General features: G+C 34.6%; 1 protein-coding gene across 2 annotated transcripts; it reads right to left on the reverse strand.

Moving 5' to 3' along the window:
- Positions 1-37,903: 37,903 nt before the first annotated feature.
- On the reverse strand, positions 37,904-121,657 carry TRIQK (triple QxxK/R motif containing). 2 transcript variants are annotated; one of them, XM_021688388.1, is made up of 5 exons: positions 121,537-121,620; positions 111,220-111,379; positions 77,323-77,404; positions 44,313-44,398; positions 37,904-39,076 (listed from the first exon to the last, which is right to left on the reverse strand). In XM_021688388.1, the coding sequence occupies exons 3-5, from the start codon at positions 77,381-77,383 to the stop codon at positions 38,963-38,965; spliced, it is 261 nt and encodes an 86-aa protein (XP_021544063.1). In that variant the 5' UTR covers positions 77,384-77,404; positions 111,220-111,379; positions 121,537-121,620; the 3' UTR covers positions 37,904-38,962. The 2 variants fall into 2 exon arrangements, with proteins under 2 accessions (XP_021544063.1, XP_021544064.1); XM_021688389.1 differs by lacking the exon at positions 111,220-111,379 and having other exon boundaries at positions 121,537-121,657.
- Positions 121,658-126,908: the final 5,251 nt, after the last annotated feature.

The raw sequence follows: 126,908 nt of genomic DNA on the forward strand, positions 1-126,908 counted from the left end.
AATATGAAATGCCCTTGTAAGTTTTAATGTGTTTGTGAATTCTAACATCTGTGTCAGTTCTGGGTCAATTTTTTATTGATTTTTCTCCTCATTATGGGTTTTCTTTTCCTACTTCTTTGAATGCCTGTGATTTTTATTGGATGCTTTGATGGATAATTATGTATTGCTATAAATATTCTTGAGCTTTATTCTGGGACAAATGAAGTTACTCAGAAACGGTACGATGATTCCAGGTCTTGTTTGTAAGATTTGTTAGATCAGACCAAAACAGTTTTTGTTAATTATTTGGTTAATTATTCCCTAGGGTTGATACCAGACTTTCAGTCCTCTCCTCAGTGATCTGTAGACTGTGAGTTTTTCTAGCCTGAGCGTTGGAAACAAGCACTATTGCCTGGCCTGTGTGAGCTCCCTGTTCTGTTCCTTCTAATACTTTTGAGTGGTTCTTTCCCCAACTATAGGTAGTTTCCTCACATGGGTGCACTTCAGCACTCAGCTGAATACTTAAGGGGGAGTCTCTAAGGGGGAGTCTCTCTCTGTGTAGTTCTCTCCTCTTTTCTGAAAACCTAGCTGCTTCAGTCTCTCTGGAATCTCAATTTGTCTCCTCAACTCAGGGAGTAAGCAAGGCTCTGGTTGGCTTTCCTTTCCCTGTGCTGTGGCCTGGAAGCTTTCTCAAGACAATAAGCTGGGATGACTTTAGGGTTCACTTGACTTGTTTCTTATTAAGGAATACGGTCCTTTGTTGCCTGATATCCAATGTCTTAAAACCATTGTTTCCTGTATTTTGTCTGGTTTTCTGGTTGTTTGAATCAGTATGATAAATTCGGTCTCTGTTATCCCATCATGGTCAGAAGCATAAGTCTTTCTTATCTAAATACATTAGTTATCTAAGTAATAATAATTATTATTATTTAATTAAAACTTGCTCTTCTCCAAGGAAGGAATTAAATTATCTAAAAACATTAATTTTAAGTGTCTATTGTTTGATTTGTGCCTCAAGATATTTAGTTTTTCTCCCTGGGAGGAAAATGCATTTTTCTAGCTTTCTGAAAAATTGAAGTGATGGCTGGTTCTATATTAAATGATACTAATTCCTTCTGGAAAGCTCCCAGTTACTTGAGGAAGAGCTGGTGGAATCTTTTTCTAAGTTTTTGTAGCTAAGATGTAAAGTTGTCTAAGTCACTGGGTCTCTTATATTGAAAATAACTGGTTTCTCCCTAAAATGCTTTTATGTCACAGGAAATTCCCCTAAAAAATAAGCGTACAGTGGGCCTCAATACATGTGGCAACCTGGGACTTAATAAAGTATTGTGGAAAACTCTTTCTACAATTATTGATTGTATTGACTCTTACAGCTTTGTTCCTACTTTTGATAGTTCTTTCGGAAAGCACTTAATTCTTCAAGACTCCAATTAAATGAAGTTTTTCTTACAGCTCTTCCAGACACATGTCAATCCCACCTTCTATTGCTCTCATAACATTTTGTAAATAGCATCACTAGGACACACAGGGCTATATGGTAATTATTTATTGTGAAGTCTCTTTCCACCAATAAGATGTGCTCTTATATGACAGGGCCCTATTATTCATATTCATATTGGTACTTCTCACTCACCCTTACTATGGAGAGGTGATATATAGTTGGGAAACTAAATAACATGCATAAGATATTTATGAATGGGGATAAGAAAATAATGTGATAGGAGCCATGAATCGAGAGTAGTGAGAAGCAAAGTTGGATTAATAGGGTGGGATCAGATTAGGAAGGATGGAAAAGTTAGTAAGAGCAGCAGAAGATTAAATCACTGAGTTACTGAATACTATTTAATAAGGAAAATCAAACAAATTGTATAAAACAATGTCACAAGCTTTTCCTTCTAAAAAAAGTATAAGCTTAATCATCTTAAAAGTTTCTCACAATTTCAGTATTTCAAAAATACTTGAAGCACAGCACAAAATAAACAAGTACCTTAGAATATTCCCCTTCCTGATCCTCCCCCCTTCCTCCCTGTCCTCCTCTCCCTGTCTTATATCTTAAGGATATTTTCTAAAGCTATCTTTAGAACCACCCATGTAAATTTTCAGTATTGGCACTGAATACTGCAATTCTTTCAGAAACACTTAATACTTTATCACCATGATATAGACATTTCAGCTTCAGGTCTCTGGTAAAAACTCTGAAATATTTTAAAATAGTATCAGATCACCAGCAGAGTGGAAGAATTTGACACAGAGAGTGAATGCTTTACAATACTCAAAATGTCCAAATCAGGATACTGAGATAATAAGGTCAGTACATAAAGTATCAGGCAGCCTGAGTTCAAAGAAATTTATTTCAAAAATACCTTTCATTTATTGCAATATGGTAATGAAGTTGTGTCACCTTCAAAATAATGACCTTGTGTGAAGGACTATAATGAAATGAAATTTAAAGCTAACACACAAAAATAAAATCCAGGGCAGTACAAAGCCAAAAGGAAGTTGCTAATTTGGGAGCACTCTGTGGAAGTGATGTAGTTTGATTCCTAAGTTGCTACTTGGAGCCTCTTGCTTCAGCTCTAGACTCTCAGTTCCTACTGCTTCATAGAATGTCTCACTGTGATCATACTGCCACTTTATATTAAATATGCTTATCACATAACACACATCACTCCTCCCTTCCTTCCTTCTTCTTCCCCTCTTTCCTTTCATTCTTCCCTCCAACTTATACTGCTGTACTACTACATGGTAAGGATATAGAGATAAAAAGACACTTCTTTCTTTGTTTAAGGAGAGGAAAGATGGCCATATAAACAAAGTAAATCTGGTGTTACAAGTTGGATAAAAATATCAGTATGAAAGTTATTCTCCATTTGTCTCCCCTTTCATACATCCATTCTCCTGATGCCACAGAAGGCAGGCAGACCCCAAATTACACCTCTCTGACTCCTTTGCCAAATTAATAAAAACTAAATATAACCCCTTATAATATAATATGTACTATAACTTGTAATATCTTCTTTGCACACCCAAGACATCATCTTGCACCGCTGTTCTAAATCATACCCTATTTATAGGTCAATTGGGGCAACTTATTCACCTCTCTGCATCTCCATCGCCTCTGTTAAAATATAGTCACTCCTGTTGTAGTTTGGGGCCCCAACAACATATTCCTCATCTTTTTCAAGGCCTAATGGTAAGGAATAGAACAGAGAACTAACTGGAAATCAAAGTCTCAGCCTATTTAGGGATGTCTTGTTACTCCCGGTGTATAATGATTCATGGAAAGATGGATGGGGGATGTGACTACTAACAGGTCTACATGGCTGTCTCCTACCCTCCCCACCTTTCCTGAGTCTAGACCTTAGCTGGCAGCCATGGGGAACAGCAGGGTCTGAAAGAGCAGCTTCAGAGTGCATGTTCCATGTCTGCTGCTTGAAGAATCCATCTACTTCACAATGATGAGTAGTGATGCTCACCAACTGCTGCTCAAGGGAGAAGGCACCGAGGTGCCCAAGAAGAGAACACAGTGGGTCCTGGAATCTTCCCTGGGTCTGTTACTTTGAGGGCAGAGGGAGCCAAGGAAGAGCCCCATCTTTCTCACTCATTTAAGTAAGCAGCTCAAGAGAGCCAAGAAAGAGTCTCTTTCCCACTACTGAAGGGTGACTGTGGGGGTGGTGTATGGGTTGTGACCCACTGGTTGCCCAACAGTGTTATTACCTATTGGGAGGAGCAAGCATGCAGCGGAGAAAATAAAGCCAGAAATGTTCCCTTCAAAATTCCCCAAACTGGGAGAAAATTTGAAAAGCCCTCTCTATGGAAATATAAAGATAATGGATAAAGATTCTTCCCTAAAAAAACCTATTTGGCAGGACTGGTAAAATGATTAATTGAAGTAAATATAAAAAGCAACTAAATATGACCATACACATAGTAGGTATTCCATTAAATTAGTTTAAAAAGTAAGAATAGTCCTTGAACCATATTGTCTGGACTCCAATGGGAAGAAGTTGCCAGTAATTACTAATAATGACTAATTTTCAACAAGCACTTTAATCGCTCCTTATATATTATTGCTATTATTAAGTACCTAACAAGGTTTGTTGGCATAGAACAATGCATTGCCTCAAACTGAAAATAGGCAGTAATTCAATAGAAAAATTTATAGGCAGTGTAGAGCCCCCTTAAATTGAATTAGATTCTTAAATATAGTACTTATAGTACCGTTGATGTAAGCTTTTTTAAAGCATTAGGGGAATCAAACAAACAAGGTCTATATTTTTACGTAGGGTGTTTTATGTTCAATGCTGCAATATTTATGTTTGGCACTATTCACTCCATGAGAAAATATAGGCTGTGTGTCTTTTATTTGCTTGATAGTTCAGACTTGCTGATACCCAAGGGCTTACTACACCCACAGATTTTGTCACAATACTTATAATCTGAAAAAGGATTTTCACCATTCAAAAGCAAGCCAAGTCTAATTTTGTAATTGTTATATACTGTAAAATGTTATTATTTAGTATGTGTGAAGTACCTAAAAGATCTATCATCAGTCAATATGACATAACATAATCTATTTTACACAGTAAAATTGCTTGCCAGGATCTGCTTCATTTCCAACCGATGGCCAATTTAAAGAGTCTTGTTTCTTTCTTTTTTTTTTTTCTGTTTCCTTAGTCTATTATTAAATTTACTATCAAAGCAATCAAGAGAAAATAATCCAGTTCTCCTACACTTATTTAGAACAAATGGATTCTGACTTCATCACTTCAATGAATGTTTTGTCTATGAACTATTTAAATATTCTTTTCTTTGAGGAATTCTGATAGTGCAGGTCTTGAAATAACAATAGTAAAGATCAACTCAGCAATATTATTTCCCAGGGCTATGTCATATACCAATTTTTCTTTCAGAAATAGCAAAAGATGAGAACTTTATCTTGCTTTTGGTTGGAAGAGCTACTGATGTTTATTAGTTGGGAAGTCAGAGACAATAAAGATAGACTACTGCGTGGAGGAGACTGTAGCAAAGATCTACTGACAAAACGTCAGAGCCTGAGCAAAGAAGCAAGATGGTTCAAGGCTTTCGGAAAGGAAGAACGTGCATTAGAGTTTTTCCACCAGACTATGCTAGCATTTGCTTACCTGGGGACTATGCCAAGTAAAAGTAGTAGAAAGTAAATTAAGATAAAGATAAAACCAACAACAACAATAATACCCATTATTCACTGAGTACCTATTATATGCCACATGATTTATAGAGTACCTATTATGTGCCAAATGCTATTACACAGGAAGAAACTGAAGCTCAGAGAGGTTAAGAACATAGGTTAAGATCACATAGCTCATAAATCATACAACAGCGACTCAAGCCAATTCAAAAGCTACACTTTTTCCACTAAACTGTTATCATCTAAGAAAAAAGCTATGCTCATCAAACTGATCATTTGTATTTCATTTATACAGAAAATTTAAGCTACTTAGAATCTAGTCCACTGTCATTTGCCAGCACTATTTCTGTAGGGAAGAACTACACTAATTTCAGTTCATTCAGGCTGACTCAGTGGCATGCATGGATTTATCATTATAAATCCCTCTTATAATTTATCATTATAAATCCAAACATTATAAATACCTCTGTGATTCAAAAAGGCAACTGGTGTTCCATTTTTCCAAGCCATCAAGTTGACTGTTTGCTTCAGAATAAAACATTGCTACATGAGCTGTTGCATGTTGATATTAGCCTTTCTAAAAAGGAATGGAATTAACAATTGCGTCAGGTCTTGTGCAAGAATTTGCTTTCTTGATCCTAAGCTAACTTTATGAAAGTTTAGGTCCATTTTATAGATAAGGAATTAAAAGCTCACAGAGAACAAGTCAGTTGCTAAAGAATACAAAATGCCAGTAGTCTAGCACTCTTGAACAGAGTGGTGGTAACACAGATGCAGAAGGAATGAGATAGACCTAGGGTCTAAGTCCTAGAGATGCTCCTCACCATAAACATTCCAGGCTCTGGATCAGGCATAGGGATACCAAGAAAGAATAAGTTTTTTCACTTAACTTGCTCATGATACAGTTTCTTTGATGACTCAGTTCTGTAGTGTGCCATTTGAGAGGCATTCTTGAAAGCCATTTCTTCGGCTCTCAGGATGATTTTGTAATCCATCTCATTCCGTATAGAAAATTCCTCCCTGCTTAAAGATGCTGGAGTAAATTGATTCCCTTTTATTGAATTCTTATTGATACCCATGTGAATACAATGGATTATTGAAATTTGTGAATCAGCCCATATCATTTACACCTTAGTATCCCTTAATGTTTTAGACTTTAGGTGTCACAATTCAGGAAAATGCGTGCCCCTGTTGTTTGTTCAATGGAATGTCAGAGGGTTTGACTTTTCTTTAAACTCTGGAAAGAGGGCTAAAGAAAAAATAAATGCACCAGATGCCATGGCCCAGGATAGGACGGCAGCTAATGGATTGCCTGCAGGACTCTTTCTTCTTACTTTACCTCATCTCTTTATCAAGTGTGTAGTGAAAAGAGAAGACCAAGAAAGAGAATGGGGAAAAAAAAAAAGTCAATCTTTTCTTTTAATAGAATAAAATTTAAAAAAAATAGTACCAGAAGCAGATCACACAGAAAGATTAAATATTGTTTAAAAATTATCTCCTGATGTTATTTCAAGACCTACAAATGGATTATGAACTGAAGTTTGAAACACACTGGAGTTCTAATTTCTCCATCATCTTTGGTTGGCAACAAAGTTTAGACAGAATGAGGAGATGTTTCTCTCCCCCAACTCCTGCTTTTTTATCCTTCTGCTTTTTTTCCAGAGGAAGTCTTAAGTATCTCCATCTAGCTGGAGACTTACCACTGAACTCCACCCTGTCTCCAATCACCCAAACCATTTAAACTTGTTGACTTTGTTTTACCCCCCAGATGTCGAGACCACATTATTAAACGAAATCATGTCCAAACTCAACAAAGTAGCAATTCTTTTTACAACATCCCTAAAGAATGGCCATTTAACCTCTGCCTGAATAGTTGTTAATGCTTTTGTTGCCTAATTAATTAAGAGAAGGAATTCAGGTCAGATGTGAAGAATAGTCAGGTATTCTTCCCTAAAAGTAATTAGCCACTGGGTTTTAACATTTATGTTCCTTGAAAACATTATGTTTATTTACACTGTGCTTCCCCCTCTCCCTCCCCAATTCAGGTGTAAACAAAATAACAAAGTGTTAGCCTTTTCTGGTGCATCTGTGAACACAATATTAGCTTCTAACAGCTGAGGACGGCTGGTCCTTCACCTTTACTTTATTTCCTCAAAATAACAGTTGTCAGATGCATAAATACAAACATGTCTATATAATTAAAACCTCAGAAATTAACATATGCAGAGAATCATGTGCCCATACTAAAATATCTTAACACAATTCAATCAGTTGATGTTTTAGACTTTTCAAGTTCAAGTGACAGTCAAAGATTTATTCTGATATAAGTTGATGTCAACCATATGCAACTACAACACAGCTGGGAGCCCTTGAGTGTTGGGTATGCTAGAAAGAAATGAAATCATTTTTCTATATTGGGAGCAGGAGTCACAAACTCAAAAGCCCACAGGGGCCAGGCAGATGACAGAAATGAGGGAAGTGGTGAAGAACTGGGGTCTACTGGGAGGCCTGTGCCCTACCAAAAGGAAGTTCCCACTACTCAAGGTTTTCCCACTAGCCAGGGTTTTCTGGCAGAAGATGTAGCTCAGTTTTCTAGATTTTTCTATTTTTTTAAGAGAAGCCAGACCACCTTTTTGTATTTAAGGAAATCTTTTTTATTTTTAAATGTTGGACACTAGCTCAATTAAAAACAAAACAAAACAAAAACAAACTACTGGTCAAACAAAATATATCTGCAGGCTCATGTGTCTCTAGTTTGGTAGACTTGTTTTAGGCAGATGGGCCACTTTCAGCTTCTTTCCTAAAATTCAGTGTTTATATTCATTTATTTATATACTTAGGCAAAAGTAAGTTATTTCTCTAATGTTTTTAATGTGCTTAGGCTAAATTAGATAGGAAATGCCTTTGAGATGAATTATCTTAAAGCAATGGCTGCTAGGTAAGGTGGAGACACTTCTGCTAGGTTGTAGCGGGGTGGGGGTGGGGCAGGAAGCCAGAATGAAAAGAAATATTTCCTTGTAGAAATTATTGTTCAAGACAGTCTTAGGGTCACCATCCAACAGAAGTTTCTATAATGATGAAATGTTCTATATCTGCTCTGTCAAATATAGCCGCCAGCCACACATGTGGATGGCTATTAAGCATTTGAAATGTGACTAGTACAAGCAGAGAATTTTCAATGTTATTTAATTTAAATTAACCAAATTTAACCATATGTGGTTAGTGACTACTGTATTTGACAATATAGTTCTAGATATACATGTCAGAAGAGAACATCTGGTTCAAAGAGAACACTCCTTTGTGCAACCTTTATTAGATATTGTCAAATTGATTCCCCCCAAATTTGTTTTACTAATTTATATATGTAAAAGTTATTTGTTTGTTTGTTTTTAAGATTTTATTTATTTATTTGACAGAGAGAGACACAGCGAAAGAGGGAACACAAACAGGGGGAGTGGGAGAGGGAGAGGCAGGCTTCCCGCTGAGCAGAGAGCCCGAGCCCTATGTGGGCCTCAATCCCCGGACTCTGGGATCATGACCTGAGCTGACGGCAGACGCTTAATGACTGAGCCACCCAGGCACCCCAAAATTATTTGGTTTTTATAATTTATCTTCTTCAACACCTGTATTGGCAAAATTTTAAATTTTGGGTAGTCACATGAGCAATAATGTCAGCTCTTGATTAGTTTACTCTCAATTTTCCTGATTATTAGTGAAGTTTGTCATCTTATAATATCAAACATTTGGGTTTACACTTTGGAATTGTCTATTCATGTATTTTGATCTTTTTTCAAGTGAGTTATTTTCTTTCTTTGCTTTTATCTCTCTCTCCTTTCCTTCCTTCTTTACTAATTTGTAGACATAACTTATAAATTCTCAATTTTAATCTTTTGCCAGTTATATGAATCATAAATATCTTCTCCCAGTCTGTGTGTTGTATTTTCACTTTGTTTATCGTGTCTTATCTGATCAGAAGTTTTAAAATTTTAATGCAGTGTGATGTATCTATCACTTACTTTATGGCTTATGCAGTTTGTGCCTTATTAAAGAAATTCCTTCTGAACCATTTATCTGATATTAATATAGCTAGAACAACAATGTTTTCATTAAGGTTTGCCAGATTTAGTAAATAATTATAGGGCACACAGTTAAATAAATTTGACTTTCTGATAAACGATGAACTCTTTTTAGTATGTTTGCTCATGCAATATTTGGGACATACTTATAGTAAAAGGTATTCCTTGTCTATCTGAAATTAAAATTTAACTAGTCATCCTGTGTTTCATCTGGCAACACTATGTTGTTTAAAAAATACCTACTATGTATTTTTCTCTCATTTTTCTTCCAAACTTTCAAGATCCTTATGCATTAGGTGTGTCTTTCATAACTAGCATTTAAATGAGATTTACTTCCTTACCCAACATAAGGATCTGCCTTTCAAAAGGCAAAGTCCATTTACATTTATTGTGACTATTTTCTTTTAATATTTACCATAGATTTTCCTCTGCTTATTTTTTCTCTTTCTCTGCCTTTTCCTACATTGATTGGGTTTTCTTTATTCTGGGCTTTATACTCTACTGACTTGGATGATATGACTCTATTAACTTTAATTATTGACCTTAATATCTTAAGCAACCTTTTTTTTTGAAGCTATATATATTTTAGAGACATTCATGTTCTTTTGCCATATTTGAATGAAATTTTTCTCATTACTTAAATTCCTTCTTTTTGAGTGTATTTAATGCTTTAAACGTAATCTTTTCTTATAGTCTCTGTTAGGTTGCCCTATTATCTCAACTTTTGAGGAAATCTAATACTTATCTTTCATGTACTTTTATTTCATGTTTCCATGTGCATTCTGTTTCAGACCATTTAATTACCTCTGACTTTTCAGAGCTAATACCTTTTAACATCCCTGAATATTTCTATTTTGCAATGGTATGTTTATTGATGTTACAAATGTATGTTAAAAGTCTACTCTGCTTAAGTAAGAGTTGTGGCTGTTACAAGATGAATGAGGCAGAATCCCTGAGCTCAAGATATTTATAGATGTTATTACCTCATAAAATAATAAACATAAAATACACCTTTTTATATAAGTGCATATATATGAGTATGTGTGTGAATATAGCTTGCTACCTAACATCTATATGTATCTACTGCTTATAAACACACACACACAAATACTTATTCTACTGACCACTGCTATGATGGTGCATTGGTGTGAAAACTGACCATATGCCTGGTACCAGTGGGGGGCCACATGGAGCCACTGACCCATAGTCTTCATAATAAAAAAGTTTGAAGGGCTTATAAACACGGAACAGTCTCACATAACATGACAACAGTGTTTTAAAAGTACTTTCATGTTCCTTCTCTCACTTAACTTTTTCAAAATTCTTACAGGAGTAGGAAAGATATTCTAAACCTCTATATGTAAAGTAGTAATTGAGACACTAAAATGTTTTAAAAAGATTAGTTCAGAAAGTGTTTTTCTGAATCCTGGAAAATGAACTTCTAGGATTCTGTAAACCTCAACTTCAGTTTCAGGCAGTATTTGATTTTTTACTACAAAGTATGGCCTTTTTATTTTACTTTATTCACATTTTAAACATAGCTTAATGAAATAAGTTTATTTTAACCAGAGTTCTGTGTTTTTTTCTTCACAAAGCCTTCCCTGAAATATTAGAATTATGAAGAAAGCCACATCAAAAATAATCTACTCTCCGAACAGAAACTCAACATGACCACATATATCATGTTTAAATTGAACATCAAAGTATATGTTTATGTTTTTAAAAGTACAGTAAAATAGCTAACATTTTCTCAGATACATCTCATAGTAAATAGTTCAATGATTTATGTTGCTATTTTAATTAAAATCAATCTTATAGGAAAAAATGACTTAATCATGTGTTTCATACAAGGTTTTTCCTGGTTAAATTTCATAACAGAATCCTAACCTCGTGAGCTATGCAACTAAAAGCCATCAAATTGCAGACATGAGGTAGAAGGAAAGAGCAAACTTCTGGGATTCCTTTTATACAGGACCAATGAAGAAAGAATTCTCTTTTTTCTTAATCAGGAAAATGATGCAGATGACCTTTAGAGAAAAAGAAGAAGATAGCAGGAGGGAAAGGATGAAGGGGGGAAATCGGAGGGGGAGATGAACCATGAGAGACTATGGACTCTGAGAAACAAACTGAGGGTTCTAAAGGGGAGAGGGGTGGGAGGATGGGTTAGCCTGGTGATGGGTATTAAAGAGGGCACGTTCTGCATGGAGCACTGGGTGTTATATGCAAACAATGAATCATGGAACACTACATCAAAAGCTAATGATGTAATGTATGGTGATTAACATAATATAATAATAATAATAAAGGATATGGATAAAAAGAAGGAAACCTGTTGAAGATAGGCATAGCCACAGAAGCTACTTTGATTAGTCAAATAATGTAATTTATAAGCAAATAAAAGCCATTCTCATTTATCTAATTATAGAAGTGTCTTATCAGGGATTAGTTTGAAAACTTGTCCCTCATCCATATAATACAAACTGAAATCCAGTTGTTGGACATGCTTCTACAAAGATTTAACATATTTGACACTGTTAGAAGTCAGTCTACTGTTGAAATGAGTTACCTGTGTAGGAAAGGAAGGGTGCTATAGCAATTTCCTACTTACTCAATATTACATCGCAAGAGCAGAAATTGGAGAAATACATGGTAGAAATGTCATCTAAACATCTGTGGGTAGTAAAAGCATCTTCCCATTCATTCACTGCACTGTGCTCACTGTCCTAAACACAGCTTAACACATATAAACCACTTAATAGGTATTTACCAAAGAAATGAATGAATGAAGTTTAAGCACTAAAATCTAAATTTTCCTTTCTCACCCTTCCCCTAAGTTCAGACCAATCCAGGTGGATATGAAATAGACTTTATAAGATTGCACCACTTGCTACCTAAAGGGCTTGGCATCAAGTTGGCTCCTAGGCATGCTGCAGTGTAGGAATCATACCTCTGTGTGATCATCTAAGTTTCTTTCATCACCATCCATAGGGGTCCCAGTGTCCTGGTGACCGTGTCCAAGTTCCCATGCCCTGGGAATCACAACTATTCTGTCTGCCCCAGCTAAATGAATTTAGCATCAGCTGTCTTTGTTTCTTCCTTCTCTTCTTCTTAATAGAATAACATCCCTGTAATTTGGAAACTTAGCTCTCCCTCTTATAGAATCAGCAGTCTCTTTTCCTGGGGAGCTGCTCCTCACCCAACTATAATCACTTGGCTTAGTGGAAGTTGCCAATCATATTATTCTTCCATACCCTCCCCAGGCAGTTGAATTTCCAATTGGATTGTGAGGTCGAAACAATCAGAATCTGTCTGTAGAACTTTTTGAAATAATATGCAAAAAGAAATATAAGCCTTTGCTGTGTAAATCCATGAAATATGGGGAATGAGTTTATTGATGATCGAATTTTTATATATGTGAATGGAAGTGGTCTGAAAAAACTAAGATGGTGGGAAAAGCAGATGAGAGAAAGACAGAGAGAAAAAGAGGGGAGAGGAGGAGAAGGAGAAGAAAGAAAAAGACAAGAGAAGAGAAAGATGGGGGGGAATGAAGTTCAAGGTTCCGATTTTCCCTGAAGATTTAACTATATATATCCCTAATCATCCCTCGGTTTTGTGAGGGAAGAAATGGTTCTTTTTGCCCATGTTAATATGATTTTTTGGGCCACTTTCAATCAAATGATGGGGAATGATGATGAGGAGCAGTTGGAGGATTAACACCCCCACTTCTGCAACCCACCTGAGGGTTGAGTGCTCTATGCAGTTTTCCAAAGGTCCCTGGCAGGGCCGAGTCCCAGTTGCCCACAGTGGTAATCTGCCCATGAAGAGCCTGTGTGGGCATCATCCTCCTTCTTGTCTCTGTTCTCCACTCCTTACCAGGGCTCCCATTTGTTACCTCCCAAGTAAACTCATTGTGCTCGAATCCCTATTTCAGAGTTTACTGCTGGAAAAGCCAACTAAGGAAAAATAAGAATATTTTTATGTTGCTACTGTTTTCTGATCATAAAAACAATAGACTGAAGGCAATTTGAAAAATAAAGAGGTACAAAGAAGAAAACAAAAACTATTAGAACATAATTATAGTAGATAAAATTATCATTAAAATTTTCATGTATTTCAATCCATATAAACAAATATAAAGTATTTGAATTGTGTTCACTATCCAAGTTTGTATCCCTATACCACTACCAAGATGTATAACTTATCAACAGCTATTTTACTTCTGTATGTCTCAATTTTTTATTAGTAAAATATGTACACACAGACACACACAGATACATAGACACACACACACACCAACAGGATTGTTGCAAAGATTAAATGCAATAAAAATGTGAAAGTGTGTAGTGCAAATCAGGTGCCTAATACCCACCATTATTATTCTTTGTTTCAGGGATTTTCTATGAAATAGAAGATCTATCCATGCCTCATCCAGCCTACTTGGTAATCTTTATTCAGACCCACATTTTCTAATACTTAGAAATATAGAGATCAGTGTTTCTCAAATTGTGGTTGAGAAATCATGAACAACAGAATCACATAGGGGGCTTATTAAAAAGGGAAATTCCTACACTCTACTAAATCAATCTTTGAGAAAGGGCCCTAGAATATGCATTTCAATAAAGCACCTCATGTGACTCTTTTTTTTTCTCAAGAAAGAACTCAAGAAAGCAGTCATTTAGGTGAAGCTAGTAAGTGTGGCCTGGGAGGCCTGACACCCAGCCCGTTTTCCCCATTTTCGAGCCTCAGTTTCCTCCTCCGTGAAATACAGTCATGATATCGGTAACCACCTCCGAGGGTTTGGGACGACTGAAGAGGGTAATGATGCAGGCAGAGCAGAATGTGTGGCACTGGGCACAGAGCGAGTGCCCGGTAAATGTTTGGCATCTTCATTATCACCCATCTGCTCCCAGGAAGCACTGGAAATGTACAACCAATAAAACACCCAACAGTGAGGCTGCGGCAGGGTTGGTTACTCAGTGAAACAATATAACTAGAAGATAAATCTTTGACTTAAAATTGGGGTGCCAGAAAATTTACTATACAACTAATCCATTTTTGTTCAGGACAAATGCTAAAAACCAATGGACTACCTAGACAACACCTGGAACTGGTATCTGCCCACGTGAATCAAGAGACTGTGCAGTCACCCTGCTTACAATCCAACCTCCAAACTGCAAAGAGCCTGTCTTTGGGATGGAAAATCCCAATATTACACAGTTTGTCATTTTCTGCTGGTGTCTAAAACACGTGATCCCTCTGTTGCCCAAATTGTAGGATAAATCAGGGCTAATACTATGCCTTCCAATTATGCATTAAATTATTTCTATTTACCAGAAGGAGTTACTTTTTAGGTTTGTCTCCTATACATAACAAATAACGTAACAGCATTGCCAAGTAGTTTGTCAGCAGGTCATAATTTAATTTCTGTGGCTGGAGGGCAAGGGATGATGCAGTGGAGAAACATAAATAAATATTTAGGATAGTTAGATTATTTGGACGCTCATTCTGGTGCCATCACCAACTGGCTGTGTGATCACAGGGAAATCACTAAACTCCACTGTGTCGCAGTTCCATCAGCTGCAAAATGAGAAAAATGCCCCCTGCCCTAAGTCCCTCAGAGACTGGTAATAAGATCAAATGAGATGTCAGTGTAAGTGCTTTGAAAAAGTATGACAAAAGAACACTTATTTTTAGTAAAGGATGGAGCCTCACTTCTTAAACAGAAAGCACCCATATCTCCTTTTAAGCCACCAAATAGAATTGAAAGAGGCAATGTATAATTATAATAAAGCTCAAAAGATCTGGTCTCATGGGCCTCATCTTCCTTGCCCTCCCATTGTTGTGGCAGATGATTAATCATCAGGTTCTTGACTTCCCTCTTTGCTGATTGGCCACCCTAGGGTCGTAGCCACTTTTCAGATCCATCTTTGGGCTTTGCAGCTATGCAGGGCAAAAAGCCTTCCCTAGTGTTAGGGCATGCCAAAGCTGAACCCGGAACCCCCATTAGCCTAATTGACAGCATGACTTTCCCCTGGAGAGAAGAGTGATAATCTAGCTATTTATCTTGTCTGTAGGCTTATCACCACTGCGCTCAGGCAGAGATGTTTAAATATAAAAATGAGGTAAGGCACATTCTTGCCAGGCTATGTGCCATTAAAGCCAGGTTGGGGGTCAGAAGCATGAAAGGGGAGCATCTGGGATTGTGGTCTTCTCTGCTGCCGCTTAATGTCTCAAGCGGCCTTGGAGTACGGGGCTGCCCACGAGGGCACTAAAGGACATCTCTTTGTAATTGGGAGCAGGCTGGAGCTGTGTGGCCACTGCTACCCACGGAGCTGCTGCCGGCAAGCAGCTAGACTGCTGCTTTTCGGCAAGGCAGGAGAGGCCCATTAGAAACACAAAGGGGCAGTTTAATTCTGCAACAAGATGTGTACAAATGTATGCCTCCTATCGAAACCCATGCAACAGCTTCCAAAGTTAATTAAAAGCTAATTTTCTAATGAGGTGGCAACAACATGAAATCAGTATGAGAGCTGCAGCCAGCAGCCGGTGAGGGAACAGGCCACCTCCTTCTTACAGGCTGGAGCATCCTACCTGCGTCCATTAATTAGCCTCCAGCCGTATTGTTTTAATACCGGACACCAATATAGACTGTCACAAAGATCATAAATTGTTTTGGCGTCGCCAAGATATTGTGGATACTTATTTTACAGCAGGACTCTTTCCAGCCATGACACCATAGGCAATGAGCTCCATTCCTGGAAATATTAAATCCAGGGGGCAGTGCCATGGACACTCGGTTATGTCAAGTGACATGGCGTTTTAATCCTTTGGGCAATTGTTAATTGTAAGCCAGACTTGCAATTAGCTTTAATAAATAGAGAGAAAGTGCCTTAAATTAACTGCACTTACATTGGTTTTGCCTCTTGTTTTGATTTCAAACACAGAGCCACGAAGGATGACTTGTGGCCATTATCCTAATGATCTGGGTCTCCTGGCCATAGTCAGAGCGTGCCAGACACCTGTGGCCGTTCCTTGGCATCCTTCACAGGGAGTGTATAATGATGTCATGCAAATAGATGCTGAGAATCTTGAAAAAAATAATAATAACATTTCTACAGAAACTCCAGGTTTCTGGATATTTAAAATGTAACTTGTTTGTTCAGTTCTATCCATAAGTATTTAAAAGACATATGTAAGATCTCCAACATAATCTAAGAAATAGAATAAAAACTTATTACATAGTCATTCAGTGGTAAGCGGCAGGTAGAAAAATCCACTTTGAATTTTCTGCTTCTACGGGAAGCTTCCTGCTGCCAGCTCAATAGAAGAGTTATTTTTTATTTGCTCATCCTCTTGGAAAATAGTATAGAGTTAGGGCTTTTCAGTTAGCTGGTCTTTATGTACATTCTTTCTCTCTTATTCTTGGACTCATTTTCTCTCCGTCACAGTCTTGCCTGTAGTTTCTGTCTCTCATTCTTGTATTCATTTCTTATTCTCTCGGTCTCTTGTATCTGTTCATTGTGGCTCTTTCTCTCACTCTTGCTCTCTTATATTCTTACATTCTAGCACTCTCTAGAGCGCTCTAAAACTTAGAGTATGATGTTATGTCTACTTTGTTACCAGTTCAGGAAAACTTTAAGAAATGCCCCTCGCATCTCATTAGCCAACACCAAGTCACAAGTCCATACTTAAATCAATCACCAGAAAAGGGAACAAGACCATATGATTGGATTAGATTAATCAGGACCCATTCCCTGGGGCTGGGGCTGGCCTCACCTCCCCTGGAGCAATGGCTGTGCACAGAAGTGTGGCTACCTGAACAGAACTGGGGTTCTGAAGGAAGGATAAAGGGGAAAATGGCTGCTGGGTCAGCAACCAATCGTGTCTGCTATGCAGATCACAAGGGAAATTTAAAGCATGGCAAACAGAGAGAACAGGATCTGAATAATAGCTCTCAGGATTGTTTCCAGAAAAGTAAGATGAGCAAAGCTGGGCCCTCTGGAGAGCAAGTAGAGTTCCACGTTCTGTGAGACTAGGCCCTACCCATGCTAGCAGGTGTGAGGAAAACCTTAACTAGTCCTAGGACGAGTAAGAGTTCAGTGTCATTCTCTTGTTCTTTCAATGGAAGTTTGTTAAGTGCTTACTATGTGTCTGGCACTTCAGATGACTTATGGCCATGACAACTGAACAAGATAAGGTCCTTACTCTGACAAAACTGACTCTCTAGCAGGAGAAAGAGACGATGAGCAGATTAAACACATCAAGTAATAGATTATGAAGAATCTGAGACTCATAAATAGTAGAGAATTCCTGGTTTAGCATAGGAGTTGGGAGTCTTAGCCAGGCTTGCTGGGAAGGCCTCTCTGAGGAAGCGACAACAAATATAAAGTAGCAATGGGAACTTAGAACAAGCGGAACGTCTGCTGCACGTGGCAAACAGTTAAATGGCTTGTTCCAGAGACTTCTTCACCTGCCTGGGGATTATTTCACTTCCAAAACATTATTTTCATCACTGTGGTTAAAAAGTCATTACTAAGGACACACCATCTGCTAAGAATTCTGTGTGCTTTATTGATTCATTCAATAAATATTCATGACGCACCTACTATGGGCCAGGCACTGTTCTGGACAAGAACTCGGGAACAGCAATTACCGAAACGAATGACATTTCTGGGGTCGGGGAGCTGATGTTCCCATTTAATACTCACCCATTAAAAAACAAACAAACAAACAATGAAGTAGATCCTAATCACACTTAGCAGATGGGACTACTGTCACTTAGAGTTATTAAATACCTTGACTTTTGCTATTATACACACTGCCTTAAATGAACCAGTAATACAAAAGAGCTGTGTCAGAAAACACAGGTGGTAACCAAGTCTTATGAAGGCAGACTTCAAAATATTCAGAGTAAAGACAGGTATAAACTTGAGATGGGAGACCCTACAACAAATATTGTTAAAATTAAGTTACTTATATTAAAATTGTAATTGCCTTGATATAATTGTGGTAATCTTAATGAAAATGAAAATGAGAAACTCTTCAATAATGGTGGCTGTAATCAGAATTTTGTCCACAAGGGTTCATGGACGAAAGTCTTAGATAAATTCCCTGAAATTATAGGAAATTTGGATGGCTAGGTGTACTATTTGAGGAAGGGGTATCCAGAGCTTTCATCAGGTTCCTGAAAGTCTGTTCATTCAAAATGGTCTAGAATCATCACTTCAGAAGTCAAATATATCCCCAAAGGGGGCTTTCCAATAGATTTCACTGTACAAGAGTATATTAAAGAAGAACACATAGTACCAGATATTTCTAGAGAATACTATTCATCAGGAAGTCTCAGCCCCTAAATGAACTGAAGTGAGTGAAAATTATTGGACAAATATATAAAAAGTCTCACTTACCTATATTCCAAATAAGAGCAGGGAAGGTCCAGGTTTGCCTGTGGCTCAGGTCCAATTGTACAATGCTGACAGATGACAAGCAGAGAACAGATCTGATAAGGTCTGATGATTTTTCTGCCTTGGTTGTCAAGGAGAGTGATCTTCAGATAGGAAAAGTAGGGCAAATGCTGGTGGGAGGAAATCGAAGTCTGCAATCCATATGAAGTCTGTAAGAATTTCTATGTCTCAATTGCACTGGTCTCTTAGCTTTCAAATATTCCTTATTTAGAACTTCAAAGAAACTTAATATAAGTTCATCCATCTAACTTAGATATCCTTACGGAATCATTAAAATTCGAAATTTTGAAAGACTAGAGGTGGGCAAACTTCACTCTGATGTTCCAAAACAGGTCAGACAACTTGACTGCAGTCAAGGGTAGAGAATGGATTGTTTAAAATGTATTTTTTGTGAGTACATAAAATGAAGCCAGGCTCATTTTCTTTTAAGCTAGTGCTTCTCAAATAAAAGATTTTGGAGATGCAAATGCAGTAAACACACTGCATTCCATAGGATGTTTAATAAATTTCCTATTTGGGAACATTTTTTTCCTAGAGCCAAGTGCAACATGACCTTACCAATGTTAAATATGGGAAGTGGCCGACTGGATGGAAGTGGTGTCACCTACTCAAATATCCGTCTTACTGAAAGCAAAGAGATCTAGAAGCTGAATAAGTATGGTTAAAAGCCAGCCCTGGAATCAGACATTTTTATTTTGAAGATCTAGAACCGTTCTTTCTTTCTTTTTTTAAATTTTTTATTGTTATGTTAATCACCATACATTACATCATTAGTTTTTGATGTAGTGTTCCATGATTCATTGTTTGTGTATAAGACCCAGTGCTCCATGCAGAACGTGCCCTCTTTAATACCCATCACCAGGCTAACCCATCCCCCCACCCCACACCCCTCTAGAACCCTCAGTTTGTTTTTCAGAGTCCATCATCTCTCATCTAGAACCATTATTTCTAGATTATGACCTTGAAAAAGTCACTTTACTTTTCAGTTTCAATGTAAAATGGGGATATCAATGTTATCTACCTCCCAGGGTTCTGTGAGGATCAAAGAAAATGATGCCAAAGAAGTGCTTACCAGTAGGCCTAGGCTGGCATAATGCTCAATAAATGGTTACTTTTGTTGTTATTTTTATTCCTAGCTAATTAAATGTAGTAGTTTTTGGTAGTTATAAACCCAAGCAATGCTCAAGGAAAAGGGGCCCATATAATGGCATAATAAATTTTAGAACTCTTAAAAAAATTATCATATGAGGGATATTAGTAATAAGTGTAATAAGCCCTAATCTCCTCACATGTTAATATAATGCTCCATTAAAATGTTATTAATAATCATTAATGTTAATTGTATTTCAGAGTGAACTCTGCCAAGGTACTCAGAGAACTGTGAAGGCATACATAATAAATGTCTTAAACATTATAAAAACTTGTGAAATAACAGTATTGATGTACACGTAAATGGTTCATTGAAAGTAACTGAAGATAACCACTATAATTTGCATATTTTAAATGCATTTCTATATTTTAGTGTCCAGTTATTCAGCACTGTGAAAAAGATACCTACTTCTCAGTGAATCTTTATCATAACCACCACTCACTGAGATGCTTTGCAACCACAGTATTTTCAACAGGGCAGGAATCCAACAGGACTGAGTTTGCTCAGTCCTTAATTTGGGAGTGTGGTAGGCAATTCTGGAAGCTGTTAACCAAATGACCTTTTCCTATGACTCTACTGTGTCATTCTAACATTAGGACATTCCTATTTATTTATTCTGTCTTCAGTCCATTTATTGAGTTTCGGCAATCCAAGGCCAATGTGGGAAAGAAGACATTCGACATGGGGCCAGTCTGCAGGCAAATAATGGGTTTCATAAATAATTCTAATGCTTGATGAGCTGTGGTAAGTGCCTTATGAAAGGGACAGCTGAAGTGCTCTAGGGAGGAAGAGAAAATGCCATTTCAGTTGAATCCTGACGCACCAGTACTATATAGATCTGTGAGTGAGCAGGCGGTGACAGCAGAGGAAGAACCTGGAAAGTAGATAGAGCACTAGCAAAAAGCAGAGGAGGGAAACACAGGTGAGCATTGGGGAATGAATGAGTTTATTTAGATTTAATTAGATCGAAACAAGGGGTCCATGTAGATTAAAGCCTGAGGAATGCTTACGGACCATAGATCGAACCCCATGGGATACTGAAATTTAAGGCCAGAGAGAGAAAAGGGAAGTCACAGAGGAGGCTACAAAGAATCATGAGGAAAAGTGGAAAAGAAGGATAATGTGTTGTGACAGAGCCAGAAGAAAAGGTGTCAAGAAGAAGAGAGCTTCCAACAATGTCAAATCCCCAGACAGGCAAAGTAAGCACCGAAGAGTGTCCATTGAACTGGATAGTTAGGCCATTATCAGTAATCTCAGCTAGAACAGATATGGAGATATGAGGACCTAAGTCAAAGTGCAATAGGTGGGGAATGAAAGGGAGAGTTAGCAAATGCAGATGAGCCTTGAGAGAGATTGCTTTTATAACACTTGGTTATGAAGAGAAAACTGAAAGCACAATATTAAGGGCTTGGAAGAAGATGCCCACTGTAGACAAAGAGAGGACAGGAGATGGGGATGAGCACAGGGTGAAGTTGGTAGGATGTGAAGCCAACAGAGCTAGACCCTTTGCTGGAAAAGGGAAGAAGAATCAGGTGGGACAGCTAAGCTTCTACGGAAAATCTGTGCCATGTGGAAAATAGAGGAGCAAGAGAACTGAGAAGGAGGAGTAAGGGAACTGAGAAAGCAGGAAAGCATCCCAAGAAGGATGATCTCAATCTGAGGTCCCTTCGAGTCTTATTTTGTAGATCAACAATCTCTAAAGTAGAGTTGGTGCATCTTAACACATTAAAGATATTTGCTATTCATTTTCTGGGCCACACTGCAGTTTACGCATGTGCTTAATTTTACAAAAATTAGAATCTCTGTAACACTTGGAGATTGGAGTGACAATAAAAATTGTTTTTACTACTCAGAATTATAGAGCTTCTCTTGTAGTATAGTACTTATAAGAGCAGTAAAACTTAAGAGATTTTGCATATTTATCTTTTGCAAAAAGATAGATACTCCAAATTTGCTGGCCTTTTCTTTATTAAAATATGTTCTTTGCTCAAATCATAGAAGGCCATGCTCAATTGGTGTTCCTACTTTAGTCCCCACTTTTCTCAGCCTTTCTCCCTGGAGCTTCCTCGTCTTGCTGATTTCTTAATATTGACACGCCTAACGATTTTTCCAACAACCTCTCTTCTTCTCCTTTTAACTCATTCCCTAGGAGATCCCTTCCAATTTTATGACTTAAAATGTCAGCCTACATGACTTCCACGTTTGTATTTCTACCCTGGACTTCGCCTTCAAAACTCGAGTTTTGGATATTCAACCACTTATTCAACATCTCCACTTATCTCACATATATTTTTGAACACCTACTGTGTGCCAGGCACTAGTTTCAGCACTTGGAATACATGATTGACCAGACAAAACGAAACAAAACAAAACAAAACAAACAAACAAAAAACTCTGCCCTTATAACCTTACAATCCAGTGGAGGGAGACTGAAAAATAGATAATACACAGAATAACCAAGTAAAATATGCATAATGTTCAAAAGTGGTAAGTGTTCAATATGAAGAAAAAGGACTATGCTAAGTGTCTGGGGGATGCTGGGGGCAGGAGAGGTGGCATCGGGTTGCAATTTGAAATAGGGAAGTTAGGGTAGGCCTCAATGAGAAGGAGACATTTGAATGAAGATGAGATAGAGGAGGAAGAATGAGTCACAAAGAAAGAACAGTGAGTACAAAGGCCCTCAGGTCAAAGCATGTCTGGTGAAATCAAGACAGGTGTGAGCTGTGGCTGTGCCAGAGGAAGTGGGAGGATGGGACACTCATTCTCCACCCCTCTACCTTCTTTTCTCCAAAACACTTGTCATCTCCTGGCATACTGTGTTTATATATTTTTATGTATTTTTTCATTTGTCTATTTCATATTTCTGCTTACCTACTCTTCCAGAATAGAATGTGAGCTCTGTGTGGACAGGGACTTTACTCATTTTAGCTCACTACTATATTCCCAGTTGCTAAAAGTGCCTTGCATGTAGTACAAATGCATTAAGTATCTGTTGAGTGAATGAATAAATTAGAAAGAATATGGCAATATGGTAGACCTGTATCTGCCTACATATGCATTCTTTTGATTAAAGACAGCAAAAATGTGGGTGTCGCTGTAGTCACAGGCTATTGAGGTCTGGGAACAAATAAATTACATATTTTTATAAGAATATGAATGTACTATAATGCCTAGAAGGCTAAAAGGAAAAGCACAAATATATAAATATTATTAGGGAATATTTCTGATAATATGATTTGGATTGAGTTTTTTTTTATTAGCTTTCATATTTTTTCTTTAATGCACATATATATTAAAGAAGGATAAAACATATATATCCTAAACCTGTGATATTGCTGTCTTGATTTCAACTTTTAAAATAGAAAGAGGAGGTTAGTGTATATTAAAGCTTTGCTTTGGGATCTTATTATAATTTTTGGTTCAGTAGGCTATAATTGTGGTATCCCTCCACAAGCCACAATTTAATGAACCTGAAGCCTCATTTCTAGGACCAAAGAAGATTGGGAAACCTGGAGCTCGATAATGCTGTTTTGTTTCATTAAATGTTCTCACTGTCTGTGTGGAAATAAATGTGACTTGTCCCTGACAGATGATAAAAGGCAGCAGACATCATTAGTGTCCATCACATGACTCCTGACACCTACTGGAGAGAGGGCCTCTGTTTGCTCATGATCAGAGGTAAAATCTTTCTACAGATTGATTTGAAATTGCTTCTTAACTTCAATGTTCAGATCTAGCCATGAAGCCAAGAGTGGCTTCCTTTTCCAACCTTAAAAACCTTCTTCTGAGGTTTTAAATCATTTCAGCTCTGTATTTCAGGTTGTTTCAAGGGGCATCAATGTTCACAAAGGAAGAGAGCTCCATGGAATGCTTTATTAGAATTTCAAAAAAGTGCCATCTCTAGAACTGCTCATTACTAGGAACAACCTGATGCCAAGCAATTTATGATTATTAAAACATATAATTTGCATATAAATTAAATGAATTAATAAATAGCAGCGATTATAATAATGTGTTATATTTCCTTATTGTTTGCTACTTTAATTTTCAAACATGCTAAAATAAAGAACAAACTGTATAAGTTTTCTTTTGTGTTTTTGCAGAGAAGGTATTGAGAAGTATGAATTGGAGAAATTACTCAGTCTCTATTATTTCATGAGAATGTGTCCTCAGATGGGTGTTTCCCTTAAAATCTGGCTTCTTTTTAAGAAATTGAACTATATTTTAGTTGTTTCAGAAGATATTTCTCAACATTTATTCTGAAGTAAGAAATTTTTTTTTAAAAGATCTATAAATAACCCAAATGTTTTACTTTAAATATCATATATAATAATATTTTCTTATATCAATAAATGATAGTCTTAATAACTAATTAATATTTACTGAGAAACCATTATGTGTACATTAATATACCAAGTACTGTGGTAAAAATCAAAACTACAAGACCCCTCCCCTCAAATTATGGAGTCCGGTTAGGGATATGCAACTTACACACAAAAAATTTAAATTCAAAATATAATAAAACCTGTTGAAAACAAATCCAAGGAGACCTTATACATTTAACCTAGAAAATAGTCAATTTCAAACTCTATTTCCAAGCAAATTCTGGGACTGGATATAATGGTGTCCTTCTGAAACCAAATCTCTCCTCAAGTCTTCCCCAAAATGATTAATATCAAAAATCAGTACAAATAAAATCCCAAATGACTCAAGCCTTTAGCTTTACTAGGAAGTAGAAAATATCATGATTAAGTTATCTTACAGTGTTTATAGAGATATAAACACCACATCCAAATGATCTCTTGAGCCTGTAGATGACAAACATAGGAAAAAAGAAGCTGAAGAGGTACCATTAAAAAGTGGAATACACAGACAAAGCAAAGACCCCAGAGAAAGAAAGTACAATGCTAAGTGGCAAAATTTGGTGTCTGGTATTTGGTAGTTCACAGTATCAGCTATAGGAAAGAGGTTAGCAAATGAGTTGTATCGCAGAAGTTAGAAGCTTCAAAAAGCATTGCTTCCTGGAGACAATCCTAGAAGTTGAGAAAAGATTATGCCCTTGAGGATGTAGTAGAAGTGAAAAAGAAAAAAGTAAGAGGGGAATTCAGAAATAAAAGAGACACAAGGCATGCCAATTCTTGTCTTCCCTACCACTAGGGCATTCATATAAGAAACCAGCCTTACTATACTGACAGAAGGGGGCACTCCTGGACTACAGACTCTACCCCCAAAATGACTAGGAATAGGAAAAAAAAAAAAAATCAAGCTAACTCCATACAAAGTTAATGGAAGAAGGAAACAGAAAATTCAATTGAAATACTTCAGTTGTTGAAATGCTCCCTACCAAAGAAGAAAAGAATAAAGAAAAGTCCACAAAACAGAAGAGCACTCTAACACAATTTTTCGCTGAATTGATAATCCTCAAATAAGCAGTTGGAGATTAGATGGAGATATGCATAGATGTAGATATAGATATAAATAAGAATCAGAAATTTTAAAACTAAGCCCATAAGTGGGGAAAAAAAGAAAGTAAATCATTAAGAGCTAATTGATTTCAGTAAAGAAACTAAAGAAAACAAGTCCATCTCAGAAATAAAGAATAAATTAAAAGGTTTCTAAGGTATAATAGATTCTAGTGAAATTGAGTAAGAGACGTTGAAGAAAAGCAAGAAAACCAAGAGGATAAAAATGAGATAAGGTAACATGTAAAATGGTCAAAGAGAAAATGGTTGAAATAGAAGATATGCAAAGAGAGTTCAACATACATATAATTGAAGTCTTTGAAGAAGGAAAACAAAACATACTATTACTGATACGTAAACCTATAATAAAAAAAATTTTGAAGACTAAAAAAAGTAACCATTTTTACATATTCAAAGGGCCCACCGTGTATCTTTGAAAACTCAAAAACAAACTCTGAGACATATCCTAGAGAAACAGTACGAATTTAAAGACAAAGAAAAGCATTCAGGGTATACAGACAGTAAGATCAAATTACTTGCAATCACTATTTAAAAAAAAAAATAGCCTGGCATCAAACTTCTCAAGGGCAACATACAAAACAAAGCAACAGTGAAAAGCAACATTTTAAAGAAATTCAAGGACTTGAATACTTGAATACTTGAATACTTGCAAGCCAAGTATTTTAGAAACAGCCAACTGCCCCTCAAATGTCAAGGCAACAGAAAAACACTTTTAAACGCTTATGAATCCACAGAATTCTTTACACATGAGCCCTTCCTTGTTTGGATGAGCTTCATTCAACTAGGACAAAACCTGAAGAATTCTGGCAAAAGAATTAATGATTAGCATTTCATAGATTTAATGTTAGAATTAAGTGTAAGAATTAAATGCCTAGGGGCGCCTGGGTGGCTCAGTTGGTTAAGCGACTGCCTTCGGCTCAGGTCATGATCCTGCAGTCCCGGGATCGAGTCCTGCATCGGGCTCCCTGCTCAGCAGGGAGTCTGCTTCTCCCTCTGACCCTCCTCCCTCTCACGTTCTCTGTCTCTCATTCTCTCTCTCTCAAATAAATAAATAAAATCTTAAAAAAAAAAAAAGAATTAAATGCCTAAAAGGAGGGTAGTAGCAAGGCCAGAAGGAAGAGTAGTGTGTACGTATTATGTGTTACCTATGATATACTCTGGCAAATTAGAAAAAAAAACACCTTGAAATAGAAGGAAAAGACAAAGAAGGAAATACAATAAGATTATTGACTGTTTTATAGGCAATGGATGAGAATCAAGGATATCATGTAAGATTGACAGTCCACAGAGTAAAAGGTTTTTTATAAAAATGTTCTCAAGTGCAAAAAAAATGTGTAAATATAAGAGAAACCTCTAAATAAAAATACCAATGTTCAAAAATACCAAAATAATCTTTTTATAAAAGCAGAGATATATCAGAGAAACATAGCATATATAACAAAATTAACATGGTAACTATTACATAAAATTATACACAGAATTGATACCAGTATATTAGCCACATCAAAAACTGTGAATGGGCTTGACTCATCCATTACAAGAAAAACATTCCTAATTGGCTCATGAAGCAAATATCAACTCTATGGTTCTATGCAAGGGGCCCACCTCACATACAGTGATTCCAAAGGTTGAAATTAGAGGTGTGGGAAAAGATGTATCAGGAAAACAAAACTATGAGAAAGCAGGAAGTGTGATATTCAATGTACTTTTTAATATATATGAGGTTTGGTGGTGGGGTCCAGAGTCAACGGCCCAAAAAGAATTCTTGAGACATCTTCGGTGTGAAATGGTGGTTTTATTAAAGCACGGGGACAGGACCCGGGGGCAGAAAGAGGTATGGCAGAGGCTGTTGCTACCTCTGCTCCCGGCTGCCCCCGGATTGTGAGGGGCAACTGATTCTATACTTTGGGGGGAGGGGGAGTAAAGATAAGGGAAGTTCCAAAATGATTTTCATATGTAAAGAAGACTCAACAGATACTGGAGGCCTTGCTATTGTCAAACCAAGGTTGTTTTTCCCTCTAGCAGGGGATTAACATTAAGACAAGTTGGGTGCTTCCTGGAGAAATGCTATACTCTGCCTGTCTCAAGTATTTGTCAATAGGCAGCAGGTTATGAGGACATTTAATTTTATCTACATTTCCTCCAACATCACCAGTTGCCTTTGTTTCCCACATCAGTATGGATATTTAAAAAAAAGTAGAAATCAGGCCAAAAAGTATCAAAAATACTCTATAATGCTAAAGCCAAAACTCACAATAAAGATGTAATAGCTATGAATATCAATATACCAAATAAAAGAGCAACCATGTTCAAAAGCAAATACTACAGAAGATGCAAGAACAAGTAAGTACCTAATAATAAAAGACTTTAATGTACCAGTCTCAGTATAAGGCAAGTCAAATGGATGAAAAATAAGTGTTGAAGATCTGTACAGCATAAGGTAGATTTTATGTACTAATATTGAACATAATACTATAATAGAATATACCACTTTTTAAAGTGTACATGAATCATTCGCAAAAAGTAATTATGTATTAGGTCAAATAGAAAACATGAGCAAGTTCCATAAAACAGAAATAATGGAAGCAACACTGATTGCTGTGCAGTAAAACTTGAACTTTAAAATTTAAATAACAGACTGTTCTACCTGTAAACATATATATTTTTAAAATTTCTATTAAATAATTCTTGGATTATTTAATATTGTTTGGGAAAACCCAAACAATAAGGATTGGATAAGAACAACATAAAGTATCCATTTACCGATGACAGCAGAGAATCCTTGGAAATCTTAAGAGAATCAATGGTAAAACTAATGGTGAAACAATAAAGATGATCAGGAAAATGAAATTTTTTAAAGGGAAACATCTTTATATACTCTTCGAAAAGGCAAAAAGTAAAATAGCCAAACAATAAGAAATGTCAGTCAGCTGGGCACCAGTTGCATGGATACGTATTTATTTTATTCCTATCTCTCAACAATATACATGTACATATATATGCTTTTTAAAAATATGAGTCATTTCACATTCAAAAATAGAGAAAATGGGGGTCAGACACTGCATCCACGAAAAGAATTTATACATTAAAGTTTCTGATAACTCTAAGAATTATGTTATGTTTCTAAGGCTCATTATTTAGCTACCTATGTATAAAATTTCTCTGGCTGCACTGAATGTGTCTTGTTAGTAGTAAATACATACATACATAATACATACATACATACATACGTACATAAAAGGAGGTGGAAGGCCGTCCTTTCCTGGTTTAGGAGTTTTGTCTTACAGTGTGTTTAAAATTTCTTGAAAAAAAGTTCTAGATTGCTGGATAACATCGATATCTTAAAGTCCTTCTCCCTTTCCTTTGAGAAAAAAAACAAAACAAGCTTGCAGTAACACCAGGGATTTGAGCAGCCGGTGGGTCAAGTTCAGACATCTCTTGTGACCACCTCCCCACCACCACCACCCACCAGAATGAGTATAGGATTTGAGTCAACAATTTGTATAGAGCTAGGAATGCTTGGAGTTAACAAAAATTAAATGCCTCTGAAAAATGACTTGAAGTAACTCTAAAGTCCTGTCCCAGACTTCCCCATTTCCACCTTGTTCTCATTGCAACATGATTTTCATAGTTCTAGGGCAGTGGTGGTTCTCAGGGGTACAGCTGGGAATCATTCTGACCCCAGGGGACACTTTGCTATGTCTGGAGACATTTTTGGTTGTCATAACTATTGGTTTGAATCCTTGGTAGCTTCCCCAGTGAAATCTGAAACAGGCCCCCAGACACAGCTGGCAAAGGGAGACGGGAGAAAGAGGTTTAATAAGCAAGGGAATAAGCGCAAGGCTTGTCTGGGCGGCGGTGCTATGAAATCTTTTTTTATTTTTATTTTTTTAAAGATTTTTTGTTTATTTTTTAACAGCGAGAGAGGGAACACAAGCAGGGAGAATGGGAGAGGGAGAAGCAGGCTTCCCGCCAAGCAGGGAGCCCACTGTGGGACTCGATCCCAGGACCCTGGGATCGTGACCTGAGCCGAAGGCAGACGCTTAACGACTGAGCCACCCAGGCGCCTGGCACTACGAAATCTTAGAAGTATAAAGAGGCCTTACCTGGGTTCAGTCAGTGTACTGCCCACGTTGCTCGGTCAAGGTTGCAGCCTTGAAAACTAACGCTTCTGGCTGTGAAAACCTGCTGAGGACGGAAGTATATTCCAAAGACAGGGGCCCACCTGAGGGGCCTCAGCTTGCCCATAGCTCCTGTGCAGCTCACGGGTCAACCAGTGGTCACATCCTCTTGATGGACCTCCTCCAACTATAACTAGGGGCAGGAGGAGGTACCACTGGCATCTAGTTGCATACTAGCATCTAGGTTCCCTGCTAAACATCCTACAATTCGCAAGATCTCCACACAAAGAATTAGCTGGCTCAAAATGTCAATATGCCAAAGCTGAGAAATCCTGTTCTATGGGAATGAGGTGTAGTACTTATTCAAACATATTTACTGTGGAATAAACCATGTGTCTAGTGCAGCGCTTGGCATTTGAGATAAAGCAATAAAACCCAGAGTTCCTTCCTTAAAGACCTCAGAGTCCTGTTAAGAGGCACATAAATGGATAATCATGGAATAGATTCTATGTAAGAGAAGAATCACCTAACTTAGCCTTGGGTGGGTAGGGTCGGGGGCTTCTGTGGGGAAAGTCTGGGGATTTATCTGGGAATAGATAAATCTTGAAGGATAGATATGTAGGCATTTTACAGATTAAATAAGAGAAAATGGTTTTAGGCAGAGGAAGGAAAGAAGGTTAACAATGAGCGCAAACGGACATAACCTTCCTACCCCACAGGCCAAGCACTAATATGTCTTTGTGCTCTTTCATTGGTTTTTTTCTCACTTGGAATACCTTTTTCACCCTTTTTCTGTTTGATGAAACCATCACCATCTCTCAAGTCATATGTCATGAGAGCAAGAGTACTATTTTTGCTTTCTTGTTCATAATGTTCAAGGATTTGTTGCAAGCATAAAGTACAGTTCTGCCATGTGGCAAATGAGCTCAACAAATATTTTTTGAATGAAAATTAATGAACTTAAATATCAGTTCCTTTCTGAAACATTCTGAATTTCTCACTATGAAAAAAGCAGAGCCACCTTTTTCTATACTACTTAACATTGTGTATAGATGGGGAATTTGAAAGATGACTTATTAGTACCTGATAAGTGCTTAATGGTTATTAAATGAATGAAAAATAGAAAAACATAATGGAAAAAAACGGACAGACTTACCAGGTGTCTGGACTCATGATATAGCTCACTAAAACACGGTCTTTCCAGTCCTCTCTATAGAGTGGAGATTGATTCACTCAATATAAAGAAGTAAAAGTCACTTATAATCTAATATCCAGAAATAGTCTTTTACTTCTTCCTAAATATTCTTCAAATATACTCAGATAGACTCACATGTGTACACACACACACACACACACACAGACATACACATTCAAGCAAAATAGAATCCTATCACATGTATCCTATTTTTAAGTGCTTCTTCACCTCTCTCCACATCCGTAGGTATAAATATATATTATTTTAATGAATCCATCACATTTTATTTAATAGATGTAACACGATTTGTATAAAAAGACTCTTATGTTGGACATTTTCATTGCTTTCAGGTTTTTTGAGGTTATGAACAAAGCTGTGGTTAACATACTTTGTGCGCTTCTGCACACTACAGGCATTATTATCTTGAAAGAATTTCTAAAGAGATATGGAAGCAACTAAAGTATATATGAAATTTTAGACTTTTAAAGTACACTGCAAAAATGCCTTCCAGAAAGTGTGTGAGATTACCATTCCCCCAAGCAGTATACGAAAGAGACTGTTTCTTCACATCTTTAATTAACACAGAGTGCTGGGCTGCGTGTTAGATTTTAATTTAATGTGTTATAATCCAACAGTATTTCCTTTATGATTTCTGACTCATGAATCAATGCCTAGAAATAATTTCTGTACTAAAAGATTCTAAAAATGCTGTAGTGTCTTCTAATAATTTTTATGGGTTTTTTTCATTTAGAAATAATAAATTCCATCAGAAATTAATCTTGTTTTAAAGTCATGGTATAGGCATCTTTTAATTTCCAAATGGATACTCAATTGTTTTAATATATTTAATAAGTAATCTATCTTTCCATCTTCATGACTTACAGGATACATTAAGTGAATATTTATATTTTGGTCTATTTCCAGACGGCACATTTTATTGCTTTGTCTACTTTCCTTGACTATGAGATTATTTTAATTATTATAACTTTATAATACACTTTAATATCTGGTGGATTAAGGTTCTCTTTTCTGTTTCCAATTTAGAAGAAAGTTTAAATTTGTACAGTATTGAATCATCTCATCCAGGGAGACAGTTGGTCTCTTTTTATTAAAGTTTGATTATCTTACCCTGCAAGGTCTTTTTTCCAATGAAGACTCTTCATAATTCTTGCTGATTTTTTTCTAGACAATTCATAATTTTGATTGTGATTGTAATAAATATTTTTATGATATTTAGCTAACTATTGTAATTATTAGATAGAGCCATTAATTTTCAGTTATTTTCTAATGGACCATGTTATATAAATCTTACTCAATATCTTATTAGTTTTCCAGTTAATCATATAATCTGCAAATATTAGTGTTTTTCCACATTTACCACTTACTCCTATTCTTTTAAAAATCTGATTCCATTGGCTATTACTTTTGGAAAAATGTAAAATCATATAAAAGCATAAAAATTTCATGATTTTAATGATAATACCTCTAATATAAAGCATGATAATGGAATTTGTATTTCAGTATTGAAAAGAATGATGATTGCATTGGGTTGAAACACACATCACATATGTAAAATCTATGGCTTTATAGTGATAATAAAAACTACAACAGGAATAGCAATGGCAAATCTCCATTGAAATTTGATAAAGGCAAAGATTCAAGAATTTATCCTTCCTTTCCTGTTATGAGCCATATTTTAAGGTAACCAAATAGTTGATTAAGTTTCTTATTTTTGTTTTTGGGTTGTTTTTTTTTTTCAATAATTTCACTTAAATGCTGAAGGAATGATCGAAAATTGTCATTCTGGGGCGCCTGGGTGGTTTAGTCAGTTAAGTGTCCAACTCTTGATTTCGACTCAGGTCATGATCTCGGGGTCCTGAGATCGAGCCCCAGGGCAAGCTCTGTGCTGGGCATGGAGTCTGCTTAGGATTCTCTCTCTCCCTCTCCTTCTGCCCCACCCCTCCATCTCATTTGTGCACATGCTCTCTCACTCTCTCTTGAAAAAAAAATAAGTAAAACGTTTAAAAAATTGTCATTTTGTAATGTCAAAAAATCATCAAATGAGATAATAGACCTAGGGAATAATTATAAACAGATGCTAAAAGCTTTAGGCAAAATATTGATATAAACCTTATTTTGGAGGGAATCAGGTTACTAGCACATGAATCCACTGGTAAATTTCAGCATCATCATAAATGAGACAACCAGAAATAATGTGTCTCATTAAGTACTATGACATACTATTGCCTTCAAAACAAACAAATAACAATAACAAAACTATCTGGATCTAATCTAGCCTAAGATCCAACTCCTAATTTACAGAAAATATGAAAAATAGAGGTATAAAATAAATAACAAAATGAAAATAGTCAAGTCTAGAATATTGGACATTCAAGAGGACAAATATTGTGGTTTCTTCAACAAATCAATGGCATTAAAGAAAACGAGATTTGCTATAGAATAAAAGAAATTTAAGATGCTTACAATCAAATGCAGTACAGATCTTGATCCAAACCTATTATAAACAGGTATCTTGAAGACAATTAGGGACATTCTAATATGGACTTGGTATGAAATGATTTGAAGAAATAACTAATCCTATTAGCTGTAATAATAGCTTCCTGGTAATGCAAGAAAAAAAAAAAAAACAAATAGGGCGCCTGGGTGGCTCAGTCGTTAAGCGTCTGCCTTCAGCTCAGGTCATGATCCCAGGGTCCTGGGATCGAGTCCCACATCGGGCTCCCTGCTCTGCAGGAAGCCTGCTTCTCCCTCTCCCACTCCCCCTGCTTGTGTTCCTGCTCTCGCTATGTCTCTCTCTGTCAAATAAATAAATAAAATCTTTAAAAAAAAAAAAACAACAACAAATAACAAACAAAAAACGAAAGTTCTTGTCAGAGATGTATACTGAGATATTTGTAGGTAAAGTGTCACTTTATTTGACGTTTGCTTTAAAATACCTCAAGTTACAAAAAAAAAATGGGGGAAACAAAAGAGTGGCAAAATATTGGTAATTGTTGACTCTAGGTGATGGGTATACTGAGGTTCATTCTTCTCTCTAGTTTTGTGTAATGCATGTGGTCAGTGTTAAAAAAAGGGGTAAGGAGTGAGAGTGGGAAAAACAGTCTTGATTCTAAGTAAAAAAAAGTAGAGGCAGTTAATACGGTAAGTACATAGTTAAATGCGACTTAATGTACAAGTGAGGTTCAGACAAACTGAGAGAGGAAATGTTAGAGATTGCCTAGAGTATAGAATTAGGGCAGATAGTGGAAAAGGTGAAGGGTAGAAAAGGGAGCAATGGTACTTAAATAAGATGCCTACAAGGGCGCTCGCTATCTGGATCACCAGTGTTTGGGAACTAGCGTAATAAATGATTGTTTGTGTCTGGATTATTTCTCTTTGATCTACAAACTTCTCACATGCCAGCGCTTCATGCAAAGCATCCCACTGCAGCTAAAACTGTGACCTCCTTCTCATGGACATTACAGCCAGAGTTCTATCTCAACATGGTTTATTTATAAAACCTTCTCTTACAAAACTAATTGCTGCAATTTAAGAGACTTACAATGTCTTTAACCTTGCTTTATAAATACGAAAACAGAAAAAAAAAATCTCTGATTTTTTGTGTTACCCTAGGAGGTACAGAGAACGCAATGCAATGAAGACCTGCCTTGTGACCTTCAGTGGAGCAACTGCAGAAGCAATTTGTTACAAGCAGATGGATAGTTGAACGCTAAAAAGGATAATAAATTCGAACGAAATTAGATATTGAAATCAATTTCTTTTAGGCTTACCATGAACCTTCAGATTTACACGATTGTATTTGAAGAAGTCAGGAAATAAAAAAAGGCATACTAAGATGGGTGCCCATGAAAACAGAACTTTACACATGCTATAGCCTTTATACTCACCATTTACTTGGTTGGTTCAAATATTTATAGTTCATTGTTATGACTGCCAAAACTGGCAACCACAAGGATTGTTGTCTCAATTAGGACAGTAAACAGATTGTCTCTTTTTTTAATGAAAAAATCTAAAATGTAATACTTCACAGTTTAACATGTTTATTCATCTAAACGAGCTAAAAAATAATGGTGCGACATCTGTTCGAGAGGCATTGGTACCTCAAATTTTGGCTGCCTCCCCACCAATTTGGTTGTTGTTTTAAAAAAATGAAGAATAGGAGGGGGTACTGCCATCAAAAAATCTTCTGGCATGTAAAGTATCTTATTTTTCTTGAAATAAGGATCTCATGTCTGTTGCTAAGGATAAAAAAATTATTTAAGAATGAGGCACTATGCTGAATAGGGCAGCAGTTCAATTGTTTTAAATGAATTTACTGGCCCACTATGGATATTTCCACACTGGTATAGTTCTTTGAGTGACTCTCCCAGTTCCCTTCATATTTACCTGCATTGCTAAAATACAAAATAAAATAGTAAGAATGTTTCTGTTGGCACTGAATTCATCTGCTAGGTTTTTTTGTTTTTTTTTTTTTTTTACTGTGGGTTGCACTGATTCTAGATATGATGTCAGTGGAACAAAATCTAGCAAACACCATTCTATCCAGGCTGCATTGGAGCAATTCTAATAAAAGAAGGCAGTGCCGCTAAGGGAGAAATGGTAGAAATCTCCCCAGAGAAGTCCAAGGTAAGTGTACTTATCTTAGATAGGCTCTGGCTCAACAACCTTACATTATGGATGGAATATATGAAAATTCTCTACGTTTAATTTCTAGAAGTTTTATTTCTGAAGCCCATCTAAATAAATCATAATTTACTGAATTATCATTGACTATATCATTTTAGAATCTGGAAAATATAGTGCTTTAGTATTCACATAAATATAAGCATTATAATGAAAATTTAGTTTTATTTTTGTTGGGAGTGAGGATATATAATAAGTTAAATTAAAAACATTGAGGGTGGTTTTCAACAATACTAAGATAAAAATAACATATTTGATTTCCTAGAAAAGAGCAATCAATGTTTCTGTACTAAGCAAATTTAACACTAGTTGTTTTGGCCTTAAACAGGACCAGGATGAAACATATATGTGTCCCAGAACATTCAATGATCATAAATGTTAAATGCTGAGTTAATCAATATAGTGATTTCTAAGTTTTATTTATTAAATGCAAATAATTTTTGATAATCTCTTACATGCAGCAACTGTACCAGACTCTGAGAGCACTAAAAGAAATTAACTTAAATTTTGACAAGCATTTATTAAATATGTGCAGGTCACTACACTACTGGAATTACAGAAATGAGTAAGAACATATTTTCAGGATCTTGCAATCATTGGTTGGGGTAAAAGTATTTCAGAAAAATTGAAAAGATGGAAAATCTTCAAGTATTTGCCACCTTAAAACAGCAAACTCTATACTGTACTATGATAGGCTTTTTGTTCATTTGTTTTAAAAGAAATCCTGGATGAGGTTATATTTTTACAATATCTCCTCTCAAATGAATCTATAAATGTTTATTTTGCATGCAAAATAAGAACAAGCAACTCTTCAAGCTTCATTCACAGTATTCTATAGGCTATATGTAAAGTCTGCTGCATTAGCTAAAATTTATCCTGCAGAGTATGTTAGCAAATAGATTCTAACATTCTGAAAAGTCATTATAATTTTTCTGTTTTTGTCTCCTGAATTACTCTGAGCAGTGAATTATTGGAGGAGAAAAACCCACGCCTAAAATTTGTGTCTGGTGCCAGTCTTAGATTTATGCCAAACACCACTCACTATTCAGAAGTGTGGTCTGCTGAAAATGTAGGCCAGATATCACCTTTCTATCTTCAAAGATTCAAACCAGATTTTAATCTGGGATTTCTCTACAGACCCCTTCCCAGTTAATGTGAGTTTGAAAAATTTACATTTCATGAAAACAGTGTTGTATAAACATATATTGTCTCAGTTTACCTGCTATTTATTAAAATCAGATTTGAGCCTTTGGGACTTAACGGTTCTCTGGAGCCATCATAAGTCAATTACACAAATGGACTAGCCAGAGTCTCAGGATATCAAGAAAATGAGGTACCCAAACTAGCCTATAATTATACTATCTATAGATTAATACTTATTACTATCAGAAACAACCTTTTTCCCTCAAGAGAACACCTCAAGAACAGAAGGGAAGAGTAACACTTTTTTTTCAGGGTAATGAATTTCAGACATTTCCAAGAGTATACTCATCTATTTTTTTTTTAAATATTTTATTTGACAGAAACACAGCGAGAGAGGGAACACAAGTAGGGGAGAGGGAGAAGCAGGCTTCCCGCTGAGCAGGGAGCCTCATGTGGGGCTTGATCCCAGGACCCCGGGATCATGACCTGGGCCAAAGGCAGACGCTTAACGACGGAGCCACCCGGGCGCCCCACTCATCTATTTTAAATACTGTAAATTCTGTTGTATTTCACTTGGATAGGTATCTAATAAACAATTATTACATATCTTCTCATTTAAATTACTACTGAAATTAGAAATAATCTTTATTTAATATGACTTTTTAACACCATATGGGAGGTAAAATAACTAAATGAAAATTGTTCACGTAAATGTGGTAGGAGTGGGGGAAAAGCAGTATTTCTTGACATGTGGCATGTCACTCAGGAAAGGAAAAGGCCCATCATATCCAAAATGCCAGCTTGGATATTCCCTTGCCACCCACTTCACGAACAGACATACCACATGGCATTAAATGCTGCAACCTTTCCTAAAAATGCCACTTGGATTGGTCTGCTGTGGTGAGTGTATAAGAACTCTTGGTCTGTCTCATGAGTTTGTGATTTCAAGGGGTAGAATCCAGTAAATAACACTGGCTAAATTTTGCCCTCAGATGTTTGGCATAAATGATCTGTGAGGATACTGGAACTTCGGGCTGTTTTCACATTGATGAAATAAATTATGCTACTTGAAAAAATTCTACAGAACATAATGCTACACAGTCATATTCAACTATTTGCAAAAGTCTCAAAGAATATCGAGTGTATTCATCAAAGCTTTCTTCTCTGGGCAAATATGGAAACAATCTTAACATTTTATTTGCTCTTCATAAATACAATGTATATGATATAAAACACTTTGTGCACATGGTTCTAACCATTAATTTTTTATACATCTTTATATAAGGTAGTAACTAACAACTCTGCTGTGGACACATATTTTCTCATTTTCTAAGCTTTATGTATTCATGTGTTTTAAAAATATTTTTAAAAAATCCATTACTGGTAAAAATATTGAATATATTGATTGTTATACTCCAACAAATTCAAAATATCTTGAAAATTTATGTAAACAAAAAAATTACATATGCGAGTAATATGAGACATATATTTTCTATTATTTATTTTTCACAAAACAGTTCTGATTAACTCTCAAGAGACAAAATGTAATTTTGTAAACCAACTTTGAATTGTTTAGGTTTAAGAGACAACCCAAGAAAATTATTCTGAGTAGGTAGGACTTCTGTTACTGTTGTGTGGAAAAAAAAAAAAAAAAAACCTGCACAACTAAACGACAGATTGTTGCATATCTCCCTAACAAGAAGGGCAAACTGGTACTGCAAGCAGCCAGAACAACATAATTAAAATAGAATTCCAAGTTTATATTAATACAATAATAAGTTAATTAAAATCAAGATCAACTGAACTTTCTATTTACACCAGTTCAGACAGCCCAAGAGGAAAGGAACTCTATTTTACAGACATATGTGACTCTTGAGCTTCTGTCATCCAGGTGCCATTTCTGATGGAGCACATGTGCACTGAACAGTTGGCAAAGAAGGAAAAAGATTACTGTAGATGTATGGCAGATAGTCTCTCTAATGATATAAAATATGTCTGGAAAGAAAGCAGGGCTTCTTTGTAAAATGAAAAATTTCCCATGACTTTTCCTTGCTTCTTAGGCTCTGAATGTGATTTGAGAATGTTTCTGTAAATGAGGATATATACTTTTACTTACGACGTATATGGAACAAAAATAGATTTAGTAATCTGTAAGTGATGGAGTTATACACATAAATTGGCTAAGACACCAGAAGAATTTAGGATCTGTTTTCCATTTAATCTAAACGCACCATGAATAGGTTGCTTGTCAAAGTAGAAAGATTTATAAAAGTATCCGGTAGCATACATTATACTCCATTGCTAGGTAAGGTTCTTTTCTTGATATCCTATGCAACTATTTAAAAAGATATTTCTGAAAACTGAAAATACCAGCAGAAAGAATTCAAGATGTTCCAGTTTCAGTACTTTAGAAAGTATTGGTCCCAAGGGGTGCTTTTGTAAAATTATTTCCCTTTAATGCATTGATTGCCGTTCAGCTAATCTTCATCTCCTTCCAGATCAGGGTCAACATCTGTGGACAGTCTGAGATAAAAGAAAGCATAGAAAGCCAGTAGGAGGGCCAATATAGCTGCAAGTACGAGGCCAACTTCCTGAGGAGGGAAAAAAAAAAAAAAGTAGGTTTGAAATTGATGAAAAGAGATTGGTTAATGTTATGAATTTCATCAGAGAAAATAGCGATATAATTCCATCATCTAGAATAATAATTTGAACCTAATTAATCACATTCTTTTTGTTTAACACTTCTTGTCATTTAGTAAAGTAACTTATTTTGTACTTGACAATACCAACTGCAATGACAAGTACATCAGTGGGTGACTCATTTCTATTATTATTCCTATGTAATTTGTGCTTTTCTAATAGTAAAATTAAACTTTATAATTTTGATATATTTGCATAGTTTGAATATCAAGATGTTGGGTGCAAGCAGTGTAGTTTGTGCCAACACAGTTTCTCTCTTCTCTATTTGAGTATCTTTAACTTTATTTGTTGCTTCAATTAATTTGTTATTAGTTTCAGCTTTAGGACATGATTTTAAAATATGTATCTTTCTTTTTCTAATAGGAAGAAACTGCTATTATAGCCAGTTTCTAAATTATGTCTCTGTAAATCTTTATTAAATATTATTTTGTTGAAACTAAATTTAAACTCTAAATTCCATAGTTTATAACGTGGGGGAACAAAACTGAAGACTCTTAGTTCACGAAGCAAGATACAGTATAATTTATCAGAACTGTGAAGGGTGATTCTGAATATTTCATTTGGTGATTTGATGTGGGTTATATTAATTATCTTAAAATAGTAGCCAAAAATTTACTACATATATTATGGCAAAAATCCTATTATCTCTTAAGAAGTCCATAAACTTCATATTTATATGAAATATAGAGTGTGCAGTATACAACACACACAGACTTACACACATACCATTAAGGAATATTCTCGATATTAACATAGCATTTGGCTAAAAAGATCAAAAAAGAGCAACTAGTGCCAGTTCCATATCCTAAAGAGCCTAATATGCCTTTCTAATTTTCAATTGTGTATCACACCCATTCCCAGCATTGTTTTATGGAGAAGCAAGTTGTTTGCATTTACGTGAATATATTTTACATTTCATCAGAATGTAAAATTACTAATTCAACATATGCTACCTAATAAACTTTAAAAACATTAAAATGAATTTGGTTTATAATCGACATGAAATTTTTACCTGGATGTTGAAATTACAAATGGGCACTTTATACAGATATTTAGCTTCAAATTTACATTTATTTAGATTTCCAAGCTATGAAAATAAATATTGATAAAAATCAGGGGGTTGATAGACTCAGTGTCAACTATTTTAATCTAATACATCAATATAATGTCAAATGAAAGTGAATTTTTCTTTGTTGCAGTTGGAACACTTCAGCATCTCAAAAGGGCATGGCAGCATCAGACAGGTTTCATTTATATTCCTATATCCACAGCTGTGCTCCCAGACCCATCTGGTTACACAGCTACTAATTTTAAGAGGATGTAATAAACAAGTGACACACAACTGCAAACTCCATCTGTTCTGTATAGTGGACAACAAAACTGTTTAACAGCAGTCACCATTCATGCAAGCTGAAAGCAAGAATAAAGTTTTTACTCTTGATTGGAGGCCAACATCCACATCTCATTTGATAATCACCTCTAACTGCTGCTTTTCAACTGCTCCTTGTCCCTTCAAAAAACTCTCTATCATCTTCACGATATATTTTCAGGCTATCCAGAGGCATGAAAATGGGTTTTAAGGGTAAGAAGCCAAGAACCTTCATAGAATACAACTCCAGAGGATCCATTAATTCAATGAAGTCTACTGAATATATGGTGGAGGGGGTAGGGTTAAAGAGTATTAAATGGGAAGGAATAGCATCATTTAAAAAAAAAATGCCCCATACTGTTGTGGGGACTGAATGTATAGAGGTTAAACAACGATAACATTTGAAAATACTGCTTGCAGGATACTGGTGACACTAACCATAACTTAGAGATCTGTAGGCATTTATGACCCCCCACCCCCTGGCCATTTTTAGTTTTACATCCGAAATCACAAAAAAAGAAGAAATAACGTTTCCAGATGTCTCATCCCAAGAGGTTGTTCGCGGAATCTGGTTGACACTTGAAGATTTTATTTATGTAACAGATAAATTAAATTTTTGATACTTACTCTTTTATTAGATTACACCTTTCAAATAAACCTTTCAAATGAACTAATTAATTAACAAATATGAATTATCTTTTTTCTTCTAAATACTAGGAAATATGGGTATTTACATTCTAAAAAATTTTTAATGAAGTTGTAATTCTTAAAAAATAATCTAACTGAACAGCAACCAAATAGGAAATCTTAATTGTGCTAATATTTTTTAGGTAGCACTCATTACTGGATCACAAATTATAACATTTTGTTTACATTGGTAAGACACAGGAAATAAAATAGCTTCTAAACAGAAATTAATTCTAGATTTTGACACAATAATATTCACATCTTATTCTGAATCATTACTGTTCTCCCAAAACATTTTCAATTACTAAACATATGTTTACAAAAAGGCACTAAAAGTCTTTGAGCATAAAGACTGTATTGTGTATTCCTTACATCTCCAGTCCTAGATCTCTCAGTCAATACTGTTGATTTGATTTTATGTGGTAATGAAATCTGGAAGTTATTTCTTGTATAAATTCCTCCCAGATGATCCTGTCTTGGTCATCTTTCTTTCTATAGGTTCTACAACATTGTAATACTTACAGCATTTCTAAACAAAAAATGAAGGATTGAATAAGATTTAGATAACATATATATGAAGTATATTAAAGTCATGCAATACTTTGAAAACTTTACAACAGCAAAATCAGTATCTCCACAGCAAAACTAAGAACATTTTATAATATGCAATATAATAACACAATGCAGCCTGAGTTGAAGTGGGGGATCTTAAGGCCACTGACAAACAACCAAGGAAGTCTTATTTGTACAAACCAGCAATGGCTAATTCAAAGAAATATTTTCTCAATCAGCTAACAATTCATAAGTGAATTTGATGTCCTGGGTTCAATGTTAACTGTTTTTGTGGTATTATTTAACTCTTCTGACAACCCTGTGAGGTAATGGCATAATCGCTTTTGCAAATATGTCAGGTTAGACTTAGCTAGATCATGACAACAGGAAGAGGCAAGAGGAATGTGTTCCTAGGCCTCTTTCTTCCGTGTTCAGTGTTGTCATGGCTGGCATTTTTCTATTCCATGCAGCTGTTCATATTTTCTATAGATTTAAATTATTTTAAGAGCATAACTATGATTCATTTTAAAAATAAGCAGTAAAGTGATAAAATACTATAATATTATGGTCATCCTATATCAACTAGATAAGAGTCAAACATGTTTGATGTTCATTAGTCCTTAGTTGCTTCTCTGACATTATCAATATGGATAAAATCACTCACTGGGGAAATTAAACAGCAATAAATGGCAATTGCTGAAAGAAACTTCGTTATTTAAAATCCTATGCTAAAATGACAAGGCAATCAAAGTTTGACAGAGCAAACTAATTAGTATGCCAGATTTGAAATGTAAAACACCTCCATGGTTCTGATTCTAAAAAGTTTCATATCATTTTAATGGGCTCTTCATATAATTTTTCAAGCAAAGTGGCCAATGCTTAAAGTTAAGGTTTTTGTTTTCCACAGGTTTACAAATCAAAATGATATGTTAGCTTATTAAAAAGGAGCTATGTTCAGATGTCGTTAGAAATTCTTCTGTACATGCATTAAATCATAAATTAAATCTAAGAAAAACTTTTTTCTCAAAAAAATAAGCAAATTCTGCATTGTTTATAAAATGATATTAGATAATTGTATTATAAGGCAGATTTATCTGATACTAGTCATTTCCTCAAATTAAAATAATAACAAAAATTATAAGAGCAAATAAAGAGAATGTATATATATTAATAAATGAATGGTTGCACCATTTCTCAAATTCTGATTTATAGCTATTCATTATATTGTGCCACAAGTGGATTTTGCTACCCCAATATCTTTCTTTAAAAAAAAAACCCCAAAACCAAAACAGAGAGATAAAAGTGAGTGACATAGTGCCTTGGTGGAAAATTACAAATAATGCTCTCACTATAAGAGACAATCACCAGGTAACTAACTGTACAATAAAGAAAGAAAAAAAAACCCTAACTAATGCTTTTAGAAATATCATGTCATGGAAATAATTTTAAAGATGAATAAAATTTCATGTGAAATTAGAAGAAAACTTCAAAAGATTAATCATCTCTCTTTTCAAAAAAAGGCAATTTACTTTTTTTTTCATTAAAAACTGACACACAGCACTAACTGAGGGGATTGTGTTGTGAAAACATACCGTATCACACAGCAATGCTTGATCAAAATCAGCAATCAAGAGTAAAAAGAAGGCAGTGTTTCGTGATCATAATAGAAAATTCTGGAAGACAACCAAATATATCTGGCAGTTCAACAGCTGTTACAGCCTAGTAGTAATACCTTGGCATTTGCTATAAGCTATAACTTAGAAAAATTGATTTTTCATCTGCCAGATAAAAACCAAAATCTCCTTTTAACATTTTAATATTTAAATAAAGTATATACTAGTCACTTTAATTTTACACATTTGACAGTAGAACCATCAAGTTAATTTTTGTATTTATAGTTTGATTCACCTCTAAATACTTGGCAAAAAATTGACATGAGTAATAATGTAAACGTAATTTTGGTGAACTTCATTGTGCTAGCACATTGGATTAATATCTGCTAACATCATTCTCAGATGCATTTATCCCTCTTAAGCAGTTAAAACACTGGTTTTCTAAAAGAACAAGTTTGGGGACATCATTAGAATTTCATCATAGAGAGTACTGACAACAATAATAATACACAGAGTAAAATTACATATATTAATGATCTAAGTACATATAATTATAACTAAAATTTCAATAACCATAAAATTAAATTTATTGAAATTAAAAGAAGTTTTTTATTCAGGCCACATAAATCACTGAAATATTTGAACAATATACACGGTAGCTAGAGGAAAAAATAAATTGCAACTTTCTGTATCACTGGTTTTCTTATGTGACATTGTGTTTTATTTTAAGACCTGATCAGAATGATGTTTCCCATTAAGTAAATTCCTTTAAAAACCTTCAATTCTGGCATTGACTTTGATTTTGAAATGTCATAAAACATTTAGCATTCAACATTTATGCAATTCAGCTTTAGAAAATAAAATGGCATGCATATATCAAATTTTAAAGTTACCAAATACAGGTACCTTTATCCCTATTGCTGTTTTCTTTGCTTCTGCTTTTAATTTGGTTGCTCGTAAAATAGGTTTGGTTTTTTTATAATCTTGTTTACCTAGAAAGAAATAATTTCAGGCAATGAGCTATGCTTATATATAATTCAAGTTTAACAGCCATCTGAAATGTCAAAGAATGTTTAAATACAGTAAGACTGGGACACAGAGTTGCGAAGTAGCTCCCAGTTTTGGAAACCATAAACTTGTCACCCTAAGGTCAACATCTCCTCTCTTAATTTTCTGCAGGAAGAAGATCCAACAGACATCTTTGATTTGGTGTGCAGTGAAGAGCTAAAAAGATAAAAACTAATTTTAGGGAGTAGGATGTTTAAGGTAAAGACAGTAAACCTTTCGGAAGCATTTAGAAACAAATGGGTAAATGAGTATACATAAGATCCCATTAATAGGTAAGTTAACTTCATCTTCTTACATGAAGAATAAGAGCTCCTTATAAATTTATTTTATTAGGGATATATAAAATACCCAAATAATCAATTTGAGGAATATCCTCAAGTTTTCTGTAAGAAACTAAGGAAAGTTAAGTAAATACTTAACTTTCAGTCACTGAATTCATTAGAAAAATACATTTTTAACTTTGTTTGCTCTTAAGAGAGGACAGAATAAATATGGCTAAATAAAAGATGTAGGAAAGCTACATTTAGATATTAGTTCCAATCTTCTCTACCACATTTCACAGCCAAAGACGAACAAAACTAAGTTAGTTAACATCACCAAATTTCCTTTTTTGTGTACCACTTGATGACTAATGAGTAACAAACCTGAGTTTGCGTGTAACCTGTATGTAACTAATGAGTTACATAACTTGTGAAGAAAATAGATTTAACATAACAAAAAACAAGAGTAACAAAAACTTTGACTAGAATAATATACTCTTTTGTTAACCAAAAGAACTTTTAACTAAGAACTGGGTCAATGGGTCTCAAATACAGCATATCACTCTGTGTGGGAGTTAGCATAAAACCATGTAATCTCTCTTTTAGTTTGCCTTGTTTCTATCTTACTCCCTTTCCTTCATGATTGGTTCCTTTCCAAATCTTACCTCTATATCTCCTTTATGTAAATAATACAACTTCCAACTTTAAGTTCCACATCTTCCTCACATTGAAATAAATCTGAACACAATTGATCTACACTACAGTATATCATAAAAAGTTAATGTGCAATAAAATGTCTTTGTTAATGATTCAAAAGTGCCTTTAAAATCCATATAGATTTTTAGAATTAGAAATGTCAGGGAGAAGTTAGTCAAAAGGATAGGAGTAATGAAGAAATGCTCTATTTGTGTTCATTAGACACATAAAAGTGTTTGGCTGAAGAGCTACGTATTGGTTTTTTGTTTTTTGTTTTTAAAGACCAGTGTATGCTATTTCCTTAACTGCTATCATATAGCAGTCATTCTGGATCTACGAACATGCAGAAGCTTAATAAATATTATTTGATGGGATAAGGTTTAATGATCCATAAATGAACCAATTGTAAAAATGTACATCAAATTATCTAAATTTAAATTGTGGAATGAAAAAACTGCAGAAAAATATTACTCTGACCCATTTTAAATTAGCAACATTTAATTTTGCTGAAAAAGCCTTGACAAGTATTCACTCTGATTTCACATCTCAACAGTCAAACTATTCATGTCATTATTCCTGCTGAGATACAAACAGTTCAGAACAATGAAAATGGTGACACATCAAATGCCTCCACTCAGGGTTACAAAGCAAATTTCTAAGGAGAATCTAAAGAGAAATTTGAAGATTATAGATCTGAGGCCAAAAAGTCATTTCTTGTTTTCTCTTATATATACCCTATAATAATCTCTGGGTGCAATGGGAAAAAATAAATGGAAAAAGGATTATCTTAACCCAAATGTTTTACATACACATACGCATTATTCTGGATGATGTGTCTGCCATAAGACAGATTCAAATATACCTCAAAGAGTCAAGGTTAAAGTGAGAATTTATCATTCTACTTCACTTGCCATATAACTTATTGGTTAAATAATGTGTTCCATTTCAATTCAACTCCTGTATCTCTTAGAGAATAATACCTCTAAATTCATATTAAAGTTGACGTGAACATTTGAAACTGTATTTATAATAAATAGATGGTTTTAAAAATTATTGACACCTGGTACTTTCCAAATAGTGCATCTGTCAGTAGTTTAGCATTCTGCTTGCTAACTATGATATCCAAAAGTACATACTGAAAAACGAGGTTTCAGTCTATTAAGTGAAAACGTTTACAGGGGCATCTGTTCTTTATAACTAAAACTAGATACTTCTATTATACCTAAAGAAGTTTTCAACATTTAAATTTTTTATGGCTTCAAGAAGGATACCTATGCCTTCACAATTGTAAAAAATGTAAAATATAGAAGCCCCTGACTTCTGAGTACTTAGAAAAAAATACATATATATGTATATATACGTGCATATATATATAATATATGTATGTATATAACATATATAATAATCTAGATTTTATATGTAGATGGATTCTTAGACATAGTTGGGTCTGATTTTGGTTATATCAATAATGCAATAACCAAAGTAGCTGTTTGACAATTGCTCATTACCTTTTATATGAGAAGAAACCTGGAGAATTCAAGCCTATGAAGCTAATCTGGGGACTCAATTATTTAGTTTCTCTGTTTAATGACACCATTCATCATATTTCTGTATTTTCATTTCCTATGGCATAGTTTAAGCAACAAAAGCCTTTTTTCTCCATCTCCAAGCTTCCTGATTGAGTGATTTATGCTTCCTCTCTCTAATATAATCTTATAATACTACTTTATTATATTTTATTCTTAAATTATCACAATGAAATTGACTTTTTTTTTCCTTTTGGGATACAGTTCTATGAAATTTAATGCTCTTCTATAGATTCATGTAACTACTACCATAATCACAGTATAGAAGAATTCTATTTCAAAAAACTCCCCATGCTATCCTTTCATATCCACGCCTCCTCCCAGCCCTAATTTCTGGCAATCACTGAGCTACTATCCATTTCTATAGCCGTGTCTTTTCAGTAATATGGCAATAACATGACAATGGCTTCTTTGATTCAGCATAAGGCCTTTAAGTTTTACCCAAGTTGTATGAATCACCGATTCATTCTTCTCTATTGTTGATTAATATTCCATTATATGAAGGTACCAGAGTTTGTTATTCATTCACTCACTGAAGTGCTTTTCGGTTATGTATAGTATTTGGCAAGTACAAGAGCTACCTATAAGCACAGGTGTATGGGTTTTTACATGAACACAATTTTTCAATTTATCTAGAGTAGGACTACTGAGTCATATGGTAAGTATATATTTAACTTTGTAAGAAACTACCAAACCATTTTCCAGAGTGGCTATAACATTTCATATTCCCACCAGGAATGGATCAGAGTTCTGGTAGCTTTGTATCAGAACTTGTATTAGTATTATTACATCTAGATTATCTAGATTATCTAACTGTTTATAGTATTCCTTTATAATCCATTTTATATTAAGATTGATAGTAATGTACTCTGTTTCATTAATGATATTAGTAATCTGAGTGTTCTGTGGTTTTTTTTTAACAGTGTTAAAGGTTTTCAATCATGTTGATCTTTCTAAACAAACTTTTGGCTTTATTGATTTTTTTTTATTGTTTTTCTCTTTATGTTTTTTCCACTTTAATCCTTATTATTTTCTTTTCTTCAGCTTTGGGTTTAGTTTGCTCTTTTCATATTCTAACTTGTCTAGGCAGAAAGTTAGGTTATTGATTTGAAATCTTTCCTCTTTATAAACATAGTGTTTAACAGGTGTAAATTGCCATCGAAGTACTGCTTTAGCAGCATCTCATAAATTAGCAAGGAGAGGAAAAAAGTTACACACAGAAAACATATGTAGACTTCTATTATATTTATCTATGTGGTTACCTTTACTGGTGTTAGGTTTTTGCTGTTGTTGTTGCTTTCTGTATATGGATTTGACTTACTATCTTGTGTACTTCCATTCCAGCCTCAAGGACTTCCTTTAGTGTTTCTTGCAGGGCAGGTGTGCTATTAACAAATTATCTGGTTTTGTTTATCCAAAAATATCTTAATTTCTCCCTTTTTTAAAGGACAGTTGTGCTGGATATAGAATTCTTGGCTGGCCATCTATTGCTTTCAGCACATCATATGTAATATGTTACTTTTCTCTTGCTGCTTTCAACAATCATTCTTTATGTTTGACTTTCAACAGTTTGACTATAATGTAGCCCAGTGTAGATCTCTTTGAGTTTATCCTACTTGAAATTTATTGAGGTTCTTGGATAAAAAAATCAAACTCTATGGTGACTAACATAACATAATTTAAAAAAAGGCAAAACTACTAAAAAAAATCAAAGTGTTTCATCAAATTAGGGAAGTTTTTGGATATTATTTTTTCAAATACCCTTTCTGACCCTCTCTCTTCTCCTCTCATTCTGGAAGTATTGTTGTACATAGGTTGGTATGACGGATGGTGTCCTACAGGTCTTTGTGTCTCTGCTCATTTTTTGTCATTCTTCATTCATTCTTTTTTCTTCATGTTCCTCAGAAAATCTCAATTAACTTTTCTTCATGTTCCCTGATTCTTCAGTCAGTTCACATCTGCTGTGACGTCCTTCTAGTGAAATTTTTATAATCATTGTATTTTCCAAATCCAGAATTTCTATTTGCTTTTTAAAATACACATAATTTATATTTCTGTAATGAGGTGCATTATTTTGTGAGGTATTGTTCTCATATTTCAATTCTTTAGACAGGATTTTCTTTAGTTTTTTGAACATATTTCAAAGGGCTGACTTAAAGTCTCTGTTCAGTAAGTCCAAGATATGACCTTTCTTAGAAATAAGTTCTATTATCCTTTTTTGTGTATGGAGCACACTTTGCTGATTCTTTATGCATTTTATAATTCTTGTAGAAACTGGACATATCAAATAATGTAATGTGGCAACTCTGCAAATCATATCTCCCCTATAATGTTGTTGCTGCTGTTTGTTTTTCTTTTGTTGGTTTTTTTGTTTGTTTTTTTAATGACTTTTATGGTCTAATTCTGTAAAGTCTGTATTGTTGTCATATGCAGCCACTTAGCTTAATGTTCATCTAAAGACTGGACAAATATTCTCTTAAATGCTTTGAACCAAAGTCTTCCAGCTTTGCTGGGGAGCTGTGTGGAGTATATATGTTGGTATATATTTATATGTTGGTATATATTTTCCAAGCTCTGACAGGAGTTTTTAGTCCTGTCTTAGCCTTCACTTCCTGCTAGCTTCCTCAAGGTCAGCAAGAAGTGAGAAATTTTACAGCCTTTTCAGGTCTTTATTGGGCAAACCACAGGCTTGTGGCTTTCTAGATTTCCAGAAATCTATGTTGGAGATTTTTAAAGACCCTACGGACATCTCATTCCCAGTTTTTTAATATTTTTAGGACAGCCCCCTGCTAGTCCCAGCTAGTAATGCTACTTCAAGTAGTTGCAATGTTAAAAACTTGCCACTGACTGTGTCCAATTCTGGGAGAGGGCTCTTCACACAGAGTGAGCTCTAAGTCTAGTCAAATAAGGACAAGTTTTGAGAATGAGGCTTTTCAGTGAGTTACCAGACAGGTCAGATAGGGACAATTTTCTGAGGATGGAGTGTTGCATAGCTCCAAACACATTCTGCCTTCTCCATTGACTGCAGGGCACTGTTTTTTCACAACTACAATAGTTGCAAGGATGAGCAGAGAAAGATGGAATTAAGATCAGTTAAAACCCAACAAAGCCTAATGTGCTTACTGAGATTCAGTAAGCAAGGAAAGAATTATAAAAGTGAATAGACTGGTGTAGCACAGGTGTGTTTTCCTTAAAAATGCCAGGCAAGACATTGTTGTCCCTATTGGATGTATGTTATTATAGCTTAATAGTTTTGCAATAAAATGTGAAAGGCACATGCATAGTTAGGAGTATTATACTCTTGTTACTGAAACTTTAGATTCGTGATAAAAACTACAACTTATCTTTAGATAATATCTGTGATTTAGTTGTGAAATAAAATTTCCTACTACTCTTCTCTCCAGTTTTGTGACTGGTTTAAAAAATTGAAGAGTATCCTGAAGTTGCTAGATCTGTACTATTAAAAAGTTACATTATTATTTTTAACTATTCATGTTATAATAGGATTTTCTTGATATTGTGAAACCAAAACAAAGTACAGAAAAACATGTAATGTTCAGGATGATACATTATGACAAATGCCATTCTTAATCCCCAATCTCAATGACCACCATCAAAACAGCCATAACATTCTCTTTAATTCTCTCTAAAATAACTACATATAATTTAAACTTATGAGATTTATTTATACTAATAAAATGCCATCTTTGTATGTTTAAATTAAAGTTCCAAAATTAATATTCTAGTACAAAATTCTATAATATGGGAAACTGCTTTTATGGCTTGGTAAGAATACAGATTCTATTATCCATTATGTATAGTTCTTAATAAGGAAAATACATTTAAATAATTGCATTACTAAGATTACCAATCCAAACAGAAAATTTCTCTAAAAAATCATGACATGGAGAGTTAAAATTCCTTCAAATCAATCTGAGATTCTTAACAAATAGAGAGTGTGCCAATGTGAATTACTCATTACAAAACTCCTTTTGCATATAAAATTCTAGATCATTCTTGGGGAGAAAGTGAAAAAGTCCTCCCCAATTACGATAATGATACAGCTAAATAATACACTTAGAACAATAAAATAAATTTATTTTTATATGAATACCTGGATTTACAAGAACTTACATAAGGCAAAAATACACTTAGGATGTGTGGCTTTAGTATTTATTCTGTAATAGATTTTAGCTTTTTTTTTTTTTTTCAAAATGAATCTGGATTTAATGTGGAAAAATGGACATTTCAAAATTAAGAAATATTAAAACTTGCATTTTCACACAGGAAAATATGTGATAAAATTGCTCTTTAAACTAATCTCAGCACTGATTCCCAAATTATTAGTATATGCACATAGTTACTGAGTAGAAGGTAAAATCTCTGAAGTAAGGTTATTTTGGCTAGCAAGTAACAAAATATTAATAATTTTCCTCAGGAAACAAGAAAAATATAAGAAAAAATATATATAATAGTTTACTATTTTCACCTGCATCCAAAATTTTAATTGCATAAGTCATTTTTTTTTTGCATAAGTCATTATTTTTTAAGGTTAGTAGAGAGAATTGCCAGAACCTCTGAGAATAGTGTGACATTAGAACATATCACTGAATATAAGTTTTCCTAGTTAATCTTGTACCTATTTAAGCATAATTGAAAATGTTCCCTTATGGTCATGAGAATTTTTATATTGTTTTCTAAACAACTCTTTCATTCATTCATTCATTCATTCATTCATTCATTCAAAACTATTTACTGGGGGATGCCTGGCTGGCTCAGTCAGTAGAGCATGTGATTCTTGATCTCAGGGTTGTAAGTTTGAGTCCCACGTTGGGTGTGGCGATTACTTAAAATCTTTATAAAAAATTATTTGTTGAGCACTTACCATGTAACAAACAATATTCAAGCTACTAAATATACAGTAGTGTGAGCAAAACAGACCAATTGCCTATTATCCTTGTTAAAAGATAAATAATAAGCAAAAAAAAAAAAAGTTCAGTTTTCCAGGTGATAAAAAGCACTAAAAAGAAAAACAGAGTTGGTGAGGGGCAGAAAATAAAAGGGAGAGAAGTATTGTTTCAGATAGAGTGGTCAGGGAAGGCTTCCTTGATAATGCCACTTGGCATTATTACTTGATGTCACTCGACCAGATACTTAGATGACTTTAGGGAGGAAGTCATGTTGATATCTGGTAGAAGCAATTCCAAATACTGGGAAAATCAAAGTGCAAAGACTCAGGAAACATGAATGCTTAGAGGGCCAAAATGTCACTCTAGTCTCTCAAGTCAGAAAAAGAGCTTTATAGGTAATAAAATAAAAGTACGAGAGTAAGGTCAGCATCATGGCAGCATAAGTTGTTCCTTTTTTCCTTGCCCTTTCATTTACAACTAATTAGACATCCATAACCAAAGAAAAGCCCCTCTGCAGCACATGCCAGGACACTCAAGAGACCCATTTATTCATGCACCCAAAAGTGGGTGGACTGGATAGCAGAGGGGGCAGTGGAGCAAGGGGAGTTGCACCAGAGGTGGCAGCTGCAGAGAAGACTGCTGCAGGTTTGGCTATGGGCCAGCACAATCTTTCTGGCAGAAGAGGTGGAGGGTGAAGGTGGTAAATGGGGTCTGCCCAGTTTTGTGTTTTGCAGCTGAGGAATCCATTGCTCTCTCTTAGGAGGGAAGTAGACAGACAAAAAGAACTGAAGGAAAGTGTCTCCTGCTGTCTGCCTCAGGGTTCTGGCAATAGAATCAGCCACATTCCTCTGGGAATCCTTCTTCCACAATCATGGAACCCTCAATAGAGCTGTGGACACACCCACAGCCCCAAGAGCTAAATACACACCTACCACCACTCTGCCACCAGCCTTTTTTTTTTTTTTTAATGCCTGGACTCCCAACCTTAGCACAAAGTCAGCTCTGATAAGAAAAACCAAAAGATTATGCTATGCCACTACCTTCTGGAAGGCAAAAAGAAGGCTCCTAATTACCAACCTGTTGAACTATTAGAATCACATTAAACAAAATCTTGACTAAATAAGAAAGGTGGGCACTATTTTCAGAAGCACTTTTCATCAAAAATGAGAAATCATGATAATATATCACTAAAAGAAAATGACAATTTCCCTGCAACTGAACCCAAAGATATGGAATATTGCAATCTAATGGATAAAAGAATTCAAAATAGCTGTAATGAAGACATTCAATGAGCTACAAGAAAACTCAGAAAGGCCATAAAAAGATTTCAGGAATAAAATTCACAAACAAAAGGAGTACTTTACCAAAAAGATTGAAATTCTAAATAAGAACCAAACAGAAATTCTGGAGGTAAAGAATTCAATAAATGAGATAAAGAATGTATTAGAATGCATGTAAGTACAGCAGATCAGATGGAAGAGAGAATTCACAAGCTAGAAAACAGGCATCTAGAAATGATTCAGGTAGAAGATGAGAAAGAACTAAGATTTTTAAAAAGTGATGAAATCCTACAAGAGCTATCAGACTCCATTAGAAAAGCCAATGTAAAAATAATGGATATTTCAGAAGAAGAGAGGGAAAAGAGGGCAGAGAGTTTAATTAAGTAAGTAATAGCTGAGAACTTCCCAAATCTGGGAAGGAAATGGATATAATTCCATGAAGCTTATAGAACACCTTATTACTCAATGCAAAAAAAACCTCCAAGACACATTTTATTAAAACTGCTGAAAGTCAATGAAAAGAATTTTAATGACAGCCAGGGAAAAAAAGACAGTAACCCACCAAGGAATGCCTGTTAGATTATGAGTAGATTTCTCAGCAAAAACTCTACAGGTCAGGAGACAATGGAACGATATATTTAAAATATTGAAAGATAAAAACTGCCACCCAAGAATACCCTCCCTGGCAAAGTCATCCTTCAAATATAAAGGAGAAATAAAGGCTTTCCCAGACAATTAAAGTTGAGGAAGTTCATTGCTACTAGACTTGCCATATAAGAAGTGTTGAAATAAGCACTTCAAGCTGAAAAGAAAGGACAAAAGGACATAAAACTGATTAAGGTGATAAGAAGTCAGTCAGAATTAGATTTAGAATCTTTTTTAAAATAGGGGCACCTGGGTGATTCAGTTCATTGAGTGTCTCGACTCTTGATTTCAGCTCAGGTCATGATCTCAGGGCCCTGGGATCAGCTTTGCATCGAGGCTCCATACTCAGGAGGGAGTCTACCTGAGCATTCTCTCTCTCTCTTCCTCTGCCCCTCCCCCTGCTCGAGTTCTCTCTCTCTGTCAAATATATAAATAAATCTTTTCTTTTAAAAAATAATCTTTTAGAATATATTAAACTCTTAATTATAGCAGAAAGGTAAAAGGAAAAGAACATGAAAAATATGGCTACTACAACTTGGTAAGAACATCACAGTGTAAAAGAGATCATTTGTGTCATCAAAAATATAAAAGGGGAAGAATGAAATGACAGAACCCTTACAGCAAATGAAGATAAACTGCTATCAGCAGAAAAAAAAAGACTGTTTTATTCATCAAATTTTTTTTACAAACCTTGTAGTAACTACAAAACAAAAATTTAGAGGAGAGGCATGAAACAAAAACGGGAGACAAAGCAAATCATCACAGAAAACCACTAACTTAAAAAGACAGAAAAAGAAGATGAAAGAAACAATGGAAAGGGCGCCTGGGTGGCTCAGTTGGTTAAGCGACTGCCTTCGGCTCAGGTCATGATCCTGGAATCCCGGGATCGAGTCCCACGTTGGGCTCCCTGCTCAGCAGGGAGTCTGCTTCTCCCTCTCCCGCTCCCCTCTCTCATGTGCTCTCTCTCTCTCATAAAAAAAAAAAAAAAAGAAACAATGGAAAGACAGAGTAACCAGAAGGCAAAAGATAAAATGACTGTAGTAAATCCTTACCTAGCAATAATCACTCTAAATGTAAAGGGATTGAACTCACCAATCAAAAAGCAGAGTGGCCAAATAGGTTAAAAAAAAACCACACACACAAACACACACATACAAGTCCCAACTATATGCTGCCTACAGGAGACTCATCTCAGCTCTAAAAACACACACAGGTTCAAAGTGAAAGGGTGGAAGATGATATTCCAAGCAAATAGAAACCTAAAGAAAGTAGGTGTAGCCATACTTACATCAGACAAAATATACTTCAAGACAAAAAAGTAACAAGACACAAAGAAGGTCATTATACGATGACAAAGAGATCAGTACCTCAAGAAGATATAACAGTTGCAAATGTATATGCTCCTAACATTTGAGCACCAAGATATATTATTAAGTAAATAATAACAGATCTTAAGGAAGAAATAGATGATAATATAATAATTGCAGGGGACTTCAATACCCCATTATACAGTAATGGATAGATCACCCAGACAGAAAATCAACAAAGAAACTTTGTAATGAACCACACTTTACAACAATGGGCTTAATAGACATATACAGAACATTCCATCCAATAGCACCAAAATAAACATTCTTCTCAAGTGCACATGGAACATTCTCCAGCTTAGATCATATGATAAGTCACAAAACAAATCTTAGCAAATTTTAAAAAATTGAAATAATACCAACTATCTTCACTGATCACAATGGAATGAAACTAGAAATCAACAACAAAAAGAAAGTGAGAAGATTGATAAATATGCGGAAACTAAACAACACACTTCTAAACAAACACTGGGTCAAAAAAGGAATCAAAAGGAAATTAAAAAAAAAAAACTGAAACAAAAATAAAATGGAAAAACAACATACCAAAACAGTCAAATAGTGTTTCAAATCAAATAGTGTGGTTTGCAGCAAAAGCAGTTCTGAGAGGAACGTTTATAGCAGTAAACATATATTAGGAAAGTAGAAAGACCTCAAACAACATAACTTTACACCACAAGAAATTAGAAAAAAAATAAATAAATAAAGCGTAAAGTTTGCAGAAGGAAGGAAATAATAAGGATCAGAGCAGAAATAAATGAAACAGAGACCAGAAAAACAATAGAAAAGATCAATGAAACTAAAAGCTGGTTCTTTGGAAACATAAACAAAATTAACATAACCTTTATCTAGACAAAGGAAAAAAAAGAGAAGACTCAAATAAGTACAATTAGAAAGGAAGAGGAGACATTAAGCTGATACTACAGAAATATGAAGGAGACCTCTACGAACAATGATTTGCCAACAAGTTACCTAACTTAGAAGAAACGGATACATTTCTACAAACTCACAACCTACCAAGACTAACTCAGGAAGAAATAGAAAACATGAACAAACTAATGAGTAAAGAGACTGAATCAGTAATCAAAAAACTCCCAACACAGAAAACTCAAAGACCAGACAGCTTCACTGGAAAATTCTACTGAACATTTAAAGAATCAACACCAATCCTCCTCAAACTCTTTCACACTCTTCCCAACTCATTCTATGAAGCCAGCATTACTTAGATACCAAAACCAGATAAGGATACCACAGTAAAAGAAAATTATAGACTAATATCCCTGATGAATATAGATGCAAAAATTCTTAACAACATATTGGCAAACTGATTTCAAGAATTCATTAAAAGAATTATATGCTATGGCCAAGTGCGACTTATCCCTGGGATGCAAGGATGATTCAATATATGCAAATCAATAAATGTAATATATCACACCCATAAAATTAAAGATAAAAATCATATGATCACCTCAATAGATGCAGAAAAAGCATTTGACAAAATATAAGACCTTTGATGATAAAAACCCTTAAGAGGTTGGATATAGGGGCACCTGGGTGGCTCAGTCATTAAGCGTCTGCCTTTGGCTCAGGTCATGATCCCAGGGTCCTGGGATCGAGCCCCGCATCAGGCTCCCTGCTTGGTGGGAAGCCTGCTTCTCCCTCTCCCACTCCCCCTGCTTGTGTTCGCTCTCGCACTGTCAATCTCTCTCTGTCAAATAAATAAATAAAATCTTTAAAAAAAAAAAAAGAAGTTGGATATAGAAGAAACATACTTCAACATAATAAAGGACATATGTAACAAACTACAGCTAACATTATACTTAATGGAGAAAAATCGAAAGCATTTCCTCTAATATTAGGAATAAGACAAGGATGCCTATTCTCACCACTCCTATTCAATACAGTATTGAAAGTCCTAGCTAGTGCAATTAGGCATGACAGAGAAATAAAAGACATCCAAATCAGGAAAAGAAAAAGTAAACTCTCTATTTGCTGATGATACAATCTTATATGTAGAATCAACAACTTTAGTAAAGTGGCAGGATACAAAATCAACGTACAGAAATCAATTGCATTTCTTTACACTAATTATGATGCATCTGAGAAAAAGAAAACTATCCCATTCACAACAGCATCAAAACAATAAAATACTTAGGAATATACTTAAGCAAAGAAGTAAAATAGCTATACGATGAAAATTACAAGACTTGGCTGAAAGAAACTGAAGAAGACACAAACAAATGGAAAGACATCCCATGCATGGATCAGAAGAATTAATATTGTTAAAATGGCCATACTACCTAAAGCCATCTACAGATTTAATGCAATCCTTATCAAAACACCAAAGCATTCTTCACAGAAATAGAAGAAAAAAGTCCTAAAATTTGTGTGGAACCACAGAAGACCCTAAATAGCTAAAGCAGTCCTGAGAAAAAAGAACAAAGCCAGAGGCATCATGCTTCCCAATTTCAAATTGTAGTATAAAGCCACAGTAATAAAAACAGTATGATACTGGCACAAAAACAGACCCATCAACCAATGGAACAGAATAGAGAGCCCAGAATTAAATCTCAGTGTATTTGGCCAACTAGTATTTGCCAAGAATACTCAATATGGAAAGGATAGTTTCTTCAACAAATGGTGCTGAGAAAACCGGAGAAACATATGCAGAACAATAAAATTGGACCCCTATCTTACAGCACTCACAAAAATTAACTCAAAATGGATCAAAGACTTAAACATAAGACTTGACACTATAAAACTGTAGAAGAAAACTTCGGGAAGACATTTGTCAATATTGGCCTTGACAATGATTTTTTTTTTTAACATAATACCAAAACACAAACAACGAAAGCAAAACTCAACAAATGTGTCTACATTAATCAAGAGCTTCTACACAGGAGCACCTGGTGGCTCAGTCGGTTAAGCATCTGCCTTTGGCTCTCAGATCATGATCCCAGGGTCTTGGGATTGAGCCCCACATTGGACTCGCTGCTCAGCAAGGAGCCTGCTTCTCCCTCTTCCTCTGCCTGCTCCCCCTACTTGTTCTCTCTCTCTCTCTCTGTGTCAAATAGATAAAACCTTAAAAAAAAAAAACCTTCTGCATGGCAAAAGAAATGAGATGAAATGACAAACTATAGATGGAAGAAAATTTTTGCAAACTATATATTGGATAATGGGTTAATTCCAAAATATATAAAGAACCCAGCCAACTTAATAACAAAAACCCCAAACAATCCAATAAAAATTGGGCAGAACTAAATAAAAATTTTTCCAAAGAGAACATCAAAATGGCCAACAGACACATGAAAAGATGCTCAACATCACTAATCAGGGAAATGCAAACAAAAACAACTATGAGCTATCACCTCATGCTTGTTAGAATTGCTATAACCAGAAAGACAAGAGACAACAGGAGCTGGCAAGAATGTGGTGAAAGGAATTAAGAGTACTCTCATTTTGATAAGCACTGAGTAATATATGGAATTGTTGAATCACTACACTATACACCTGAAATTAATATAACACTGTATGTTAACTACACTGGAGTAAAAATTTTTTTAAAAATGTGGTGAAAGAGAACCCTTACACATTTTTGGTGGTAACGTAAATTGTTCCAACCACTATGAAAAACAATATGAAGGGTTCTCAAAAATTTAAAAAAAAAAAAAGATGTATCACATGATCCAGCAATTCCTCTTCTGGTTATATACCCAAAAAATGAAGTCATGATTTCAATGAGATATACTCATTCCCATGTTTATCAGAGCATTAGTCACAACAGCCAAGATATGAAAACAACCTGAATGCCCATCAATGGATAAATGAATTTAAAAAGATGTGGTAAATATACACAATGGAATATTGTTCAGCTATGAGAAAGAACGATATCTTCCCATTTGCTATACATAACATGTATGGGTCTTGAGAACATTATGCTAAATCAAGTAAGTCAGATAGAGGTGACAAATACTGTATGACATCACTTATATGTGGAATCTAAAAAAGTCAAACCTGTTTAAAAAAAAAACAGTAAAATGGTAGCTACCAGGGGATGAGTGGAGGAGAGGGAAAGGAGTGATGCTGTTTAAGAGTATAAACTTGTAACAAGTATAAATAAGGGGCATCTGGGTGGCTCAGTCATTAAGCGTCTTGCCTTCTGCTCAGGTCATGATCCCAGAGTCCTGGGATTGAGACCCGTCAGGCTCCCTGCTCAGCGGGAAGCCTGCTTCTCCCTCTCCCACTCCCCCTGCTTGTGTTCCCTGTCTTGCTGTGTCTCTCTCTGTCAAATAAATAAAATCTTTAAAAAAAAAAGTAATAAATAAGCCATAGAGATCTAATGCACAGTATAATGAATATAGACAAAAATGTTATACTTTAATTATGTAATGTGATAAATTTTGTTACATCAGCAATCATAATACATAAATGTATCAAAGTAATACATCGTAACCTTAAACTTATACAATGTCACATGCCAAATTTATTCAATTAAAAAAATAAAGTAAATTTAAAATTAAAAAGTTGTATTCCTGATGGTAGGCTCAGAGGTCCAGAACAGACCCTATGAACACTGACCATTTCCGGGTGTATGGGTTAAAATGATAGGCAGGATCTTCAGCTTGGTTCCCTGATATGTGCTGTGAGAGCTATTTTGAAAGTAAAAGTGAGGTAGAAATATTACTCCCCTTCCTTACTAAAATGATAAATCAAAGGGAATGTACATTCCTGGAAAAGTTTCAGAGATTCACTATATCATCAAAACTAAATATACAGTCACACTGTTTATTTCCAGAGACTATTTATTTTCTCACTGTGGCTAGTTGGTCTTGAGAGACTAACTGAGCACTATATTAAATTCAGACTTATGGTAGAATTTTCTTATTGTTCTTATAGTAGCAGAATATAAAAGTCCTTTATACATGGTCACAAATAGCTAACTATGCTAGCCAATGCTTTTTTCTAGGTTCTAATCACAGGTACAAGAGACTATCTGCCTTTACTGGAAGAGGACAGCAGTATACTTATAGTCCTGCTCAAGAACTAGAACAACTGTCTATCTCAGTGCTATGGTCTCAGTCCAAGAGAATTTAACTGCCTCACTACCACACAATATGTCACAATAACAATGATACGATGTAAGGCTTGGAGAAGACATGAAACTGCCTGAGATGCCTCATTCAAATACATGGATAAGAGGGAGATGAGAGAATATTCTGTTAAATACAGAAACTTGCCATCTAAATCTGAATCATGGAGGTCCACTGATTTAGAGCATGTCAGGATTGTTTCCAAGAAGAAAAGTCCAACTTGCTGTACTTTACACTATATCTACCATTAATAAAGGTACATAGGTCTAACTTACCAGCTTACTTAATGACATTCTTCTATGATCTATGAGCCAACATTCTTCTGCTAGGTATATATTAGAGAGAAACTCTTGTATGTATGACCAAAGAACAGACATGTCCAAAAATGTGCAATGAATGCTTATAATAACATTCATAGAAAAAAAGAAACAGAATGATCCAATGTCAAAACCAGGAGAAAGACAGAAAAATACTAGTATACACATACAATGAAATGTTATAAAGCATAAAACATGAGTAAACTATTATCAAATTTCATAAATAAGAATAAAACTCTAAAACATGATGTTCAATAGCAAATTACATAACAACATATATGGTATGATTTCATTTATATAAAATTCAAAAACAAACCAATAGATTGTTTGACACATATCTAGGTGGAAAACTCATAAACAGAATTATTACAAAATCAAGATAGTGGTTTATCTCTCAGAGGCTTAGAGAGTGCTGCCATTGAGAAGGGACATAAATAGGGTTCTAAGGTACTGGTATACATCTAATTTTTAACCTGGATGATGGATACATGGTTGCCCATACTATAATTGTGTTTTTAAAATCTGCATACATATTTTATATATGTAGAGAACCTGAAAAGCAGCTAGTGTTGTGTGGGGCATGGGACACAAAAGGTTCTCCAGTAGATTGCTGTGCAAGCTACTCTACCTCTTAGACATGGCAGAATAAATGAAGCTTGAAGTGCTTTTAGCTGTGACATAGAAATAAGCCTTTAGCAGGTCCCCCCCCAAAAAGAAGTGGCAGTCTCTAGGGTTTTGGAACAGTGCCATACATCCTTCAGCAGGTAACAGCTGCTAAGAAACAATTCCTGGATTGCTACCAAGCTCTGATGGAGACTGACTACCTGGTCATAAGACTCAGGGACCATCTGGCCAGAGCTACCAGTTATGAATTGGAGGTTATCTAATTCAACAAACCATAAAATTGGGTGTACCATTTTAGCAGTAAAAAAAAAAAAAATGTTTATAGATGGTTCTTTATAACATGCTGACACCAGCTGGAAGTAGACTGCTATCCTCTAAAATACAACCTATAAAGGAAATCCTCCCAGTGGCCTAAGTTTGAGTAGTACATTTTCTTGTGCATTTTACTTAGGAAAAGAGGTAACTTAAGAAAGGCATAATATTAGTTTTCCTGAACTGGATATCGAATCTGCCACCTGGTCAGTTTGGATTATTTATGCCTGTAGGTAAACAGGCAACATGGAGAATCACAGTATCGGCTGGGGTAATTGATGCTGGTTATCAAGGACAAAATGATTTGTTAATACATAGTGAAGGCCAAAAGAATTATGGAAAGATGTTAGGGAACTCCTGAGGTAATCTCATTATTATTATGACCAATAATAAAATTTCATGACATTTCTATATAACTTTATAAATAGAAGAATCACCTAGAACCTTCAGGAATAAAGATGTGGGCTACACACTAAAGACAAAGGGCTCATCAAACTATGATGCTTGCTAGGGACAAGATCCAGAATGAATTTTGAAGGAGGTAGGTCTTAAATTACAACTACTACAACCAGCTAGAGAACTGAGAATGGTAACCTGATATATATTATATATATATAATATATATCCATGATATATATATATATCATTGAAGATCCTGGACTTAGAGAACAGTAGTCCCAGGCTTGGTTGGAAAATATGTGGGTAGTTGCTGGATCCTTTCAAGATTATTTTAATGATAAAGGGCAGAAATCCAACCTGAAATAATGTGAAAATAAGATGGGTGGAGGGAGAGGGAGAGAGAGCAAGAGATTAATGGATTTTTTACTTATTCTAGGAGATAAGAGAAGAATGAGTTCAGTTGAGATTGACTTGAACTCCAATCTTGACTCTGAAGGAGTTGCCACCACCAGTTTGTATTTCTTTTTTCACTCTAGAATCATAGCTATTTCCTGCTCTGGTTCACATTTTTACAAAATGAAAAGCAAAGCAGTATGGATACTTTACCTTGGGATCATTTTAATCATTCTTAAAGTCAAAAAAATTATCAAGTTTCTTCCAATTACAGAGGAGTAAGATTCACCTAATAATATGTGTCTAGTTCCAAATTCCAGCAACTTTAACAAATCAAACTAGCCTGTCTCTGTTTCTCCTGTCAAATATAGATTGAAAATATATACTTGAAAACTAATGGTACATAATCAACAGAATTTCTTGCTCCAAGTCTTAAACAGGGGTTATGAATATCAAGTAAAAGCAAAATCATAACTAAAAAGTAAACACTGATGCAAAATAATTTTTGAATTACACCTGGATTTTTTGATAGCAAAGATGACTCCACACATATTCATAATTTTTATTTATATATACTTTGCAGACAATCTGTGTAGTATCTGCTTTTGAAATAGAATAATTTGGGGCGCCTGGGTGGCTCAGTCGTTAAGCGTCTGCCTTCGGCTCAGGTCATGATCCCAGGGTCCTGGGATCGAGCCCCGCATCGGGCTCCCTGTTCGGAGGAGAGCCTGCTTCTCCCTCTCCCACTCCCCCTGCTTGTGTTCCCTCTCTCGCTGTGTCTCTCTCTGTCAAATAAATAAATAAAATCTTTAAAAAAAAAAGAAATAGAATAATTTAAAAAGTTATTTTCAGTTATAATTTCTAATCGGTAGCTATTATCTGTGTTAAAGTTTCCTTTCTTATTCAGTATGTTAAAATACATTTAACTCTAGCATGGGCACAATTTCTATAAAAAATCACAAGTAGTACAAAAACATACTTAATAAAAATCATAAATATTTTGGTACCTTAATATTGTCATATACTGTTCTTCATATTACACTAATTTAGAAAAGAATAGAATAATTTATATGCTCTATTTAATTCAACATAAAAACCTATTTTATGTCATAAATTATTTCATATTTAAAGACATGGCTTTAACTATGCCATAGTTTCACTGAGTTTTCTTAGTTTAATGAAAGAATAGATTACTTAACTGCTTTTGGCTTTTTGCTTTTCAATTCCTTTACTTTGTCCAGAAACAAGACTGCATCTTTGCCCTTTGTTGATATTGCTGTCTAAGCTCATTATCATGTGAATATCTGGTTATTGTTTTATAAATGTTCATTTTTCAGAAGCTTGCTGTTTTTTTCTTTCTCAACAGTCGACATTACGCTAGCCACACTCATTATCATCATGTGGCAGTACTGCTCTTCCTCTGCCTTTGCTGCTTTAAAAATTAATGCACTGTTATTTTCTGAATACTGCATAAGCTGCTTATGAGTACATTATGCTATCAAGCAAGCACATGCAGAAAAGCTTCCTAAACTGTTATTCTTTCAATGAAAATACAGCTGGTTCTGCTTCAAAGGCACATCTTTTCACCTGCAAATGGACTTGCTCCTACACTTATTCCTCAATTCATTGTCTTTTATTTGTGTCTGGAAATTTTTAATTGCCTTTAATTAGAAAAAAGTAAATTCAGTGCTTTAATCTTGCAAATACATTCAATCATAATTCTGTCTGGGATGAATACCAAGTTCTATTCACTGTCTGATCTCTATAACAAAGATATATAATTTATTGTCCATTTATAGAGACCACACCAATTAAGATACAATAGAAAAGCAAAGAGATAAGAGTCAAAATATTTGAAAAGAAAAATTTGCAATCTAAATTTAATTACTCAAACGAATTATTGGAAGATGAGTTATTTACAGCATGCCAAAAATACTGACAAATAATAATATTTGTTAATCAAAGTAAAGACTTATATTTCCTTCAACATTTTTAGAATAATTTCTCATCAACTGTTTTAAATCCTCCCCTCTTCTTCGAAAAGCAAAACACTATTTGAAATCTTACTTTTCTCATCTTACCATATGATTACCATATGGTATTACCATACCATATTACTCGTATTACATAGAAAAGAGCAATATAATTTGGCATATAAAGTAATTTCCCTGCCATATGAACACAAATTTTAGTTACTATATTATAAACTACAAATAACTGTGGAAAACTCATTACAAAAGCAAGGGTCTATAGTCTTTCCTATGGAATCCTATAGCAAACTCCAGTAACTATGTCAATAAACATGATCAGCATTTTGATAGCTACAAGATGAATAAAATCAGAAACAGCATTATCACAGGCAAAAAAATAATTTAAACGTTAATCAAGTAGATTAAAAACTTATCACAAAACCAGAAACACTATAAAATACAGATAAGGAATAAAAAATACAGATCCAGGGGATTATCACTGGTATAGTACATTTCTATATTTAGCCAGTCATACAAAATGATGTAAAATTTACAAAAAGTATTTTTCTCAAAATTATTTATGGATATTTGAACTAAGGAGAGGAAATAGGTAAATTAATCCTTAAAAATATAAACTCATGCAAACTTTAAAAATTGTGTTATAAAGGCAACTCAAACCAATTTTTTAAATACTTGGACAAAACAGCTTGATATTAATCATACACTGCAGAGAACCCACCATCACTTAATATCACATTAAGTACTAAGAAACAAGTACCATGCTTTGGCTTGCTAGAAATACAAACCAACAAGTTATTTATGAGATATAAACTAATTTCTCAGAAAATCATATTAAAAATGCTGACCAAGCAACAACTTAGATATGGAGAGAAATGTAGTTAAATAGAAGATATCATAAAGCATATCAAACTTTAGTTTGCACCTAGCCAAAACAAACAAGCAAGCAAATAATTTTTTAAGTAACTGCTATGTGTAATGTATCCTTGGGGATACAGAGATAAAAAATCAATAGAAAACATCAAAAAAGTATCACAGGGAAGATAAAACACAAACTTGCAGAAAAATTAAGTAACAGCATATTTCAGTAAGTTTTCAAGTTAAAGATACTCATTATTTCAAGAGATATAATAGAACACTTAAGACTAATATGAACAAAAAAAAAAGAAAAAAAAACAAAGACTAATATGAACAGAGTAGATTAAACAAAGACTATAAAGAATTTAACTACCTTAGAATTAGGGAGATTTTTTATTGAATATTTATAAGTACCTTCTGTCATTAGAGGTGATCATCAGGGATGCAAAATAAAATTAGATAAAGCTTCATCTTCAAGAATGTTTAAATCCCAGTAGGTACAAGTAATATATATATATATATATATATACATATACTTGAAACAAGGAAGGAAGTGGTATGTGCTATCAGCCAATAAAATGCTCAAAAGACCCAGTTTTGAAAATATTGTAGACAGAACTGAGGTGGACACTTCTTTGATATAAACACATAGAAACAGTAGTAAAAACCCCATCCTATGAAGCTATAAATATTCAATGTATAGGGCGCCTGGGTGGCTCAGTTGGTTAAGCGACTGCCTTCGGCTCAGGTCATGATCCTGGAGTCCCTGGATCGAGTCCCGCATCGGGCTCCCTGTTCGGCGGGGAGTCTGCTTCTCTCTCTGACCCTAACCCCTCTCATGTACTCTCTCTCATTCTCGCTCTCTCAAATAAATAAATAAATCTTTAAAAAAAATATTGAATGTATATATATTTACATATACATACATACATACATGATAATAAAAGGAAAAGTGGAAATGTTCAAATGGCAGGAACAAAGATAAAACTCAAAGCAAAACAGCTAGTTCTAGCTGATACCCTAATAGCCTTGGGTGCGGAGGTGGGGGGTGGTACATCTAAAACCAGGGCCTGGTTGTAGATGTCAAGAGGATTTCACATTGGTTTTTAAGGCCCAGGCATGGGCAGCGCTGCCCTGAGAAAGGAGATAAAACTGAAACATATGGATAAAATTGAGATCCTCGAAGGACTGACCAAACCATACAAAAAAGACACTGTACTTATTTGGAGAAATAGCAAGGAATGTTTCTACTTCCTCTAAGTTCTGGGTGTGGAGAAAAGATGTGTCACCTGTGAGAAATATAAATCTTAAGCTGTCAGACCTAAAAAGAAGGTGTGAGGTCCAAATTGTAAGAATCTTTGGCCAAGAAATAAGTCTAGAATAATGGTCAAAAAGTCCCTACTGTCAGAAAGTACATTAAACACTGTTCTGTAAGAATATCTCACAATTCAGACTGCTTGAACTCCCTACAGAGGGAGAAAACAGAAATAAAAACAAATGACCCTCTGTTGAAGATGAATACACACACACACACACACACACGGAGGGGGGAATAAACCATAAAAGGACTGAAAAAAAAGAAAGAAAGAAAGAAAAAGAAAATAGCATGAGATACAATAAACCAATATAACAAATGGGAAAGCTGGTACCATAAGAAGGAATAGTGGAAGAATCTGAAAGAATATATAAAATTGGTTATTTAAAATAATTAAAGAGGAAAAAAAACAGAACAAAAAAGAATGATTTTTAAAGTGATTAAACTGACCTTTTACACATGACAAAAGGTCATTGAAATTATATATCCATGGATGCAAGTTAAACATAGTAGTAAATAAATGATTGAGAAAGAAAAAGAATTTGTAAATTTTAATCAAAAGGAAGATAAGTTGGAGAAATAACAAACCCACATACAATATAAATTTATTTTTTTAAGATTTTATTTATTTATTTATCAAATACAGAGAGAGAGAACACCCACAAGCAAGGGGAGCTACAGGCAGAGGGAGAAGCAGGCTCCCCACTGAGCAAAGAGCCCAATGTGGGACTCAGTCCCAGGACCTTGGGATCATGACCTGAGCCAAAGGCAGACACTTAACCAACTAAGCTACCCAGGCTTCCCAGCAATAGAAATTTAAAGAGAGAAAATATATAACTATGATTTTAAGAGATACAAATGTTGTAACATGAAGACCCAATTTATATATAATAGTAAATCTAGAAGGAGAAATTAAAGAGAAACCCATTATTCAAAAGACAAAAAAAATCAGATATTGATGTCCTTCCAGGACTTAAGAAAGACAAGAATCTTTAGGATGAAGGAGCACACCAAATTTCAAGTATTTTTTTCTTTTTACTAAATAAAAATAAGTATTTGCATTAAATTAAAGCTGAAAAACATTTAAGATAAAAGGAAAAATTTTAAAAACAGGAATGACAATTAAGAGAAGTGACAATTATATTATTAGAAGATGTCTCATCAGAAACACCAGAAACAGGAAATGAATAAAACAGTATTTTCAAATAATATCGACCTAAAATTATGTACCCAGCTAAACTATAATTCAAGTATAAGTACAACATAACAATACTGTTTTATAAACAGAGACCAAGAAATTTTGCCACTAATAGATATTTGCATGAAGGCAAAAGTAACAAGGGAACTTCACCAGAAGGCAGATGTGAAATATAAAAAGTAAAAACAGCAAATATGGAGTTAGATCTAAGTAATTACTGGTGACTGAAACTAAAAAAATAATAGCTGTAATAATTGAGTTTGTGCTGTTAAAAACAAGAGAAAATAAAGTAATATACACAATAACATGAGCAACATGAAAGAGTAATCATATATAGAGTTAAACATCTTTATATTGTTTTGGATAAATAAAGATATTAATAGACTTTAGATTTCATTAAGTCAAATATATCACAAATAAAATTTGAGGAATTCAAGAAGAGGAAGAAAATGAAGAGGAAGAAGAAGAGGAAAAGGAAGAAGGAGGAGGAGGAAAGGGAGACAAAGGGGGGAGTAGGAGAAGAAGGGAAGGCAGGAAGGCAGAGAGAGAGACATCTCAGTTAATATTAATAAAGAGAAAAGATAAAGTTAAATAACATCAACTAAAAATAGAAATATAGTTGATATTTTAAAAATACTAAAAAAATTTACACACAACTTTATGAATACATTTGAAATTTTTTCATTCAACTTCATCACTGAATATGTTACCTAGAGTGGCTCAAAAATATAGATCTATTAAGTGATAAAAAATAAGAGAGAAAATCATTAAAGATCCACTCAAATAAAAAGCACCAGACAGGGGTTTGCTAGGGACTTTTAGAAACATTCTAGAAAGTGGTATTTCCAAATTTGCATAACCTATCTAAGAGTATATAAAAGGGTATATCTCTAATTCATTATAGAAATCTTGTATGACAGTCAAACTAAAACTGAACAAAGATGGTAAGAGAATGGAGAGACATATGCCAATCTCATTCATAAAAATTAATGTATAAAAAGTCATAAAATACCAGTAAACTGAAATCAACTGTGTATTTTTAAGAAATGAAAACAAAGTAAGATTTATGTCAGCAATGAAAAGATAGTCTAGAAAATCTATTAATATAATTTGACAAATAATATTCTTCTGATAGAAAAAATCTTCAATAAAATTCAACAAACTTCATTACTTTAAAAAAGGAAAAAAATCTCATGATAAACTAAGAACAAAGGGGAATTTCCTTAGCTCAACAACAAGTATGTACCAAAAACCTAGAACTAACATCACACATAATGGCAAAATGATTGAAGCATTTTCTTTAAAGTTAGGAATAGAATATGAATATCTCTATTTCCAATTGAAAAACACAACATAACAAGATACAAAAGATTAAATGCAAGAATTAGAAATTTTTATAAGTATACCTATTAGAAAACTATATAGAAAATCAGAGAAATTACAAATTATTACAACTAATAAGAAAATGTACTCATGTTGCTTAACATAAAATTAATAATTAAAATTCAGTAGCATGGGGCGCCTGGGTGGCTCAGTCGTTAAGTGTCTGCCTTTGGCTCAGGTCGTGATCCCAGAGTCCTGGGATCGAGTCCCACTTCGGGCTCCCTGCTCAGCGGGAAGCCTGCTTCTCCCTCTCCTACTCCCCCCTGCTTATGTTCCTGCTCTCGCTGTCTCTATCTGTCAAATAAATAAATAAAATCTTTAAAAAAAAAAAAAAAAAAAAATTCAGTAGCATGTTTATATAGCAGCAACAACCAATTACAAAATATAATTTTACAAGATCTAGTCACAATAATAGCAAAAATTGAAGTATCATTTCTGTTTAACTCAGAAAATTCAACAACTTTATAAAGAAAATAATGAAAATTTATCCAATTTACCACCTATATGTTATTAATACAAATTTCATATATAAAGACATAAATTCTTCCCAAAGTAATCTATAAATCCACTATAATTCCAAGATGACTACCAATGGCCTTTTTTCATGACTATATAAAGTTAATTTTAAAATTCACAAAGAGGATAAAGGACCAAAAATAATTGAGTCAAGTTTTAAAAACAACAAGGAGGGGAGAGGATTTGTTCTACCATTTGTCAAGACATATTATAAAGCTGTAGTAATTAAAAAAGTAAAGTATTAGGCGCCTGGGTGGCTCAGTCGGTTAAGCGACTGCCTTCGGCTCAGGTCATGATCCTGGAGTCCCTGGATTGAGTCCCGCATCGGGCTCCCTGCTTGGCGGGGAGTCTGCTTCTCCCTCTGACCCTCCCCGCTCTCATGTGCTTTCTCTCTCATTCTCTCTCTCTCAAATAAAGAAATAAAATCTTTAAAAAAAAATAAAAAAATAAAAATAAAAATAAAAAAGTAAAGTATTACCAAAGCAATAAGCAAGTTTAATAATGGAATAAGTAACAGAGGATTATTATCAATATAGATAAAGAACTCAATACAATGAGAGAAAAACAACTCAATAGATTTCATTCAACTTTATCACAAAATGTGTTACCCAAATTCATTCCAGAAACTATAGATATATTAACAGATAAAAAAGAAAGAAAGAAAGAGCAGTTAAATGTCCACTCACCAAAAAAAAGGAAAGATATATGAGGAGCAATATATTCACAAAAGAGAAATCAAAAGATCAATAAATATATGAGATGTTTAACCTTAGTAAGCAACACAATGAAAACTAAAATAAGAATGAATACAATTTCATGTACATGAGATTAGCAAAAATTTAAGTCTAATGGTAACAAAAAGATATGGAGAAATAGACAACACTTTGCTTACAGGACTATAGAATAGTATGACCATTTTGGAGAACAATTTAGCAGTTAAAAATGCACACATCCTATTACACAGCAACAGAATTTCTGGTATTTCCCAAAAGGAGAGAAGAGGAAGAAAACTGGAGTAATATTTTGAGGAAACAATGGCTAAGAATTTTCTAGAACATATTAAAGAAACGAATCTACAGTAACATATACCATTACAATAACAATACCTCAAGTAGTATAAATTAAGTCAAATCTATACCTAAACTCATCATAGTGAAACTACAGAAATCCAAAGACACAAAATTTTAAAAGGAGGTACAAAAGAAAAGATTATCTTTAAAGAAGCAACATTTAGATTGACTTCCCAGTGACAAAAAATCATAGCCAAAATGCAGTGGAGAAATATTTTCATGTGTTGAAAGAACACACAATGAAATAAAAACAAAAACCTGCCAATTGAGAATTCTATAACCAGAGAAAACATATTTCAAAAATAATGGTATGTCCCCATAACCAGCAAAGAAATTGGATCAGTCATAAAAAAATCTCCCAACAAACAAAAGTCCAGGGCCAGATGACTTTCCAGGGAAATTCTAGCAAACATTGAAAGAAGAATTAATATTCTTCTCAAACTGTTCCAAAAAACAGAAATGGAAGGAAAACTTCCAAACTCATTCTACGAGGCCAGCATTACCTTGATCCCAAAACCAGACAAAGACCCCACAAAAAAGGAGAATTACAGGCCAATATGCATGATGAACATGGATGCAAAAAGTCTCAACAAGATACTAGCAAATCGAATCCAACAGTACATTAAAGGAATCATTCACCAAGATCAAGTGGGATTTATTCCTGGGCTGCAAGGAAGGTTCAGTATCCACAAATCAGTCAGTGTGATACACCACATTAATAAGAGAAAAGATAAGAACCATATAATCTTCTCAATAAATGCAGAAAAAGCATTTGACAAAGTGCAGTATCCATTCTTGATTAAAAAAAAAAAAAAACCTCTCCATAAAGTAGATATAGAGGGAACATACCTAAACAACATAAAGGCCATATACAAAAGACCCACAGCAAACATCATCCTCAATGGGGAAAAAATGAGAGCTTTTCCTCTACAGTCAGGAACAAGAAAGGGATGTCCACTCTCACCATTGTTATTTAGCATAGCACTGGAAGTCCTAGCTTTAGCAATCAGACAGCAAAAAGAAATAAAAGGCATCCAAATAGGCAAAGGAGAAGTCAAACTTTCACTATTTGCAGACAACATGATACTCTATGTAGAAAACCGGGAAGACTCCACCAAAAAATTGCTAGAACTGACACACGAATTCAAGAATGTCACAGGATACAAAATAATCTGTTGCATTTCTATACACCAATAATGAAGCAACAGAAAGAGAAAACAAGGAATTGAGCCCCTTTACAATTGCACCAAAACCCAGAAGATATCTAGGAATACACCTAACCAAAGAGGTAAAAGATCTGTACTCTGAAAACTATGGAACACTATGAAAGTAATTGAAGAGGATACAAAGAAATAAAAAAAAATTCCATGCTCATGGATTGGAAGAACAAATATTGTTGAAATGTTTACACTACCTAAAGCAATCTAAAGATCTAATGCAATCCCTATCAAAACACCACCAGCATTTTTCGCAGAGCTAGAACAACAATCCTACAATTTGTATGAAACCACAAGAGACCCAACAGCCAAAGCAATCTTGAAGCATGACAATTCGAGACTTCAAGCTGTATTACAAGACAGTATGGTACTGTCAAAAAACAGACACATAGATCAGTGGAACAGAACAGAAAACCCAGAAATGGACCCATAACTATATGGTCAACTAATCTTTAACAAAGCAGGAAAAAATATCCAGTGGAAAAAAAAGACAGTCTCTTCAACAAATGGTAGTGGGGAAACTGGACAGTAATATGCAGAAGAATGAAACTGGACTACTTTCTTATACCATACACAAAAATAAATTTAAAATGGATGAAAAGACCTAAACCATCAAAATCCTAGAGAAGAACACAGGCAGCAACCTCTTTGACATTGGCTGTAGCAACTTCTTACTAGACACGTCTCTGGAGACAAGGGGAAGAAAAGCAAAACTGAACTATTAGGACTTAATCTAGATAAAAAGCTTCTGCACAGAGAAGGAAGCAATCAACAAAACTAAGAGGCAACCTATGGAATGGGAGAATTTGATATGCAAATGACATGTCAGCTAAAGGGTTAGTACCTAAAATCTATAAAGAACTTATCAAACTCAACACCCAAATAATAAATAATCCAGTTAAGAAATGGGCAGAGACATGAATAGACATTTTTCCAAAGGAAATTCCATTTCCATTATGTATACACACACACATACACACACACACGATGGAATATTACTCACTCAGAAATCTTGCCATTTGCAATGATGTGGATAGAGCTAGAGGGTATTATGCTAAGCAAAGTAAGTCAATCAGAGAAAGACAGATACCATATGATTTCACTGATGTTGGAATTTAAAAAACAAAATGAGAGGGGGGGAAACCAAGAAACAAGACTCAACTATAGAGAACAAACATGGTTACCAGCAAGAGGTGGGTGGGGGGATGGGTTAAATAGGTGATGGCAGTTAATGAGTACACTTGTTGTGATGAGCACTGGGCATTGCATGGGAAGTATTAAATCACTAAATTGTACACCTAAAACTAATATTACAATGTATGTTAACTAACTGGAATTTCAATAAAAACTTTTAAAAATGGTAGGTTAATATCATAAAAGAAAGAAACAACTTGCCACAAGTAGACATACACTCTAAGAAATTCTAAAAAATGTTCATCGGGCACAAAGAACATGATTTCAGATTTAAGGTCTGGGATGTAAATGAGAATTAAGAGCAGGGTAAGTGGTAAATATGTATACAATTGTATGAGCTTTGACTGAAAAAACTATAATAATAATGTCTTAGTTTTAAAAAATAGAGAATTAAGAAATGGAAGCATCATAATTTGGTCTTTCTAAATTAGGAGCAGAGAGAGGTACCTCAGACTCTCCTGACAGCCAAAGTGCTATTTATACTGTCAATTCCATGAACTCAAATACTGTGACTTAATTATCTTTGCATCTGCCAGTACCTAATATAGTCTTCAACCCCAAAAAAAGTAGTATAGTGAAGGGATTACGTGGTCAATTTCTTGGAATTGAGTCCTGGATCTACCTCCTACCAATTGTAGAACCTTGGGAAAATTCTTTAACCCATCTGTGCCAAGTCTTCCTGATCTATATAATGGAGTTATATAATAGTAGTTGCTTTTTTACAGGACTACTGTGAAGATAAAATAAGATACGCCTGGCACAAGATGCTTAATAATTGTTATCAACTTTTATTACATAAGAAAATAGAGATTTACAAGTAAATTAGTTATATTTTTATAATGGTTTACCTAATACATATAAATATTATTTGGCCTGATATACTTAATAACATATACTTAGAAAATATCTTAATTATGTCAAAGCAGTTTTAAAAATTCTCTTCCAATCTTGAAATAATTTATCTCTAGAATAATACATGTAATATTAGGCAATCTTACTCTCTATTTTTACAATATTATATCTGAAGAAATGAAAAGACCCAAACCAACTTATTTCCCCTTTAAGCCAGCAATGTTTCAGAATATTGTTTTTCTTAGGTACATTGCCTTGAAATCGAGAAGGTATTTCATCTTCACTACACATTTCAAGATCATGCTATAGTAATCAAAACAGTGTCCATTTAATGTGAGGATTCTGTATCTACAAGGTGTTTTCAGTCACAGCATCTGCCCATTTGATTCTTACCTGAGCAAAGAATATTGTAAAGAAAGCTTTTATTAAAAGCCATTAATCATTGTCATTTAGTACATAATTGAAAAGGCAAAACTTTTACCAGAAGATAAATATTAAACAGTGATATTAAAATCATTATTCAAGGGCGCCTGGGTGGCTCAGTTGGTTAAGCGACTGCCTTCGGCTCAGGTCATGATCCTGGAGTCCCTGGATCGAGTCCCGCATCGGGCTCCCTGCTCAGCGGGGAGTCTACTTCTCCCTCTGACCCTCCCCCCTCTCATGTGCTCTCTCTCTCTCTTTCAAATAAATAAATAAAATCTTTAAAAAAAAATCATTATTCAAAACACAGCACTGGTATTGCCAAACAAATATAGTTACTGACTGACCATACAAAAATTATATAAATAAGTGAGATTTCATAACAAGAAGACACTGCACATATGTAATACCACTATTCCTTGTGAATGTTTATTAACTAGCAATTAAATTAGCTTATCAATAACTTTAATAGTAAAAAAACCCACTATGGTACTCATTTTATTTGCTATTTATATTTCTTTTTTTTTTTACCACCAATACTGATGTATCTCTTCAAGATAATTATGGCTGATTTATTCCCTCCTCACATTTTTTATCAAATCTGGGAAACATCTGCATAGGACTCCATTTAAGGGAGACAGTGCCAGTGATAGATCTATCATCATTAGTATGAGCTCAGGCTTGTGGTACTTTCTAACTCTGATACGGAAAATCAGATAATGCTTCCTTGAGAAAATCCTTGAATTAGTTAATATCTTAATTAATTAGGTTGTATTAATTAACTAGTCAATATCTTTTCTATTTCATTTCTCTGTCTTTACAAAAACCTACATATATCATAATATTCTATAGTATATGCATAAGAACCTTAAGACTGCAGTGCATTATCCTTAAAAGTAGTGAACAAGTATATCATCATTCTTTTACTTTTAATATATTGTGTTAGATTATGATTACTGTATTTGCAAAGTACACACAGGATAACTCATATCCATGCAACACTGTAGTTTACAAACTGGTCTGACACTTCTCATGACTCTCCAAAGAACCTTCTGAGACAGGTGGATCTTGTGGAGCTAATATTTTCAAGAGGAAGTAAAACAGGAAAGAGAACTTTGTATAGGAATATAATGCATATCACAGCACCCTCTGAACAATTTAGTATAAGAACAGGGCTGAGGCCTCACAATTATATTATTTTGTCTCACCCTTCCTTGGCTCTAATAAATATGAATAGAACTAAATAAAAGAAAAGATATGCCATGTTTATAATACAGAAGACTTTAGATTTTAATGCCTATTCTCCAAAATTGATTATTAGATAAAAATTTCAATAACAAACTTTGCAGGGCTTTTTTTTTTTTTAGAAAAAATTCATCCATGGTGATAGAAATCAGAACAGTGGTTGCATATGGAGGTGGGTAGAGACTGACTGGAAGCAGATATGAAGAATTACCTGAGAAAATGTAAATGTTTCTATTTTGATTGGCGTTTCTGGTTACACAGGTATGTACGCTTGTCAAAATTCTAAGAATTGTATATTTAAGAGTTGAATTGTGAATTGATCCCTGATATGGCTATTCTTTATGTGGTTAGCATATCCTATTTGATCAGAGACTTTAATCTGATAAGTCAGTCCTGTTTAAACACATAAATAACAACCGACACTATTTATTCATCAGGTATCCTGTAAGTGAAGGAAGGTGGAATATACCAAAAAAATATCAAACATCATAAACCATCCCTCAGGAAATTTAATCAGTTAGAAATACTGTTTTTTAATTTGCTTTTATCTGACTACCAGTTAGATGAGTTAGATCATTTTGTAAGGCTCTTTTGATTTCATTTTTTTATTGTAATAGTTGTTTGTTTTGTATTTATTTTGTTTATTCAGAGTTCCTCTTTCATGAATTGCCTCTTTATGTTTTGTACCTATTTTACTATTGGGTTTCCAGACTACCTTATTTATTTATAGCAGGACTTTATTTTTCTACATATAAATCTTTAATTGGTTATATACATTGTAAATATTCTTTTCATTTTGCATCTCTTTTGTTTTACAGAAATATCTTTATGGAGTGCACCTTATATATCACATTTATAAAATAGGTATATACTCTTGGTATCAATAATTTCTACTTTTTTTCTGATTTCTATTGTAACTTCTCTGTTTATCCTTCAGTGTTTTAGAAGAGGTTTTTTATTAATTGTTATTTTTTTACTTCCAAAGAAGTGGGAATGGTTGGGAATGAGTAGGAACATGTAAAAAGAGAGGGTACAGGATGGGAAAGGGTAAGTTAACTTTTTTGCTTCTAACCGATTTCTAATTTACTAAACTTTGTTCAAAGTTGTAGTTCTAGGATACGGATTCTTTAAAACTGGGGGGACTTGGTTTGTAACTTTGTATGTGGGTAATTTTTTATAAATACTCCATGTACCCTTGAAAAAAATGGGTAGAAAATCCTGTACTTAGAGCATAGTATAAAATAGGTAAGTTTCCTGTTATTTTTGTACGTTGACTAGTGGACTTTTCTCTAGTCCACCATTTTATTAAAGTAAAATTTTAAAGAAGAATTTCAGGCTTATCAATTATTGTCATTGAGTCAACAAAATTAAAAGTTTTTACATGGATAAAAATAAATGATTTAATAGATGATAACACTAAAAATATTCACCATATAAATGCATCTAGCCTTAAGAAAAATAATGAAATGTATTTTTGCTTTTATTAAATTCATAAAAATTATAAGAGCTTTGAAAATCACAAGTACACAATGTGTATTTCTCCATTGTTAAGTAGGCTACACTTATTTTTTGCTCTTTAAATATATATAGTCCTTCGTTATTCATATTCTGTGTATCGTATGTATTAAGGAAAAGTTATTTTCTTAATATCACACATAATTGCCTTTTTCTTTATCTTAATTCACAGGAATGTATCAAAGGGAATTCACTGCTTACCAATTTGCTTTCTGTACTGATCAACAGGAAGTTTTATAGTGGAGGCATCTTTTCTACCCATCTTTGATCTCCAAAATGCCTGCTGCAAAGAAAGAAAATAATTATGATGAAGTCCTAAAACATCAAAAGGACTATCTACAAACTTCAGGAATAATTTATTCCATAAAATTCATTTTTAAAGCAATGGGTAAAAATGTCTTTGACTTATTCCCATTAGATATCAGTAAAGAACACAAAATTCTCTCAAATAAATTATCAAGGATACAATTGCTGGTAATTAAATTTCCCAATTATTTGTTCTTGGTAATATTCATCTTATCAAGTACTATCAATACTCAATTAAATCAAACTGTTCGTATTATCTGTAAATGTGAAAATCATGTACCATTTATTCAGATGGGTTGGAGTTGTAGGCATGCTCTTGGCAGTATGTTTCTTTCCAATTACCTATTCTGTTACACAAAAAGGCTAAAGTTTGAATCTCAGATACTTTGAATCTTGTTTTAATAAGCATGACATAGGTAACAAAAGTGCATAAATTAGAGTTCTACTTCTGTCTCTTCTTCTGTAAACAATATAAATTACTACCATTTACTAATATTCTCATGCTTACTACATTATATGCACTATTTGATTTAATCCACAACACATCTTTCAAATCTTATTATTTTTATTGAATTTAAATATGTGGCAGACATATGTGGAACTTAAGAAACAAAACAAACAAGCAAAGGGAAAAAAGGACAGGAGAGAGAGGCAAACCAAGAAACAGACTGAACTATAGAGAACCCACTGATGGTTCCCAGAGGGGAGGTGGGTGAGGGGATGGGTGAAATATGTGAGGGGGATTACGGAGGGCACTTGTGATGAGCACAGGGTATTGTATGGAAGGGCTGAATTACTGTATTGTTCACCTGAAACTAATATTACACTGCCAACGAACTGAAATTTAAATAAAAACTAAAAAAATATATGTGGCAGAGATTGCACGGTCACATGGAACTAAGCAGAAATAATAAGAAGGGTATAAAATCTGAGGGAATTATATTTACAAGGAAATCAACTTTGTCTAAAAAAGTATGTGAATGAAAACCAATCCTTGGACCTCTAAACTTAAACCGGCAGATTGCAGCCCCCAAGGAAGGCAAAATCTGTAGATTTGGAACATCCACCTCATATGTGACCAGAAAGGAGAACCATCCAGAAGGGAGGGCCATAAAGAACAACGGACAAGGGAACTTCTCTAAAAAACCATAATTAGACTCCAAGGAAGAAACTTCTGTTAGTACAATGGGCATTCTCAGTGGCCTCACGAACAGCAGGTTTTCTTATCATGCTGGATCAGTGCTTCCTGTATGTTTCCCATTCTTCCCATCCTTCCTTTCTAAATGGGACTGATTATAGGAGATATGAAGCAGTTACCTTCTGCTTCACCATTAGGAAAATTTTATAGTCTGTAAACTTCAAGGAAGCATATTCCAACCTAAGAGGGAGCACTATGCTCTGGCTTGAGATCCTTGGCTTTGTCCTGGATGCAGTAAGCGGGGAACTTTAGGATTTTCCTACTAAAGAGTCAGGAAAAAGGATATGCATGGCTATATCATGACCAGAAAGGTGAACTATAGGAAAAATTGCTGGCTGCTTACTAAAATACATGTTCTCCTTTGTTTTGTTTTGTTTTGTTTTGTTTTGTTTCCTGAGCTCACCTGACAACTTTTCCAGCCTCCTTCTATATTAGCTGTGGGCATGTGATTGAGTTTCAGCCACCAGAATATGAATAAATTAGTGTTTGCTACTTCTAGAACTAACCTATAAAAACTTTCCATATGTACTCATTTATGTGGCTAAAATGGAAATGGCCCCCAGAGTGATGCTGGAAATAATGTGATGAGGATGGCAGAGCCTGTGACTTCCTGGATCCTGAAGGACTACACAAAGGAAACCTACTCAACCAACTTGTTTTTCTCTTTCACACTGCTGTGAGAACAAGAATTAACTTGTAGCATCTGAGCCTCTATACACTTTATATTTGTTTGTTACAGTAGGTAGTACCACCCTAACTAAAACAACTATGTATAGATGTCTCCATATAAATTATTAAACTGTAATTTTCCTAAAGAACAATATTAAGGTTCTCAAATGCCAAATGTCTTTGAAATCTGTTCAGATCAAACTGTATTGTTTATTTATACATATGGTCACACAGAGCAATCCTAACAATGATACCACCCAATACTGTAAAAGGCATCCCCAAATTAATAATTACTACTTATGTGTAAGAAAATTATAAGTTCTGCTAAAAATCCATTTTTCTATACATAATAATCTTCAGATTTAATATCATGGTAATATTTGAGAATGTGCAAAGTAAGACAAAGTCAAATAAATTAAATCTTCACCTCTCATAAACCATGTAGCTATCACATCTAAGATAATATAACAGTAAAATTTCAGAAATGAAACCAAGACATCACCTAACCCTATATTCTCCCTTGTTATTATTCAGAACATTAATACAAGCATCATAAAAAATATCAATAGATATGTTATAATTTATTAATATAGCAATCCATTTGCATAGTGTTTTGCATTTACTAATTGTAAAGAGGAGTCAAGTTATTTTAATCCTGATTATGCGGGGCTAGAAAAAATATCACCATTTCAGGAGAGAAGTTAGTTTAAATAAATAAATACACAGACATTATTCCCTCTTCAATTTAGTTTTGTCTGTTGCCTTTATGGAATAGCTTAAATTTTTAAAATGCAAAATACTAAGGCCACCTACCAAAACAGTCACTCACTATGCTTCCTTCAATTCCTGCTTGGTCATTTAAACCAGCATCCTAACAGAGATAACACTTCAAAAGCCAATATTTTATTCATTCCTTACCCGTTGTAAATAAAAAAGGAAGGGATTCATAGAGAATATCTTTTCAACAAAAGGAATTAGATTTTACTTAATTTAAAATGTACTTTAAATGAACAAAGTGATACCAAAAAAAAGCTAAAGAACCTAGGCCTATACTCTATGAATTGATACATTTTATATGTATAAAACCTGTGAATATAAAATCCTTAAAAGAACTTGAACCTAAGAGATACATTAAAGAGGAACTAGCTTTAAATTTTTGTTCCCAATGATTTTGGTGACTGATAATCCTTAACCAAAATTTCAAAAATTAAAACTTTATTCTCTGAAATTATTCTACTCCATTCTTTATTTATTCTATTCTATTCTTTAAGCAAAATAAAATTTTACCAAATGTTGAAACAAAAAAACATCTAAAGAACACACCCATGCACAAATACCTTACATTTTATTAGCTGTAACAAACACAAGAAGGTAGAAAATATTTTACTTTTCTAATAAACACATTGAGGCTATTTTAAATGATCTAAAGAGATTCCCATTCATGTGTATGGTACAAACTGTCAGCACCTCAGACATCTAGAACCTCTAAAATGTTCTGACTTTTCTTTGTTCTTCAAAGCCTTGCAGTAATCATCATTCATTTCTATTGCTTTGATGGTTAGATAGCAAACTCCCAAGAAATCCAGAGAGACATTAGCACATAGAGCCGCAATTTCTAATAAGACAGCTATTTGCATACAAGATCAGCCACAATTTAAAATGTGTTGTGATAGATGCGGAAAGGGAATAACAGATTTATATTAGCATGTACAATACCAAGACTGTTTTCACAATTTAATTCCTTGGAGATTACATCTCATCACCTTCTTTTATAAAGAACACCACATTCCCTGAGGAACTAACTTGCTCTGAGACCCAGCTAAACTAAAATATGGATTAATAAGATAATATTTATTATTTATGAATTTCGCTGTAGGAATGATTTCAGATTAAATCATCAGAGAACTTTTTAACATTCCTGAAACTTTATAACACATACTTAAGGAAGAAAAAATGCTAATTTTATTTAATGCCTAAATTGCATATTAAAATACCTCATAATTAATTTTTATTTAATTAAAACTTTACACTCTTCAGGACTTTTCAGGTTAAAGAGAGTGTTTTTGTATTTAATATCCTTTCTTAACCTGAATTTTACACAGCAATTTGCCACACGTATTTTTAAGTACAATATGTGACCTTTAAAAACAAACAAAGGTAGTGCAATATCCTATCACATTCCAACCACGTTATTTCATTGCTCATTTATACCTTTTTTATGAAATCCAGAAAGAACAAGTAAAGAAATAAGAAACCTGAAGCCTTCACATATGTCTCTGCTTCCAGAAAAAGCATTCAATCCAGACTGTGACATTTAAATATAGATCAAAACACAGGTTATTAAAAAATTCAACCTATGACCACAGAAAAAAATAATCATCTCAGTTTTTAAGGCTAAAAGACCCTTCCTTAAAAAAATTCTTACTTTAGTATGAAGTTATAAATAGGCGGAAAAGATGTTTGGTTATGACTGGATCAGAATTAAGAACCAATCATGAAAATAAAATCTTATGCCAGATGTTGGGATGAACAAAGTAGTGGATAAATAAAGAAGACACTTGTCCCTAATCTGATGCATTCATTATTCCCAGACTGATGGTTTAAAAATTCAAAGCTGATCATGTAAGCAACATATTTAAGTCATCTAAATAGTGGCCCATTTCCTAGATAAAGTAAAAACTCTTAATATACAGGACCATTAATAACACAAGTTTGTCCTGTGTTCCTTACTCATCTTCTAGTGCACTATCAAATTCAGCTTTTAGTTCCATGATTTTGACAAGCTCATTCACATTTTTATGAATTTACTCATGCTCTACAATGTACTTTAAATGTCATTTCCACATTCCCCCACTTGTGGAATCTATATTTTAATATTCCAGCAAGGGCACATGATTCAGATCTTCAGAGATAATTCTCCACACTTAAGGAAATGAAAAAAATTAGTCATTTGGGAGACTATCAAAGTGTGACACAGTAGACAATGTATACTTTGACATAAATATAACATTGAGATAAGTTATTACAAGCAGGAAAAAATTCCTATTGTGTAAAACTGGAGAGCTAACCAGTGGTCTTCTTAAGTTTTCAGGGATCAAAGTGACCATCTCATCTTCACTTTGTCAAATTAAATTCCTTTATAGCTGCAGGAAAAAAAATGTCAAAACTTCAATAGGTGAAAAGGTAATTTCTAAAATCCTGATCACTAGCCAACACTGACATAAAAATTCATAAGGAAAGAAACTACAAGATAGTTAGCTGTGTAACCCCAAAAAGTCATATACCAAGGAAGGAATCTTAGTTGTTGGGACTCATCCTTCAGCTATATGATGGAACTAAAATGCAGTATCAACAAACAGTGCTGGAACAACTGTATATCCTTATGGGAAAACAAAGCCAAAATTAGACCCCTATCTCACACCACATATAAAAATCAATTTAGGAACCCAGTTGAAAATAGAGCTACCATATGACCCAGCAATTGCACTACTGGGTATTTACCCCAAAGATACAAATGTAGGGATCCGAAGGGGTATGTACACCCTGGTATTTATAGCAGCAATGTCCACAACAGCCAAACTATGGAAAGAGCCAAGATGTCCATTGACAGATGAATTGATAAAGAAGATGTGGTATATATATACAATGGAATATTATGCAGCCATCAAAAGGAATGAAATCTTGCCATTTGCAATGATGTGGATGGAACTGGAGGGTATTATGCTGAGCGATATAAGTCAATCAGAGAAAAGCATGTGTCAAATGATCTCACTGCTATGAGGAATTCTTAATCTCAGGAAACAAACTGAGGGTTGCTGGAGTGGTGGGGGGTGGGAGGGATGAGGTGGCTGGGTGATAGACATTGGGGAGGGTATGTGCTATGGTGAGCGCTGTGAATTGTGTAAGATTGATGAATCACAGACCTGTATCTCTGAAACAAATAATACATTATATGTTTAAAAAAAGAAGATGATGAAGAAGATAGTAGGAAGGGAAAAATGAAGGGGGGGAATCAGAGGAGGAGACGAACCATGAGAGACTACGGACTCTGAGAGATAAACTGAGGGTTCTAGAGGGGAGGAGGCTGGGGGGATGGGTTAGCCTGGCGATGGGTATTAAAGAGGGCACATACTGAATGGAGCACTGGGTGTTATATGCAAACAATGAATCATGGAACACTACATCAAAAACTAATGATGTAATGTATGGTGATTAACATAACATAATAAAATTAAAAAAAAAATCAATTTAGGATAGGGGCGCCTGGGTGGCTCAGATGGTTAAGCATCTGCCTTTGGCTCAGGTCATGATCTCAGGGTCCTGGGATCAAGTCCCATGTCTGGCTCCCTGCTCAGTGGGGAGCCTGTTTCTTCCTCTCCTTCTGCCCCTCCCACTGCTCATGCTCACTCTGTCTCTCTCAAATAAATAAATAAATAAAAATCAACTGAGGATAGATCATAGACCTAAACAAAAGAGCTAAAACAATAAAGCTACTAGGAAAAAAAGAGATTATCTTTATGACTTTGGAGTAGGCAAATATTTTCTAGAACACAAACAGTATAGACTATAAAGAAAAGAAAAGAAAAAAAGAGGATGTACTGAACTTCATCAAAATTAGTTTTTGCTCATCAAAAGATACCAGGAAGAAAAAAGAAAATAAATATGTAATTTACAGATAGCTTGTAAATACTCATAATACCTGTATCTGAAAAAAGAACTTACATCCAGAATGTATAAAGAATTACTCAGTAATATACAACATACAACCCAATAAAAAAATAGGTGAAAGACTTGAACAGCAACTTCATCAAAGAAGATATACAGATGACAAATAGGTACATGAAAAAGCTCAATACCATTAGTAGTCAGCAAAATGCAAATTAAAATAAGAATTAAAATACCACTACACCCACTAGAATGGTTCAAATAAAGTTTTACTATACAAAATACTGGGAGGATGTAGAGCAACTGACCTTCTAGTACATTGCTGATGGGAGTGTAAAATCACAACCACTTTGGAAAAATTGGCAATTTCTTACAAAGTTAACTGCCAGCAATTCTACACCTAGGTATTTATCTAAGAGAGAGAAACACACACACCCACAAAAAAGCTTTGTACAAGGATGTTCATAGTATCTTTATTCATAATAGCCAAAAATTGGAAATAACCCTCATGTTGATCAACAGCAGAACTGATAAATTGTGTTTTATTCATACAGTATAATATTACTCAGAAAAAAAAATACTGATAATATGCAACAATGGAGATAAATCTCAAAAACAGTGTGCTGGGTGAAAGAAGCAATGGCTCCTTTAGACCTAAATCGAGTGAGTATTCATCAGTTTGATGTGCCCTTGTAACATCATTTAACAATGGTGATCCTTGCCTCTTCCCTAAAACACTCATTAAAACACTTACTTCCCGTGGGCAAAGGAATATATAAGATGTAAGAAAGCAGAGCTGGAAAGCATAGACAAATCTATTATAAAATAAGTAAAGGGAAGGGGAGAGATAGGATATTACTCAGAGAGGGAGAGGTTAGGGAAGATTTTTTTGTTATACTTTGTTTTGTTTTACTCTTGACGGCTTGTTTGTTTTTGAGTACAGATGGAAATCAGAGTCAGTCTAAACAGTAAGTAGAAGGAGCCAATAGAAAGTGAGGCGGTGAAAAGACAGGGAAAAAAATTAAAAAAAAAAAAATTTTCAAGTAGGTAGGAAGAGATAGAATTCAGTGCACACTTGAAGTAATAATCACAGCAAACTACCTCTTTCACTTTAACAGTAGAGATGAAAAAAGGATGGGTAAGATTAATGTAAGTTTTGAGGTTTGGTAGTCCAAAGAAGTTTCACCTGGCAGCTCCACGTTCACTATGAAGTAGGAGGCATGATTATCTTCTAAGAGTGAAATAGAAGGTAGAAACTTTGGAAATTTGAGTGCAGAGGCTGGAATTTATGCTGGGGATATTTATGCAGGGGCAAAATAGAAAAGGCTATCCAGGGAAAACAGGATTAATGAGAAACACTATGAGACCGAATTAATTTGGTAACCATGAACCCATGGTAGCATTAAACTACATGATTGAAAAATAGCATTTTTTTTTCCTGAGTGCTCAGCTGTTCACTGCTGGCGTTGGGAAGGGATAGATAGGTGGATTAAACAAGTTTAGGTTTTCCCAGAGAGGCATGACAGAAGGGCAGTAAGGCAAAAAAGTTTAGGATACTATATAAAGTGGATAAAGTGATGTGTCACGGCGTCTAAAGCTAGAGAAGGAAGTGAAGACAGCAGAGGGTGTAGAGTTAAGCAGAAAGTGAACCAATTTTGGGACTTTAAAATTTGGATGAGGTCAAATAACCAAAGTTTGGGGAAGAAAAGAACTAGATTTTGTTTGACTAGAGAACTAAAGGTTATCAACAGAGAGTATGGAGTGATTGATGTTACTACTGAGATGGAGTAGGTTATGATCCAGAGTGACTAAAGCAATAGGAAAACAGCATGGCAGACAAGGAAATGAGGGCCAGGATAATACAAACATCACACATGTGGATAGTGAAGGCACCCAGGATGGTTGAAGGATTTGGGCTAAGGCGGAAAGACTCTAAGTTAGGAAGACGGGGGAGTGACCTGGATATCCACACTTAACAGCAATTAGGAGGTTGAGGTTACTACAGTCAAATGGAATCAACTACAAAGGAGCTGGGTTTCTTGTTTCATTTGTCTTGTTTGTTTTTAGATGCATGGAAAAGTAAATGAACTAGAAGTGGCAATAAGAAAATAAAAAGATAACAACCAGACTTTTAATCCACAGGTATGTGGAGAATTAAAGAAGAGTCTCCAGTTAAGGCTTTACAGAAATGGTGTCTATGAGAAAAATCAGGTTTCAATTAATGTCAAGAGGTAAAACTGATAATCAATGAAGTGCTTGAGGATGGATAGGGTTCAAGAATGATATAAAGAAAAATAGAAGAAAGAGAATAGTAAGAGATTGGTCCAGTAAAAGAATAAAAATAAGCCACAGAATAACATGGGCATAAGTGTTCAGGGAAGAACAAATAGTTATATGTGTCATCTTGGATGGCAAATAAAGATAACAGGAATGTGTAATATCTTGAATTAGGTTATCTCAAAACTGCATTGAGTACGCAGGCCTCTTCAGGAGTCACCTGTGGCCTGGGTAAAATGAGGAAATTCCAGTCCCTCTGGAAAGGTCCCCTGGCTGGAACTGAACACTTCAGAAGAAAGACTCAGGTTTCTAGAGTCTAGTTAGGTACCAACTCACCAGGAGCAACTAGAGGCTCTAGGTCAGCATTTGTCAAAATGCTGTCCATCCAACACCAACATCAGGAGTTGTGTGGGATGTTCATTAAAATGCAGATTTCCCCATCATAGTCCTACTGAATCAAAAGCTCAAGAGCTCAGGTCCATGAATCTCCAGGGGTTTTTTGTGGTTTTTTGTTTGTTTTTGTTCTTGTTTTTTGGCCATTAATGTTTAAGAATCACTACTTTTCTTTTTAACCAGCTTATAGGTAATTCTGTGCACTAGCATTTGAGAAACGCTGCTGGAAGTAGATGGAAGGCCTCAGCAGGGACTATGAGATCATTCAGCCTCTTTGGTGGAGGCTAAATAAGACAATATGACAAAGCTGAGGAAGATTTTAAAAATCGGCTGAAACTTCAAACTTTTTCTAAATTCAACAGGAGACCATAAGAGGGTATTGTGCAATGAGGTAATCAAATCAGATACTTTTTAATATGTTTAGAAAGGCTAGAAGGTTAGAAGATAATTAACAAGCTTAAAACAAATTTAGGTACTTTCCAAAGGCAATCTACTAAGAGAGCAACACAGCAAGTAGAAAGGAAGAGACATTTGGTGTTTGACTTTTCAGAATTTGGGAAGAGCAGAAAGGGGGTATGAGGCAGAGGAAAAGCTGAAGATAATGGTGCTTTTAAACTTGAGTGAGGATTAAGATACAAAGTCTCAGGCCTCATTATTCAAAGATACCCAGCCGGTAAGGTGGGGGAGAGACCAAGGAAGCTGAATTTTTAACAAGCACCAACTCCCTGCCAGGATTTTCAATCTCAAGTGGTACATGGACCACACTTGGCAAAATACTCGGTTAGAAAGATGGTATGTCATTAACAGAAATAGGTAATATAAGGAGTAATAGGGAGAAATAGATAGGGGTAAATGGTGAGGGTAGGGGAGTATTATAAATATACATTATAAAATGTTTATAATTGCTGTAAGAAAATAAGGCTCTTGTTTTTCCTGAAACCTTAGAACTGGTTTATCTAAACATAATTGTATCACTAATTCCCTAGCCTCCATCAAAAAATACCCACAAATATTTTACTTACTTTTATTTTAATGCCTTTTTAATGCACAGATTGCCGTGGCATCTGGACACATGACATACTTGAAAACAACACATTAAATTTATACTGCCCAGAATAGACAAAAAGCTGCCTTGCATGTACCATCAACAATGCTCATCATTGGGGGAAGGGGATGTTGCAGTAACAGGGTCCCATGGAATTATCATTTTTTAAATTCAGAACTTTGCACGAATATCAAAGGGATAAACACTTCAAATCTGAGAAAGAGAGAATTTCTATCAAGTAAGTGACCATGTTCCTAACTGGAAAATGATCATTACTATTTACAGGTTTTAAATTCAGCAAAATGGGAAATGTACTTCAGTTAATTTCTTGTATTATATTTGCAAAAGGGGATAGGTTAGTTAAACTAGGATTGGTCCATGATATACCTTTTAATTGTCAATAAAAAGTCATTAGTGACATAAATTATACTATCTTTCAAATAAAGGATTTTATATAATCGCTTCTCGGCCTTTTGGCTAAGACCAAGTGAAATAAAGGACTTTATTATGTCAACTGTACTGTCAAAAAGTTTCTAAGGTTACAATAATATGGCACCGAATAAACAAAACAGCAAATGCTGTGTTTACTATTACAAAGTGCCGACAGAAGAAGAGACACATATTCAACCATATTGAAAGAGCAAGGACATCTACAATTCTAGTATAAAACCAGTAAGGCAGGCAGTGTGTACTACTGCATGCTAAGAGCTTAATGAGTCAAGAGGAATGAGAAGCAAGTATATGTTTGGCTTCAATGATCCTGAGGTAGAGAAAAGGCAGTTTTGTGTCTACTTTGACCGCTAACTAATACACCTTCAGACTGTTTTTTTCTGATGAGACAAAGAGTAATTGAAAATAGGATTATAGATCTAAAGGTCACGAGCCTTGATATTTCAATACTTATAATCCCTTTAAACTGGTTATTTTAGGAGAATTTATGAAACCCAAGATTGTTTCAATTATCATACAGATAATAAAAAGTTTTATTCTGTCCAGATGGTACCAAAAACTGGTGGCTAAAGGATGAGGGAAAACAATAAGTTCTAGATGCAAACATCTTAGATGGCATCTATTCTTATCTCTGTAATTCCTAAATAAACACATATATATAATCATAATTTCTCAATATGAACTCCCTTTCCTTGATTCTCAGGTAACATTAGTGAATTCTTCTGATTCAGAGCTTTCAGTAAGTTACCAGAGACAAAGGTTTACAGACTAAAAGTACATTTTTTTCTATTTAGCCCAAAGGTTTAAACACATTTCACTAGGAACGTCCAATATATCTGTGTTCAGTGTAGATGAAATGTTCTGATACACTCTAAATCTAACAAAATCACAATAACCAAGTTTGACTTATTTGAAGTTAAAAGTTTTTATTTTTCTTAGTTTGCATGTATTTACATTGAAGCAAACATGAACCAAGTTCCCCAAATATGGTCATTTTAGGACAATATATTAACAACTTTGGGAAGTTGCCTTGTCAATCTCTTAATGAGAACTTGAATATGTCATTTCCAATGTTTCTTGACCAATATTTTTTCAAATTTGCACATTATCATCTCATGAAGCCTCTATTTCATGTAAAGTTTGGTGAAATAGAGGGATTATTGGAAAGCTGATTTAGAAGGATTATAAGGGAAGTGAATAAGCCTCTGGTTGATCAATAAAAGATGTCAAGAACTGGCTAAGAGACATGCTTATCAGCTCCCCAGCTTCATATAGGATAGGAATATTCTGCCAACAGAGACCTAAAATAGGGTGACCATATAATTCACCATCCAAGCCAGAACATTTTGAGAGTGAAAGGGAACTCTGTGACACCAGGACAGCAAGTATGAACCAGGACTGCCGTGGGCCAACTCCTGCCCCAATACACTATTGCCCTAACTATAAAGTACACAAGTACAATTCACAACACACTGTACCTCAACTAGTTTTGTCATTCATAAGGTGTTGCAGTAGAGGGAAGGAATGGCACATCTTCTGGAAAACTTACATTTCAGGAAACAAATGATTGTTTTAGACAATACCTGCTGCAGATATGACAATACCACGATATCCGATTGTACTATGGGACAAACTGTCCTCATTTATGAATCTCTCTGTGACATATGGCACTACTGAGTATTTGGTCTTGAAACTAAGTTGTTGGTTTCCCAGCCAGCACTGTCCCAATTCTCCCCTTTTCCATCTTGATTTCTTCTTTACCACCTTCATATGTACTCTTCCTCAGTCTGCCTGTTAAACACTGGTGCTCCCCATACTTCATCCATTCCACATACCTTTGGGTATCTCATTCCCTTGAATATATGTATCAAGGGCCTATATCCCTAGCCCTGGCTTCTTTGATCATACATCCAGCATCATTCTAACTGCGTATGACCAACCTGAATTTCTCATTTGTCCCAAAGACTGACTTGTTGTTCCTATGTTCTATCTCATTTATTTTCTAACTAAACTCAAGGAATTTCACAGAAGCAATGTTGTTTTCTTCTCATTGCATGTTTTCCTCAACTGGTAGTGTTAACTTTGATCACTTGATTAAGGTGATAATCTACCTGATTTCCCCACTGTGAATTTAGTTTTTTCCTCTTTGTAATTAATAAGTATTTGGTTGGGGGTACTTTGAAATTATATAAAATATCCTGTTCTTCCTCAAATATGCAACTACTAGTTTAGGATTTATTGATGTTTTGTGCTGAATTAATTATACTCATACAGCTGTCACATGATGATTTTCTAATTTCATCATTCCTTCTACATTTATTAGCTGATATTCTATGGTATTAAAAAGTGTTTTCTTCTCCCCATTTATTTATTCATTTTTGTGTTTATAGCAGTATGTACTCGTAAATTGCTGTTTTATTCAATGGGTTAAAATTTATTTATATCATTTGTTTATTTTGATGCTCAAATCGTCCTGGATTTAGCCAATGAAAGGTCCTTCAAGTGATTTATATCTTTTTGACATATTGCCATCATTTTTTAAACACCTGTTATTTTCTGGCACAATAAAATATTCAAGGTTCATCTTACACTCTCCCTGATCCTGCCCTGGAATCTGCCATTTCTCCCAAGAGCCCAGTTACCTTTCAGTGAGGAATAGTATTTGGCCATAAAGATCTGGGGACAGGATATGCTGCCTGCTAATGTGTGATACCATTTCCAAGCTTGTCAGTGCACAGAGCTAGGGAACATACATATTGGTGTGAAGTCAGTGCTTCCAATTTCCGATCCAATGCCACACAATTCATTGTAGTTTTGCCCTTTCCACATTTATATTTGTAACTTTCTTCTCTAACAGTGACAAATCTATCAGCATTATTATCAATGAAATTTGTCATGTTTATTTTTTTGTATAATATTTTGTAATAAAAAGTTAATACCTAAGATTTTTTAACTTGTAGATCTCCTAAGAAACAATGGACAAAAGCCCATTTGAACTAAATCTAACAAGTAACTAACCTATGCTAATGTAGACCAACTTGAGGGTAATAGTAATATCAAATATTAAATACCCCACAGATGTCAATCACATTATTTTATGCCTTACAGACAAGTGCTCCACTCTATGGGCAAAAAAAATGAGACTGCTCTTAAAACAACTAGGCCTATCCCTAAAGTTGGCCATGGGGTCTACTTCTCATAAACATATGTTTGCATTCCGGAGGAATAGCTAGTGGAATAAAATCAATGTTCTCTGAAGATAGGGTTAATGGAATTCTAAACAGACAACTAAAAGTGTCATTTCAATGTACACATAAATATTCATACATAAAAAAGGAAAAGTGCATATATTGAATTGCTAACATTCAAGATCTATAAAGATCTATATTGTGCAATTACATGTATGTATATTGATTCATCACTTAATCTAAAATTTGAAAATGATGGTTTTCACACTTTTTTTTTCATTAAACCTTTTATTTTAATTTCAGTATAGTTAACATACAATATTATATGATTTTAGGTGTATAATATACTGATTGAACAATTCCCTATAGTACTCAGTGCTCATCATAAGTGTACTATTTCACCCATGCCCCTAACCACCTCCCCTCTGGTAACCATCAGTTTGTGCTTTATAATTCAGAGTCTGATTTTTGGTTTCTCTCTCTTTCTTTTTTTCCTTTGCTCACTTGTTTTGTTTCTTAAATTCCACATATGAGTGAAATAATATGGTATTTCTTTCCCTGACTGACTTACTTTGCTTAGCATTATACTCCGTAGTTCCATCCATATTGTTGCAAATGGCAAGATTTCGTTCTTTTTTATGGCTGAATAATGTTCCATTGTATATACATACCACTTCTTCTTTATCCATTCATCTATTGATGGACACTTGGCCTGCTTCCATAATTTGGTTATTGTAAATAATGCTGCTATAAACATAGGGGTGCATAACTCCCTTTGAATTAGTGTTTTTATAATCTTTTTGGTAAATATCTAGTAGTACAATTTCTGAATCATAGGGTAGCTCTATTTTTAATTTTTTGAGGACCCTCCTTACTGTTTTCCACAGTGGCTACACCACTTTGCATTCCCACCAACAGTGCAAGAGGTTCTTATTTCTCCCCCATCCTTACCAATACTTGTTTCTTGTGTTTTTGATTTTAGCTACTCTGACAGTTGTGAGCTGATATCTCATTGTAGTTTTGATTGGCATTTCCCTGATTATGAGTGATGTTAAGCATCTTTTCATATGTCTATTGGCCATCTGTATGTCTTCTTTGGAGAAATGTCTGTTTATGTCTTACTTGTTTTTTGGGTGTTGAGTTGTATAAGTTCTTTATATATTTTGGATACCCTTTATTGGATATGTCATTGGCAAATATCTTCTCCCATTCAGTAAGTTGCCTTTTAGTTTGTGGCAATTAATATTTATGGCAATTATCACTTATGCTAATTATTAGTCATTTCAATGTGTATTACCTATTTCAAGTAATTAGATTTTCAAATTCAACAAAAACACCCTGGGGAAAGTCACTTAAGTCCATCTAGAGAGAGCAAAAGTATTTCACTTATATGTAGAATCTAAAAAAAACAAAACAAATGAACCAAAAACCTGAAAAAAACAAAACAAAACAGAAACTGACTCATAGATACAGAGAACAAACAGTTGTTTGCAGAGGAAAGGGGGTGGGTAAAAGGGGTAGGGGCACAGGCAAAATAGGTGAAGGAGATTAAGAGATACAAACTTCCAATTATAAAATAATTAAGTCATGGGGAGGAAAATACAGCATGGGGAATATAGTCCATAGCATTGTAATAACAGTATATGGTGACAGATAGTACTTACACTTACCATAGTGAATATGGCATATTGTATAGAATTACCAAATCACTATATTGTACAAGTAAAACTAATATAACATTGTATGTCAACTATATTTCAATAATAGAAATGTTTTTAAAACTTCGAAAAAATCACCTAGATTTTTCTTTCTCTCTCCTCTTTGGCTAACTTTAGGAAAAGCTAACTGGAAAAGAAAATCCTAGTTCGGTACATAGATGGTTTCTAAGAAACATTCAGTGTTAATATACCAGACCAGAACATATAAAACTTTAGTTGAGCCCAGGCTTTAAAAAAAGAAAAAAAAAAAAGATTGGATGACCTTGACAAAATCATGCTATTTTCCTTCTTAAATGACTCCCAAATTTCCTTCAAATTAAAAAAAACTAGTGTACATGATCATATGTATCAGGTTAAGGATAAGTATTTTCATGCCTACAAACAAATCGTAGAAACAAGCATATTGGAGAGGCCCAATAATAATACTACATATATTTTAAACATATCTTTTAAAACCAATGAAAGATATGTTCACAGAAGTAAGGTTAATCTGAGTATATAAGGGGAAATAAACATCTCAAGGCAACCATCAGAATGCTCTTTATGGTTATTTTGTTTCTAATAATTTCATAATCCTGTATGACTTACTAAAAAATAGCTTTATTAGTAAATAAGTGTCAAAAGTATAAAAATAACTAGTACACATCCAATTTCACAGAAGTTGCATTAAATGCATTCATTATATTGAAGTCTCATGTGATCACATCATTACCATTTTACTAATATAAGGATTTCTCAGACTGGTAGTTTTCAAACAGATTGTGTTATTAAAACTTATATTTAGAAACAATGATGCAAATTGCTCATTTTTAAAACCACCAAACTATACTGCCAGAGAAATACAATAAAAAGTATTGAGTTTAAAAACTGAGAAAATAGGTTAATGGGGAGAAGCACTGGGTTATTAACTAATATAATTCTACTATGTAGAAACAAGTAAATAAACAAAAATAGAGAAAAAAGTGCAAAAATACAAAAGTAAATTTATTCTTCTTAAAAGATTTGTTTATTTGAGAGAGAGAGAGATAGAGGGGGAGGCAAAGGGAGAGAGAGTCTTAAACAGACTCCATGCTGAGCACAGAGCCCGGTGTAGGGCTCAATCTCATGACAGTGAGATCATGACCTGAGCTAAAACCAAGAGTTGGATGCTTAACCAACTGTGTGACCCAGATGCCCCTGAAAGTATATATATATACATATGTTTCTATAACAATGGATCAATAGAGAAAAAATACCCCAGATATGAACCAAAACACAAATGAGAAAACCATAAATTCTACTTTGTATTGGGTTCTATCTCCCATTGTCTATTTTAATTCCTATTCTATCAAATATATAATGCCTTTTTTTTAAGATTTATTTATTTATACCAGAGAGAGAGAGTGAGAGGGGACAGAAGAAAAGATTCAGTGGGGCAGACTCCCTGCTGAGTGTGCAGCCACACCATGGAGCTCTATCCCATGACCCACGAGATCACAACCTGAGCCAAAACCAAGAGTTCGAGGCTTAACTGACTAAGCTACCCAGGTGCCCCTGTAATGCCTTTTATAAAGAATTTCATTTAAAAAGATGTCAAAGCATTGCTTGATAGCTGACCTAAGAGCATTCAGTTTCACAAAAAAGAAATATTTAAAGAAAAGCTATCAAGTGAAAATATGGAAGATATAGATTTAGAATAGTTAAAAAGCAATAAAAGACTTTACATTCCCAGCAATGTTATGGATTACTGAGATTAAAACATTTCAACTGCAAATTACCAAGAAATTATAGGGTTCTGTTTACATGAGTATTCATATTGTGAAAACTGAACATCTAACACTCTTGTGTCATGTTGTTTTATGTATTATATTTATAATTTAACTAAAAAGAAAACACTAGGAAAAAAAGGAGTAAAGTCCCCCAAATTACAAGGAGTGATAAAATAACTAAATAAACTAAGAGCAATAAACAATGAAACAAAGATGCAAAAGAGATGAGATGATCAACATAGACAAAAGCTGATCTTTTGAAAAATAAGAACATGGAAAAAACTCTTGTGATAGAACAAGAAAAAAGGTACAATAGTATTAGAAATGTATAAGGGAACATAGCTAAACATTCAGCAACTAATGCTATTATTTAACAAGAGAATACTGTAAAAAAAACCTTATCAATAAATTTAAAAATTAATATAAAATATTTCTTAGAAAACAGATTTACTAATACCCGTTCAAGAAGGTAATGGTAGCATAAAATTGAACAGAACAAAACTCATTTAAAGGAATCAATCAGTTTTTAAAATCTACCCTTAAAAAGTAAAAGATATACACACAAAACAAAAACAACAAGACTGGATAGTTTTACAGCTAAATTCTATTAACCATTCAAGAGACAGAAAATCCATATAAACAGGCTATATCAGACCCATAAAATGACAAGCTATTTTGAAAAATACAAATAGGTACAACACTTCTCAACTTATTTCATGAGGCTAACAAACCCTTACAATGACACCAAGGCAAGGACATTATGAGAATGAGAAATCATAGGCCAAATTCACTTATAATGAGAGAGATAAAAATCCTAAATATAATATTAGAAAATAAATACAATATGTATAATCATAATAACAAAATTTACCACAATAAAGCTGGGCTAATAACAAAAATGAAAGGATAGTTTAACACTAGATAATACACTAATAATATTCTCCATGTTAACTGATTTAAGGTGAAAAAAAATTGGAAGTCCTCAACAGATACAGGAAAAAAAAGTTATATTCAATATCCATTGATCCTTAAAGAGTGAGAGAAAGAAGAAACGAAGGGAGGGAAGAGAGAAAGGAGACGAAGGAAGGAAATAGCAATAGAAAAGAACCTTCTTACTGTGTTGACAGGTAGCAAACAGAGAGAGAAAAGATTATCCTTAATAGTGAAAATCATGAACAAGACAAAGGTAATCACTGTAATCAGAAATCCAGGTAATATAGTGAGACAAGGGAAGACAGGACATAGGGACTGAAAGGAAAAAAAAGTTATTATTCACAAATAATATGACTGGGGAGGGGCAGAGAAAAACTACAGGCAAATTATTAGAATCTGTACAAGATTCTTCATAAGAGCTCAGCAAAGTTACAATTTATAAAGTCTATACACAAAAATCATAATTACTATAGTAATAAAATTTTTTAAATATCTATAAATAGTATGAATACCTATAAAATATATGCAACCTCTTATGGAACTTCCTTAAGAGAATAGATTATTACAATAAAATAAGAGTAATTAATGAGCATTTTGGGGAGTGCTACAGAATGTCTAGTAAAATCTAAGATATGTATATACCAGAACCATCAATTCCACTGCTGAATTTAGAGAAACAATCCTCTATGTGAACAAAATATTAAAAAGGCTACTTAATAACAGCAAAAATAAAAAAAAAATTGAAAAAAAATCCAAAGTCCTATATGTACACCACAATTCATTCATCAATGAAATATAATGCAGTTGAAATGTGTAGGCAATGAAGGGCACCTAGATGGCTCAGTTGGCTGAGCACCCCACTCTTGGTTTTGGCTCAGGTTGTGGGATCTACCCCACCTGGGGCTCTGCATTCAGCACAGGGTCTGCTTGGGATTCTTTCTCCCTACCTCTCCCTCCCTTTCTGCTCCTCTTCCCCCAACCCCCCCCGTTCACTCTCTCTTTCTCTCTAAAATAAATGAATAAATAAAAATCTTTAAAAAAAATCTGTGGGCAATGATACACCTGTTAATACATTTACGTAACATTTTAAAACATTCAAGGGGCACCTGGGTGCCTCAGTTAAGTATCTGCTTCAGCTCAGGTCATGAATCTCAAGGTCCTGGGATTGAGCCCCAGGTAGGGCTCCCTTCTCAGTGGGGAGTCTACTTCTCCCTCTCCCACTGCCTCACCCCCCACTTGTGCTCTCTCTCTCTCTCTCAAATAAATAAAAAAATATTCAAATCAATAGCTGATACTATTTAGGGAAAATATATAGTATATATAATATATATATTCATGCTTCTTAATAATAAGCATCAAAATATCAAATTATTTGGTTATCTGGTAGAAACAAGGGAGACAGATACAACTGAGATTGCTTGCACAGAGGTATTTAATTGGACTTGTAAATAGCATACAGTTGGATCTTGCTTTTTTACCCAATCTGAAAATATTTGGTTTAAAGCGACTGACTCCTGGTTTTGGCTCAGGTCATGATCTCAGGGTCTTGAGATTGAGCCCCGCATCAAGCTCTGCACTCAGCATGGAGTCTGCTTGAGTTTCTCTCTCCTTCTGCCCTTCCCCTCTCAAATAAATAAATAAATCCTTTTATAAGTAAATAAATAAATGGGAGTGTGAAGATCACTTTATTTAATGGAATTATGTTTGTGTTTATATCCACTATCATGTAATTTATTTTCTATTTGTTCCATCTATTCTTTTCCTTGTTCTTCTTTACCTGCTGCTTTGTGATTAATTGAACATATTTTAGTATTCTATTCTACCTTCCCCTTTAATTTGTGATTATCCCTCTTTGTTTTGCATTTTTAGTGGTCACTCTAGAATTTATAATGTCCAAACATTGCTTATCACAGTCTATCTTCAAATAATCTGCTACTACATTACATATTATGTAAGGCTTTACAACAGTAAACTTCCATTCCCTTTCCCCAATCTTTTGAGCCTTTTTTTTTTTTTTCAGGCAAGAGCACAACTTTATTTTCACCTATAATAATAAACCACAATTGACAACAACAAAGGAGGCTGGGCAGTTCAACTTTTTATTTTAATAAAATCAGAATATGCACAGCACGTGCAGTGTTAACATCTAAATTAATACAATAAGCAATTACTAAAGCTACAGTGACTTGAAGTTCAATCTTTACTTTCGCAAGTTTAAATCCATTCTTACGTGATTTTTGAAACCTTATTTACTTACTGACAATATTGCTTGCTGATAAAACTTGCTCAAACGCTACTGCTGAATGTACAAGTCACTGAATATGCCAATACAACAAAGATAATCACATGTTTGAGGATTGCAACGTGCCAGACCTTCACTGAAAAAAAAAAAAATACACACAACTAAACAAAACTCACGCAACAAACATCTGAGAATCTGGACACTTCTTATCAATGTTTTTGAAGTGTGTCATTAATATCTTAAGACAATTGTATCAAAACCTTGGCATGATTTAATTTCAAGTAGCCAATTTTGTTTTTACTAACATCAGAAAGTTATGGCTACACTGCCAAGGCCAGGTCTGCTTAATTTGACTTAAGAGTTTAATATGACTTAACATTAAAATTAAAAGCTCACACTACCCCAAAATATATAATTTCACACATACAGTTACATGTGCCAGCTACATGTATAATAAATAAGTCATAGCCAATATATTTGCTTTAAACAATCAAGTATATTTTTAAAATTTTTAGAAGTGAGAAAAATGTTTTTCATATTTACCAACATATTTACTATTTCCAGTTCTCTTAATTCACTGTATAGATTGATGTTTCATTTTCCTTTCTCCTGAAGAACTTCCTTTAACATTTCTTGCAGTGCAAGCTTTTGGCAACTAATTCTCTCAGCTATTTTCTTAGATACAAAGTATTTGTTTTATCTTTCATGTTTGAAGAATATTTTTGCTGGGTATAGAATTCTATTTTCTTTCAGTACTGAAAGATGTCACTCCTCTGTCTTCTGGCTGGCATAGTATTGAAGAACACTCTTCAAATGTATTTTTTTCCTTACTTCATATACATCCCCTGCTGTGACTATTTTATATTTATTTTATCCCTGTTTTCAACAATTTAATTTTGATGTGCTTAGGTGTCTGTTTGTTTTATCCTAGTTGGGGTTCTTGGACAGTTCAACTAGCCTTATCACAGAACCTGGGTTCTACCCTACCCTGATCTTGCTAACAATGACAACAAAATAAGTGACAATAAGAAAATATTTTTCTAATATTTGTAATATAATTCTAATCTGAATTATGCTGTAATTGTGTGAAATTTAGACAACTGGCTTTTGTCTACACTAGCAAAGAATACTGACCTGGTTGAATACTCACATTTGAAAAGCAATACATCCATAAGATCAATGCTTTTCAGTACAACTCTAAGACTCAATTAACAAAGGTATCCAAAGGAATGGTATCTATTGTTTCTCATGTTAATTATGATTGAATTATTTCCCTGTCAGTGAAAAAAATCCAAATTTTGAAGAGACTCTAAGAACCAAAGAGATTACATTACCTAAAAATTAAACTTTAGAAACATTCAATGAGTTCCAACTGTGGCCTAGGTACTATCAAAGGCACATTTACATATGATAAAGAATCTTTAAAGAAGTTATCCAGATGCAATTGCTATAAATCATCCTATGTTAGACCCAACTATGCACTTCCCCAGATTCACTGCCTACTATAGCCTCAGTCCTTGCCCAATGGTCAACACCAGCCATTACCTTCAACTCATCATCTAATACCACTGTCTGTCTTGACTTCCTCTGGGTGTAAAGGTAAAAGCACAGCTTCCACTACCACCTCCACAGTCACAGGAATACCTACTCCTACACCCAAAGAAAGCCTGGCTCCTCCCACCACTTCCAAGATTCTAATGAAGCCCCAGATCACACAGTGTGAGATTTGACTTCCCCAACAACAATCTGAAAAGTACAAGGACAGTTAACATACCATGAGATGAGCTTTGACCAATGAGAAACAAAAGAGAGGATGACCAATGAGAAACAAAAGAGAGGAAGATGCAGGCAGATAAATTTCTTTCTCTTTCTCAGTTCAGCTACGTTGACCTTTGAACAACATAGGGGTTAGGGTGTCAACCCACACAGTGAGAACTCCATGTATAAATTTTAATTCCTCCAAAACTTGACACTAATAGTTCACTGTTGAATGGAAGTCTTGCCATTAATATAAACAGTATAAACAGTCAATTAATCCATATTTTGTATATGTATTATATACTGTATTCTTACAATAAGGTAAGCTAGCAGAAATACTTTATTCCCGCAAACAATGAATCATGGAACACTACATCAAAAACTAATGATGTACTGTATGGTGACTAACATAACATAATAAACAAAAAGAAAAAAATACTGTATTTATTGAAAAAAATCCACATATTTTAAATGCACAGTTCAAACCCATGTTGTTCAAGGGTCAACTGTAATTGGTTCTGTACAGCATGTCTGGAGATTCCCCACTTGACTAAACAAGTCTATGTTTTCTAATGCAGCTGTGGCCAGCTCAGTAACCACCTTGTATTTGTCTTTCTTTATACTGTTTTTCTTTTGTCATGTCCCCCTAGTATTGCACCCAAGCTTAACCTGTACCTCAAAGTCTGTTGTCTGATTACCTTATAAGATAATTCATTCCTATATGTCTGTCACATCAATTCCTAAACATATTACAGCTTTTTGCAACTAACTGGGATACTGTGTGATTTCTCAAAAACAGTTTTGAATGTCCAATAGAGACCCAGAGTAATTTTGCCTGGAATAGTCACAAGTTGCTTTTCAAAAATAGAAATCTCAGTGTGTGGATTCCCTATGTCTATCCTGTTCTAAACCCAGATAAGAAAAAACTATGATAATAATGGCAGAGACGTAGGAAGTGGTATGTCAAATGTAAATACAAAAATGTTAAGTGGGTAAAGCAAGAAAGACCTCCTATTAGCTACAAAAATAATGAGGTGATCTTGGAGCACAAAGTAAATCAAAGTTTGAGTGTGGGTGGAATCTGTGAATATGATGAAATATAACTTCTATGATTATGTTAAATTAAATGGCAAAAGAAGTTTCACAGATTTAATTAATGTCTGTTATCAGCTGACTAAAATAGGGATATTATCGAGCTGGGACTCATCTAATAATAAGAGCACTTTAAATCTTGGTTTAGAGGTCAGAGAAGTTAGAAAGACTCAAACTGAAAGGGATTTGATGCCTGAGAAACTCTCCACTGCTGGATAGGGCCATGTGGCAAGACATATGAGTGGCCTGAAGGAGGTCAGTTAGCTAAGAGGAAAAGAGGACTCAGCCCTACAACCACAAGAAACTAAATTCAGCCAACAACGTATATGAGTTTAGAAGTAGATTCTTCCACAGAGCCTTGAACATTCTGGTGTGATTTCAGATTTGTAAGACCCTGAGCAGAGAATCTAGCCAGGCCACATGGATTTCTAACCTACAAAACTGGGAACTAATTAATGGTTGTTGCTTTAAGTCACCAACTTTATGGTAATTTGTTATGCAGCAATAGAAAATTAATTAATATATACCTGGAAATGGGTCATCTGGTATCTAATTATTGAATCAGCTAAACATAGCTATGCAGGTTATTACTAGTAATTATTTTTAAAGGCAAAAGAATGTTAAATCCTTTCCTAAACTATATTCTTATTAATAAGTTAAAATGTCACTGTATTAACATATGTTTTAGTGGTTTCTATTTTAGAATCAATTTTTATTCTACCATAAAATGGCACTAGTACTCTGCAAGTTTTCTCTCTTTCCCACTGGCCAATTTTCAACAGTGCTGATAAAATCCTCCTTCAGATAAGTTAACATTTTACCTCTGAATCAGGTCCTCTAGAAGATATTTCCAAAAGAGAATGATTATTGTCAGCAATTTGCTACTTGCCCCCATGAACAAATAGAATGATGATCACTGATGTTCATAATGAAAGGCCACAAGCACAGGAAATACATAAATGTTTTTTGAATTTAAAAAGTCAATTATTTTAATATAGTTTACAAATATATTTTATTTCATTTTCTTTTATACACTGTTACTTCTATATTTATATGAGTAAACATAGCATCTCCTTCAGCCATGTCATATAATAAAAGAGTTCATTTTATTTCTGCCCCAGATCTTTGTATCTGAACTTATATGTCATTCAGATATGTAAGGTACTGATTGAAAAAAACATCTTTTCATCTTTATTATTTTCAAATAATTTGAAAACCATACTTTGGATCTCCTGGCTAAAGAAGTAGAAAATGAATATAGACAACCCCAGTCACATGGTCCTTAAATGCTCACTCATATAGGTATCCATTGGAATCATGCAGCAATAACAAGAAAACCAGGAATAGTGACGTGCATGATTTTTACTTGCACAGTTTCATACCTTCTGTAGAACCACGTTCTTTGTTACATGGTGAGAAGACAGAGCAACAGAATGCTAACACCTTTCACTAAGTGTTTCATGTCAATTTGTTTCTTAATTTTGAGAATTGCATTTAAATTTTTACTAAACCTACCTTAGGCCAACACTCATGCAAGGAAAGAATGGCATTTATGCAATGAACTGTCATACTAGCATGAAAAGCATTCCTTATAAAAAGATAGAAGTGATAACCAACAAAGAATTCCCATATCCTTCACTTAACACTTTTAACTATGAGTATCATCATAAAGACTAAGGAAATAATAAAAGATGTTTAATAAACTGAACTGATAAAATCAATTAAAAGGTATTCATGTTTTATGTAATTAAAGAGAGAGAGTGATAATTTTGTGAATTAAAGATTGAAGTTTAAAGGGTTTACTCAGAAAATAGATACTCTCTGGAAATAAATTATTTGCACTAGTAATGGTTTATTTCAAAGATTTAGCAATATGCTAGTCTTCATGATGTTAGAATAAATAGTTTAACTGTAAGTGCTGAAAAACAGGCAATAAAAACTTTTTTTAAAAGATTTTATTTATTTATTTGAGAGAGAGAGAGAGAGAGCATGACCGGGGGTGGGAGGTGGAGGAGCAGAGGGAGAGGGACAAGAAGACTCTGTGCTGAGCGCAGAGCCTGGCACAGAGCTCTATCCCACGACCCTGAGATCATCACCTGAGCCCAAATCAAGAGTTCAGTGCTTAACCAACTGAGCCACCCAGGTGCCCCAAGCAATAAAAACTTTTAAATAAAAGTTTGGGTTTCAATTATTAAAAAGAAAAAATATACAAGTCTGACAATCATAATTTGCATAAAATTTCATATTCAAGAAGATGAACAGTGGGGCTTGCTTTAATTTGACAAGCAATCTATGTAAATTATCACTACATAAATCAGTAACCACATTTAGTCACAATAAATCAATATATTTACTACAAAAACACCCTTCTTTATGAAAAAACGTGTATGTGTAGGTGCATATACAGAACAAATATGTACAAAGACTTTATGTGTGTACAAGCATAGATATTCATTCTGGTGTTATCATGTGCCCAAATAGACAGCTCTGTGTATTAAGTTTAGGTATAAAATAAAATTAATTTTTAATTAAATTATTAAAAAGAACTTACTAAACTATGTCCACAGAAATGTCCAGAGCTTCTATTAAAAATAGAAGCAAAGAATAGAAAATTAAAAAGAAAAATATGTATCTGATGTTAAATAACGTAACTATTAAAACAAAACAAAACAAAAAAAACCCCTTAACTTCCCAGTGAAGATGCTCTGGGCAGAAAGAAAATGACTAAAATATCAAAATAGAAAATTAGAAAATGGTTTGTTTAATAAAATAGGCTAACTCTTAATAAAAATCTACTATACTTCTTAGAATACTTTGATGATATGAGAATGATGAGTAAATTATTTTTCAAGTGTGATGTATCTAGGAAATAGATCAGTGAAACAAAAAGAGTAATATCATCACAGCATACAAACAGAAAATTCACATATAGAAGGAAAAAATCACAGTTTACATTGCATTCATGTTTAAAATCAAACATCACTTTTTCACATTCTGAAGACTCCCCCCCCCCAAATATGGAAAGAAAAACAAGCCAGAGCTTTAATATAATATTTTTTTCCAACCTGGAACAGCTGCAAAAAACAAATCTTGCTGGAGATAAGCTTGGTTATAAATATCAACATTCCCTTTAAATAAAGGAGTCCAGTTTTCATACCATCTGCCTCTTTCTAAAAGGGAAAAAAATATGAAAATCATAAACTAGGACATCCTCTTTCAAATAAGGCATTTAAAAATGAATGTAGCAAACAGGCTATGAACTCCTCTGAGCCCCTGCCTTTAAACTTGCCCTGTTTAACTCAGATCAGAAAACAGGATTTCATGAAAGTAAGCAACTCTTAGTCTATGAATAAAATGCCTTAAGCAATTAATAAAGAAAAAAATGTTCTCAAACTTTTTCACATTTATTGGCCATAATCATAATTTCTGATGGGACCATATTTCTCCTTAATGCATCACACTCCTTACTCTTCATTTTTTAACTACATTTGTCACTTTTGTTACCTCTACTTTTTCCAAAACCTTTTTACAGCCCATGCCAAAGACTTCCATGTTATCTCTTCTATGCAAAAATCTAGTTACTAACAGAACTGGACTTTTCTTTTAATACAGATTCTATCCTCTGCAAAAATCTTTCCAATGTCTCTCTCAACACAGTGGTCTTCTTATACTCAAGTCTGGATTTTATCTTAAAACCTTCTTTCTTCTTTTGCCCTTAATTATTTTTCATTCTTTGTTAATGACCTTGTGATTGAACATTTTAATTTTTCACTGTACCACATCATTACTACTTCAATAATGAAGTCCATAAACCGTATCCATTATTTAACTCCTTAAAGCATTCATAAGAGAGAATTAATGAAAGATGGCCTACCAAATAGAACGGTGCAGAGTGGTCTACTGGAGATGCATACATAAAGGAAGATCCTGTATAGCAATACTAAGATCACTTAAGAGAAAGTAAAAGAAACCCAAGACAGAAATAGCGTCCTCTATTTTAACAATATATGTAAATGTTTAGCCAATTCCTGGAATTACAGTGGTAGGATTCTGAAAAGCTACTGTAACAAAGGCACCTAGGAAGCCCTGACATAAGTCATTCTCATATTTATTCTCTCCCTTCCTCTTTTTCTCAGACACACATAAAGACACACCGATATAGCTGAACAAAAAGAGCAAAATTGTATCTTCAATAATGAGCATTTCCTGTTATTTTAAGGTGCTAAGACTACACTTAAATGTGTCCTTCATAGGAAAAATATGTCTGAAGACTTTTTTTTAATTCACTTTCATTCCATTTTAGCCATAGATCACCCAGTTCTGTAATTTTACAAAACAAAGTTCTTTTACAAATGACAAATGACATTTAATTGCTTTCTTGGAATGCTGCATCTTCAGTGTATAAGGAGAGAGGAGAGGGAGAGATGTCTTCAAAATAATGGTCAATAATATTTAATCTCAAATTATTTAAAATAAATGACCATTTCATAACAATCAATATTTCATCCTTTTCATGATTTGATGTAGGCACTACAAAATGATGGGAACAGGGCGCCTGGGTGGCTCAGTTGGTTAAGCGACTACCTTCAGCTCGGGTCATGATCCTGGAGTCCCGGGATCGAGTCCTGCATCGGGCTCCCTGCTCGGCAGGGAGTCTGCTTCTCCCTCTGACCCTCCCCCCCTCTCATGTGCTCCCTCTCTCTCATTCGCTCTCTCTCAAATAAAAATGAATAAAATCTTTAAAAAAAAAAAATGATGGGAACAATTAGATAATCAGCGTTGCAACAGAAAAGTTGTTTTACCTTAGATCTATCAACTATTTAAAAATATTTAAAAAGGCTTTTTCATATTAAATTTACTCTACTGTTTATTTTCTGAATTCCATCCACTAGAACATAGTACCACAAGAGTAGGGATCTTTGTTTTTATATACTAAGAGTCTGAAACAATTAGAAAACTGTGACACACAGCAGACACTCAATACATGTTCTTGAGTAAATTTTTTTCAGAACATTAAGTTAAATCATCCATATTTTATGGTTAGTTATCATAAACAATTAAAAATGCTTTGAGTTTTAAAATATTACTATATATTCTCTATCTCTTATAGAATATGAGCCTGATAAAGGGTGGGTTAACTCTTGTCTATTTTAATTCATTTCCTTTCTGGTTCTATCACTTTTTAGTTGTTTACCAAGCTAAGCTCACTTACCATTTTTAAAATGGGCACAGTAAGAATACCTATCCCATACTGCTGTTGTGAGCACTAAATTAAATAGCTAAATATATAAAGTACTTAACATGGTGCTTCTCACATAGTAAGTGTTCATTAAATGTTATTAGTATCATTACGTCATCCTGGTTTAATCAGTTACTCACTGTTGAGGTTCCACACAGTCCAAATGGTTTTTATAAACAACAACAAAAAACCCCTGAACTTGATGAACTCACATTCATTTAAAAAGTAAATGAGCTCCTTTATAGTTAAGGTTCTTAGAGTATAAGAATTGCCTCAGACCCCGATGTTTATAGCAGCAATGTCCACAATAGCCAAACTGTGGAAAGAGCCAAGATGTCCATCGACAGATGAATGGATAAAGAAGATGTGGTATATATATACAATGGAATATTATGCAGCCATCAAAAGGAATGAAATCTTGCCATTCGCAACGACGTGGATGGAACTGGAGGGTATTATGTTGAGCGAAATAGGTCAAACAGAGAAAGACATGTAGCATATGATCTCACTGATATGAGGAATTCTTAATCGCAGGAAACAAACTGAGGGTTGCTGGAGTGGGGGGTGGGGGGGGAGGGATGGGGTGACTGGGTGATAGACACTGGGGAGGGTATGTGCTCTGGTAAGCGCTGTGAATTGTGCAAGACTGTTGAATCTCAGATCTGTACCTCTGAAACAAATAATGAAATATATGTTAAGAAAAAAAAAAAAAAAGGAAGAAGAAGAAGGTAGCGGGAGGGGAAGAATGAAGTGGGGGAAATCGGATGGGTAGACGAACCACGAGAGACTATGGACTCTGAAAAACAAACTGAGGGTTCTAGAGGGGAGGGGGGTGGGAGGATGGGTTAGCCTGGTGGTGGGTATTGAGGAGGGCACATTCTGCATGGAGCACTGGGTGTTATGCACAAACAATGAATCATGGAACACTTCATCTAAAACTAATGATGTAGTGTATGGGGATTAACATAAGAATAAAAAAAAAAAAGAATTGCCTCAGAATATACCATGCCTGTATTAACTTAATTACATATAAATTGTACACTTTTCTGCTACTATTTGGTCTCCTAACTATCTTCTAGTATCAGCTAAATGGCTTCAACAAAAGTATCTTTGGACTAACTTTTAAGATGCCAAATTACACATGCTCTTTTATTGTCAGTAAGCATTGGAAATTCTGGAGTAAGAGAGTACCACTTTCATGCTTACAGTATATGCACATAGTCAGTACTCAAAAATACTTTGTAAAATGGTAGGCTTCTAAACAAACAAACAAACAGGCTTAAACACTAGTCCCCAGTTTTAAAACTAATAACTGTTACCTCTAATCTTTGTTAAGAGTTCCAAATTACCCTCCAATCTAAGAAAGGAATCTTTTCAGGTCAACATTCCCATCAATTCTTTGTTATTCCCTCCTCAGGAGTTGTACTAAGTTATACTAAGTTTACATACATGAAATTTATATATCTATATCCATATGTATCTATATTCCCACCACATGCATTGAGCAGGTCAGTATGGTTCTCTTAGGGAAATAGTCTGATATTATATAAAACTGATTCTATCATCAAGGTCTCAAAACTTTAATTTGCAATAATAAATATAGCACCCCAAATATTTTCTTTTTTTTTTTTTAAGATTTATTTACCTATTCATTGGACCACAGAGAGAGAGAGAGAGAGCACAAGCAGGGGTAGAGGCACAGGGAGAGGGAGAAGCAGGCTCCCCGGTACCCCGGGATCATGACCCGAGCCAAAGGCAGATACTGAACCGACTGAGCCACCCAGGCACCCCAGCATCCCAAATATTTTAACCCCAGGTCTAATACACAATGGCAAACAAGAAACATGATTTTAGAATATCCTTTAAATTATAGAACATTCCAAGCAATGTCTTCTAAAACCTTTAAGAAAAATATCACAAGTATTCCAATCATTTCTCTATCTTCTTTTCAAAAATTAAACTTCACTGTCACATTATACTACTTTCTTTTAAAGCATATCATAAAAGAATGATTTTATAAAAGCACTGGGTAACTACTTTAGAAATCTGTATTCCCTCGGTTATGAAATAATTGGGTCCTTATTATAACATTAACCAAAATTTGGGGGCTGGAATTAGATTATATCTCATGAGTCCCTCTAATTTTAGCAGCATACACAAGTCTTTTCAAATGTATATTTTTTAATTATTACTGAACTCTAAACAATTTAAAGAAAAAGCAACTGGGCTTCCCAAAGCAATTTCTGCAGTAAAATGTATAATCTGATTTTTTACAAGTGCATAACACTTCCCAGCAACCTCTCTACCCCAAGTTAGCTGTATGTCCCATTGGACTCAGTAGCCATTACAATTTTCAGGGCTCTCCTGAAGTCTTCCACCCACCTTCATTTTATTCTAGGCACATGAGCTGGTTTCCCAAGTCACAAAGAAAATACAGATCACTAGGTAAGAATCGCTCACTTGCAAGCTTATTCTAACTCATTCTCTCACACACCAACATCCACATTTATACACACACCAAACATAAATCCACACACACATGCTAAGGTACGGACACTGTTTATGCCATTACCTCTACTATCATCTCAGTGAATGAAGTGTCCTGTCTTCCACCATGGCTCCCTCTGTGCCCTGGAGTCCACCCCCATGTATATACTTTCCCTGCCTTTTTACCTTTTGTTCCACTCCTTTATCATTTTCTCTGTCATTGCCTTCATCTGCAGTCTCACCAGCATTACTGCATTAGTATCATAATTGGTCTTACTGTTTCTAGTCTTGCTCCCCTCAAACCATGCCCCATATTGCTTCTAGAATAATCTTTCATAAATTAAGTTTAATCAAGAAATTCCCCTGAAGTATATTATATCATTCAGTGTTTCCCTATGTCCTTTAGGATGGAGTTCTAATCCCATAGTTTGGTATAATCTAACCCCTGTTCTCCCCCTGATTTCTTTAACCTATCTTTATCCCATACCAACACTGTGCTCTAACTACTTTGAATTACAGTTCCCTGAAATTATCACACTACGTAACAGCTTACTGCCTTTACCCATGCTCTTCCTTTCTCTGAAATACTTTCAAATACTTCTTTACCTAGATATCTTATACTCCTTTAGAACAGTAGAAAGGTATAACATTCATTAATTCTACTCACGTGTCTTCCAATTTTCCTCTCCCTCTGGGTAGAGACAATATGGCACTTCACAGTCCCCCTTTTGAAACTTGTTTTGACCAATAAAACTCTAAATGCCAGTGCATAATTAGCCACTCTCTTCCCACTGCTGCCTCTGGATCATGGAAGTACATGAGCTTTCCTACCAACACATTTTGGACATGTAGTCTCTGTGAGAAATAAACATTTGTTGTGTTAAGACACTGTGAATTGGGCTTGTTTGTTCCCACAGCATAACCTAGGCTATTCCAGCTGATAAAAAAAGGTCACCTTTCTCAGGAAGCCCTCCATGAGCCCAACACAGTCTGATTCAAATGCTGTTTCTCCACGTGATGACAGCTTTGTATTCATACTCTCAGCACAACACAACACTGTAGTAAGATGGCTGCTGTAACCATCCATCTCCCTTCAAACAGTACTTCTGAAGGCAGGAACTGTGTATTTCATCCCTGTATTGCAGAGGCAGCTTTTAGGCAAACAGACTTGAGCAATGGAATACAGAAAGGCCCATCAGGAGACCCACCTCAAAATACCCATAGGCCCTAACTGACCAATGGGCTACTTACAATTAGGCACAGATACCAAAATAGAGAATTCCATAGGAGGGCATACTTCCTCACCTTCCCTCTTTAAAAACAGCCTCCACTCACCACCTCATTGCAGAAAGCCTCTCCTCTGCTGTTCTGCCCACCTCTCCCTTGCAGTATATTCAATAAACTTCTGTTTCCTTTGTTCTGCCTCAGGTAAATTCTTTCACCCCCTATGCCATGGCTTCTACCCAATCATCGCCCCCCCGCTCCGATGAAGAGACACTCCATTTGGACACCACATGTAGGGTCACCAATTAGCATAGTGCCTCACTCATGGTAAGTGAGACACTTAACCATGTTTGCTAAATTAACTGGTCATTCATTTATTCACTCATCAAGGACCAAGAACTACTCTAGTTGCTAGAGACAGAGTAAAACCAGAGCAAACAAAAACACCTGCACTCATAGGAACTGACATTCTTGTGAAGGATAATGACAATAAGCAAGACAAATAAGTATAAAATATATAGTTTATTATATAGTGATAAATACTAAGTAGAAAATATAGAGCAGGGATATTTGGATGGTAACCAGGTTAGATCTCATTTAAACAGTGATCTTTTAATAAAGACCCAAAGGAAAGTAAATAAATGGGCTATGCAGGTATCTAGGGAAGAGCAATTCAGTAGAGAGAATAGTATAAAAACCCTGAGATGGGAACATGCCTGGCATGTTCAGAGAACAACAAAGAAGCCAGTATGGCTGAGCAAGTGATTAGAGATGAGATTAGAGCAGTAACAAGGAACCATCTCTTGCAGAGACATATAGGCCAGTTTAAGAGCTTTAGCTTTTATCTTGAGTGAAACAGACAGCCATTGAAAAATTCTGAGCAGAGGAAGAGGTGGAAGAGGACAGCAAAAGATAAGGTCAGAGATATAATGGGGGCCCATATTTTTGATTGTATAACATATTTCCTCTTCCCACAAAACAGGTGAATGCAGATAAACCAATTAATCAAGAAAGATTAAAAATGACATTGAATGACATTTTATGAAGATCTTAATCTGTTCATTACTTACTATATAGAGACATTGATTATAATCCAAATATAACTACCAAAATATAGCAATGTACCAAAGTATCATAGTGTATCAAACACAAGAGAGATCAAGTATTTAAAGTAGAAACAAATCCTAATAGACAATAATACTAAATGATTTAAAAAATAAATCAGATATAGATTTATAGCTCTATGGATCTTGCTTTATTTACTTGGATTTGCCCAAATACCACACACAAAAAAAAATAAGTAAAATCATTCCCCCATTGTAATACTGTCTTCCATAAGAAAGAACTACATTCCAAACTCAAGTTCATTGCCAGAAGCAAACAAACCAAAACAAGAAAAACAAGTGAAAGAAAACAAACCACAAGTCAAAACACCTTTTGCCAAATGTTAAATCAAATAAACACACCTTGTGTTGTGTCCTTGATGCTGCCAAGTCTGAACTCTGGAGAGCTGCCAAGGGGTAAGATGTTTCCAAAGGCAAGATCTTTACTGAGGAAGCTGTGCTTGCATTCCTGGCAAATTCAATTCCAGATACCAATAACAATGCTCTTGGTTGCTTTTTCTTACTGGAATTCAAAGTAGAGTATATGGAAACATTATAAATGGATGACCTCCAGTGCCCTAATACCCACAAAATAAAATCACTGCGGTAGCTTTTTCCAAGAGGTGTTTCTTGGTTTACTAAGTCTGTTATACATTCAATTGAATTAAGTTTCTCTGCTCAAATATACTCAGAAAATGTTGCCCATCATGCCTATGCCCCTTTTTCACAAGGCACACCTTCAAAAACAAGGCTCACCTTCAAAAACAAGGCTCTGAGAAATCCTGTAATAGGAAAGCCTATTTAAATTTACTTGACCCAGTGTGTCTGACATTTATTTAATTAAAGACCCCCTTTCCACTGTAATAATAGTAACATTATTTCTGCAGATCACACTTTACAAATGGTTTATTATATAGTGATTATCTGAAAAGTAGTTAGGGATGTGTTCACTATATTTTAGAGTTGAGTATGAATATAAAGAGACCAATTTGAATTTGTTCTCTGTTAGTGCAATTTATACAGGGTCAACCTATAAAAATAATTGTATTTATTTAACCATAATTGTTTAAATATGTTACTTTCTAAACTAAATGCCCATTAAAAAGTAACAAAGGAAACAATCAGATAATATATGATTTATTCATTTTTGTTCAGCAAATATTTACTGAATACCTATTATGTGCCAGGCACTGAACTTATCTCTAGTTTTATATTGCAATTGCTCTTATATAGATAAGAGTATCAAGTTTAAGTGGTTCCAAACCACTGTCTCATAATAATAACACCAACTCAAAACTTAACCCCAAGCGTTTGGGAACACAAGTTTCACTAATTCTAATCATATCATTAAAAATAGCTTGCAACCTTTAGGCTGTTTTTAAATAGTGATAATAATCAAGCTCAAGCATGATAATAAGAAAACACAGTCTTTTAAAAATAGTGCTGCAAAAGAATAAAATTGAAGTCTGACATGGGAAACAAAGGCAAAAAGAAAAATTAAATTTCCTTACTACCTACAGCCCACTGCCAAGTCCTTGAAACAAGCAGTGACATTCCTCTAGGGACTCAACTGCCTTGATGTTAATACTTTGCTAAGGGCAAAAGGCAATCTTAGCCTGACCCCAGGATCCTGTAAGTCTACTTTAACATATACAAATTTCTTTGGAAACTTCCTTTATCTCTACCCACCCCCCCACCTAGATACATGTTGCCAATCATCCCCCAAGCATATGACCCACCAACAGACAATAATAAATGACCTTTTCCCAACAATAGCTAGTCCCCTCAAGGTCCTGGAAACCTTGCTTCCAAAATTCCTTAGAGACTTAACACTATCCCTAACCCCCTCCCAACTTGAAAGTTGGGATATAATCAGCCACTCCCCATGACCCCTGTGCAGCTATTTCTGCCCACGGGTCCTATCCCTGTGCTTTAATAAAACCAAAGACATCTCAAGAATTCTTTCTTGGCCGTCGGCTCTGAACCTTAACATCTTTCCTACATCAAAGTCCTGTTTACCATGCACAAAATTTAACTTAAAAGAATCACAGACCTAGAGGTAAATACTGAAATTAAAAAATGCTTAGAAGAAAACAGGAGTAAAACTTCATGACCTTGGTTTAGGCAATAGTTTCTTAGATATAACACCAAACATACAAGCAACAAAAGAAAAAATAGGCACATTGGACTTCATCAGAATAAAGAAAAACTTTTGTGCTCCAAAGTACATGACCAAGAAAGTGAAAAGACAACCCACAGAATGGGGGAAAATATTTGCAAATCATATATCTGATATGCATTTTATACCCAGAATGAAGAACTCTTAAAACCCAACAGTAAAAATGCAAATAATCCAATTTTTAGAAAGATAAAGGATTTAAATAGAGATTTCCTCAAAGACTAAAAACAAATTGCCAATAAACACATGAAAAGATGGTAAATTTCATTAGTCACTAGGGAAATTCAAATCAAAACCACAATGAGATACCACTTCACTAGACAGACAATAAGGTAAGACATGTTAGTGAGGATGTAGAGAAACTAGAATCTTCATACACTGCTGGTGGAAAAGTAAAATGGTGCACAGCCATCTTCAAAACAGTTTGGCAGTTCCTCCCAAAATCATAGAGTAACCGTTTGACCCAGCAATTCTACTCCTAGGTATTTACCCAAGAGAAATGAAAACACATGTCCACATAAAAACTTGTACATGAATGTTCATAGCAGCATTATTCTTATAGCCAAAAAGTGGAACGATCCATGATGAATAGATAAATAAAATGTGATATAACCATACAATGGAATATTATTGCACCATAAAAAGGAATGAAATATTGATACATGTGACACCATGGGTGAACCTTGAAAACATTATGCTAAGTGAAAGAAGCCAGTCACAAAAGTCCAATTAATACATCATTCCTGTTGTTCTCTTTATATGAAATGTCCAGAATGAGAAAATCTATACAGACAGAAAACAGATTAACAGTTATGTAAGGCTGGGAGTGAGAGCAGAAGAGATGGGGCATGACTGATAATGGGTACAGTGTTTCTTTTTTGAGGTTATGAAAATATTCTAAAACTATGTAGTGGTGATGGTTGCACAACTTTGTGAATATGCTACAAAACTACTGAATTGTACATTTTAAAATAATAAATTTAATGGTTGTGAATTACATCTCAATAAGGTTATTAAAATAAAAGAATCATAATAATATATATCTATAATTCTTATCTAAAATGTTGGGCCAGTTGTGTCTTGAAGGTTTTTAGATTACAGAGAGGTAATATGTCCCATTTACTGTAATTACAAAACAATCCTGGAGGAATGTAGAGAGAGCACGTTAATATTTCATAGCAAAATCTTATCACTATTGACACTGACTAGAAAAGTAAACACTATATAAATAGTCCCATGTCATGTTAAATATGGTTTTGCCTCAATTGAGTTTATGCAAAACTTGGGGAAAAATTTTGCAGAACTTTTTTTTTTTAGAACTTTGGGGTTTTGAAAATGTGAATAGGGGCGCCTGGGTGGCTCAGTCGTTAACCGTCTGCCTTCGGCTCAGGTCATGATCCCAGGGTCCCGGGATCGAGCCCCGCATTGGGCTCCCCGCTCTGCAGGAAGCCTGCTTTTCCCTCTCCCACTCCCCCTGCTTGTGTTCCCTCTCTAGCTGTGTCTCTCTCTGTCAAGTAAATAAATAAAATCTTTAAAAAAAAATGTGAATAATGGGTATTGGACCCTTATTAATGATGATGATTAATATTAGCAACAATAATCATATCAGCACTTCCCATTTACTATGCTTTGCATGTCACATGTACTATCAGAAAGAAATTTCCGTAACATTCCTGTGGGACAAGTACAATTAACTCCGACTGGGAAAACTGAGTTTCCTAATGATTAAGTGACTTTTCCAAGCGCACACACAGTTAACAAAGAAAAGGGCAGAGATTTGAATGCAATTCTATCTGATCTCAGAGCATACTCCCTTTCCTCTACAGGGAAGAGTATGTTCAGATCATCCATCTGAGATATAGACTTCAAATCTATAAAATGGAGTAAAGAATTCTTTTATATATATCACAGAGATTATTGTAAGAATGAAATGAGATCATTTTTATGAAAATAATGTGGCAAATATAAAGGTCCATATAAATGTGAAACAATTTTACCTGGAAAACTATTTTTATTATATATCTAAATCAATGTTTAAAGTGAGATATAGTTTCAATTAAATTCTTTACATTCAAAATAAATACACTAATTTTATTGAAAAAATGCTAAGCATTAAACATTGTTTTTTAAATATCTAAGAAAAGAAAATCTACATGTGTTCAAAGGGTCCATAACTAAACGTCTATCTCAAGTTTTTATAAAGTTTTTATAAGCCATATATAAAACTGGTGCAGTATGCAAACATATATATTATGTTTGGTCTTAAAGTAGTTCTGTGTACCCAGGAGAGGCCAGACAGATTATTTTTTTACTTTATAGGTAACTTCTTAATCTTCTGAAATCTTGAAATTATTTCAGTTATTTAACAGCCTGCTCACAAAAGTTTACATACCATATAAGTTCCTAGGGTAATTAGGGCATTGTCTATATATCCTCCCCTCAACGAAAATTTTGTTATAAATAGGACATGCAGGGGTATATTCATAGCATTAAAAAAATTTAGGGAGTGCTGTCTGTATTCTAAAATACTGATCCAATCACATTGGCTCTACAGTATAAAAATCTAAAATGGCTCCTCACTGCCTATAAGATGGAAACTCCTTTGTGTGGCATATAAAACAGCCTTCTCAGCCTGGGCCAGCAGGTCTTTATTGACTCAACTCCAGCCACTTTTCTCCAAATTGTGTTCCAGCCACTGAATTTCTTTCATTTCCCAACTATGTGATCCTATTGACAGCTTAGTAGCATTACAAATCTTGTTCTCTTTGCCTTGATGTTACCTTAGCCCCAGCCTTATCTACCTTAAATTCATAGGCACCCTTCAAAACCTCATTTCAAGCCACTTCCCTTATATAATTCACCTATACCTGTCAAACAAATCTTTGCTGATTAACTGATTGATACATAACTTGCATATTAATACAGTACATGCTTATTTCTATAAGCACATAGATTTTTGGCATAAACAGTAAAGTATTACTATTTCTTACAATACTGCAATATTTAACTGAATGTCTTTGAAAATGAAATTCTAAAATCTTTACATGAATATGTTTCATTTAAGGCACAGAGATGAAAAAGAGAAATTTTGGTGATTAAATATAAAGAATAATAGACTTGTTTTTAACCCCAGTCCATATAAGACCAAAGAAATGCCAGGGGAAAGTAGAACATTGAAAGGCAATTACTGTAAATTTGGGTACCTTGAAATAAAAAGAAAATTCCAATCTTATACACTAAAGTTTATAGTTTAGGGCAAGAGTTGCAAACTTTTCCTATAAAGGGCCAAATCATAAATTTTTAGGCTTTGAAGGTCAAGAGGGAAAATCAAATTATAACTGTGTCACAGCAATTTGTAGTGCTCTGAGCAATGCAAAGCAACACAGCCGCACATTTGCATATCTGCGGCAATTACTCAACACTGCTGTTTAAGCATCACATACAGCACGTAAAATTACGTATAGGCTTGTTCCAATAAAACTTTATTTATAAACAAAATTTGAATTTCATGTTTACATCACAAAGTATTGTTTGTTTTCCCAACCATTTAAAAATACAAAAACTATTCTTAGTTCGCGGGCCATACAAAAACAAGCAGTGAGCCAGATTTAGGTAGGCCATGGATCATAGTCAGCTGATGAAGGGTTTAGGTATATATTTTTTTTCCAGTAAAAATTTTTTTTTCCTCTCACCCTCCCAGAGCCTCCAGAAAGGAATGCAGCCCTGCTGATACCTTGATTTCAGCCCAGTGAGAACTATGTTAGACTTCTGAACTACAGATCTATAAGATAATGAATTTGTGGTTTTTAAAGTAACTAAATTTGTGGCAGTTTCTTAAAGCAAAGAATATAAAACTAATACAGTTCTCATTTTTAGTTTTTTCCTCATCTTTTTGTTTTACCTTTTGATCTTCCTACTGTCGCTTAATCAGTATCTGTCCTTTTTATATGGAGTTCTTCTATCCATAGGGGCCATGAATTCTTGCGAAGAATTTCCTCAAATGTTCTTCCATAGCTTAAAATTCTTGATTTTCACAGGTATGTCACTGAATCTTCTGATGATTACCTTTTCCTTAGATTTGTGGGATTTTTTTTTTGTTCCATTCATTTCAAATGTTAAACCTATCCAGAATATTTTGGCATTGAATGAAACTATACAGATCATTTCTACCTAGTCCAATCTTTTCCAAATATATGTAGGTATGTATGGGGGTGGGGTGGAGATGTTGAGGAGAGGAGAAGAGGCAAAGAATGGAAACCTAGGAAATGACAAAATGGAATCAGAAACTGATTCTTTTTTAAATTATAACTTTCCATCCTGAAAAAAAATCTGGTATACCCCTGCCCAGAGAGAATCAGTGTATATTGAACCACTGTGAATAATGAGAATGTATTATAATGCTCAAGCACATTCTTCATAAAAATGGAAGAACATCACAAATCTTCAACTGTATATATTCACATATAAGGAACTTGATGCCTGAAACATGATAAACCACCTCCCACCCCGCCCAAAATAATGTATCTACTGCTGGAGCCAAGCCTAAAACTTTCAGTCCAGTACACCTTCTACCTAGTATAGTTATAAACTGTAATCCACAAGTAGGATTTTGTCACAGGTATCCATATAATTTATTATTCTACATCCTGTAAATTCAAATATTTTTAATATCTATGTTAAAAAGTTTTTTGGGTTAAACCATCTTCCTTTTGTCTTTGCCAAAATTTTAATTTCTTCAGTCTAATTAGTCTGCTATTTTTGCAACTGTGTCACCACATAATACTACTATGGAAGAACTAAGCTTCTTTTTATTCCTATTGTCATTCTCCATGTTCAGTGGCTTGAAAACCATGAAATTGATAAGATCCTCTCACTTATGGAACTGTCTCCACCTTCTGATTCAACAAAACAGAATTTGCTAAACCTCTGAGTACAGAGTATTTATCTTTCTATTGTTTAACATTTCCAAATTAAGAAGCTAAGAAATCATCTTTTCTTTTTCATGAAAATATATACCTATTTCACTCTGTTGTTGCAAAGATACTTAACAAGTATGGATATAACAGGTGTGAAAAGATTTAGCTCTAGGACTCTATGATCCTTATCGGTTCAGTTAGAAATGTCTTGAGGATATCAAATATTATAAAATATGTATCACTATTTTCCATTAATATTGTTTTAGACATTCTGGAAGAATACCAAAAAATGACAATTTTCTAAGCAATATTTTTATTAAAATCTTCGCACTTAGAGCCAAATCTATTGATATAAAAAATACGAATACAGAGGAACAAAGACAGAAAAATCTGGCCTAGCCTCATGTTTCCATGAGGAGGAACTTCACTGGAACAGTAGTTCTCAAAGGAGATATTTTTGACATTGGAGTGGGGGAAGAAAATTCTTCATTGAGCTGGACCTCTAGATTACACAGGACCCCAAAGCCAGTAACTTTTAAACACATAGTAATAATTTAAAAACACCTCCACTTATTTCAAATGGCCCAAAGGGATCACCCAGGGTGGAAAATCAGAGCACTAGGTTAACCGTCCTGGCCTCAGATCCCACTCCTTATTTGCAGCTTCCCAACAGGAGAGTTATCTGATTGAGGGCTGAAATCCATTGGTACATATTACTCCAATGGGTAGATATTAGCTACTGTAAACCTGTAAATTCTAGAGGTTTTCCTTCTTTCACTTCACTCTCTGCCCTGGACCACACATATCAGTAATTCTGGGTAAATGTATCTTTTCTGCAAACTGAAATTTTCCCTCATTGAATTCCAGGTTCTGAGAAAAGAAGTGGAGGTAGAAAGGGGCAGGAAGTACTAGTACTCATTTCTGGTCTCCTATCCAAAGCATTATGCCCAATCAACTATTTAGTAATGAAGCTGATATGGTAAACTCCACCTGTTTACAAACTCAAGAGAGAAAAAAAGCTATTATTTATTGAGGCTCTAAAAACTTTAATTTCATTAGAATGTTTACTCCATTTGTCTTTGTACCAGCCTCTCTACCAGAAATGGAGTTAAGAAAGGAATAGTCAAAAACTAAACAGTTCAAATGAAATTATAAATGCTAATAAAGAAAACAAGTGCTCCTATATACTCCTGTGTTTATTACAAAACAATATATATTTTCTTTTTTCAATGTTTTCCCTATATAATGATACTATCTACTACAGATGCCCACTTCTATTGATAAACCTAGATAAAGAAAATTTAGCAAACAAAATAACTCTACCTATAGTCTTTTATTTAAATAGAGAAATCAGGAAAACAGCCACAGTGGAACCAACCAAAATATTTTTTAGCCACAAGAAATTAAAATAGTATAAAAGCTGACTCACTTAAGTTAAAGAAAAGAGTCTAGGAGTCAGGTTATAGTATTCAAGTGGCATATGCTAAACATAATCAGTTTTTCTTGGTCGACTTTGATAGAAGAGAAAGTTTATGTATTTAATGTTTATTTCAAAGATACAATTTAACATTTTCTCAAAATATTTGAAATTTCTATTTCCACTTGCTTAAATATAAGAATATCCTTTAAGAGAATGATCAAAGGGCATTTGAAAAAAATTATAGCTTACATGGTTTTGAAAAGACAGCAACAGTCTATTGGTAGTTCCTTTTTATTAAATAGTAAAAAAAATGAAAGGATTGGTTTAAGATTCTGAATTAAAGTAAGCTATGGTAAAATGCATTGTGGAAGAAAAGGAAAAGACCCAATTCTTTTCCCCAGTATATACTCAGTCTATCTTTGGGATGAGGCAAGGGGGAGAGTAATTTCCTTATCCCTCAAGAAGTTGATCCAAAACAGGATCTTAATCCAAGACCACTTATGCTTCCAACTGTGTCTCTCTAAGGGGAGAGTCAATAGCTTTCCTTGGCTTCTCAAAGTAGTATATGACACCATAAGGTTATTCATCTTTGGATTAGAAGGTAATCTTTCCCAATCCTTTCAGGCTATGTATATACTTTGAAAAACCTAGTGATGTCAGTCAAGGGGGGAAAAATGTGTCATGCAAGACATTTAAGGTGCTATGTAACCAGAACTATCACAGAATCAGTAAGAAATAGACAAATGAGTTTCTTCCTCAATTCTAAATTACCCAATGATAAAAGAAGTCACAAGGGAAGTCTGAAAATACATTAAGCTGAATAGTCATACTTCTGTGTTTACAAATTCAGATCATATAGACAAAAAGATAAAGTGTTATCAATAACACTTCACATCTGTCTAGATCATTAATAATCAATTATTCCTTCTTACTCTTTAGGAACAAAGGGCACAGTAGCCCCATTTATAGATGAGAAAAGTTATGAAGGTTATTGCCCAAGGACAATATTTCCTAACCCTGCCAGTTTTCTGTCTTATAGGCCAAGGTTCTCCCCAGTGTTATCAAGCAGTACAAGCTTCCTTCTTGGGGATTTATACTGTAAACCAAGCAGAAGGAAGTAAAATCAGATTTTTAGCTCCTTTTGTGTTTTCTCTCTGGAATGTTTGTTCTGCTGAATCATTTGGGGCCAACTGTTATGAGCAAAGAGATCTGAAGTGGTTATCTGTGGTTACCATCTTACAGTTAATCATTAAATGTGGATCAATGAAGCAAAGGAGCTTTATACGCTTAATATCACCCACTCTCCACAGAAGAGACGGTGATCATCTATTGGGGCCTGTCCAAAAATAAATTGCCTCAACTTCCTGAGCTGCTCACTGTGCTCAAACGGGCACCAGCGAGAAAAAGAATTCTAGGTAGAAGAAACGAGATCTCCTATCCCCATTTTCCTAGCCATCCACATGGACACCAACACTTTGTGGGTTCAGGGATTCACCAAGCACCAAGCAAAGATCCTCTCCGCATCCCACCCTAGCGCCCCCCTCCTCCGTGCAAACAAAGCCATCTCACGCTCCCTAAAGCTCTTCTCTGCAAACGTTTTGGTCTGCAGATACTTATAAAGAAGGAAAGGCGGAGAAAAGTACGGAGAGGAGTAATACTGGAAAGGGAGGCCAGAGGAACTACAGACCCGGAGAGATGGACAGTAAAATAAACGGACGCGAATTAACTGACAGCACAAGGGAGCCAATCCCTAGCCAAGTGAGAGGTCTCGGGAGGTGGGCGGGACTAAAATTTCCAGGGCCCAGCGCCCTAGCCAGACACGCTGGCAGGGCGGGAACCGTGCGTCCCTTAGCAACAGCGGCGGCCACGCCCACCCACCACCCCAACACCTGATCCGCCATCCCCACCCCCACCGCGAGCGTCCTGTTCGCCAGAAGGGGTCCTTAAGTTATTACCGTACATACTGGGTTTCCCGGGCTTCGGGTTCCCCCTCTTCCAGAGCCTCCCTCCACCCAGCCCACCCCAGTGCCGCTCTCAGGGGCGGAACGACCATCTCCTAAACGCTCTGGGGGCTCGCTAAGGACGTGCGCCCACTTTCAGTCCCGGACCCCGAGCTTCCCTGGCAGGGCCTCCCCAGCCCCCTCGCCCTCGCCGGACACACACACCTCAGCTCAGCCAAGGCAAGGGCCGACAAACTTCGTGTCCGGCTGGAAATGTTGCTGTCCACGGTCCTGTCACTCAGAGGCAGGGGCGGGACGAGCCAGCCGCACACCCTTAATCCCAAAGGGCGGTACGAAAAGAGGCGGGGCTCGGCGGAAAGGGACGGGCCCAGTCCCCAGCCCGCGCTCCGATTGGTCAGTCTCTCTCCCGCCTCTGCGCGGGTCCCGGACGTAAAGGAGCCGGCCCTACGGCCTTTCCTTCCTCTGGCGTGGAGTCCCATACTCAGTACTTGACTCACGAAATGAAATTAGAAATAAGGACTATGACTTGTTTTATAAATATAAAACACAATTATACGTTATTTTGATTGTTGAAGCCTTCTCACCTAACACACACTCCCCATCCCCACTCTCCGGGGAGCATCCCTTGGAGGAAGCATGAACCATCTCTGAAAAAATCATTGTTTGCAGATTGAAGCTTTTCACAGATTAATCAATTTAGGAAAAGTGGTTCCTGAAACATGACCAACAACAAAACTTTGGCGGTATGTCCAGGTATTCAGTTTTCACGTCTACGAAATGGGAATGAAATACTAAGTTATTATTTGGAAAGCATTTGACAGTTGAATGATTTATACCTAATAATCATGTACTCCTCTCAACACCCAACAGAGCTCTTATTATCCAAGGCCTATGAACAATGAAACTGAGGCTCAGATATGTTTTATTTATTCAATCATTCAACAAATGAAAAAGTGTCTGTAATCATTATTTTTTATACTGTGGTAAATTGAATTTAAAAATCTTTCAAAAAAGTATGCGATTTCCAATTTAATTTTTCAATTTTTCTCTTGCCCTAGTGTAAGTTATTTTCCTATGGGCCAGCCCGTCATAGCTTCAAAAAAAAAAGCCCTTGAGAAAGAAAATAGCATACAGAATAAAGAAGGACTGAGACAAGTATAAATAGACTAACTAGAAGGTCTCTGAAATCTCTCAGGATATCAGGGCCAGGAATTGAATCCAAAATGTAATTTTATTTTCTTTTCTCCTAAAACATTTGCTGGTCTCCCAGCAAATTTCTCTCCCAGAAATAAAGGTAGAGTTAAATGAGATTATCTTAATACTCTTAACCAGATTTGTATGCGTGTGGTTTTAAAATAGTGCAACCCTTTTTCCTTCTATATTAAACCAATACCCAGAAGTATTTATCTTGTCCAATACAGTAGTAATAAAGGAAAAAACAAAACAATACTTCTGGACAAGTGCTTTGAGATTCAATTAAAATGTCCACTATACTATGATAAAATTGTTGGAATAAAAGAAACATTCCAATTGCAAATGATTTATTCTCTTGTCCTGCTGAATTTTCAAATTCTTCTGAAAGCTCACTAACTGTAAATACCTCTCCACAAAATTTCTTGATTTGTGTGACTCATGATCACCATTATGTTTGTTTAATCTTTTAAAAATATTTGGTTTTAGACTAAAAAGAAAGAGCTATGATTGTATATTAATAAGTATGTTATATAAATAAATACTGTAAGATTTAAATAAAAGTGGTGAATTATTTATTTGAATCCTTTTTCAATTGCATATTCAAATAAGGACAGCAAATGCATTTGTTTAAATATTCTCACATATATAAGAGATTATACATTTAAATAAATGTATTGTATGCATGTAAATGTGTAATCATTGAAATAAACACAGCTGTATATTTCCCATATGTATAGCTCCAGATGTTTGAAGCATTCATTCAAATTTCTGGAACTCTACACCTTGGTATCTAGTTAAACATCCAGTAGAAAATACTGCGCTACATATACATAGGAATACACATCAAAACTTTATCCTCAATGAGGAAATAAGGTTAGAACAATGAATAATGAGTCTCTGCCACTGAATTTCTTATCTTGAACATTTTCTTTTGAGATAGCTTGTCCTGGTAAGTTGTTTTGCAAGCACTTTACTGTTCTATAAAATGATCACTTGCCCACTTACCCTATATGCATAGGACTATTGCAAAGTAGTTTTACAAGTATTTATCCAAATAGTTAAACTCCAAAACATAATGTTTCTGGTTAACTTCTCCACTTTGGAGTAGGAGAGTCTTATGTTATCTATGCCTCAGTTGTTTATTTTTTAACTTAGAGTTCTGCTCCAATGCTTGGAACATTTATAATTTGAAATTTCCCCATAGGCACAAATATACACTAGAAGAAATTATGAAGTACAAACTAACCTAATATGAAATAAAATGTATCTTAGGGATATTGAACAAGAAGTAAATGGCTTAATATAAAATTAAAACATCCAGATGTATGTTATGAATATGCTTATTTCTTTACCATGTAATGACAGACATGCTACATTTAAATTTGTGGTAAGTTGAAATATAAATTAGAATCTAATAATTACATGAGCTAACACTTTGGTCTAGATGAATATGTGTATAGCTTGAAATTTGGGGTTACCAATTTGGATCATTTGCAGAAATTATGATTCTGTCAAAATATATGAAATTCATTGGGTATATTAAAATAAGAAATATATCAAATTATTTAATGTTTTTCAGCAGTTCTTTGCCTTAAATTTTAAAGTTTAAATATCCAAATTAGCTCTCTGAGTAGCTGGAAAATGGCTGTTTAATAGGTCAAATACGCATATTACTATTTCTGTTCAGTCATTCTAGAATATAGGGACGCATTTAAGGTGAATTTTGTTTAAAACATGTAAAGAAATGATTTTTCATGTGAATTCATTTAAGAAATCCCAGTTATCCCCAGAGTCTGTGCTTGAAAATCTTGGTTTTAGCCCATAGTACTATATTGAAACAACTTAATAAAACCTGAAAATGGGTATGCTTTTCTTAAAGAAAAATTTCCTTTACAAAACTCAGAAAATTAATAAACCATAAAAAATATTTTTCATTAATTTGTGTAATATTTGAAATTATAGCTATATAGCACATATACAGAATGAACTCCCTGGGAAGAACTGACATACATTATTAAATACATATTCCTATGTTTGTTTGATTTTTTGATTACTCGAATGCAAAATTGTCTCTGAAACCTGGAATAAAATTATATCTCAAAATATTCTTCAGATGATACAAGAACAGAGAGAATTATTTCATGTGCATGGAAGAAAGATGATCACATATTACAAATATTTTGAGGATATAATTTCAAATATATAGCTGCTAGCTATTTCTTTAACTGGCAAATGACATGTAGGTAAAAGGTATATCTTGTAGCCATTTGAAAATGTTCACATTTACTTTTTTTTTCAGTTTATTGAAAATTTAATCCAATATGATAATGATTCTAAACCTTCTGAAGACAGGATGTCATTTACAAATAATTCACTGACAGCATTTTTTTTTTCCCTTCTTAAGGGTACACATAATAATAATGGCCTTTTTTCAGCTGATAGCCCCCTTGTATCCAGGTGGTGACTCATTAATCAAAACTGCTTTGATCTCATGCTCCTTCACTCTCAAAACAACGCCTCTGAATTCCTCACATCAGGAAAGGAGCAATTGCAGGTTGCCATAGTTTTCACTGCTACGGGACAGAATTGAGGCACAGCATCTCAATGTACTTTTGTCACTCACCATTGCTATGACTCATCAATATTATATTCATTTAATGTCACACTGATAAAAGCAATCTTCCTATGCTCCCCTATATCTTAACCCCCAGCTTCTCCAATTCAAGTATTCTAGAGCCCACTTACCAATGCTTCCCTTGTATTTGGGGATTTTCTAAATGTCTTTATTATTGACATTTAATTTAATTCCACTGTTGTTAGAGAACATACTCTGTAAGATTTCAAACTTCTGAAAATTACTGAAACATTTTATAGCCTGGCATATGGTTTATCTTCAATGATTGTTCCCAGTGTGCTTGAGAAGAATGTGTATTCTGCAATTGTTTGGTGTAGTGTTCTATAATTCTAGAATTAATAATATGTATCCTTAAATTATTGCTAAGATTCATCAGTATTATATCCATACGATATTATATCTTTAAGAGTGATCCCTGTATGCCCCTTCACACTGTCCCTAGTTTTCTTCTCCCCTCCCACCAGCCCAGAGCTGGAGTTCACAGTTGCACATTTCACACACATTACTTTACACTTCCCATTCATACATCACACTTCACAGATGTCAGAACCTTATGACAGTGTAATTCCATTCATCTGTCCCCACTCCATCTTTTGTATTATTGTTTTATATGTTTCTTTTTTTTTTTTTTTTTTTTTAAAGATTTTATTTATTTATTTGAGAGAGAGAATGAGAGAGAGCACATGAGAGGGGGGAGGGTCAGAGGGAGAAGCAGACTCCCCGCCGAGCAGGGAGCCCGATGCGGGACTCGATCCCGGGACTCCAGGATCATGACCTGAGCCGAAGGCAGTCGCTTAACCAACTGAGCCACCCAGGCGCCCCTATATGTTTCTTTTAAATGCATTATAAAACCTCAATTTAAAATGTATTTGCTTTTTTTTTTTTTTTTATTTATTCGAGAGAGAGACAGAGAGAGAGGCAGAGGGAGAGGGAGAAGCAGACTCCCTGCTGAGCTGGGAGCCCGACATGGGGTTGGATCCCAGGACCCGGAGGTTGACTCCAGCTGAAGGCAGAGCCTTAACCATCTGAACCACCCAGGTACCCCAAAATGTATTTGCTTTTGACCTAAGTGGTTAGCTTTTTTAAAGAAGGCAAAGAAAATTGTCTTTTATATTTACTTACATACTTACATTTCTGGTGCTTTTTGTTCTTTTCTACATCTCCAATAATATCAATTCCCTTTGTACTGTAGAATTAGTATTTTTTCTATCCTATCCAACTTTCAAGTTTCCTTTCACACAAAATATGAGATTATAAATGATTCTGTTATTGTGTACATATATATGTGAGTATATTTCAAATAAAAATGAATACAAATAAACACACATGTATACATATATGCATTTTTACTTTTGAACATTTTCTTTGGATTCAACAAATATGTCTACACATTTCAATTATTTCTTGCAACATTTATCTGAAGTCACATTTACTATCCCACATTATCTTCAGAAATAAGAAATTGAGGCTCAGGGAGATTAAATTTTTAACAATTACTTTAAAGAGCCATTAAAGCTTATTGTGTACTTTTATTTATTAATTAGCATCCATCTTCCCTAACCCAATACTCTAAGATTCATTCCTCTTCAATACTGTATAGTGCTTAGCTCAGTGTTGGGAGGCTCCCAGGTAGATCTTCAAAAATGATAATGAATAAATAAAAGAGTGAATCCAATTTTTAGATATAGATATGGATATAGATAGATATAGATATAGATATAGATATAGATATAGATATAGATATAGA

The sequence above is a fragment of the Neomonachus schauinslandi genome, chromosome 4, assembly GCF_002201575.2.
Source record: "Neomonachus schauinslandi chromosome 4, ASM220157v2, whole genome shotgun sequence".
Taxonomy (NCBI): Eukaryota; Metazoa; Chordata; class Mammalia; order Carnivora; family Phocidae; genus Neomonachus; species Neomonachus schauinslandi.

Bases quoted from the DNA above. Each gene is read 5' to 3' on its own strand.
- TRIQK (XM_021688389.1), bottom strand. From the start codon at position 77,383: ATGGGTAGAAAAGATGCCTCCACTATAAAACTTCCTGTTGATCAGTAC. The intron at 44,399-77,322 runs GTAAGCAGTGAA...ATTTCTTTCTAG, and splicing joins TCAGTACAGAAAGCAAATTG to GTAAACAAGATTATAAAAAA. The intron at 39,077-44,312 runs GTACCTGTATTT...TTCCCTCCTCAG, and splicing joins AAACAGCAATAGGGATAAAG to GAAGTTGGCCTCGTACTTGC.